The 133,030-nt window shown below is 43.1% G+C and overlaps 3 protein-coding genes and 1 long non-coding RNA gene across 5 annotated transcripts; 3 read left to right on the forward strand and 1 right to left on the reverse strand.

Moving 5' to 3' along the window:
* Positions 1-52,264: 52,264 nt before the first annotated feature.
* LOC121571875 (serine/threonine-protein kinase Sgk1) lies at positions 52,265-71,011 on the forward strand. Of its 2 annotated transcripts, none has more exons than XM_041883644.2 (9): positions 52,265-52,558; positions 64,974-65,049; positions 66,113-66,185; positions 66,423-66,608; positions 66,789-67,033; positions 67,410-67,629; positions 67,929-68,084; positions 68,212-68,301; positions 68,560-71,011. In XM_041883644.2, the coding sequence occupies exons 1-9, from the start codon at positions 52,531-52,533 to the stop codon at positions 68,719-68,721; spliced, it is 1,236 nt and encodes a 411-aa protein (XP_041739578.1). In that variant the 5' UTR covers positions 52,265-52,530; the 3' UTR covers positions 68,722-71,011. The 2 variants fall into 2 exon arrangements, with proteins under 2 accessions (XP_041739578.1, XP_041739577.1); XM_041883643.2 differs by lacking the exon at positions 52,265-52,558 and adding an exon at positions 64,146-64,358.
* Positions 71,012-73,781: 2,770 nt separating this feature from the next.
* On the forward strand, positions 73,782-104,959 carry LOC121571876 (eyes absent homolog 3). The gene is made up of 18 exons (XM_041883645.2): positions 73,782-73,859; positions 84,212-84,308; positions 85,672-85,721; positions 86,292-86,386; positions 90,793-90,876; positions 91,142-91,211; positions 91,975-92,084; positions 92,388-92,528; positions 93,575-93,651; positions 97,470-97,650; positions 98,621-98,790; positions 99,237-99,320; positions 99,488-99,636; positions 99,811-99,971; positions 100,546-100,660; positions 100,809-100,930; positions 101,161-101,261; positions 101,456-104,959. The coding sequence occupies exons 2-18, from the start codon at positions 84,249-84,251 to the stop codon at positions 101,534-101,536; spliced, it is 1,851 nt and encodes a 616-aa protein (XP_041739579.2). The 5' UTR covers positions 73,782-73,859; positions 84,212-84,248; the 3' UTR covers positions 101,537-104,959.
* A 444-nt stretch (positions 104,960-105,403) lies between these two features.
* Positions 105,404-110,779, reverse strand: LOC123491470 (XK-related protein 8-like). Its single transcript, XM_045222259.1, has 3 exons — positions 110,547-110,779; positions 107,594-107,622; positions 105,404-105,498 (listed from the first exon to the last, which is right to left on the reverse strand). Exons 1-3 carry the CDS (start codon positions 110,771-110,773, stop codon positions 105,404-105,406), a joined length of 351 nt encoding a protein of 116 aa, XP_045078194.1. The 5' UTR covers positions 110,774-110,779.
* A 5,915-nt stretch (positions 110,780-116,694) lies between these two features.
* On the forward strand, positions 116,695-117,708 carry LOC123491534. The gene is made up of 3 exons (XR_006661365.1): positions 116,695-116,716; positions 116,899-116,935; positions 117,018-117,708. It is a non-coding gene; the product is annotated as an uncharacterized LOC123491534 (long non-coding RNA).
* Positions 117,709-133,030: the final 15,322 nt, after the last annotated feature.

Here is a 133,030-nt window from a genome sequence, read left to right on the forward strand (position 1 = left end):
AAAAGTAGTACACTATATAGGGGATAGGGTGCCATTTGGGCTGCAGTCAGAGGCAGCAGTGTGTCTGGTGTGCTCACTGGATATGTGCTCACTGGATACCAGCTGCTTTTATAATCACCACCTTGTAACGCGATTCCATAACACCATGTAGGGCTTAAAGCTAGTTCCTTATGTTTGTTAAATAGTTACACTTTCTGTATTACCACATGCACCATTATCATATTGGTACATTTAGAATCTATTTGAGATAGGATTGGCTATAATAATGTGATATTATATACAGTACCAGTCAAAAGTTTGGACACACCTACTCATTCCAGGGTTTTTCTTAATTTTTACTATTTTCTACATTGAAGAATAATAGTGAAGACATCAAAACTATGAAATAACACATATGGAATCATGTAGTAACCAAAAAAGTGTTAAACAAATCAAAATATATATTATATTTGAGGTTCTTCAAAGTCAAATCAAATCAAATTGTATTTGTCACATGCACCGAATACAACAGGTGTAGACCTTACAGTGGAATGCTTACTTACAAGCCCTTAACCAACAATGCAGTTTGAAGAAAAATAACTGTTAAGTAAAAAATAGATAGTTAGAACTGTAGCGAGGCTATATACAGGGGGTACTGGTACAGAGTCAATGTGCAGGGGCACAGGTTAGTCGAGGTAATTGAGGTAATATGTACATGTAGGTAGAGTTAAAGTGACTATGCATAGATAATAAACAGAGAGTAGCAGCAGTGTAAAAGAGGGGGCGGGGGAGGGGGAGGGACAATGCAAATAGTCCGGGTAGCCATTTGATTAGCTGTTCAGGAGTCTTATGGCTTGGGGGTAGAAGCTGTTAAAAAGCCTCTTGGACCTAGACTTGGCGCTCCGGTACCGCTTGTCGTGCGGTAGCAGAGAGAACAGTCTATGACTAGCGTGGCTGGAGCCTTTGACAATTTGTAGGGCCTTCCTCTGGTATAGAGGTCCTGGATGGCAAGAAGCTTGGCCCCAGTGATGTACTGGGCCGTACGCATTACCCTCTGTAGTGCCTTTAGGTCGGAGGCTGAGCAGTTGCCATACCAGGCAGTGATGCAACCAGTCAGGATGCTCTCAATGGTGCACCTCTAGAACCTTTTGAGGATCTGAAGTCTTTTGAAATCTTTTCAGTCTCCTTAGGGGGAATAGGCTTTGTCGTGCCCTCTTCACAACTGTCTTGGTGGGTTTGGACCATGATAGTTTGTTGGTGATGTGGAAACCAAGGAACCTGAAGCTCTCAACCTGCTCCACTACAGCCCCGTCGATGAGAATGGGGGCGTGCTCGGTCCTCTTTTTCCTGTAGTCCACAATCATCTCCTTTGTCTTGGTCACGTTGAGGGAGAGGTTGTTATCCTGGCACCACACGGCCAGGTCTCTGACCTCCTCCCTATAGGCTGTCTCATCGTTGTCGGTGATCAGGCCTACCACTGTTGTGTTGTCAGAAAACGTAATGATGGCGTTGGAGTCGTGCCTGGCCATACAGTCATGGGTGAACCGAGAGTACAGGCGGGGACTGAGCACGCACCCCTGAGGGGCCCCCGTGTTGAGGATCAGCGTGGCAGATGTGTTGTTACCTACCCTTACCACCTGGGGAGGCCCGTCAGGAAGTCCAGGATCCAGTTGCAGAGGGAGGTGTTTAGTTCCAGGGTCCTTAGCTTAGTGATGAGCTTTGAGGGCAGTATGGTGTTGAACGCTGAGCTGTAGTCAATGAATAGCATTCTCACGTAGGTGTTACTTTTGTCCAGGTGGGAAAGGGCAGTGTGGAGCGCAATAGAGATTACATCATCTGTGGATCTGTTGGGGCGGTGTGCAAATTGGGGTGGGTCTAGGGTTTCTGGGATAATGGTGTTGATGTGAGCCATGACCAGCCTTTCAAAGCACTTCATGGCTACAGACATGAGTGCTACAGGTCGGTAGTCATTTAGGCAGGTTACCTTAGTGGTCTTGGGCACAGGGACTATGGTGGTCTGTTTGAAACACGTTGGTATTACAGACTCAGTCAGGGACAGGTTGAAAATGTCAGTGAAGACACTTACCAGTTGGTCAGCGCATGCTCGGAGTACATGTCCTGGTAATCCGTCTGGCCCTGCGGCCTTGTGAATGTTGACCAGTTTAAAGGTCTTATTCACATCGGCTACGAAGAGCGTGATCATACAGTCGTCCGGAACAGCTGATGCTCTCATGCATGCTTCCGTTTTGCTTGCCTCGAAGAGAGCATAGAAGTAATTTATCTCATCTGGTAGGCTCATGTCACTGGGCAGCTCATGGCTGTGCTTCCCTTTGTAGTCTGAAATAGTTTGCAAACCCTGCCACATCCGACGAGCCATAGTTCCGCTCCCCGAAAGCGGCAGCTCCATCCCCTAGCTCAGTGTGGATGTTGCTTGTAATCCATGGCTTCTGGCTGGGGCATGTACAGTTGAAGTCAGAAGTTTACATACACTTAGGTTGGAGTCATTAAAACTCGTTTTTCAACCACTCCATAAATATCTTGTTAACAAACTATAGGTTTGGCAAGTCAGTTAGGACATCTACTTTGTGCATGACACAAGTAATTTTTCCAACAATTGTTTACAGACAGATTATTTCACTTATAATTCACTGTATCACAATTCTAGTGGGTCAGAAGTTTACATACACTTAGTTGACTGTGCCTTTAAACAGCTTGGAAAATTCCAGAAAATGATGTCATGGCTTTAGAAGCTTATGATAGGCTAATTGACATCATTTGAGTTAATTGGAGGTATACCTGTGGATGTATTTCAAGGCCTACCTTCAAACTCAGTGCCTCTTTCCTTGACATCATGGGAAAATCAAAAGATATCAGCCAAGACCTCAGAAGAAAAATTTTAGACCTCCACAAGCCTGGTTCATCTTTGGGAGAAATTTCCAAATGCCTGAAGGTACCACATTCATTTCTACAAACAATAGTACGAAAGTATAAATACCATGGGACCACGCAGCCGTCATACCGCTCAGGAAGGAGACGCGTTCTGTCTCCTAGAACGTACTTTGGTGTGAAAAGTGCAAATCAATCCCAGAACAACAGCAAAGGACCTTGTGAAGATGCTGGAGGAAACAGGTACAAAAGTATCTATATTCACAGTAAAACGAGTCCTATATCGACATAACCTGAAAGGCCGCTCAGCAAGGAAGAAGCCAAAACCGCCATAAAAAAGCCAGACTACGATTTGCAACTGCACATTGGGAACAAATATATTTTTGGAGAAATGTCCTCCGGTGTGATTAAACAAAAATAGAACTGTTTGGCCATAATGACCATCGTTATGTTTGGAGGAAAAAGGCGACGGCTTGCAAGCCGAAGAACACCATCCCAACCGTGAAGCACGGGGGTGGCAGCATCATGCTGTGGGGGTACTTTGCTGCAGCAGGGACAGGGTGCACTTCACAAAATAGATGGCATCATAAGGAAGGAAATGCATGTGGATATATTGAAGCAACATCAAGACATCAGTCAGGAAGTTAAAGCTTGGTCGCAAATGGGTCTTCCAAATGGACAATGACCCCAAGCAGACTTCCAAAGTTGTGGCAAAATGGCTTAAGGACAACAAAGTCAAGGTATTGGAGTGGCCATCACAAAGCCCTGACCTCAATCCTATAGAACATTTGTGGGCAGAACTGAAAAAGCGTGCGCGAGCAAGGAGGCCTACAAACCTGACTCAGTTACACCAGCTCTGTCAGGAGGAATGGGCCAAAATTCCAACTTATTGTGGGAAGCTTGTGGAAGGCTACCCGAAATGTTTGACCCAAGTTAAACAATTTAAAGGCAATGCTACCAAATACTAATTGAGTGTATGTAAACTTCTGACCTACTGGGAATGTGATGAAAGAAATAAAAGCTGAAATAAATAATTCTCTCTACTATTATTCTGACATTTCACATTCTTAAAATAAAGTGGTGATCCTAACTGACCTAAGACAGGGAATTCTTACTAGGATTAAATGTCAGGAATTGTGAAAAACTGAGTTTAAATGTATTTGGCTAAGGTGTATGTAAACTTCCGACTTCAACTGTACGTACAGTCACTGTGTGGACGACGTCATCGATGCAGTCATTGATGAAGCCAGTGACCGATGTGGTGCACTCCTCAATGCCATCGGAAGAATCCCGGAACATATTCCAGTCTATGCTAGCAAAACAGTCCTTTAGCTTAGCATCTGCATCATCTGACCACTTCATTATTGACCGAGTCACTGGTGCTTCCTGCTTTAGTTTTTTCTTGTAAGCAGGAATCAGGAGGATAGAGTTATGGTCAGATTTGCCAAATGGAGTGCAAGGGAGATCTTTGTACGCGTCTCTGTGTGTGGAGTAAAGGTGGTCTAGAGTTTTTTTTCTCTCTTGGTAAATAGTGTGGTCTACATCTTATCATGAGATAATCTACCTCAGGTGAGCAAAACCTAGAGACTTCCTTAATATTAGATATCGTGCACCAGCTGTTGTTTACAAATATACACAGACTACCACCCCTTGTCTTACTTGTGGCAGCTGTTCCATCTTGCCGATGCAGCGTATTTCCCGCCAGCTGTATGTTATCCATGTCATTGTTCAGCCTCGACTCTGTGAAACATAAGATATTACCGTTTTTAATGTCCCGTTGGTAGGATATCCGTGATCTTAGTTAGTCTATTTTGTTATCCAATGATTGTACGTTGGCTAATAGGACTGATGGTAGAGGCAGATTACCCACTCGCCGTCGGATCCTTACAAGGAACCCCGGCCTACGTCCCCGATATCTTCGTCTCTTTCTCATGCGAATGACGGGGATTTGGGCATTGTCGGGTGTCTGAAGAAAATAATTTGCGTCCGACTCATTAAATAAAAAATCTTAATCCAGTACAAGGTGAGTAATTTCTGTCCTGATATCCAGAAGCTCTTTTCGGTCATAAGAGACGGTGTCAAAAACATTATGTACAAAATAACGCGAAAAAACACACACAATAGCACAATTGGTTAGGAGCCCATAAACCGGCGGCCATCTCCTCCGGCACCCTTTGCCTTGATGACAGCTTTGCAAACTCTTAGCATTCTCTCAATCAGCTTCATGAGGTAGTCACCTGGAATGCATTTCAATTAACAGGTGTGCCTTGTTAAAAGTTAATTTGTGGAATTTCTTTCCTTCTTAATGCGTTTGAGCCAATCAGTTGTGTTGTGACAAGGTAGGGGTGGTATACAGAAGATAGCCCTATTTGGTAAAAGACCAAGTCCATATTATGGCAAAAACGGCTCAAATAAGAAAAGAGAAATGACAGTCCATCATTACTTTAAGACATGAAAGTAAGTCAATACGGAACATTTCAAGAACTTTGAAAGTTTCTTCAAGTGCAGTCGCAAAAACTATCAAGCGCTATGATGAAACTGGCTCTCATGAGGACCGCCACAGGAAAGGAAGACCCAGAGTTACCTCTGCTGCAGAGGATACGTTCATTAGAGTTACCAGCCTCAGAAATTGCAGCCCAAATAAATGCTTCATAGAGTTCAAGTAACAGACACATCTGAACATCAACTCTTCAGAGGAGACGGCGTGAATCAGGCCTTCATGGTCGAATTGCTGCAAAGAAACAACTACTAAAGGACACCAATAAGAAGAAGAGACTTGCTTGGGCCAAGAAACACGAGCAATGGACATTAGACCAGTGGAAATCTGTCCTTTGGTCTGGAGTCCAAATTTGAGATTTCTTGTTCCAAACGCTGTGTCTTTGTGAGACGCAGAGTAGGTGAACTGATTATTTCCGCATGTGTAGTCCCCACTGTGAAGTATTGAGGAGGAGGTGTGATGGTGCTTTGCTGGTGACACTGTCTGTGATTTATTTAGAATTTAAGGCACACTTAACCAGCATGGCTACCACGTCATTCTGCAGCGATACGCCATCCCATCTGGTTTGCGCTTGGTGGGACTATCATTTGTTTTTCAACAGGACAATGACCCAAAACACCTCCAGGCTGTGTAACGGCAATTTGACCAAGAAGGAGAGTGATGGAGTGCTGCATCAGATGACCTGGCCTCCACAATCCCCCGACCTCAACCCAATTGAGATGGTTTGGGATGAGTTGGACTGCAGAGTGAAGGAAAAGCAGCCAACGAGTGCTCAGCATATGTGGGAACTCCTTCAAGACTGTTGGAAAAGCATTCCAGGTGAAACTGGTTGATAGAATGCCAAGAGTGTGCAAAGCTGTCATCAAGGCAAAGGGTGGCTACTTTGAAGAATCTCAAATATAAAATATTTGGTTGCTACAGTGAGGGAAAAAAGTATTTGATCCCCTGCTGATTTTGTACGTTTGCCCACTGACAAAGACATGATCAGTCTATAATTTTAATGGTAGGTTTATTTGAACAGTGAGAGACAGAATAACAACAACAAAAATCCAGAAAAACGCATGTCAAAAATGTTATAAATTGATTTGCATTTTAATGAGGGAAATAGGTATTTGACCCCTCTGCAAAACATGACTTAGTACTTGGTGGCAAAACCCTTGTTGGCAATCACAGAGGTCGGACGTTTCTTGTAGTTGGCCACCAGGTTTGCACACATCTCAGGAGGGATTTTGTCCCACTCCTCTTTGCAGATCTTCTCCAAGTCATTAAGGTTTCGAGGCTGACGTTTGGCAACTCGAACCTTCAGCTCCCTCCACAGATTTTCTATGGAATTAAGGTCTGGAGACTGGCTAGGCCACTCCAGGACCTTAATGTGCTCCTTCTAGAGCCACTCCTTTGTTGCCTTGGCCGTGTGTTTTGGGTCATTGTCATGCTGGAATACCCATCCACGACCCATTTTCAATGCCCTGGCTGAGGGAAGGAGGTTCTCACCCAAGATTTGACGGTACATGGCCCCGTCCATCGTCCCTTTGATGCAGTGAAGTTGTCCTGTCCCCTTAGCAGAAAAACACCCCCAAAGCATAATGTTTCCACCTCCATGTTGGACGGTGGGGATGGTGTTCTTGGGGTCATAGGCAGCATTCCTCCTCCTACAAACACGGCGAGTTGAGTTGATGCCAAAGAGCTCGATATTGGTCTCATCTGACCACAACACTTTCACCCAGTTCTCCTCTGAATCATTCAGATGTTCATTGGCAATCTTCAGACGGGCCTGTATATGTGCTTTGTTGAGCAGGGGGACCTTGCGGGCACTGCAGGATTTCAGTCCTTCACGGCGTAGTGTGTTACCAATTGTTTTCTTGGTGACTATGGTCCCAGCTGCCTTGAGATCATTGACAAGATCCTCCCGTGTAGTTCTGGGCTGATTCCTCACCGTTCTCATGATCATTGCAACTCCACGAGGTGAGATCTTGCATGGAGCCCCAGGCCGAGGGAGATTGACAGTTATTTTGTGTTTCTTCCATTTGCGAATATTCGCACCAACTGTTGTCACCTTCTCACCAAGCTGCTTGGCGATGGACTTGTAGCCCATTCCAGCCTAGTGTAGGTCTACAATCTTGTCCCTGACATCCTTGGAGAGCTCTTTGGTCTTGGCCATGGTGGAGAGTTTGGAATCTGATTGATTGATTCCTTCTGTGGACAGGTGTCTTTTATACAGGTTACAAACTGAGATTAGGAGCACTCCCTTTAAGAGTGTGCTCCTAATCTCAGCTCGTTACCTGTACAAAAGACACCTGGGAGCCAGATCTCTTTCTGATTGAGAGGGGGTCAAATACTTATTTCCCTCATTAAAATGCAAATCAATTTATAACATTTTTGACATGCGTTTTTCTGGATTTTTTTGTTGTTATTCTGTCTCTCACTGTTCAAATAAACCTACCATTAAAATTATAGACTGATAATTTCTTTGTCAGTGGGCAAACGTACAAAATCAGCAGGGGATCAAATACTTTTTTCCCTCACTGTACATGATTCCATGTGTTATTTCATAGTTTTGATGTCTTCACTATTATTCTACAATGTAAAAAATATTAAAGATTAAGAAAAACCCTTGAATGAGTTGGTGTGTGCGAACTTTTGACTGGTACTTGATATATTTTCAGGCTTGCAGACAGATACTGTCAACAGTATGAAAATGAGATGTCTTATCTCAAGGGTTTTACAGTCTCCCAAATGTTCTAACAAACCTCAACCTAACCCAGTGGAACCAAGTGGAAACCTAACCCACTCAAGCATACGCTCAACCAATCCAAGCATTAGCACTAGTGTAACCCACTCCAGAAAAAGAACAACTCCAGCCCACAACCAACAACATCCCACTCTGAAGCAGAGAGGCCTGTCATCCTGGCAACTTCACCCACCAGACGAAAGGAGGAGGAGGAACAATGTCTCTATGTCCTGACATGTTCAGAAAGATGTAGAATAAATTGTTTTTACCATGAACAGGACAGGCTGTTCAGATAACAATAAAACAGCCCTATAGGACCTGAAGCTGCCTTCAAAATAACTAATGTGACAGAGCATCAGGAGGTGACAACCCAGCTAACAACAAATGTTTCCACTCTGTTAAAGGTCAGAGATCAAAGAGCGCTGCTACAGGGTTCTGTTTCTACTCTGGGTAATGTCCCGGACCCCAACAGGGTTCTGTTTCTACACTGGATAATGTCCCAGACCCTAACAGGGTTCTGTTTCTACACTGGGTAATGTCCCAGACCCCAACAGGGTTCTGTTTCTACACTGGGTAATGTCCCAGAACTCAACAGGGTTCTGTTTCTACACTTGGTAATGTAATTGGTAGATAGAGATAGACGCTTTGGATAAAGGAGCATCTGTCTGTTGCGGGTCGTTGCTGTGATACTCAAAAATTTTACTTTCTCTATACCTCCTATAGCTGCCAAAAGTAGTTCCACTGCCTAGTATCCACCATGGCCTGGCAGGACTCCCTGGCATCAACCTGACACCTTTGGAGAATTGGGCCTTTGGGCCTAGCGTGTGAAAGCAGAGGAGGTGTTGATGGTCTGATGTAACTGCCCTACATCCAAGGGTACTCCACAGACAGTCGGCTTTCAGCTGTTAGTATTAGCCTGGTTCCAGATCTGTTTCTGCTCTCTTGTCAAATCCTTATGGAATTGTCATGCCATGTTTGGCTTGACAATGATAATGGAGTAGGCAAAAGCACAAACAGATCTGGGACCAGGCTAAGCTAGTATAGTAAAGTAGTTTTGCAGCGACAGATGATGGTGAGGAATATCATAATATCCTCAAGGTTGACAGGAAGCTGTAGTCCACTTTGTTCTGATAAGCGTACATGTATTGGATTGTTGTGTTGTCAAGATAATATCACAGAACACCTACTGTATGAGACTGATAGCAGCAACTGAATCAGCAATGCAAAACAATCCCCCAATTAAGGAACAAAACTGCACCCATCTATGACAATACATTGCTGATAAAATCAGGTTCTGCCCTCTTATCTAAAATGTAGGCTACATTTCTGTTCCAGGGTATTTTTACAGTAGCTGGTGAAACGTCAGTTAACACAAAAGATGCCCTCAACACTTTCCCTTTCTCCGCCCCAATAACAAGTCACGTCTCACTCCGAACATCAGACAGATGGGTGAGGCAGGAGATTGATTTGTTTGTCTTCTAATGCGTCAAAATAACAACACTGTGCTATTTATACAAACACAGGCTGAACTATTATCACTGTAATTTGGAGTGGAGTGGAATGAGTTGTTATCATAAGCATGGTATGTTAATGCTACCATGGTATTTTTATCCTACGTTTGTATGAATGAAGGAAAAACATTATTTGTGTGTGAACCCGGTCCGTCATGTGTCTGACAGCAGTGTTATGTAAAAAGACAATAGGACAAGTCAGTACATAGAACAGCATTGTCACGCATACTGTGTCAATGTCAATGGTTAACGAGTTGACATGCATAAGATATTTAGACAAACTCAATGCATCACCTCTCCTTTCATCTCCTCCCGTCAATTCATACTAGCTAGTTGATGGAAATGTTTTATTATATCATTGTAGGTTATATCAAGATGCAATACACAAATAATCTTCCAGGTGCCATGCAATCTTTTTGATTTAATCTCTAAATCATCCATGGATCCAATTGTATCAATACTCGCAAGTGTTATGTCTTACTATATATAAGAATAACAAGATGCAATATTAATATCCCATCCAGTTGTATCAATACTTGGATCAAAACAAAGTCGCATGCACTGTATTGACCCAGTTTCACCTGTAAAACAACAAGCCTGAGGCCTGCTGGCTGTTCTCCCCAGGGAGAACACGAAGTGGAAAATTCCTCCTTGGGTACGTGGCCAAACAAACAGCGTGGTCTGGTCCACTGAAGACTAAGACTGCGTCTCAAATGACACCCTATTCTCTACATAGTGCACTACGTTTGACCAGAGCCTTGTGGGACCCGGGTCAAAAGTACTGCACTATTTGGGAATAGGGTAGCATTTGGGACACAGCCTAACGCTGGACAAACTGGGCATTGTTCTGAAGAATAACCTCCTTATCTGTGGAATCCCTGGGCTGGACGATGGGGAAACAGGGAGTTCGTTGGGAAAGGAGCAGTGCTCAGCATAAAAACATTGGCATTCCACAGAGAGCGAGAGAGAGGGGGGAGAGGAGAGAGAGAGAGAGAGAGAGAGAGAGAGAGAGAGAGCGAGAGAGAGAGCGAGAGAGAGGTGAAACAGGGAAGGGACTCAGGGGGTATGCTAATTTGGTATAGAGCAGACCTAACTCACTCTATTAAATTAATCAAAACAGGAACATTTTACATTTGGTTAGAAATTCAAAAGGAAAGTATCTCAACAGAGAAAAATGTCCTCCTGTGTGCTACCTATATCCCCCCATTAGAATCCCCATAATTTAATGAAGACAGCTTCTCCATCCTGGTGGGGGAAATCAATCATTTCCAGACCAAGGGACATGTACTAGTCTGTGGCGACCTAAATGCCAGATCTGGACAAGAACCTGACACCCTCAGCACACAGGGGGTACAAACACCTACCTGGAGGTGACAGCATTCCCTCCCCCATATGCCCCCCTAGGCACAACTACCACAACATAACCAACAAAAACGGGTCACGACTCCTGCAGCTCTGTCGCACACTGGGTAGGTACATAGTCAATGGTAGGCTTCGAGGGGACTCATATGGTAGGTACACCTATAGCTCATCTCTTGGCAGTAGTACTGTAGACTACTTTATCACTGACCTCAACCCAGAGTCTCTCAGAGCGTTCACAGTCAGCCCACTAACACCCCTATCAGACCACAGCAAAATCACAGTCTACTTGAACAGAGCAATACTCAATCATAAGGTATCAAAGTCAAAGGAACTGAATAATATTAAGAAATGCTATAAATGGAAGGAAAGTAGTGTTGAAACCTACCAAAAAACAATTAGGCAACAACAAATTCAATCCATTCTAGACAACTTCCTGGACAAAACGTTCCACTGTAATAGTGAAGGTGTAAACTTGGCAGTAGAAAACCTAAACAGTATATTTGACCTCTCAGCTTCCCTATCAAATCTAAAAATCTCTAACAGAAAACCAAAGAAAAGTAACAACAGTGATAAATGGTTTGATGAAGAATGCAAAAACCTAAGAAAGAATTTGAGAAACCTATCCAACCAAAAACATAGAGACCCAGAAAACCTGAGCCTACACCTTCACTATGGTGAATCACTAAAACAATACAGAAATACACTACGGAAAAAGAAGGAACAGCATGTCAGAAATCAGCTCAATGTAATTGAAGAATCCATAGACTCTAACCACTTCTGGGAAAATTGGAAAACACTAAACAAACAACAACACGAAGAGCTATCTATCCAAAACTGAGATGTATGGGTAAACCACTTCTCCAATCTTTTTGGCCCTATAACAGAGAACAAAAATATACATGATCAAATGCAAATCTTAGAATCAACTATTAAAGACTACCAGAACCCACTGGATTCTCCAATTACATTGTCAAGGGGTGCTGAAGGTGGGTGTGGTGCAGGAATCAAGCGCAAGACGCAGAAGCTAAGTCCAAAAGACTTTAGTGAATTATTCACGTAATACACGAGCACTATAAGCCCGGAGGCGAAATAAAGGCGCACACAGGCGTCAAACAAAAGGTGCACTAACATGTGCGAAAACCTCTCCAAACAACGGAGGGAAGTACGTAGCTCAGAACACCAAAACAGAAGAGCAATCACACACAACACCATACACACACAACGAGAACTAAATAGGACACTAATGAGGACTAACTAGACACAGGTGTACAACATCAAGACAAAACCAAACGAACATGAAACATAGATCGGTGGCAGCTAGTACTCCGGGGACGACGACCGCCGAAACCTGCCCGAACAAGGAGGAGGAGCAGCCTCGGCCGAAACCGTGACAGTAACCCCCCCTTGACGCGCGGCTCCAGCCGTGCGCCGACCCCGGCCTCGGGGACGACCAGGAGGGCGCAGAGCAGGGCGCGCGGGATGGTCCCGGTGGAACTCCGACAGGAGAGATGGGTCTAGGATGTCCCTCCGCGGCACCCAGCACCGCTCCTCCGGGCCGTACCCCTCCCACTCCACGAGATACTGGAGACCCCCCATCCGGCGTCTTGAGTCCAAGATGGCCCGAACGGTGTATGCCGGAGCCCCCTCGATGTCCAGTGGGGGCGGAGGAGTCTCTCCTATCTCACCTTCCTGGAGTGGACCAGCTACCACCGGCCTGAGAAGAGACACATGGAACGAGGGGTTAATATTCTTATATTCAACAGGCAGATGTAACCTATAACACACCTCGTTCAATCTTCTCAGGACTTTAAAAGGCCCCACAAACCGCCGACCCAGCTTCCGGCTGGGCAGGCGGAGGGGTAGGTTTTTGGTAGAGAGCCAGACTCGATCTCCGGGTGCGTACACCGGCCCCTCACTGCGGTGGAGATCGGCGCTCGCCTTGTGATGACGGATGGCCCGCTGCAGGTGGACGTGTGCAGCGTTCCACGTCTCCTCCGAGCGCCTCATCCAATCATCCACCGCAGGGGCCTCGATCTGGCTCTGCTGCCAAGGTGCCAGAACCGGCTGGTAACCTAACACACATTGGAAGGGGGTTAGGTTGGTAGAGGAGTGGCGGAGAGAGTTCTGGGCCATCTCGGCCCAGGGAATTTACCGAGCCCACTCCTCAGGCCGGTCCTGGCAATACGACCTCAGAAACCTACCCACATCCTGGTTGACTCGTTCTACCTGCCCGTTACTCTCCGGGTGGTACCCTGAGGTAAGGCTCACCGAGACCCCCAAACGCTCCATGAACGCTCTCCATACTCGGGAGGTAAACTGGGGGCCTCGATCAGACACTATATCCTCGGGTACCCCGTAATTGCCGGAAGACGTGGGTAAATAGTGCCTCTGCGGTTTGTAGGGCAGTAGGAAGACCCGACATAGGGAGAAGACGACAGGCCTTAGAGAACCGGTCCACAACGACCAGGATGGTGGTATTCCCCTGAGAGAGGGGAAGGTCTGTCACAAAATCCACCGAGAGGTGGGACCATGGTCGTTGTGGAACGAGCAGGGGTTGTAACTTACCCCTGGGCAGGTGTCTGGGCGCCTTACACTGGGCGCACACCGAGCAGGAGGAGACATAAACCCTCACATCCCTGGCTAACGTGGGCCACCAGTATTTAGTGCTAAGACAATGCACTGTCCGGCCAATACCCGGATGTCCAGAGGAGGGTGACGTGTGAGCCGAGTAAATGAGTCGATCCCGAATCTCGAGCGGAACGTACTTCCGACCCTCAGGACACTGTGGAGGGCTGGGGTCGGTACGCAACGCTCGCTCGATTTCAGCATCGACCTCCCACACCACCGGTGCCACAAGACAAGACTCCGGTAGTATGGGAGTAGGCTCAACGGACCTCTCCTCCGTGTCATACCGCCGGGACAGCGCAGCTGCCTTACCATTCTGGGACCCAGGGATGTACGTGATTTTAAATACGAACCTGGCGAGAAACATACTCCATCGAGCCTGGCGAGGGTTCAGTCTCCTCGCTGCCCGGATGTACTCCAGGTTCCGATGGTCAGTCAAAATGAGGAAAGGGTGTTGAGCCCCCTCAAGCCAATGCCTCCACACCTTAAGGGCCTGAACTACAGCTAACAGCTCCCTGTCCCCGGCGTCATAATTTCGCTCCGCCGGGCTGAGCTTTTTAGAGTAAAAAGCACAGGGGCGGAGTTTAGGTGGCGTGCCGGACCGTTGAGAGAGTACGGCCCCTATACCGGCCTCAGACGCGTCCACCTCGACCTGAAAGGGTAATGCGGGGTCCGGATGCGCCAGCACCGGAGCCGACGTAAACAGGTCCTTCAGTCTCCTAAAGGCCCTGTCCGCATCAGCTGACCACTGCAGGCGCACCGGACCCCCCTTTCAGAAGGGACGTGATGGGAGCTGCCACCTGTCCAAAACCCCGGATAAACCTCCGGTAGTAATTCGCAAAGCCCAAGAACTGCTGCACCTCTTTGACAGTGGTTGGGGTTTGCCAATCACGCACAGCTGACACACGATCCACCTCCATTCTCACCCCTGACGCGGACAACCGATAACCCAAAAAAGGAGACCGACTCCTGGAAAAACAGACATTTCTCTGCCTTGACATATAGGTCGTGCTCCAACAGCCTCCTCAATACACGACGCACCAGGGCTATATGCTCGGCTCGGGTAGACGAGTACACTAGAATGTCATCAATGTACACGACCACCCCTTGCCCCTGCATATCCCGAAAAAATGTCATCTACGAAGGATTGGAAGACTGATGGAGCATTCATCAACCCATATGGCATGACGAGATACTCGAAATGACCTGACGTGGTACTAAACGCTGTTTTCCATTCGTCGCCCTCCCTAATGCGCACCAAGTTATACGCGCTCCTGAGATCCAGTTTTGTGAAAACCCGCGCTCCATGCAATGACTCCGTCATGGTCGCAATCAGAGGGAGTGGATAACTGTATTTCACAGTAATCTGATTGAGACCACGGTAATCGATGCACGGGCGCAACCCTCCATCTTTTTTCTTCACAAAAAAGAAGCTTGAGGAGGCGGGAGAAGTGGAGGGCCGTATGTATCCCTGTCTCAAAGATTCGGCTATGTAAGTTTCCATAGCTTTTCTCTCCTCTTGAGACAAAGGATACACGTGGCTCCGTGGGAGCGCTGCTCCTGCCTGGAGATCAATCGCACAATCCCCCTGTCTATGAGGAGGCAACTGCGTCGCCCTAGCTTTACTAAACACGAGAGCTAAATCCCCATATTCAGGCGGAATGTGCAGTGCGGGCACTTGGTTTGGACTTTCCACCGAAGTCGCCCCTACGGAAACACCCAGACATCGCCCCTCACACTGAGCAGACCACCCATTGAGAGCCCTCTGTTGCCACGAAATAGCAGGGTTATGGGTGCTTAACCAGGGAATTCCCAGCACCACCGGGTACGCAGGAGAGTCGATCAGATACAACTGTATAGTCTCTTCATGACCCCCCTGCACACACATCCTAAGTGGCGCTGTGACTTCCCTAATCAACCCCGACCCCAACGGGCGGCTATCTAAAGCATGAACGGGAAAAGGCTTGTCAACAGGCAGGAGAGGGATCCCTAAATCTAAACAAAACTTCCGATCAACAAAATTCCCAGCTGCGCCTGAATCTACTAGCGCCTTATGCTGGGAATGAGGTGCAACCTGTGGAAAACAAACAGGTATACAAAAGTGTGCAACAGAGAGCTCTGGGTAAGTGGGGCGTCTACTCACCTGGGAAGGCTCCCCAGTGTGTGGCCTGTTGTCTCCTCCCCCGGGGAACCCTCCCCAGCACCTGGCCGCAGTGTGCCCTCCACGACCGCACTTGGTGCAGGGGACAGGCCCCCTCGGGCTCCTCCTCCTCCTTTCTCTAGCGCCAGCACCCCCGAGCTCCATAGGGCTCGGCTCGGAGGTGCCGGAGGGTGGAATGGACGGACCCCACTCGGGACGTCCACGGGTGGCCAGCAGGGTGTCCAGACGGATGGACATATCGACCAACTGGTCGAAGGTGAAATTGGTGTCCCTGCAGGCCAACTCACGTTGAACGTCCTCCCGTAGGCTACATCGAAAATGGTCGATGAGGGCCCGTTCATTCCACCCTGCGTCTGCCGCTAGAGTCCGGAACTCCAGCGCGAACGCCTGTGCGCTCCTCCTCCCCTGTCTCAGGTGGAATAGACGCTCCCCGCCGCTTTGCCCTCAGGTGGATGGTCGAACACGGCCTTGAAGCGACGGGAGAACTCGGCGTAGGAGATGGTGGTGGCGTCCATCCTCCTCCACTCGGCGTTGGCCCATTCCAACGCCTTGCCCGTGAGACAGGAGATGAGGGCGGAAACGCTCTCGTGTCCCGAGGGCACCGGGTGTACAGTGGCCAGGTAGAGCTCCACCTGCAGGAGGAACCCCTGACACCCGGCAGCTGTTCCGTCATACGCCCTCGGGAGCGAGAGCCGAATCCCACTGGGTTCCGAACCTGGGACTGGTGGACTGGCCGATGGGGGTGGCAGGGTAGGTGGAGGTGTGGGTACCCCTCTGGACTCCCATCGGTGCAGGGTGTTGATGACGTCCTGTAGAGCGGTCCCCAGTTGTCTGATCTGGTCATCCTGGCCGCGGACATGCTCCTCCAGCGACTCAGGCGTGACTGTTGCTCCTGCTGATTCCATATTAAAGGTGTGTGATTCTGTCAAGGGGTGCTGAAGGTGGGTGTGGTGCAGGAATCAAGCGCAGGACGCAGAAGCTAAGTCCAAAAGACTTTAGTGAATTATTCACGTAATACACGAGCACTATAAGCCCGGAGGCGAAATAAAGGCGCACACAGGCGTCAAACAAAAGGCGCACTAACATGTGCGAAAACCTCTCCAAACAACGGAGGGAAGTACGTAGCTCAGAACACCAAAACAGAAGAGCAATCACACACAACACCATACACACACAACGAGAACTAAATAGGACACTAATGAGGACTAACTAGACACAGGTGTACAACATCAAGACAAAACCAAACGAACATGAAACATAGATCGGTGGCAGCTAGTACTCCGGGGACGACGACCGCCGAAACCTGCCCGAACAAGGAGGAGGAGCAGCCTCGGCCGAAACCGTGACATACATTGAATGAACTAAAGGACAAAATACAAACCCTCCAACCCAAAAAGGCCTGTGGTGTTGATGGTATCCTCAATGAAATTATAAAATATACAGACCACAATTTTCAATTAGCTATACTTAAACTCTTTAACATCATCCTTAGTTCTGGCATCTTCCCCAATATTTGGAACCAAGGACTGATCACCCCAATCCACAAAAGTGGAGACAAATTTGACCCCAATAACTACCGTGGGATATGCGTCAACAGCAACCTTGGGAAAATCCTCTGCATTATCATTAACAGCAGACCAGTTCATTTCCTCAGTGAAAACAATGTACTGAGCAAATGTCAAATTGGCTTTTTACCAAATTACCGTACGACAGATCACGTATTCACCCTGCACACCCTAATTGACAAACAAACAAACCAAAACAAAGGCAAAGTCTTCTCATGCTTTGTTGATTTCAAAAAAGCTTTTGACTCAATTTGGCATGAGGGTCTGCTATACAAATTGATGGAAAGTGGGGTTGGGGGAAAACATACGACATTATAAAATCCATGTACACAAACAACAGGTGTGCGGTTAAAATTGGCAAAAAAACACACACATTTCTTTCCACAGGGCCGTGGGGTGAGACAGGGATGCAGTTTAAGCCCCACCCTCTTCAACATATATATCAACGAATTGGCGAGGGCACTAGAACAGTCTGCAGCACCCGGCCTCACCCTACTAGAATCTGAAGTCAAATGTCTACTGTTTGCTGATGATCTGGTGCTTCTGTCACCAACCAAGGAGGGCCTACAGCAGCACCTAGATCTTCTGCACAGATTCTGTCAGACCTGGGCCCTGACAGTAAATCTCAGTAAGACAAAAATAATGGTGTTCCAAAAAAGGTCCAGTTGCCAGGACCACAAATACAAATTAGAGCACACAAAAAACTATACATACGTCGGCCTAAACATCAGCGCCACAGGTAACTTCCACAAAGCTGTGAACGATCTGAGAGACAAGGCAAGAAGGGCCTTCTAAACCATCAAAAGGAACATAACATTTGACATACCAATTAGGATCTGGCTAAAAATACTTGAATCAGTTATAGAACCCATTGCCCTTTATGGTTGTGAGGTCTGGGGTCCGCTCACCAACCAAGAATTCACAAAATGGGACAAACACCAAATTGAGACTCTACATCCTCCGTGTACAACGTAAAACACCAAATAATGCATGCAGAGCAGAATTAGGCCAATACCCGCTAATTATCCAAATCCAGAAAAGAGCCGTTAAATTCTATAACCACTTAAAAGGAAGCGATTTCCAAACCTTCCATAACAAAGCCATCACCTACAGAGAGATGAACTTGGAGAAGAGTCCCCTAAGTAAGCTGGTCCTGGGGCTCTGTTCACAAACACAAACAGAACCCACAGAGCCCCAGGACAACAACAACAACAACAACAACAACAACACAATTAGACCCGACCAAATCATGAGAAAACAAAAAGAGAATTACTTAACACATTGGAAAGAACAAATAAAAAAACAGAGCAAACAAGAATGCTATTTGGCCCTAAACAGAGAGTACACAGTGGCAGAATACCTGACCACTGTGACTGACCCAAACTTAAGGAAAGCTTTGACTATGTACAGACTCAGTGAGCATAGCCTTGCTATTGAGAAAGGCCGCCGTAGGCAGACCTGGCTCTCAAGAGAAGACAGGCTATGTGCACACTGCCCACAAAATGATGTGGAAACTGAGCTGCACTTCCTAACCTCCTGCCAAATGTATGACCATATTAGAGACACATATTTCCCTCAGATTACAGCGATCCACAAAGAATTCGAAAACAAACCTGAGTGAAAAACCACAGTGTGCCATCACAGCTGCAATATTTGTGACCTGTTGCCACAAGAAAAAGGCAACCAGTGAAGAACAAACACCATTGTAATTACAACACATATTTATGTTTATTTATTTTCCCATTTGTACTTTAACTATTTGCACATTGTTACAACACTGTATATATACATAATATGACATTTGAAATGTCTTTATTCTTTTGGAACTTCTGAGTGTAATGTTTACTGTTAATATTTATTTCACTTTTGTTTACTATCTACTTCACTTGCTTTGGCAATGTTAACATACATTTCCCATGCCAATGAAGCCCTTAAATTGAAATTGGAGAGAGAGAGAGAGAGAGAGAGAGAGAGAGAGAGAGAGAGAGAGAGAGAGAGAGAGAGAGAGAGAGAGAGAGAGAGAGAGAGAGAGAGAAGGGTAGTAAGAGGAATAGAGACTCACTCAGTGTGTTGTTGATAAGTGACTTACGTTCAGCCGATACGCAGAGCCCTGAATTGAATCGCTGTTATCTCATTAGACCCAATCAGTGGACTGGAGAATGTGAAACTAGAGTGAAGGGCTTAGCCTACTGTACATGCTGTACTGGAGTTGAAGTCAATGGTGTAGAGACTAAAGTAAACAGTACAAGGAAATTGTCTCTCTGAAAACTACACTTAATCATTACTAGGCATTTGCCCAAATCAGAAACATGTAATATGGTACGACACCAAGTACAAATGTCTAGAAATGTGATCAATGGTGTAGACTAGAGCAAACCGAAAATATGGCACCTTTATCTTACAAGGAAATAGTCCTCATTTACTTTATTTAATCATTTACTGTTGGCACAAATCAGGAACATAGTTGACATTATGTTATAACACCACAAGTGTCAGTCCCAAGCTTGAAGGCTGTAGACATTAGTATTGTTGAGTAAACACACAAGTCGATTTTTATCTTATGGGATTTTTTATATCACAAGGATATTTTCTTCATTTAATAATTTACTGTTGACCCAAATCAGGAACATAGTCTACATTATATTATGAACATAGCCGCGGGAAGTAGGGGAGCTGACTGTGCTGCAACACCCCCTGATAACCTCCGTCGGCAGCACCCCAACCCCAAAACATCTTCCCGCGGCCATGGTTACAACACCCAAGTGCTGTACAAATGTCAGTCACACACAATTCCCAAGTCAGTAAATCAACTGGGTTAAGGAGGCAGAGAGAAAGTAACACTGAGCAGGCCCTGAAATTATATCATGGCATCTTGTCCTAGACATCACTACAGGCTGTCTGATGATTTGATTGCGGGTTAGCGTTTTTCGTCATGAATCTTGTTCTAGAGGCAGCTCTGCAGAGTGGTCACTAGCTGGAACAGCCACAAAGTTATAAAATCTGATTCTAAACCTAACCTTAACCCTAACCTTAACCACACTGCTAACACTGATGCCTAACACTAACCTTAAATGAAGACCAAAAAGCTATCTGGCCTATCTAAGGAGAAATTGCTCAGTTCTGCCTCCAGGACAAGACTCATGACAATAAACGTCAACCTGTGATTTGATTACAGTACCAGAACTATTATGTAACCAGGAATATGAGCGGTAGTAGAGATTGTGCAAAACGGCAAGATGGAAAGAGTTTCCTCTTAGTGTGCCACTATAGAGTGGATGTAGTGAGTGGAAACCAATGTGTGGAGGAAGATTTTAATCAAACACTCGCTTTGTACCACGTGTGCCCCTTCATTTTAAGTGCTCAGTGTTGTGTGTAACTCTGGCACCGTCGATCCATACCATGCCAACGTGTGAAGGAACATTGCATAAAACCATTAGGTTGAGATTACTAGATTACTAGCCCTCACACACAGTTGTACACGTGACCTGAAGAGTGGGTTTATATGGATAAATTAGAGTGCTCCTTGACTTAATTACTGTAAACAAACTGCCTCCCATCCCAAAGTGCAAGGGATCTCTTTAAACCCTTTTTGAGAAAAAAATTATACAATAGGACATTATGAATGACTAATTTATTTTAATCGAGTTGTAACTTGACTGTATGGATATATTCTGATTTCTTATTATTATATATTTGTGGATATGTTTCAACTGTGACCAACCAAAATGGACATAACATAACTATTTATCTGGTAAGGAGAAAGCAGTAACCTACAGTGCATTCGGAAAGTATTCAGACCCCTTGACCTTTTTCAAAAAAAATTACGTTACAGCCTTATTCTCAAATGGATTCAATTGTTTTTTCCCCCTCATCAATCTACACACAATACCCCATAATGACAAAGCAAAAACAGGTTTCTAGAAATTGTTGCAAATGTATAAAAAAAAAAACATTCACATAAGTATTCAGACCCTTTACTCAGTACTTTGTTGAAGCACCTTTAGCAGTGATTACAGGCGAGTCTTCTTGGATATGACGCTACAAGCTTGGCACACCTGTATTTGAGGAGTTTCTCCCATTCTTCTCCGCAGATCCTCTCAAGCTCTGTCAGGTTGGATGGGGAGCGTCGCTGCACAGCTATTTTCAGGTCTCTCCAGAGATGTTCGATCGGGTTCAAGTCCGGGCTCTGGCTGGGCCACTCAAGGACATTCAGAGACTTATCCCGAAGCCACTCCTGCGTTGTCTTGGCTGTGTGCTTAGGGTTGTTGTCCTGTTGGAAGGTGAACCTTCGCCCCAGTCTGAGGTCCTGAGCACTCTGTAGGAGGTTTTCATCAAGGATCTCTCTGTACTTTGCTCCATTCATCTTTCCCTCGATCCTGACTAGCCTCCCAGTCCCTGCCGCTGAAAAACATCCCCACAGCATGATGCTGCCACCACCATGCTTCACCGTAGGGATGGTGCCAGGTTTCCTCCAGACGTGACGTTTGGCATTCAGGCCAAAGAGTTCAATCTTGGTTCCATCAGACCAGAAAATCTTGTTTCTCATGGTCTAAGAGTCTTTAGGTGCCTTTTGGCAAACTCCAAGCGGGCTGTCATGTGCCTTTTACTGAGGAATGGCTTCCGTCTGGCCACTCTATCATAAAGGCCTGATTGGTGGAGTGCTGCAGAGATGGTTGTCCCTCTGGAAGGTTATCCCATCTCCACAGAGGAACTCTGCAGCTCTGTCAGAGTGACCATCGGGTTCTTGGTCACCTCCCTGACCAAGGCCATTCTCCCCCGATTGCTCAGTTTGGCCGGGTGGCCATCTCTTGGAAGAGTCTTGGTGGTCCCAAACTTCTTCCATTTAAGAAGGATGGAGGCCACTGTGTTCTTGGGGACCTTCAATGCTGCAGACACAATCCTGTCTCTGAGCTCTACGAACAATTCCTTCGACCTCATGGCTTGGTTTTTGCTCTGACATGCACTGTCAACTGTGGGACCTTATATAGACAGGTGTGTTCCTTTCCAAATCATGTACAATCAATTGATTTTACCACAGGTGGACTCCAATCAAGTTGTAGAAACAGCTCAAGGATGATCATTGGAAACAGGATGCACCTGAGATCAATTTCGAGTCTCATAGCAAAGGGTCTGAATACTTCTTTAAATAACGTATTTCTGTTTTTTTTAAACCTGTTTTCGCTTTGTCATTATGGGGTAGTGTGTAGATGTATTATTTATTATTTTTAAAAATCATTTTTAGAATAAGGCTGTAATGTAGCAAAATGTGGAAAAAGTAAAGGGGTCTGATTACTTTCCGAATGCACTGTATGCAGCAGGCGTCAGCAGGTCAGGGATCAGGGGAAGTGATGTGGTTTCCTGAGGTGGCATCTGGCTGGCAGGGTAGGCAAGGTGGGAGGGGTTAGATTAATGACGGTGTGAGGTGGCATCAGCCTGGGCCTGAGGCAGGGCCAGAACAGGGCAGAGCCCTGGTTGCCAGAGGAACAGATGTTCCCTATTTCATAACACATCGCCTGTTCTGTTCTCAATCCCTACGCCCAAGGCAGGCTTCACCATCTCTGACCCATGCCAGGGTTGTTTTCTCTTTGAGTTATGCACAAAACTATAGGACTGTAGAGTAAACTAGTGGTGGGCACTGAACCAGTGTAGTAGTAGTAGTAGTAGTAAACTAGTGATGGAGACTTACAGAGGGCTTGATGACACATTTATTTTCCAGTATTTGGAGAGAGCTGTTCCAGTAGTAGTACATGTTGATGTTCCTGTCTCCAGTTCTCACCTCAACCCTACTGCTAACGTCACAACTCTGATCTGGGAATTAGACCACATAGTCCTGGTGTGTGTGTGTTTGTGCGTGTGTGCGCGTGTGCGTGTGTGTGTGTGTGTGTGTGTGTGTGTGTGCATGCCTGCGTGGTGCGTGCGTGACAGCATGCGTATGTGTGTGCGTGTGGGGGTGTGTTTGCGCATTCCTGTTTGTGTTGGGTGTTGAGAAGGGCACATTTTCTTATTTTCTAAAAGTGGACATTTAGTGTTAAGGTGTACTTGGGGTTTCAACCCTGGCAGCCGGGAGCATGGACATACTTGACCAACTTTGGGAGACTGCCCAAGTGACAGTAACCACAGGATGTTGTGTTCCGGTGCAGCGGAGCGGCAGTCATGCATGACATTCTCAGACTGGCTGTCCTGACCTCTCTGACTGCGTCCCAACTGGCACCCTATTCCCTTTATAGTGCACTACTTTTGACCAGGGCACTTTATTGGGACTATGGTGCCATTTGGGACGTAGCCTCTGAATGAGGACGTGTTCCAGGTCGGGTGTCACTGTTGCTTCATAGTCTTTATTTTGATGCTGTACTATTGAGACTGTTTTCCAGCATTTACACACGTCACATCAGAAGAATGCTTCCTCTAGCTAATGGTCCTTTGAACACTTACATCACACCAACTGTGAACAAACTCCCAAATATTAGTCAGCATTTACACACATCAGATGAATGCTGCCATACAGTGCGTTCAGAAAGTATTCACATCTGTGGACTTTTTCCACATTTTGCTGTATTACAGACTAAATTTTACATTGATTAAATTGAGATTTGGAATAATGTTTTTTTTAAATGTTTTTTTACAAATTAATAAAAAATGAAAAGCTGAAATGTCTATAAGTATTCAAACCCTTTGTTATGGAAAGCCTAAGAGGTTTTCCAATGCCTCACATAGAAGGACACCTATTGGTAGATAGGTACAAATAAAAAAGTAGACATTGAATATCCCTTTGATCATGGTGAAGTTATTAATTACACTTTGGATAGTGTATCAATAAGCTCAGTCACTACAAAGATAAAGTCGTCCTTTGGAGGGGAAGGAAACCACTCAGGGATTTCACTATGAGGCCAATGGTGACTTTAAAACAGTTTAACAGAGTTTAATGGCTGTGATAGGAGAAAACTGAGAATGGATCAACAACGTTGTAGTTACTCCACAATACTAACCTAAATGACAGTGAAAAGAAGGAAGCCTGTACAGCACGTGTCAAACTCATTCCACGGAGGGCTGAGTGTCTGCAGGTTTTCGCTCCTCCCTTGTACTTGATTGTTTAATTAAGGTCACTAATTAGTAAGGAATTCTCCACATCTGGTTGTCTAGGGCTTAATTGAAATGAAAACCAAAAACCTGCAGACACTAGGAATGAGTTTGACACCCCTGCTGTACAGAATACAAATATTCCAAAACATGCATCCTGTTCGCAATAAGGCACTAAAGCAAAAATGCAGTAAATGTGGCAAAGAAATGTATGTCCTGAATACAAAGCATTATGTTTGGGGCAAATCCTACACAACAGATCACTGAGTACCACTCTTCATATTTTCAAGCATGGTGGTGGCTGCATCATGTTATAGCTATGCTTGTCATCAGCAAGGACTAGGGAGTTTTTTTTAAATACAAATATACAGAATAGAGCTAAGCACAGGCAGAATCCTAGAGGAAAACCAGATTCAGTCCCTTTCCAACAGACATTGGGAGACAAATTTGCCACAAGTGCCTTAGTTACAGTTTTGACTTAAATCGGTTTTGAAAATCTATGGCAAGACTTGAAAAACGCTGTCTAGCAATGATCAACAACCAACTTGACAGAGAGCGAATATTGTACAATCCAGGTGTGCAAAGCTCTTAGAGACTTACTCAGAAATACTCACAGCTGTAATCACTGCCAAAAGGATTTTAACATGCATTGACTCAGGGGTGTGAATACTTACAGTACCAGTCAAAAGTTTGGACACCTACTCATTCCACATTGTAGAATAATAGTGAAGACATCAAAACTATGAAATAATACATATGGAATCATGTAGTAACCCAAAAAGTGTTAAACAAATCAAAATATATTTTAGATTTTAGATTCTTCAAAGTAGCCACCCTTTGCCTTGATGACAGCTTTACACACTCTTGGCATTCTCTCAACCAGCTTCACCTGGAATGCTTTTCCAACAGTCTTGAAGGAGTTCCCACATATGCTGAGCACTTGTTGCCTGCTTTTCCTTCACTCTGCGGTCCAACTCATCCCAAACCATCTCAATTGGGTTGAGGTCGGGTGATTGTGGAGGCCGGGTCATCTGATGCAGCACTCATTCACTCTCCTTCTTGTTCAAATATCCCTTATACAGCCTGGAGGTGTTTTGGGTCATTGTCCTGTTGAAAAACAAATGATAGTCCCACTAAGCCCAAACCAGATGGGATGGCGTATCGCTGCAGAATGCTGTGGTAGCCATGCTGGTTAAGTGTGCCTTGAATTCTAAATAAATCACAGACAGTGTCACCAGCAAAGCACCCCCACACCATCTCCTCCATGCTTCACGGTGCACACATGTGGAGATCATCCATTCACCTACTCTGCATCTCCTCTCTTCTCCAGACCATTTCCGGAGACCTTCTCCCTTACCTCACCTCGCTCATCAACTCATCCTTGACCGCTGGCCATGTCCCTTCCGTCTTCAAGAGAGCGAGAGTTGCACCCCTCCTCAAAAAACCTACACTCGATCCCTCCGATGTCAACAACTACAGACCAGTATCCCTTCTTTCTTTTCTCTCCCAAACTCTTGAGCGTGCTGTCTCTAGCCAACTCTCCTGCTATCTCTCTCAGAATTACCTTCTTGATCCAAACCAGTCAGGTTTCAAGACTGGTCATTCAACTGAGACTGCTCTTCTCTGTGTCACGGAGGCTCTCCGCACTGCTAAAGCTAACTCTCTCTCCTCTGCTCTTATCCTTCTAGACCTATCTGCTGCCTTTGATACTGTGAACCATCAGAGCCTCCTCTCCGAGTTGGGCATCTCCGGCGCTGCTCTCTCTTGGATTGCGTCCTACCTGACAGGTCGCTCCTACCAGGTGGCGTGGCGAGAATCTGTCTCCGCACCTTGTGCTCTCACCACTGGTGTCCCCCAGGGCTCAGTTCTAGGCCCTCTCCTATTCTCTCTATACACCAAGTCACTTGGCTCTGTCATATCCTCACATGGTCTCTCCTATCATTGCTACGCAGACGACACACAATTAATTTTCTCCTTTCCCCCTTCTGATAACCAGGTGGCGAATCACATCTCTGCATGTCTGGCAGACATATCAGTGTGGATGTCGGATCACCACCTCAAGCTGAACCTCCGCAAGACGGAGCTGCTCTTCCTCCCGGGGAAGGACTGCCCGCTCCATGTTCTCGCCATCATGGTTGACAACTCCATTGTGTCCTCCTCCCAGAGTGCAAAGAACCTTGGCGTGACCCTGGACAACACCCTGTCATTCTCCGCTAACATCAAAGCGGTGACCCGATCCTGCAGGTTCATGCTCTACGACATTCGCAGAGTACGACCCTACCTTACACAGAAAGCGGCACAGGTCCTAATCCAGGCACTTGTCATCTCCCGTCTGGATTACTGCAACTCGCTGTTGGCTGGGCTCCCTGCCTGTGCCATTAAACCCCTACAACTAACCAGAACGCTGCAGCCCGTCTGGTGTTCAACCTTCCCAAGTTCTCTCATGTCACCCCGCTCCTCCGCACACTCCACTGGCTTCCATTTGAGGCTCGCATCTACTACAAGACCATGGTGCTTGCCTACGGAGCTGTGAGGGGAACGGCACCTCCTTACCTTCAGGCTCTGATCAGACCCTACACCCAAACGAGGGCACTACGTTCATACACCTCTGGCCTGCTAGCCCCCCTACCTCTACGGAAGCACAGTTCCCGCTCAGCCCAGTCAAAGCTATTCGCTGCTATGGCACCCCAATGGTGGAACAAGCTCCCCCACAACGCCAGGACAGCGGAGTCACTGACCACCTTCCGGAGACACTTGAAACCCTACCTCTTTAAGGAATACCTGGAATAGTATACAATTAATCATTTTACCCCCCCCATAAAAAAATAAAAAAGTGGTTGTCCCACTGGCTATCATAAGTTGAATGCACCAATTTGTAAGTCGCTCTGGATAAGAGCGTCTGCTAAATGACGTAAATGTAAATGTAAATAATGGGAGGGGTTGGGTTTGCGCCAGACATAGCGTTTTCCTTGATGGCCAAAAAGCTGAATTTTAGTCTCATCTGATCAGAGTACCTTCTTCCATATGTTTGGGGAGTCTCACACATGCCTTTTGGCCACTCTTCTGTAAAGCCCAGCTCTTTGGTCTCTTTGATTCACGCCCTCCTTGCCTGTTCCGTGAGTTTTGGTGGGCGGCCCTCTCTTGGCAGGTTTGTTGTGGTGCCATATTCTTTCCATTTTTTTATAATGGATTTAATGGTGCTCCGTGGGATGTTCAAAGTTTCCGATATTTTTTTATAACCCAACCCTGACCTGTACTTCTCCACAACTTTGTCCCTGACCTGTTTGGAGAGCTCCTTGGTCTTCATGGTGCCACTTGCTTGGTGGTGCCCCTTGCTTAGTGGTGTTGCAGACTCTGGGGCCTTTCAGAACAGCTGTATATATACTGAGATCATGTGACAGATCATGTGACACTTAGATTGCACACAGATGGACTTTATTTAACTAATTATGTGACTTCTGAAGGTAATTGGTTGCACCAGATCTTATTTAGGGGCTTCATAGCAAAGGGGGTGAATACATTTGCACGCACCACTTTTCCGTTATTTATTTAGTAGACATTTTTGAAAAATTAGATTTTTTTCATTTTACTTCAACAATTTGGACTATTTTGTGTATGTCCATTACATGAAATCCAAATTAAAATCCATTAAAATTACAGGTTGTAATGCAACAATATAGGAAAAATGCGAAGGGGGATGAATACTTTTGCAAGGCACTTTATATACAGTTCAGTTCCACTGAAGAGTTTATTCAGTTATTTTTGCATTCTGACTGCACTGTCACTTGACCTAGGTGGCTTTAGTTTTGTTTTCTAATATGCACAAAATAAAAGTACAAATATGAATGTTTGTGTAAGAAAGAGAGAAGTGTAGGTCTATGAATTTCTGTGTATGAATTTCTGTGTTTAATAATGTACCTACTGTACATTTCTGTGTACAGTATACGGTCATGTACATTACCTGGAAATGCATGAGACCCATTTGGCCTCGATCCAGCTGAAATGCATGTGATATTCTCGAGCCACTATGAGTATAAATTATAATAATAAATAATAATATGCCATTTAGCAGACGCTTTTATCCAAAGCGACTTACAGTCGTGCGTGCATACTTTTTATTTTGTGTATGGGTGGTCCCGGGGATCGAACCCACTACCTTGGCGTTACAAGCGCCGTGCTCTACCAGCTGAGCTACAGAGGACCACAAGTCCTATAACTGCCATGTCTAAAAACACTAGTGGTGTGTTTTCATGGTTGCCCGGGAAAACCAGGCTTCCCAAAAAAAGTTACCAAGAAAAAATTTGAAAAACATAAAATAATGAATCTTTCGTCTCTCTGTGTTTCATAATTTTCCTTCAATTCGCAAGAGGCTGAATGTATCTCACCGGAGAAAGCATCCGGGCGAGCAAACAGCGCCCCTCTGTCTCTGTATGTGTAGGCCACCTATCTGATGCTGTCTGGTCCAAAAGAGTATGACATTGTTGCCGCCCGTAGCATTGAATGCAGGGGAAGCCAGCGAGCATAAAAAAGTATAAAATAATAGCCAATCAGCATTGGAACTGTGAATGGTCCTGGTGCACCAACAAAAAGTGTAAAGGGAAGCCAGTTTGGATTTGGCGTCACTCCTATCACATCGCATTGAAAGCATACGTCATTGACAGAAACATTTTGGATTGTTTTATCTTGTTGTGTTGTTGTCCTCGAGTGGCTAGCTAGCTAGCTAGCTAAAATTGTCCATTTCCTAAATTAGGCATGGATGGAGATAGGGATTTGGACTTGTGGTTTTACTTAATTATCCGTACTGGCCAATGATTATAAATGGCGATTCTGATCCAAACATTAATTCATACATTGTGCCCTTGGCCTGAGTTGATGAAAGTTAAATATGTAGCTAGATGTAGAAGGCTAATGTTAACTAGCTAACGTTGCCCATGAAAGGAAGTTAAGCTAGCGAGCAAACATTTTAGCCAGGTAGCCTAAGACAACAAAACATTTAAGCGTGTACTGTATGACAGGGAAGACCGTTTTGTCAACATGAAAGAGAGGATGGCATTGGCGTTTCTCTACAAGTAGGGTGAGTCAACATGTTTTTTCTACTTGAACGAACGAGCACGCACGCACGCAACACACACGCAGAAATCAGAACAATGGACAGCACATCATATTTAGCTTACGTTGATTGGACTAAATTGTTTTTGGTATCTTTTAGTTGTCACTGTATTAGACTAAGCATAGGTGATTTGATTTGATGATGTTGAAATGTTGAAGTTGAAATGGTGCTGGAAAAGTGGCGGCAGCTCCTGTTTTCTTTGCGACTTGCGGTAACTCTACGTGGTTCTAAATTAATAGTTGTTTAGTGGTCCGAAAATGTCGGAAACATTAACTTGCTTGACCATGCTGTAGGTTATGTAAGTGTTTGTTACATGCAATATGCTTTGTGGACTTCACTGGACAGCGGTTGCTCTCCGGTTTTGTGATGAAACAAAGGTGTGGTTGAATTTATTGACACTGTGTCTTCTTATTGTCTCCGCCTTAGGCCTATATATCACGGTCGCAAGGCATATGAGCTAACAGGTTATAGAGCAAACAACGCAATGATCACAACACATAGGTTGTAATATGGCTTTTTTTTCTGGCTTCCCCAGGGATTTTACCAACGCACCGCTACTGAAAAACACCACTGCTACTTGTAATACTACAACAAAATCAGCAGATATTACAGTACACGACCAACTAAATACAGAACTGACAATCAATGTAATCTATCATTAGCGCCAATAACTACGCCATTACCCATTGATGGGTCCGGTTATATTTTCCATTGCCATGCCAGTGCTACTAGTTTCTGTTGTTGTTTTACTGAGTCTGTGTTATGTGGTCGACCTTGACACTCCCCACTGAGAGGGTTTGTTGGTACATAAAGCGCCCCTGGCTGGCTCCACTCTGTAACCGTGCCAACAGGGCACTGTCACGTATGCATCAACAATCCCTGCCATTGGCTATTTTAGGATATTCTCCAATACCGGTAAGAGCAGTGGTAATGGGGCACAGGGTGTTGACTTAGCCCCCAATCTGATTGATCACCAGGTCCGTGTCCAAATGGCACCCTACTCCCTATGTAGTGCACTACTTTTGACCAGGGCCCATAGTAAAAGTAGTATACTATATAGGGTGCCATTTGGGACGCACACACAGTGTTGACTTGGCCCCCAATCTGATTGATTACTTTGATTACTATAAAACATCCTGTCTTTGTCCCAAATGGCACCCTGTTCACCATATAGTGCACTACTATTGACTGCGCTCTGGTCAAAAGTAGTGCACTAGCCTATATAGAGAAAAGGGTGCTATTTGGGACACACACCATGATTACTATAAAACGTCTGGTCATGTGACCCAGGCTGTAAAGTCACCCAAATAGGGCCAGAGCACTAAACAATTATTATGTCTACTGGGTTGGGGATTGGATTTGGTGTGTGTGTGTTTTGGATTGATGATTTGGGCTGGATTGATGGCTGCGTGCTTGCATGTATCTGTGTGTGTCACCATGTGTGTGTTGTAATTTACTGTGTGGTTGCAGTTTCCTAGCCACAGGCACAAGTTCCTCTTTGTGATCACCATGGATTCAAGCCATTCATGACATTCATTCATTGCGTCTCAATTATGTGTATCTCTTACTCTGATGCTTTCAGTTTCCTTGTGGCTCTTCCCTGAGGACGATTCAACCCCCTTTGGGACAAAAGAGATGTTGTTGTCTGTCTCTCACTGTGGGGAGATGTTGTAACATCCAATGGAGAAATGCAATGGATGGTGAATTCTCTTTCCTTAATAGTATTCTATCATATTTTGGTCTTTGGTCATACTTTTTGTTAAGCTGTTTTGGGGAAACTTGACCTGGGAAGTATTTATAAATGTGATAGCTACGTATTTTTACTTGTTTCACCAGTAATTTGTCTTCCAGTTAGTGCCTTCAAAAAGTTTGTACAAATTAATTAGAAATGAAAAGCTGAAATGTCTTGAGTCAATAAGTATTCAACCCCTTTGTTATGGCATAAGCTTAACAAGTCACATAATACGTTGCATGGAGGGGGTTTCCAATGCCTCGCAAAGAAGGGCACCTATTGGTAGATGGGTAAAATTTCAAAAAGCAGACATTGAATATCCTTTGAGCATGGTGAAGTTATTAATTACACTTTGGATGGTGTATCAATACACCCAGTCACTACAAAGATGCTGTGGGCTCCCGAGTGGCGCAGCGGTCTAAGGCACTGCATCTCAGTGCTAGAGGTGTCACTACAGACCCTGGTTCGATTCCAGGCTGTATCACAACCGGCCGTGATCGGGAGTCCCATAATGCGGCGCACAATTGGCCCAGCGCCGTCCAGGTTTGGCCGGGGTAGGCCGTCATTGTAAATAAGAATTTGTTCTTAACTGACTTGTTAAATAAATAAAAAAGATACAGGCGTCCTTCCTAACTCAGTTGCCAGAGAGGAAGGAAACAACTCAGGGATTTCACTATGAGGCCAATGGTGACTTTAAAACAGTTACAGAGTTTACTGAGGATAGATCAACAACATTGTAGTTACTCCACAATACTAACCAAATTGACAGAGAGAAAAGAAGGAAGCCTGTACAGAATACAAAACTTGCATCATGTTTGCAACAAGACACTAAAGTAATACTGCAAAAAATGTGGCAAAGCAATCAACTTTTTTTCCTGAATACAAAACGTTATGTTTGGCACAAATCCAATACAACACATTATAAACAGAATAGAGATAAGCACAGGCAAAATCCTAGAGGAAATGCTGGTTCAGTCCGCTTTCCACCAGACACTGGGAGATGAATTAATCTTTCAGCAGGACAATAACCTAAAACACAAGGTTAAATATACACTGGAGTTGCTTACCAAGAAGACAGTGAATTCCTGAGTGGCCGAGTTACAGTTGTGACTTAAATCTGCTTGAAAATCTATGGCAAGACCTGAAAATAGTTGTCTAGCAATGATCAACAACCATTTTGACAGAGCTTGAAGAATTTTGAAAATAATAATTAGCAAATGTTGCACAATCCAGGTATGGAAAGCTCTTAGAAACTTACCCTGAAAGACTTGCAGCTGTAATCGCTGCCAAAGGTGATTCTAACATGTATTGACTCACGGGGCTGAATACTTATCTAATCAAGATATATTAGTGTTTTATTTGTAGAATGTTCTTTTACAAATGTTGGAATTTTTCGGCCTCTTTTACATCAGAGTATTTTGTGTAGATCGTTGACAAAAAAATTACAATTAAGTCAATTTTAATCCCACTTTGTAACACAACAAAACGTGGAAAAAGTCAAGGGGTGTGAATACTTTCTGAAGGAACTGTACATATTTTAGCCTTCTTTCTTTTTTGTACAATGTATTGCAAAGACTCTTGTAACTGTGTCTCTACATGTCCTGCCAGATGACAGATAGCAGACCTCATCAGCTCACTGCAGTATTTCAGTGAGCTGATAGAATAAAGAAGTGATTGCAGTCAGGGCTTTGTCCTCCCTCTGTCCTAAACCAGGTCTGTGTCCCAAATGGCACCCTTTTCCCTGTATAGTGCACATTATAGGGAATAGGGGCTCCATTTTGGGATGCAGCCCAGGCTCAGCTGTGCCCACTATGCTGTTTTAAACCTTCTACCAAGCCACAGCATTAACCTAGATATAGAGTACAGCAGACCAGGGGAAATTTGGCAGAAAAGCTAGTTCAGCGACTTACGCAACCCACTCTGGAATAGAACAGGGTCACCCCAGGGCCCGTCCTGCAAGGGCCAAAGACAGAGAATCGTGAGAGACTAAAAGATGAGTGAAAGACAATGAAAGACAAGAATCATAGAGAAAAAAAGGCAAGACTGCAGGGAATGAGGAACTAAGAGCGAAGGAGGAGCAAAGGCTTTTCATTGGTCATACTGTTGTCACAGCCAGTGCACGCAAATGTCTGAGGTTTTGCACAAGCATCCATATTTGAGTGGCATTGAAAGAGGCTAAAAGGCTTTTTCCCCCTTCTTTCATAATGCTTTGTGTTTTTCTGCGTCAGCCCCAAGGTTTATATGTAAGAGCAAGAGTTGCAATCAGGCAAAATGACGTCAGCGGCTGGGGAGGATTAGAAGTGTATTAAACAAGATTCAGATTCAGAAAATGTCCTCAAGAGGCAACACATTTTGCTGCAGTCAAAGTACATAGAGACAAGATCACATATCAAAATGTAAAACACACCACAACAGAAAAAAGCAATGGATATTTACAGAATATTTACAAAAAGTTGACAGGATAGTCTAAAGGTATTAAAATGTCTGAGTAAGGCTGGGCCCCATGTCTGAGAGTGGTAGCGTTCCAAATGGCACCCTATTCCCTATATAGTGTGCTACTTTGGACCCTATGGCCTCTGGTCAGAAGTAGTGCACTATGCAGGGGATAGGGTGCCATTTGTTACGCATCCAGTGCATGGAAGAGATAGAGAGGTAAATGAAGGAAGGACTATTAAATCAGAAGGTCTCACAGAACAGCCTGGTTAGAATAGATCAGAGGGTCTTCTAGAGTATTAAATGGATCAGAAAAAGACAGAGCATAGCAGCAATATAAAACTACTCTGAGTATTATGAGGCAACTCAGGTCAAGGAGGCAATTTCACCTCAGTTCACTTGCAATTTCTCCAATCTCAGTGCCCCATTCCATTGAAAGAAAAGCTACCTTGGACCAAATATTGCACAATAATAGACAAATCCAAGGTCAATTACAAAATAATTATTGCATTAATATACACTAAGTGTACAAAACATTAGGAACACCTGCTCTTTCCATGACATAGACTGACAAGGTGAATCCAGGTGAAAGCTGTGATCCCTTATTTTATGTCACCTTTTAAATCCACTTCAATCAGTGTAGATGAAGGGGAGAAGACAGGTTAAAGAAGGATTTTTAAGCCTTGAGACAATTGAGACAATTGAGACATGGATTGTGTATGTGTGCCATTCAGCTGTTCTGAAGGCAAAAGGGGGTGCAACTCAATATTAGGAAGGTATTCCTAATGTTTTGTACACTCAGTGTAGATCTATTTGGACCTACACTGAGTATACCAAACATTAAGAACACCTTCCTAATATTGAGAGGAGCAGACAGACCCAGGATGGGTGGAGGGGTGGTGGGGGAGAGAGAGGAGCAGACAGACCCAGGATGGGTGGAGGGGTGGTGGGGGGGAGAGAGGAGCAGACAGACCCAGGATGGGTGGAGGGGTGGTGGGGGGGGAGAGGAGCAGACAGACCCAGGATGGGTGGAGGGGTGGTGGGGGGGAGAGAGGAGCAGACAGACCCAGGATGGGTGGAGGGGTGGTGGGGGGGGAGAGGAGCAGACAGACCCAGGATGGGTGGAGGGGTGGTGGGGGGAGAGAGGAGCAGACAGACCCAGGATGGGTGGAGGGGTGGTGGGGGGGAGAGGAGCAGACAGACCCAGGATGGGTGGAGGGGTGGTGGGTGGAGAGAGGAGCAGACAGACCCAGGATGGGTGGAGGGGGTGGTGGGTGGAGAGGGTGGTGGGGGGGGAGAGAGGAGCAGACAGACCCAGCATGGGTGGAGGGGGGTGGTGGGGGGGAGAGGAGCAGACAGACCCAGAGGAGGGGTGGTGGGGGGAGAGAGGAGCAGACAGACCCAGGATGGGTGGAGGGGTGGTGGGGGGAGAGAGGAGCAGACAGACCCAGGATGGGTGGAGGGGTGGTGGGGGGAGAGAGGAGCAGACAGACCCAGGATGGGTGGAGGGGTGGTGGGTGGAGAGAGGAGCAGACAGACCCAGGATGGGTGGAGGGGTGGTGGGGTGGTGGGGGAGAGAGGAGCAGACAGACCCAGCATGGGTGGAGGGGTGGTGGGGGGAGAGAGGAGCAGACAGACCCAGGATGGGTGGAGGTGTGGGGGTGGAGAGAGGAGCAGACAGACCCAGGATGGGTGGAGGGGTGGTGGGGGGAGAGAGGAGCAGACAGACCCAGGATGGGTGGAGGGGTGGTGGGGGGAGAGAGGAGCAGACAGACCCAGGATGGGTGGAGGGGTGGTGGGGGGAGAGAGGAGCAGACAGACCCAGGATGGGTGGAGGGGTGGTGGGGGGAGAGAGGAGCAGACAGACCCAGGATGGGTGGAGGGGTGGTGGGGGGGGAAAGGAGCAGACAGACCCAGGATGGGTCAGGAGGGCCAGAAGAGGTGCATCGCCCAGTGATATTGCGGTCATGTTACCCTATCATATTGGTATTAAACCTCATGTAGGCTAATATTCTCTGCTGTCCTTCTCTCCTGGAACAACGTTCCATGTATTCAAATGTCTCTGTCTATTTCCAGGTCATCCTAGTATGTACCTGTTTTGCATGCTACAGATGTGGGATCTTAATTTGAGCCAGTTTGCTACAGCTGGAAAATAATCCTGCAGCAACAGGAAATGTGAATTATTATGTGGATTATAATTAATTGACATTTTTGTAGGGGTTGATACATTTTTCGTAAGAGAAAATCAAGTCTGAAATTTCAAAGTGGAAATTACAATCTTCAGAAGCCTTTTTAAACCTCAAATACACTACACGTTTAAAATGTCCTGCAACAGGGTGATCAAATTAAGATCCTACATCTGTACGCCTGCTTGTGCTTATGTCAACCTGGCACACACTGGTTGAATCAACGTTGTTTCAACGTCATTTCAATAACATTAAGTTGAACCAACGTGGAATATACGTTGAATTGACGTCTGTGCCCAGTGGTAACGCTACTACAGCCATGTCTTGTTGAAGTAATAACCCTCTCCCTCTCACCAGGGCTGATAGCAGCATGAGAACTTATCATCATTGGCATTGTTCCATCATTTCTAAAAGTTGCTTAATCTCTCCTGAGAGAGAAGGGATACTTCAACAGCTGGAACTGGACCCTCTTGAGAGAGGAGAAGGGAACAAACGTTCCTTTGTGCATCTTGAAGTGCACTTCCGTGTCTTTCAGTCCCTCAGGGAATGGCTATCTTTGTGTGTCCTGAGTCCTGAGAGGAGAGGCCCCTGGTCTGTTTTCTTAACCCGGTGACTCCTGTATCCTGTCATGGTATTCAAATGATGAAACAAAACACCCATTCTCCTGCCCGGTTTAGGAGAGCATGTGTACGAAGTAGAAAGTATGTACAGTACATCTCCTTCCAACCTCAGTCTATGGCATTCAACATTCTGCTTTCTATATGATGACCAATTCCCCCAACCCAACCTTTATACATGCGTAGCATAACAGATAGCTATGGAATAGAAGGTATGTGGTCCACTGTCCAACTCCACACAGCCACAGGCAATGGAATTCACGATGCCGCTTTCCCTACGATGACAAATTCCCCAAACCAAACCTTTACACCATGTGAGATTGTGAGGTTTAACCCTAACCCAGGAGACAGTAGAACCCAACTTTTGCACGATGTGAGAGTGTGAGGTTTAACCCTAACCCAGGAGACGGTAGAACCCAACCTTTACACCATGTGAGAGTGTGAGGTTTCCCATGTCCCAGGAGACGGTACAACCCAACCTTTACACCATGTGAGAGTGTGAGGTTTCCCATGTCCCAGGAGACGGTACAACCCAACCTTTACACCATGTGAGAGTGTGAGGTTTCACGTGTCCCAGGAGACGGTACAACCCAACCTTTACACCATGTGAGAGTGTGAGGTTTCACGTGTCCCAGGAGACGGTAGAGGAAGATAACAAGTAAACAACGTGTGTTTGTGTTTGTGAAAGGCCAATATGGAGAGAGAGAGAGAGAGAGAGAGAGAGAGAGACAGAAAGATAGAGAGCGAGGTACTGTGATACTCAGAGTTAGATCCAAGCTAGTTCCCATATCACTGTACAGTTGTTCCCTTGTGAATAATGAAGAGGTGCTCATGTCTAGCTGATCTTGTCAGATTGCTCTGACTCATTGTAAGTCCACCTTCTTGAAGACATGGGCAGCAGGTATACTAGTGGTTAGAGCATTGGGCCAGTAACCGAAAGGTTGCTAGCTCGAATCCCGAGCCGACAAGGTAAAACAATCTATCAATGTGCTTTTGAGCAAGGAACTTAACCCTAAGTTAAGCTCCAGGGTCGCTGTTGATAATGGCTGATCCTGGCTGTGACCCCACTCTCCAAGGGTATCTCAGGGGGAGTTGGGATATGCAAAAAACACATTCCCATTTCACACATGTATAATACACACTTGTACGTGTGTGAAACAGCACAAATATAAGCACCCACTAAATTATTTTTATTATTATTACAGCTGTGGGGTTTTCCTCAGTAGATAATGCCTATTAAGAGACATCACATAGATTCTCTGTAATTTCCACAAACGTAACAAGGATTACATTTTATTCATCGTGACTCAAACCCACTTGCATTTCAGGCACTCAAACCCACTTATTCAGATGTTAATATAGCACTTGAAACCTGTTTAAACTGACAACATTGTCTGTGTAATGTCTTTGATCCTCTTTCCCACAGGGGGAGGGATGTCACTGCTTAAACTCATCATGATAAGACCAGACTTTCTCTTTGGATAGTACCGGATTGAGTTGGTTTCAGTCGGTTTGTGCTCCGTCTCCCTCCTTTTCCCAGCAGCATGTTTTTTGATGTGCTTCGGGGGTGGGTGTGTAGTGATGGGTACATCCCAAATGTCACCATATTCCCTATAAAGTGCAGTACTTTTGACCAGGGCCCTCTGGTCAAAAGTAGTGCAGTATATAGGGAATAGGGTGCCATTTGGGACGCAACCGTGGAGTCAACAGCAACTCTAAAAACAGGGCCAGCCCCCGCTGTTACGGCACCTGCACGCCAGACCTTCAGACCCCTCTCCCCCGTCGTGTTCTTTCTTTGGAGCTTCTCCTCTTGGGATATTGTGTAACCACCCTGGGGAACGGGAGAGGGAAGAGACAGTCCAAACACACAGGTTTCACCCCCTCCCATCCCCTCCCATGTACACCCTCCTCCCCATTGGAGGTGTTCTTTGCACGTTGATCTGCCTAGTGTCACAGAGCCAGCTATAGGATCCAATACAGACACAACACAGAGCAATATGAGAAATAGAAAAGATAATCCAACCTCCCTTAAAGATGCAGTCCAGGATCTTAAGCACAACAAATTTGTAACATATTGCACAAATTGGATTCCTAGCATATCACACAAATTGCTAAATTCGTATGATACTGTATCATACAAATGGCAAACTTCGTAACATATCACACAAAATGGATGACATGGTACACAATTGGATGACGTAGTACACAAAAAACACGGACCACTTTTGGCTCGTGAGCACCACTTTCAAAACTACTGGCTGAAATTATACAAAAGTTTGAGAGTGCATCTTTAATGATTTATGGATCGGCTAAGAGCCAGGGTGAGGGTAAAAGAGACAAGCTTTTTGTTACCGTGGGCTGTAATATAGGTTGTGTCCCAAATGGCATCCTATTCCTATTGTAGTGCACTACTTTTGACCAGGGACTATATGCACTATATAGGAAATAGGGTGCCATATGGGATGAAGCCATAGCCCTCTCTTGGCCATCAGACATAATTACATAATATTGAAGACATAATACCCAAAGCCAAGACCACTGCACCAGCCTGTTTCAAAGATACTAGAAGTCTTTGACAAGACAATGCATTTTGGAGGGCGGAGCTTTAATGAGGAATTAGATCTAGCAGGGGAGGAACATCTAGAAGGATTTGCAGAGCTCTTTAAAAGAGGCCTGGGTTTTCTGTTAGTCAGTTGATGAAGATCCCTTTAAGAGGCCTGGGTTTTCTGTTAGTCAGTTGATGAAGATCCCTTTAAGAGGCCTGGGTTTTCTGTTAGTCAGTTGATGAAGATCCCTTTAAGAGGCCTGGGTTTTCTGTTAGTCAGTTGATGAAGATCCCTTTAAGAGGCCTGGGTTTTCTGTTAGTCAGTTGATGAAGATCCCTTTAAGAGGCCTGGGTTTTCTGTTAGTCAGTTGATGAAGATCCCTTTAAGAGGCCTGGGTTTTCTGTTAGTCAGTTTGATGAAGAGCTCTTTAAAAGAGGCCTGGGTTTTCTGTTAGTCAGTTTGATGAAGATCTCTTTAAAAGAGGCCTGGGTTTTCTGTTAGTCAGTTTGATGAAGATCTCTTTAAAAGAGGCCTGGGTTTTCTGTTAGTCAGTTTGATGAAGATGAAAAGTGAGAGGGGAGAGGATGAAAAGATCAAGAGGATGTCCCTGAAAGACTGGCAGTGTCCCAAATGGCACCCTATTCCCTATGTCGTGCACTACTTTTGACCAGAGCCATATAGGCCCTGGTGCACTACTTTTGACCAGAGCTCTATGGGCCCTGGCAAAAGTAGTGCACTTAAAGGGAATAGGGTTCCATTTAGGATGCATACCGTGTCTGCAGCATGAACTTATTTAGACCTGCAAGGAAGTGAATGTTCCTTCTCTCTCTCTCGCTCTCTGCTTCCCTCGCTCTCTTTAATTATAAAGTCATTAGACATCCTATTGAGTTACATAACTCTCTGTCCTCCCTCTTTATAACTTCCTCTCCGTCGCTCTCTCTCAGACACACATGCCCAGTACATCTAACACACACATGCACATGCGCACACACATCTCTCTTTAGGGCGATATGAAACAATCTATCATCTGTAACAGATGTGCTAGGCCTGGCCCCGCACCTGCGACCAATACCTTTTATTCTCTCCAAGGTATCAAATTTGATCGCTAAAGATGGATGCTGTTTTTCAGCCCAATGCAGTCACATCCTTTGGTCATTTCTCCATATCCCTCCATCAGCCATCAATAAGAGGATTACAGCAGTAATGCAATCTACTTTATCAACTCTCACTCTAACAGATAATGATGATGATGGGTATTTCTGCAAAAATGATGTCATCTAATCCCCTGCTGCCCTGTGGCCATGTACTATAGGCCTACGTCCCAAATGGCACCCTATTCCCTATATAGTGCACTAAGGTCCCATAGGGCTCTGGTCAAAAGTAGTGCATTATGTAGCGAATAGGGTGCCATTTGGGATGCACTCTAGGGCCTAGATTCAATCAGATCAAGCGTTAACCAGCAATAGCGGACAGCCGCATAGCGGATGTTTTGGTGGTGTAGGAGGTGGAACTGCGTCGGAACTGTCAAATCGGTGAGATTTGTAACAGCTGCTCTTGCGATCATTGTCACGAAGCCACACCCGCCCCACTCGGGTTAGTAGTTCAGAACAAGAAAGTGTAGGCTATATAGAAATAATAAAGCTCAAATTTAAAACGAAATCATGAGGATTTCGATCATCCTAATCTCGATCATCCTAAAGTGTTCGAACTTGCAAACAAGGTTGCATGGGATTTCTGTTAATGCGACTCCGTGCAGCCAATGGTAATGTCCGCTTTAAGTATAATGCCAGGAGCCACTTGTGAATTTGACAGCTCTAACACAGTTCCACCTCCGACACCACCAAAACAACCGCTATGCGGATGTCAGCTAAAGCGGATCTAATTGAATAGAGCCCTCTCTCTTTAGTTAGAGGGTTCTGTATCATGATGACGCATTACTTCTTCATTCCCTACTGCTCTTGTAGTCTGAATATGAATCAACCAAAACCCTTTGGGTGGTCCCACTCTCACTCCCACTTCCCTTAACCACTGGTACTTATCATAGTTCCCTTTTCTTTAAGAGAGTGTGTTGAACGTCATTCAAACTAAGATTGCAGCGAACAACTCTCACAAATGACACCGTATTTTCTATATAGTGCAGTACTTTTGACCAGAGCCCATTAAGGTAAAAGGGTGCCATTTGGAATGCAGAATTACTGTATACACTGTTAGATAACGTAACAAGATAGCCGCCGGCCTTACTACAGCAAAGGAAGCTGTGTCCACACCACAAGGAGACAAAGTCCTATTTAAAACACTAATTATTAAGACCACTCAGTCATCTGCTTGCAGGCAGGGGTTTTGTTCTGTTCTGGAATAAGCCCATGTGGGGACATAAACATCTTACGGTGCATTTCAAATAAGCAAAGCGCCATTATGTTGCTCTGACAACATGAAATTCGGGCCTAAAGAACATTGCCTGAAACCAATTAGTTTCCAGATGCAGCTAAGTACAGTGAGTTCTCTCTCTAATGTTAATGATGGTTTATGGTGCCTGCCCCGCCCCCATAGAGTTTGTATGGCCCCTGAACATTCCCTGTGCTCAGTGAGCGAGTACACACACACACATCCATGTACACGCACACACACACACAACACCACTCTAGATGAGCAGCAGACTGTATTGTGAAGTAAGGACTAGAAAAGACAGAAACAAATCTGACTGCAACCTAAATAATGCAAGAGAAGCTGGTATCCCTATGATGGGAGAGTAATGTGTGATATGACAGGCTCTGTCGCAGCCGGCCGCGACCGGGAGACCCATGGGCGGCGCACAATTGGTCCAGCGTCGCCCAAGGTAGGGGAGGGTTTGGCCGGCAGCGATGTGGGTTTGTTTCCCACGGGGGGCCAGTATGAAAAAAAACAAAAAAAAACATCTATGCATTCACTAACTGTAAGTCGCTCTGGATAAGAGCGTCTGCTAAATGACTAAATGTAAATGATATGAATTCAATAATCCATGCATAAAAAACACTTGTAAAGCTGATAGCAGTTGGTTCTCTTATCACTTCACACCTATTCATTCTATCCAGCCTGGTCTCTATAGACCACTCCATGACTGTGTCCCAAATGGCACCCTATCGCCTATACAGTTGTAGTAATTTGATCACTGTTGTCGCAGACAATTTTCCTACGCTGCAGGAAATCCAAATGAGCCTTGTGATTTATATAAATTCACTGAATCCCCTCAGTTCTTTCTCTCACTAGATCTCACACCTACACTATAGCCTACTGTAGCCTATCAAAACGAATTTCCCGTTAGAAATGATCACTTTTCTTTTTATAATCAAATCCTCCTGCTGCAGGATCATTTTACTCCTGCGACAAAACTGGTCAAATTAAGATCCCACACCTCTATAGTGCACTACTTCTGGTCAAAAGTAGTGCACTACTGTATATAGGGAATAGGGTGCAATTTGGGGCATAGCCCATCCCTTTTATCATGCTACTAGAGGGGGTTGGGTAAGAGAGCAGGAGGACTGTAACCTTGCATGCCTCAAAGTCATTATGATCCACATTACAACTCATACCAGGCTGTCCACTGGTCTGCATCGATGCACACACACACACACATGCACACACTGAACATTCACGCACACACTGAACATTCACGCACACACACCCTTTCCCTGGGACCAGCCATCGAGGAAAATTCAGAGATGGATTATATCTGACAAATTACGCAAATCTGGGTTATTTTCCATCGGAGATAGCTGGGCCAATGATGTCATCGTCATGGCCATCAGTCCTGACGGTGATGTAATGTTAAATGCTAGTATTGGATTTGATTAATCTGCTCTATCTAAAAAGTTATTGGACTTCTGAGATTTGGTGACTCAGGCATTGGCTGATGCTGTAGGGGGGTCTATTTTTAAACCCATATTTTCCATCTAGCTCTGTTATGTCCTTTATGTGGCCTGATCAGTGCCTGAGAACGTGTTGACTCCCTGATTTTACATCAAGATGTGTGTCATATTGATGCATTTGATTGTATTATAATTTGACACAGTGACGTGTCAATGAATCTCAAAAAACCTGAAATGTAATTACTATGCAACAATTAGTAACTACTGCTTTAAAAGAATACACAGAGAGACCCATTTGATGGAAGTGTTGCACACAATATTTCTTATATGTCCTCCGCTGCTTTGATCCATCTGTTTAGTCTGGAGATTTAGCTTTCTAAATCCATGACAGACCTAAATAGAAACCTGCTGACACACCTGTACTGTGTTTTCTTAGAAAGGCTCTAGGCAGCAGTGCATGTGAGTGACCATTTAATACATTGGGTCACTGAGTAGTTCAGCTAGAATGAGAAGCTCTCAACCTTGGCTGTGTTGACCTGACAATAATCCAGCGAGCTGACACACATGTCCTGTGTTTTCTTAGACAGGCCATGGGCTGCGATGCATGTGACCACACGGTCCCACCAAGACATTGGGTCACTAAGCAGTTCAGCTGTATTGAGAGGAGAGAGGTGTTGGTTGGTGTCTTTGCACTGTAGACATTGGAAAGCTCAGATTATCACAGGAGGTTATAAATAGCAGTAGTACTGCTGAGGTCTTAAGAACCTGTGATCCTAAAGGTGAAATGTAGGAGTGCACGAGACTTGCTCAACAGGGAGATTGGAAATAGCCTTGCAGGCATTTTGGTCCAAGGTCAGCAGCAGTCAGGGAGTGAGTCAGCCCACATGATTTAAACAGATCCCACGATACTACCTCAGATGACCAGTTAATCAGTCTAAAGTTAGGGCTATTTAGAGGGTGTCCTATTGTACATACAGCTTCCGTAAGCAATCCATCAGCTCTCCTCACCCTCCCTCCTCCCATGACCCAGCCACTTCCTCATTCTCTACAGTCAAGACAAGAGGGGAATGACTTTGCATTTTCATGTTTCCCTTTGTCATCCCCACCCACATTTTAGTCTAAAGCTAGGGACCCTGGGACTGAACACCTCCCTCTACAACAGGATTCTGGGCTTCCTGACGGGCCGCCCCCAGGTGGTTAGAGTAGACAACAACACCTCCGCCACACTGGCCCCTTAAACCCCCACACACACACACAGGGAAGAGGTCAGAGACCTGGAATTGTGGTGCCAGGACAACAACCTCTCCCTCAACGTCAGAACGACCAAGGAGCTGATCGTGGACTTCAGGAAACAGGAGTGGGTGCACACCCCCATCCACGGGGGCTGCAGTGGAGAGGGCCAAGAGCTTCAAGTACCTCAGTGTCCACTTAACATGGTCCTCTCACACCAGAACAGTCGTGAAGAAGGCACGGTAACGCCTCTTCTCCCTCAGGAGGCTGAAATTATTTGGCATGGCCCCTCAGATCCTTAGGAACTTTTATAGCTGCTCCATGGAGAGCATCCTGAAAATTCCAAAAGACTCCCACCCGAGACATGGACCGTTCTCCTTGCTCCCGTCCGGCAGGCGGTACCGGTGCAGACCGGTACCCCTGGCCATGAGACTGTTAAATGGCTAACAACTACTGCTCCCCCTCATACCTATTCTGCTGCTAAAATGATAATTGATTAAATGTACTACTACCACTATGCTGCTGTTCATTGATTATTGATTTCCGTTACCATTAGTATCTATCTATTTTAATCTTGCTCCTGGTCACTATTACTCCTCTTCACATCTATATATTACCACTAGTATATTCCCATAAGTGTTTATACAGTATATTCCTGCTACCAGTCACTTTTCAGCCCTGTTTCCATGTACTGTATATCCGCCGATCACCCCTACATTGACACTCTTGCACGCACACACACACACACCTTATGCTGCTGCCATACTGTTTACTATTTTTATTATTATTATTTATCCTGATACCAGTCACGTTCTCCTAATCCCTGCCTACATGTACATAGCTACCTCAAATTACTCCATTATCCCTGCATATTGTAAAATTGGTATTGGCACTGACCGTGTATATCACTTCCTCTCTTATTTCTTATGTATGTATGTATGTATGTATATACAGTGGGGAGAACAAGTATTTGATACACTGCCGATTTTGCAGGTTTTCCTACTTACAAAGCATGTAGAGGTCTGTAATTTTTATCATTTCAACTGTGAGACGGAATCTAAAACAAAAATCCAGAAAATCACATTGTATGATTTTTAAGTAATTAATTTGCATTTTATTGCATGACATAAGTATTTCATCACCTACCAACCAGTAAGAATTCCGGCTCTCACAGACCTGTTAGTTTTTCTTTAAGAAGCCCTCCTGTTCTCCACTCATTACCTGTATTAACTGCACCTGTTTGAACTCGTTACCTGTATAAAATACACCTGTCCACACACTCAATCAAACAGACTCCAACCTCTCCACAATGGCCAAGACCAGAGAGCTGTGTAAGGACATCAGGGATACAATTGTGGACCTGCACAAGGCTGGGATGGGCTACAGGACAATAGGCAAGCAGCTTGGTGAGAAGGCAACAACTGTTGGCGCAATTATTAGAAAATGGAAGAAGTTCAAGATGACGGTCAATCACCCACGGTCTGGGGCTCCATGCAAGATCTCACCTCGTGGGGCATCAATGATCATGAGGAAGGTGAGGGATCAGCCCAGAACTACAAGGCAGGACCTGGTCAATGACCTGAAGAGAGCTGGGACCACAGTCTCAAAGAAAACCATTAGTAACAAACTACGCCGTCATGGATTAAAATCCTGCAGCGCACGCAAGGTCCCCCTGCTCAAGCCAGCGCATGTCCAGGCCCGTCTGAAATTTGCAAATGACCATCTGGATGATCCAGAGGAGGAATGGGAGAAGGTCATGTGGTCTGATGAGACAAAAATAGAGCTTTTTGGTCTAAACTCCACTCGCCATGTTTGGAGGAAGAAGAAGGATGAGTACAACCCCAAGAACACCATCCCAACCGTGAAGCATGGAGGTGGAAACATCATTCTTTGGGGATGCTTTTCTGCAAAGGGGACAGGACGACTGCACCGTATTGAGGGGAGGATGGATGGGGCCATGTATCGCGAGATCTTGGCCAACAACCTCCTTCCCTCCGTAAGAGCATTGAAGATGGGTCGTGGCTGGGTCTTCCAGCATGACAACGACCCGAAACTCACAGCCAGGGCAACTAAGGAGTGGCTCCGTAAGAAGCATCTCAAGGTCCTGGAGTGGCCTAGCCAGTCTCCAGACCTGAACCCAATAGAAAATATTTGGAGGGAGCTGAAAGTCCGTATTGGCCAGCGACAGCCCCGAAACCTGAAGGATCTGGAGAAGGTCTGTATGGAGGAGTGGGCCAAAATCCCTGCTGCAGTGTGTGCAAACCTGATCAAGACCTACAGGAAACATATGATCTCTGTAATTGCAAACAAAGGTTTCTGTACCAAATATTAAGTTCTGCTTTTCTGAAGTATCAAATACTTATGTCATGCAATAAAATGCAAATGAATTACTTAAAAATCATACAATGTGATTTTCTGGTCTCTCACAGTTGAAGTGTACCTATGATAAAAATTACAGACCTCTACATGCTTTGTAAGTAGGAAAACCTGCAAAATCGGCAGTGTATCAAATACTTGTTCTCCCCACTGTATATATATATATTTAACATTTTTATTAGTTATACTATTTTAGATATTGATTACTGCACTGTTGGGTAGAGCTTGCAAGTTAAGCATTGCACTGTACTTGTGCATGTGACAACGTAACTAGAACTTGAACATGAACTTGAATGCAATGTTTTTCTTTTTACCTCATAAATTGTACCTCAGCTAATCTCCGAACCCAGAACCAAATCGGAACTATTTGATTGTTTAACATTTTAACTGAAAGGCTGTCATGAGAGACTATGTCTACGTCTCAATCGCACACTATTCCCTATGTACAGTAGGGCACATAGTCCAATAGGGATCTGGTCAAAAGTAGTGCAGTATGTAGCGTGTAGGGTGCCATTTGGGACGGAACCTATACTTCCAAAAATAAAACAATTACAACATCCCTAATCCATTTGATCAGGAGCCATGATTTCTTAGGGTGTATGACTCATTTAGTTTTAGCGGTAGTCATGTGTTATGGGTGGACAGTTCTGGACTTTTACAAATAGGATCACTTTCAACATCATACTGTGATCTGGCCTTCTTATCAAACACGTGCACTACTGCACTTGGGATCATGTGCACTTGAAATCCGAGATACCCAGTACAGTTTTGACATTTACTTTTATCTATTGGTCTGTGCTCAGTTAGACAGAAGACAAAAGAGCAATATATGATTCATGGCTCAATACAACCATTGAACTGTTGTTTAGTAGAAACCAGTGTATGACTATAGCTGTGTGCCCATAGACAAAGCATGTTTAGCAAAAACATGTTCGGAGAAAAATACATCATTGTGTTGCTCTTTTCAAAGTACCGGGAACTAAAATGTATGGCCCAGAAGAGATGTGACTTGTTATTAACCATAAAACATAGTGTATGTTAGTAGCAACATCATAAAAACTATTAAGCTGAGTAAAAGCTTAAGGTTCAGTAAATAAAATACACACTTATCTTTTCTTACTGGAAATGTCCAATGCTGGACTTTGCTTATAGCTGCTTTATTGAGGAAAAATGTAATTACTATGACTGATATGTGGTTGTCTCACCTAGCTACCTTAAGATGGATCTGTAAGTCGCTCTGAATAACAGCATCTGCTAAAAGACTCAAATGTAAACATAACAACATGACAGATGAGACCAGCTGTGACCATGCAGCTGAAGCAGTTTGAACGATCACAGACCAGACATCACATGTCTGATTCTTGACAGAACGTGCTTGGCTAGTCATGTTCATGATTTCCCAATGCTGGATGGTGACTGGGATTCTCAATGCTGGATGGTGACTGAGATTCCCAATGCTGGATGGTGACTGAGATTCCCAATGCTGGATGGTGACTGGGATTACCAATGCTGGATGGTGACTGGGATTCCCAATGCTGGATGGTGACTGAGATTCCCAATGCTGGATGGTGACTGGGATTCCCAATGCTGGATGGTGACTGGTATTCCCAATGCTGGATGGTGACTGGGATTCCCAATGCTGGATGGTGACTGGGATTCCAAATGATGGATGGTGACTGGTATTCCCAATGCTGGATGGTGACTGGTATTCCCAATGCTGGATGGTGACTGGTATTCCAATGCTGGATGGTGACTGGGATATCTAAGAGTCAGCTTGTGACCGGCTGAGGCCATCTCTCGGCAAAAATCACGTCTGATTCAATGTGTGGAGGAACTGTCAACACTTGAAAGAATAGCCATCTTCAATGCTTTATGATTTCCCAATGGCTGGACGGTGACTGTAAAAGTATTGTTATATGAGTGAATCAAACCCTACTCCTCTCGTTTGCTCTCTGCTCTAAATAACATGACAATGTGTTCAAATCCATTCAAAGATGACGTGTGACACTCTTTACCCCCTTGTCGTACGTAACACTCTAATCTGTTTATTCAAAATCTTTCAAAAGATGCTGCTTGACACACTTTCCAACCTTTGCCAAGTTTCTATGTTTGTTTTGTTTCCCTATTAACCCTTTCTCACAACACACCAGGGCCCATATTCATCAAGAGTATCAGAGTAGGAGTGCTGATATAAGATCAGTTTAGCCTTTTAAAGCATAATAAATAAGATGATATGGACAGGGGGAACATTTGATTCTAGATCGGTACTCCTACTCTGAGATGCTTTGTGAAAACAGGCACAGTTATCAAGTTCCATGGAATCAGCCAGCCAATATCTAGTATGTTTGCTTTCCCTGTGAAATGTTTGCTTTGGATTGTACGGAGTAATGAAAATAACCCAAAAGATGTGTTTGCTACATTAATCATATTAGTCCCCTCAAGATATAAGATGACTCGTTCGTCAAACATTGAAACCTTTCAACAAGTAAAAGCACATTTTTATTTCAATGCAATTCCATGGAATGAACGATACCGAGGTAAAATATACAACAATGTAACAAGTCTTACTGTCACCTGGCTCTGGGGACTCTTATATGTTGAGCCAGGGTGTGGATTTTCTATGTGTGATTTTCTATGTTGTGTTCTAGTTCGTGTTTTCTATGTTGGCCAGGGTGTTTCCCAATCAGAGGCAGCTGATTCTCGTTGTCTCTGATTGGGAACCATACTTAGGCAGCCTGTTGGCACTAGTTATTTGTGGGATCTTGTTCTGTATAGGTTTGTGTTGGTGAACCTTTAGACTTCACGTATCGTTTTGTTATTGTGTAAAGTACTCATTAAAACATGTACGCCTATCACGCTGCGCCTTGGTCCGGTTCCTATAACGATCGTGACACTTACTAACCTCAAAGGATCTGCATGCTTTAATGAATACAATTTCAAACGGCCTGTGAGCGATACTGTTTGCTCAAATCCATGGTTTCAACACCAGGGCAGGGGAGCTGTATTGTGTCAACTGCAATATTACACTGGGTTCGTCCCAAATTGCACCCTATTCCCTATGTAGTGCACTACGGTCCTGGTCCAAAGTAGTGCACTAAATAGGGAATAGGGTGAAATGTGGGACTTAGCCACTAATGCCTAAATATCAATAAAGCAGCAAGATGAATGAATGGGTTGCAGCATGCGTTAAGACATACAAATGCAAGTGGTCTTGGACAGAAGCATCAGATAATGTGGATTGAACAGCCAAGGAGTCCATTGTACTGCACAACTTGTTTTAATCACCAAACAGGCAGCCACAATTCTTTCTGCATGGCACATCTTATTTCCATGTAGGCTGAGAATGGCTTGTGTCCCAAATGCTACCCTATATAGTGCACAACTTTTGACCAGAGGGCCCTGGTCAAAATTAGTGCACTATATAGGGAATAGGGTACCATTTGGGATGTAAAATGGGCCTCTATTACAGCAAGGACAATAAAATAATCCATTGCTATCCCTGGGATATAAATACTTTCTCTTTCCAGGGTTATGGTAGTAAGTTTCCAGGAGTATGGTATCAAGTTTATGGAGACCAGTGCAAAGGCCAACATCAACGTGGAGAATGCATTTATGTCCCTTGCCAGAGACATCAAGGCGAAAATGGACAAGAAACTGGAGGGCAACAGTCCTCAGGGCAGCAGTCAGGGGGTGAAGATCACAGAACAGCCCAAGAAGAGCAGTTTCTTCCGCTGCACCCTCCTGTGAGGACCACAGCCTAATCATTGTCCACAGCTGGACAGAACTGGACTGCGCTTGCTCCTCTCTTTCGCCCTGTTCTCATCCCTTTCTCATTCCCCATATCCCAGGCCTCTTTGGGCTTTGAGCTTTTTTCTGATTCACCATGTGCCCCCAGTTGAAAAACGGAAGCATTCATTGGTCAGGTGGATCAATCAGGGTTGTTGGATGGGTGCTAGATGGAGATCTCTATACCAGGCACTCCTCTGTACCCTCATGCTCTTATATCGTCTCTCATAATTACACTTAGGCTTCTGCTCCCCCTCTCCTCTCTCTTTGTCCTCTGCAGTTGGTGTTGTTACAGGTCCTTTATGTTGCTATGTGGTTGCACTGCTGCCAAAGTTTATCCTTAGTGAGGTTTTGTCTCAACGTGGATTAACCTTAAAAGCAGTGGCTTAATTCCATGATAAGACTAGTTAACCATCATACATACATCTGACGTCTTCTGGTCCTCTGTAGCTCAGCTGGTAGAGCACGGCGCTTGTAACGCCAAGGTAGTGGGTTCGATCCCCGGGACCATACACAAAAATGTATGCACGCATGACTGTAAGTCGCTTTGGATAAAAGCATCTGCTAAATGGCATATTATTATTATTATTATTATGCATTTTCATTTTCTTTCACAAAGTGGATGAGAAATCTATATGGTTATCAGCAATGGGGCAGCTTTGCCATTCTCATTTGCAAAGTGGAAGTCCAAAAGGTGTTCGCTGTTTGCAGTAACTTCTTTGTTGCTGTAATGTCGCAAACAGACCTGGCTGTTTAACCATTAAGGATTCCAACTTTAACAGAGGCCTTTGTGAACATAAAGATTAAAAGTCAGCAACATCCATGTGGGAACTCAACTTTTAAATAATTCTCTAAGGGCCGGTTTCCCGGACACAGATTAAGCCTAATCTTAGACTAAGAATCTCCTTTGAACATGATTTTTAGGCTTAATATGTGTCTGGGAAACTGAACCTAATAATTTTAGCCAGGACTGGTATTGGACGCAGTGTTACATTCTGTTACAAGAGCCCACTCAACTAAGCTATTTATATCGACCGTGGTCAAATACTATGTACTATATTCAGTACATTAAATAATGAAAACTTTTACATTTTATATTTTTATCACGTTCTTAACCGCTGGGCTACCTGCCGCCTGCAAACACTTGTATATCACGTTTCACAACACGTTTACAATGATTTCACATATTCAGTGTCTTAGATTAGCACTCACAAAGAAACATAATTATTTACCAATGGGGTTTTCCTCATTGAATAGGAATATGACCCAGTTGCATAGAACTCACCATAGAACTACAGTGAATGGCAGCCAGGTGTGCCCACAGACCTAGGGTTGTGTCCCAACTGGCACTCTGTCCCTACATAGTGCACTACATTTGACCAGCACATGGTCCAAAAGTAGTGTCGTATGAAGGGAATAGGGTGCCATTTGGGAAGCAGACCTCGTTTCCTTACCAACATTCATTGTCCTACTGTATCTATTCACCTACGACCTCAGGCAGTAAAATATATCAGACCTTTAACAGTGTATCTAACTAGATCAATTTACTTCCTGGATTACTTTAGATACTTTAAATAGAGAGACTATACTATAGGGGGATGGAGACACCATCATCATCACCATCATTAGAGTAATATCCCCCAATTAAAGGTGGATTTAAAATCCTGGTGTTGTACTGCTCAGGTGACTCAGGTGCGCTCTAGTGTCATAGAGACTAGGCCTGAGTCCCGAATGGCACCCTATTTCCTACTTTTGAACTGGGCCCTGGTAAAAAGTAGTGGACTATGTAGGGAATAGGGTGCCATTTAGGATGCAGACTAGGTTCCCTCAGGCAGGACTCCCATACTCACAGGAACCGTAACCTGACACCTGCTATCGTTTTGTTTGTGGCTCTCTGGTAGATAAAGGAACAGGTGAAGGGGGGTTGAGAGGGGGACAGGTGCGTCACACTTCTCTGGTTTCGCCTCTTTGGTTTCATCAGTTCAGCCAGTGCTGCCTGGGAGAGAGAAAGAGAGGAAGACACAGAGAGAGAGAGATAGATAGGGAAGTGCGATGAGGGAAAGGATTTTCTGGTCTTGTGAATTGCAGAGTCGAATTGTTTCAAACGGTGCTGCAGAGAGAGTGAGAGGGGGATATTACTAAGGGAGAGGAGCTGGAGACAGGATTACATCATTCATACGCACACAGAAACAGACACTGGAATAGTACTGCTTCAGACACACATACAGAGAGACAGACACAACTACACAATACACACTGCACCTAAATAGAAGAGGACATGAAGACTGGCAAGAAATCCTTCATAGGTAGGAACTTCTTTCATTTATTGTGTGATAATAACAAGCTTTATCTGGCGACGCCTATCCCAGGGGTGACATGTCTGAGGCTATTGTTGTAGGTCAAGAACAAGTGGAGTTTAAGTTTGGCTAAATATAACTTTTCATTCTTATTGTCTTCATTCAACTGTTTGTTTGTTTTTCTCTTTCACTCTGTTCCATCTCTCTTTCCTTCCCTTTTTTATGTGACTTACTTCTTATGGTCTCTCTCTCACTCTCAATATTTAGTAATGGAATCAGACAGAGGCAGGATTTCATATCACCTCCTGCTCCATCTATCTATCAATCACACCTCTACCTGTCCCATCAAAGGTGACATAATTATATTATAATCCACTTAACTCTGTATAATCACCTATAATCTTCCTTCTGCATCTCTCTCTCTCTCTCTGGTTTATTTCATCTTTCACCTGGGTGGTAGGCAGCAGCCAGAAATCACTAAACACACTGACATTATTTCTGAGGGAAAATAAAGTGACAGGCAATATCAGACAGACAGAACACTTTGTTTAAACACACTCTGTTCTTTGAATGTAAGTGCGTTCCAGCCAGCTACCCAGTCATGCATTTCTTCATTCACATTTACACATCTTCATCATGATCCATCCCATGTATGGATTAGTGAGCGAGAAACAGGGTCGTTCCACAAAAAGAGTGCCTTTTGCGTCCCTTTGATATTTAAAGTAGAAATTGTGCACCAATATTGCATTTTAAAAGCCTGTTATATTAAAATGAAGTGCCTTTTAATATAGACCACATGGATTATTCAATAAATCCGATTTTTATAAAGGCTTGCTAAATGTCAACCTTGTGTCACTTCTAGGAAGATTTCAACCCACTTAATCGCCAAAGTTTCACCATCATTGTAATGTCCTAGTTATTTTGTCATTTCTGAAGATTATTATTTATTTCATGTGATTAGTGATTCATTTGTCTGTCCCTCATTGTACGGTCAACACTGTTACGTGAACTGAACGTTTTAATATGGTAAAACTATTAATTAAAATAAAAATACAATTCTAAAGGAACATTGAACATCTAATAGTCAACTAATTTTGTAAAGCAGGTGAGCTGGTTCTACTCTTTTTGGCAATTTTCTGGTGTTTTGTGGTGGAATACTGAGTGGGTCGAGCATAATACTTCAACCCTGTTACCCATAGATAGACAGGTTATAAATGTATGTGTTTTTTGTGAAGCTTGCATTCAATTGCACCTCCCTGTTGCACAAAACAAGCTTCCATTTCCCCTGTCATGAGGGGATTTATGGCTGGCACTGTTACGGTCAACCCTGTTACTTTCTTTGGCACTTAATAGGCACTTACTATAGTATTTTTTTTATTTAACCTCTTGAGATGGGAAAACATGTGCTCTTTATGACAAAATGTTCAAATTAGGTGGAATCAAAAGTTTATTTGACTAAATTACACTTCTCAAAAAGGCACCAAATGGGTGGAACGACCCAACAAAGGAAGGGGGAAGCAGCACCTTGTGAAGAGAGAACTCGAGTCACAGCACTCCCCACTGATTCATTTATTGATGCTTGTAAACATGAGTTGTGTGGTTATTTTGAATGAAAGTGAGTGGTTGTTCTTTGGTATAATCCCTAGCCGGTCCCCTGTACCATCCACTGAACCGTGTTGAGATAGGTAATGCTGAGAAAGTCAGTAGAGCGTGACAGGCCTGTTGTAGAGTAGTCACCTGGCTCTGGCTGCACCAGCTGGGTTGTATCTATTTCCCTTTTTAGTGCACTTCATATGACCAGGGCCCATGGGGCTCTGGTCAAAAGTAGCGCATTATGTATGGATTAGGGTGCCATTTGGAACACATCCTAAGAGAACAGACTCAGTAGGGAATTTGGCTTTGCCCATAATATAATGACTATTGGGATTGGTCATATTAAATATTCATTTAGAAATAATAGTAGTAGCAGTAGCTAGTGAAAAGTACTAGTAATTACACTTGCAGCAGGAATATTAGAAGGTGCAGTTGTGGTAGGCCTGGTACAGTAAGTTAAGTTAAAGTTAAGTAATAGTTGGCTTAGACATCAATGTAGCAGTTCGAAGGACGTTGCTAATAGAGTACTTGGTGATAGCACCAGAATCGTTACATAAACCCTCACCTAAAGTGAGCTTCTGTGGCTCTTAGCCATTGAGTTGATGTTGAGTCATTGGGACTCAAAGGCACATATCCGTATCCCAGCTGACTGTGATTTGAATATCAGTCATCTCTGTTCCTGGGAATTGTAGAGGGAAATGGAGTTCTGCGTAATGCTGCTGTACAGATTGTGCTAGGATGATGAGTTAACCCTCCTACTCACTCAGACCTGAAGCTGCATTGCAGTGTTCATTGTTCAAGGACCCCAACACCTCCAGTACTCTAGTCTCTGTGGGTCAACGTTGAGTAATGCCAAAGTGCCCTGAGCATAGACAGAATGGACAGCATAGACATAGATAGGTACAGAGAAAGAGCAATAGGAAGAAAGAGGGAGGGGTGGGATGGGGGGATGATTCTCGAGGAAATTTAGAAAAATAACAATCGAGATGCAGTAGAAAGGCCGAAATGACGGACGTAGGGAGAGATGGGATGTAGCAGGTGAGACATTCTAGGGAATTACACTGGAGGTTCATTACTCAACCAGGCTACTCACACCAGGTGGAGGGAAGGAAATCAATGGAGCTGCTGGCAGCGTGACTGTGTGGCTGTGAGGGCCGGAAGTCAAAGCCCTGGGATGCATTCCAAATGGCACCCTATTCCCTACGTAGAGCACTACCCTATTGGCCCTGGTCAAAAGTAGTGCACTATGTAAAGAATAGAGTGCAATTTGGGACGCAACCTTGGACACTGCCTCCCTCTCTTAGACAGTCAGAGTGAGGGGAGAGGCTGGCGCCCCTCACCCACTACCCACTCCTCCCCGGAGCCACGACCCACCTAGAGTGAGTGGTGCGGGGGAGGCCTGGATGAAAGCCCCCCTCCCCTGGTGGTTCCTTCCGCCCAGCAACAGCAGCAGGTTAGCCAGCCAGGTCGGGGTCTAGCTGGCTGTGTGAGTCTGCCCACCAGATCCATCCAAAACAAATGGGCTGCATCCCAAATGGCACACTACTCCCTTTGTAGTGCACTGGGGGCCCTGGTCAAAAGTAGTGCACTACAAAGGGAATAGGGTGCCATTTGGGATGCATCCATGGGGACCTGACCCAGCAACACATTGCCTCTGATTTAAATACCAAACTCAAACATCCGTAGGAGCCAGAAACCAGTAGCCAAGACAACGCGGAGTAGTAACGTAAAAGAAGACAGTCAGGCTGGGGACTGGGGTTTCATAATTGATAGTACTAACAGAGGCATTTATCAGCTGCTGCTGGCGAGGACAGGGGTCCTTGGTGAGTAGTGACTCATCATGGGTAGTATTCACCCGTGGAAATGTCGCCTGTACTACCACCTGTCTGCTTGGCATGAATCAGACAATTGGACAGAGAGATGGTGGCAAATGAAGGGCTTTTTTTGGAGGATTGGGAGGATGCTAAATATAACCGTTAATGCCGTTATGTGGCAACGCTGGCACTGAAGTGTTGTTTAATGAAAGAGAGAAAGGTCATCTGTGACTGTTAAACACACAAAGCTTTTTCAGTGTAGATTCAGCACCTCTGATTCACTACACGTTTCCATTGCCATAAAGCATTTCCAAAAGTAGACTGAACAAAAGACGCAGACTTTGAAAGAAAGAAGGAGAAGGAACCGGATCGGGTTACAGCCAAACTTGGATGGAAGGGAGTTCCCCCATCTAGACATTGTAATGCAGATCCTCTCTTTTGGTCATTGTAATGATTTGTATTAAAGTTGATGACAGATGGGCTGGGTCTAAGCATTATTTGATTTTGGAAAACACATGCACATCAGAACTTTTGTGAAACATCACAGCACAGTGGGAAAATATATGGCATTTAGAAATCAAAATGGGATGGTCTTCAGAGATAGGTGGGAGGGGTTGAGGGTAGCTGAAGGGTGGAACTAAAAACAAACAAAAACGATAACTAATGTAAAATATACTGTGTCCATAAAATGTTTATACTGTAGTACGTAAAGTTGATGTCGGAAGTTTACATACACTTAGGTTGGAGTCATTAAAACTCTTTTTTCAACAACCACAAATTTATTGTTAACAAACTATAGTTTTGGCAAGTCGGTTAGGACATCTACTTTGTGTCATTTTTCCAACAATTGTTTACAGACAGATTATTTCACTTATAATTCACTGTATCACAATTCCAGTGGGTCACTACATACACTAAGTTGACTGTGCCTTTAAACAGCTTGGAAAATTCCAGAAAATGACGCTTAGAAGCTTCTGATAGGCTAATTGACATCATTTGAGTCAATTGGAGGTGTACCTGTGGATGTATTTCAAGGCCTACCTTCAAACTGCTTGACATCATGGGAAAATCAAAAGAAGTCAGCCAAGACCTCAGAAGTCTGGTTCATCCTTGGGAGCAATTTCCAAACGCCTGAAGGTACCACGTTCATCTGTACAAACAATAGTACGCAAGTATAAACACCATGGGACGCGTTCTGTCTCCTAGAGATGAACGTACTTTGGTGGGAAAAGTGCAAATCAATCCCAGGACAACAGCAAAGGACCTTGTGAAGATGCTGGAGGAAACAGGTACAAAAGTATCTATAGCTACAGTAGAACAAGTCCTATATCGACATAACCTGAAAGGCCGCTCAGCAAGGAAGAAGCCACTGCTCCAAAACCGCCGTAAAAAAAGACAGACTATGGTTTGCAACTGCACATGGGGACAAAGATCGTACTTTTTGAAGAAATGTCCTCTGGTCTGATGAAACAAAAATAGAACTGTTTGGCCATCATGACCATCGTTATGTTTGGAGGAAAAAGGGGACGGCATGCAAGCCGAAGAACACCATCCCAACCGTGAAGCACGGGGGTGGCAGCATCATGCTGTGGGGGTGCTTTGCTGCAGGAGGGACTGGTGCACTTCACAAAATAGATGGCATCATGAGGAAGGACAATTATGTGGATATATTGAAGAAACATCTCAAGACATCAGTCAGGAAGTTAAAGCTTGGTCGCAAATGGGTCTTCCAAATGGACAATGACCCCAAGCATACTTCCAAAGTTGTGGCAAAATGGCTTAAGGACAACAAAGTCAAGGTATTGGAGTGGCCATCACAAAGCCCTGACCTCAATCCTATAGAAAATGTGTGGGCAGAACTGGAAAAGCGTGTGCGAGTCCCATGTAGCTCAGTTGGTAGAGCATGGCGCTTGCAACACCAGGGTTGTGGGTTCGATTCCCACAGGGGACCAGTATGAAAATGTATGCACTCACTAACTGTAAGTCGCTCTGGATAAGAGCGTCTGCTAAATGACTAAAATGTAAAATGTAAAATTCGAGCAATGAGGCCTACAAACCTGACTCAGTTACACCAGCTCTGTCAGGAGGAATGGGCCAAAATTCACCCAACTTATTGTGGGAAGCTTGTAGAAGCCTACCCGAAACGTTTGACCCAAGTTAAACAATTTAAAGGCAATGCTACCAAATACTAATTGAGTGTAGGTAAACTTCTGACCCACTGGGAATGTGATGAAATGAATAAAAGCTGAAATAAATCACTCTCTACTATTATTCTGACATTTCACATTCTTAAAATAAAGTGGTGATCCTAACTGACCTAAGTCAGGGAATTTTTACTAGGATTAAATGTCAAGAATTGTGAAAAACTGAGTTTAAATGGATTTGGCTAAGGTGTATGTAAACTTCCGACTTCAACTGTATAAACTTGAAGTAGAAGTCTAATGTTGTTGTCCATTAGTTTACTCCAATTAGGGGAGGGGTGGTAGGGTTAGGGGAAAATAATAAAGAAGGTAAGTATTCAGACCCCTTTACTTTTTCCACATTGTTAGGTTACAGCACTATTCTAAAATGGATTACATCGTTTTTTCCCCTCATCAATCTACACACAATAGCCCATAATGACAAAGCAAAAACAGGTTTTTATACATTTTTGCTAATTTATTACAAATTTAAAACTGAAATATCAGATTTACATAAGTATTCAGACCCTTTACTCAGTACTTTGTTGAAGCACCTTTGGCAGCGAATACAGCATTGAGTCTTCTTGGGTATGACGCTTTAAGCTTGGCACACCTGTATTTGGGAGGTTCTCCCATTCTTCTCTGCAGATCCTCTCAAGCTCTGTCAGGTTGGATGGGGAGCGTTGCTGCACAGCTATTTTCAGGTCTCTCCAGAGATGTTCGATCGGGTTCAAGTCTGGGCTCTGACTGGGCCACTCAAGGACATTCAGAGACTTGTCCCGAAGCCACTCCTGCATTGTTGTGCTTAGGGTCGTTGTCCTGTTGGAAGGTGAACCTTCGCCCCAGTCTGAGGTCCTGAGCGCTCTGGAGCAGGTTTTCATCAAGGATCTCTCTGTACTTTGCTCCGTTCATCTTTCCCTCGATCCTGAGTAGTCTCCCAGTCCCTGCCGCTGAAAACCATCCCCACAGCATGATGCTGCCACCACCATGCTTCACCGTAGGGACGGTGCCAGGTTTCCTCCAGACGTGACGCTTGGCATTCAGGCCAAAGAGTTCAATCTTAATTTAGTTTATAATAAATTAGCTAAACATTTCTAAAACCTGTTTTCGCTTTGTCATTATGGGGTATTGTGTGTAGATTGATGAGGATTTTTATTTATTTAATCTATTTTAGAATAAGGCTGTCACGTTAACAAAATGTGGAAAAGAGGAAGGGGTCTGAATACTTTCAGAATGCACTGTATTTATTAGGGATTGATTGTTTTATACTTCGAGGTATGTGAGACAAGGGAGATGTACCTGTCCAGAGTTGTTTATTAGGAAATGGAACTATACTAATTAGCTCATTTTATGAAACAAACAATTGTGTCTGTCATTGTTTGTTACCACTACACTTGCTGCATCCTTCCCCCTCCAAAAGGACCACAATGGAAACAAGTTTGTGTTATCCTTGATGATTTTCTTCAATTGTATGTGGAGGCATCACCCGCTGGAGCACCTTTATGTATGTATATTAAAAAAAAAAAAAGTTAATAAATCAATGGCACCCTATTCCCTGTAGTTGACTACTTTTGACCAGTAGTACATTATATAATGTAGGGAACAGGGCCCGATTTGGGACACAGCCCAGGTGTCAATGTCGTGCCATCTGATCCTGACGGTGTGAAAATATATCTTTGCTGGGGATGTATACTACCATAACACGATCAGCTGTTGTCTCCACACCATTTTGTTTCTTCATGTAATTAGATAGCTTGACAAAATGCTTCCTCTTATATAGTAGGACCATCCCTGTCAAATTCAGTCCCAAGATGGGACATCCTTCGAAGTATGTATGACTATCACATGCCATTGAGCAAATAAAACATCCCAAATGGCACCCTATTCCTTACATAGTTCACTACATTTGACCAGAGCTCTATTGGCCCTACTCAAAAGTAGTGTGCTCTGTGGGGAATAGGGTGTCATTTGGGACACAGCCTAGAAGTTCCCCCTGACAGTTCTCTGTTTTGTTCCTGCTGTTTGTTTTAGCGTTTTGATCTGCACTGTCACTATGCATAGGTCCACAACTGGGCCTTATATCAGGGAAGTGGAGAGAGGAGATTTGAGGGTGCATTGTCGAATATAATGCATACAGAATATAAAAGAAGAATCACTTTTTGGTGGCATATTTTCACCTGCATTTCAATGTTCCTTGCATTGACTTGCTTCCATCCTTTCATAAGAACATATTGGATATTTGCTGATGACGCAAACAGGGAAATTGGCTGCAGAAACGTAATGCTTAATCATGAAATACCTTTCTCCATCCTCATATAAAGGAATCCTGTTCATTGGAGAAAGTAGCCTGTATTGAGTTAATTTATACTAATCAAAAATATAAAACGCAACATGCAGCAATTTCAAAGATTTTACTGAGTTACAGTTCATATGAGGAAATCTTTCAATTGAAATAAATAAATTAGGCCCTAATCTATGGATTTCACATGACTGGGAATGGGCCTCACGATCTTGTCACTGTATTTTTGTGCATTAAAATGACCATTGATAAAATGCAATTGTGTTCGTTGTCCGTAGTTTATGCCTGCCCATACCATAACCCCGCCACCATGGGGCACTCTGTTCACAACGTTGACATCAGCAAACCGCTCGCCCACACGACACCATACACATGGTCTGCGGTTGTGAGGCCGGTTGGACGTATTGCCAAATTCTCTAAAACGACGTTGGAGGCGGTTTATGGTAGAGAAATTAACATTCAATTATCTGGCAATAGCTCTGGTGGACATTCCTGCAGTCAGCATGCCAATAGCACACTCCCTCAAAACTTCAGACATCTGTGGCATTGTGTTGTGTGCAGGGGCGGCCTGTTCAATAGGGCGATATGGGCGACGCACTGCCAAACGGGAAAAGGAAGGGATTTTTTTTCTAATCAATTATATCACGGCAACAGTAGTTATCAGTGTTGTAATCTATACGTCTGATCTGCCACAGTGCCACACTGCCACTAAATGTCGAATCAGGCTAAAGTCGTGCTTCAAATGGCTCCCCCCCCTTTTGGGGCGATTTCAGTCAGGTTGAAAATCGCCCAGAAGTCTGTCATAGACTCCCATGTAAAATCTATTTTTTCAAATTTCAGAGCCTTCAATACAATCTCTATGGGTGTCTGAGGGCTTGCACTTACGCTTTCGTCATACGTAACGTAACGTAACCATGAACGTAACTGAGAAAAGAGCGGATTGTGTCTTTGAAAGAAGTTCCTTTTTTGTCGGCGAACAAATGAAGATAAATTGGCAACGAAACAATTAGGACCTCCCAGACCAAATTTAATAATTCAACAGGTTTCTACTAAAGGCGGAAAGTCCTACACCCGAGGATTTTCCAAAAATTGGCATTAACGGAAAAATAACATTGCCACTCAACTTGATGAGGGATACAGGCTAGCTGTCCGCCGCCACAACGATGAGGTTAGTGTTGATAATCACAAGTTTACTGGAGAACTGAGACCAAGTAGAGACTTTGGACAGGGTGGATATGGTATAATAAAGGCAGTTTATTCAGAGGTAAAGATATCTGGAATCGCGTGCACGGACCCGTTCGTCAAACTCTTAGGGAGCTATACATTAAGCCCCATTACTTACCATATCAGATAAGAGAAATTGCTGCAGCTACATATATTTTACATCCTGGCCCTACATAGTTCACTATTTGCATCACTTACCAAAATATTACATGTGGTCATATATGCTTGGAAAGTGGAGATGCCATAGAACGTCAAAAAAGTAAACATTGCTGGAGACACATTGCCGTTTTGGAGAAGACATCACGTTTGCTAGCGAAGAGATTTGTTGTAGCAAATGAACTTGGGCTGGGAATTGCCAGGAACCTCACGATAAGATATATGCATCAGCATTGCGAGTCTCATGATTCTATACGTATTGCGATTCGATACTGTGATTTTATTGCGCACCATATGTCTGTTGCAGAGGGATCAGAAAGCCATGAGAACGAGTTTTGATCAGTCATGGAAATAAAAGTGCTGAAAACAAATTGGCTCCCAATGTGAAAAGATTGAGAACAAGCTATGAAGGAACAATAATGGTGTTTTGGTGCAGGTACAGCCAACTAGCGCTAAAATATTGCGATATTGTCAATACAGTATATCGTAAAGTATCACTATGTAACTCGATTTCTTTCACCCCAATCCCTCAAATTAACGGTAAATAACTGAATTGTTTGCCCCACATTTAGCTAAGATGATTAGCTAGCCAGCTAAAATGTTTTATTTAGTTAGCAGTCGCATCTACAATAGTTTACTGTCAATAACATGTCTCCAAAAATGACGTGGTGTCTCCAATTGTGTTGACATTTTACAATTGCGATGCGCATCCATGAGTATCCACTTTCTGTAGCTCAGCTGGTAGAGCATGGCGCTTGTAACGCCAAGGTAGTGGGTTCGATCCCCGGGACCACCCATACACAAAAATGTATGCACGCATGACTGTAAGTCGCTTTGGATAAAAGCGTCTGCTAAATGGCATATTATTATTATTATTATCTGAAGAGAGCCACGAAACATTGTGTGCAGACATTTTATGCAATAAATGAAGTAGGTTGAATCTAGTAGTTCTGATCTTCTGATTGGTCCTGATGAGTTGGGCGAGGTCCCCTCCAGGCTACTGTCACTGTTGCATTGGCTCTGAGTCGGGTTCTCTGTCTTCAAATGTTCAGCCTAAGAGAGGGGATTTTTGTGTGTGTGTGTGTGTGTGTGTGTGTGTGTTTAACAGTGATGATGTGTGTGTGTGTGTGTGTGTGTGTGTGTGTGTGTGTGTGTGTGTGTGTGTGTGTGTGTGTGTGTGTGTTTAACAGTGATGATGTGTGTGTGTGTGTGTTTGTGTGTGTGTGTGTCCTCAGAGCAAGAACTCGTGAGTTGGAAGAACTGAGAGGCCTATGGCGTGGGTGTTGTCCTTGGCCACCTGCTGACAAGATAGGACCCTTTTGTCCATTGTTATTGGATAGGAACAGAACTTATAACCAGCTCCTGACCTAAATAGATCTTAGCACAACATTTTACCTCAACATATCATATTCCATATTCACTATAACAAATATATTTACTACGACATTAGCAAGAACCACCACATCCTCAGCCGGCTAATCCAGTGTGTGAAGTTTTGCGGAGTGTTTGAGTTAGCTTTGCGAGGCAAAGATGAAACTGAGGGCTCCACCAACCCTGGTAAGCCAACACTTTTGAGATCAGTCAATAAATGCTTCTGGTATTGACTTATATGCTGCCCCTGTCTTCATGTTGTTGCTGGACATATCTTTTTTTAAATGTGTGTAGGTCACCTAAATCATCAGAAAAATTGCCCCCCCTGAGAATTTTTTCAGGAGCCGCCACTGGTTGTGTGACAAAACTCCACATTTTAGAGTGGCCTTTTATTGTCCACAGCACAAGGTGCACCTGTGTAATGACCATGCTGTTTAATCAGCTTCTTGATACGCGACAGAAATGCTCACTAACAGGGATGTTAGCTTTTTGTGTGTATGGAACATTTTTAGGATCTTTTATTTCAGCTCATGAAACATGGGACCAACACTTTACATGTTGCGTTTATATTTTTGTTCAGTGTATTTATGAGGCTGGTAACAGAAGTCAGTGTAGGATCAATGCACCTGTTATTCCATTTTCATTATAAATGATCCAGTGTCTTTAATCCTATCGGTTCTAGCGAGATGACAGCCATCCGTATCTTTCCATTGATAGAAAAGGGTTGGGGGGGGGATGTTCAATCTGGCGCGCTCCACCCATGCGCTGCTGCGCGCCTCCTGTCATCCCCCGCCTCCTGCAGGCAAGAGATGGAGCTGCGGAATCCCGTGACATCACCGCCTCCTGACAGTTGCTTGGTAACCAAGTGACGTCAGTGTGCCTCTCCTCCTCAAACCACGTGCTCCGTATATAATGCCTTGCCGCCCAGCGCGCTGGATAGGCATTTAGGACTGATCGTGTTCGCAGGCAGGACTCTCTGTAGTCTGTGCGCATGAAGTGGAGCAATTGGTACTAGAGCAACCAGCGTATCTTCTCCATAACGGGGCTTTCTATTTCTACTGGGGTTGTTTTACAAGTGGATATATCTATCTTTTTGTCCACCATGGCTGTTACCGAGGCTCCATGTGACTTGTCTTATTGCAAGATGAGAGGAATTGTGTCAGTTCTCACTGGTAGGCAAATTATTCAGTTAAATGGTTTTATTTAGAATTTAGCTTCTACATTGTGGTGTTTAATAGTATGCATCAGCATTCTTTGGATTATGATTTGGACTGTAGTCTATTGGTGTGTATTCTTTCTTGGGTTCTTCTTGGACCACATACCGACAATGCATTCAATCTGGAACTTGCATAACTGGCGATGGGAGTGCCTGTCTCCTGCTCTGACGTACTCATGTCAATGTTTGTGATATAGGCTGTGAATGTTATTTTTCACTATACGACACGGCGGGTCGCCAAAGAAATAGTAATATTGTGTTGCATAACGACTAAATGCTGCACATAATGCGTTATAGCGGGATCCATTCCAAATATTTTTTCAACCTCTGAAACATTTAAAGATGAAAGTTTTGAACAGATTTAGTATAGGCATAGGGCTATAATTTCTAGACTGTTCACCGCACTGTGATGAAATGTAGGCTGTTATGCCAGGTAGATAGTAAAGCCTATCTATCCATGGCCCCAGTTCTGCAATGGTATAGCCTAGGTCTGTTGAAATGCTGTGTTAAATCTGTGACGTTGTATTCTCTTGGCGCCCAGCTGACATAAATGCTTATTTTTGATTTGCAGCTTTCATCAAGGAGAGGAAAATTGGACTTAACGACTTCATATCGAGGCTGGTGTCAAACCCACATATGTGTCAACAGTAAGTATTATATGGAGCACTTATATGGCCAAATTAGATGTTTAGATATTATATATAGGCTACCAACTGCCATTGAAATATGACAATATTATGACAAATTACCTTTTGTGAAAGTATAGATATTTATCAAATAGCCGAGATATCTATATGACAGGTACGCACACAATAGGCCTCTGTGCGTCATTTCATCTGCTTCCCATGGCATTACATTAGGCCTGTGTGTTTATTTACAATTGTATCGGTCTACCTAGGTCAGTGTAAGTTACTGTACATTTCCAATCCACCACATGTCACTATTCACATTCTGAGTCAAAGCAGTAATCTGGGGCCAAGCAGGCAAAGCCAGCACAAGAATAGTTATTTCATGTCAAGTACGTTCCCGCCACGGCCTCTCCAGTGCCTAAGCACCTTTTCTGCAAATCCCCTGTGTCCCCTAGACTGGGATAACCGGGTAATTCAATTAAGCGCGCACCACACAATATGGTTTGATCTCAACAGCCTGCAAAGGGGCCAGGTGGGGGTCTAGCTCAGTGGAAAATTCCCAAGCACCTTGTCTACCCTCTCCAGGTGCTAGATTGTTACAGCAGTCTGATTCTGGGCTGTTTGGGCTAGTCATGTCTGATCCGCCGGCTTATAACTACTTTTCAGATGTTGCTGCAGGCTACATGCTGTATAGGGGGTCAACAACAACTGAATAGTCTCTCAGGAGTTAGAGAAGAGACCCTTATTGACAGTCTTGGCCGGTTTGTATCTCATTTGGGTCAGTTATGACAGATGGAACCTTCTCTATCGATTTGCTCAATTAAATCACTGTAAAACTCACCATTTTATTGCAATGTCCAGCTTTCAAAAATAGTATGAATTGTAATACTGGCCTTTGATGGTAATCCAAGTATTAGTCTACTGTTATAATTTAACATGTCAATTTAGAGGTCACTCAGCCCTATAAAATCCCAAAGTGGCCATGAGTGTATCCGTCAAAATAACCTCAGACAATCATAAGTGAAGGAGGATTCCATTCTAACATTCTAAAATTCTAACATTCTCTCTGTTCATTCCTCAGCTCTGAAGTTGACTTCCTCAAGATCGATGAGAACCAGAATGAGAAGCTGGACAATGCTGAACTTTTAAATCCGGTGAGCATCAGCATAACACATGCCTTGGCCACTGGGACAGACTGAGCCAAAATGAACCATATTCCCTATATAGTGCAATTTTTTTTAAAGAGCCCTATGGTAGTGCACTATATAGGGAATAGGGTGCCATTTGAGACGCATACTAAGATATTTACCAGTGTGAAAACTGAAAATAGATCATTTTATCCAGAGCCAAGATGGTCATTCTTACCTCCTTCTCTCCTCCTCTGTTCTTAGACGTTACTGACCTCCCCCAGGAGCTCACTAGCTGAGGAGTTGGCGATCAAACCATGTGATTTCGACTACCTGAAAATCATCGGCAAAGGGAGCTTTGGGAAGGTGCTGCTGGCTCGACACAGGGAGAGCAACGAGTATTACGCTGTCAAGGTTCTACAGAAGAAAATCATCTTGAAGAAGAAAGAGGTGAGTCTTACTCTACTGATCTTCACCATAAAAACACACAAGCAATACTCCAAGCAAGCTGCAATAGCCACAAACAGACAACCATTCAGTCGCTCACTCAGTTGCTCTAATTTAAGTATTGCACTGATGTCATTGTGAGTGGTATGCTCATCTCTCTCTTTCTCTTCCTCCCTCATCCAGCAAAAGCATATCATGGCAGAGCGAAGTGTCCTGATGAAGAATATCAAACATCCTTTCCTGGTGGGGCTGCACTATTCCTTCCAGACTACCGACAAGCTGTACTTTGTGCTTGACTACGTGAATGGAGGAGAGCTGTTCTACCATCTCCAGAGAGAGCGGGTGTTTCTAGAACCCAGAGCCAGGTTCTACGCTGCAGAGATCGCCAGTGCTCTGGGATACCTCCACTCTCTGCATATTGTTTACAGGTATGAACTAAGATCCTATCCTACAGTACCCTCTGGTGGTGACCATATATAATAGCATGACAGAAAAATACCACTCATAGAAATGTGGTCTGGTCTAGTGAATAAGGGCCAGTGGTTTAGTGGAAGGTAAACGCACGTAAACACCTTTTTTATTTTGCGTGAGTGTTTACCCACCTTTTGCGCAAAAATGCATTGTAAGTATAGGGAGCGTTACCTTACTCACCGCGAACGGCGATCATCGTTTACCTACCTATTTTTTAACTGATAAGGACTGAACGCTAAGGGATACTGGAGAATTAATGTGACAAGAAAAATGTAAGTATTGTATTTATTTGGTTGGCGTTTTCCTAACCCTCTCCTTTCTCTTCTCCTTCAGAGATCTGAAGCCTGAGAATATCCTGCTAGACTCTGCGGGCCACATCGTCCTGACAGACTTTGGCCTTTGCAAAGAGGGCCTGGCGCCCACTGGGACCACCACCACCTTCTGTGGAACCCCAGAGTACCTGGCACCCGAGGTGCTGCAGAAGCAGGCGTATGACCGAACCGTGGATTGGTGGTGCCTGGGATCCGTGCTGTACGAGATGCTCTATGGACTGGTGAGTCATCACTGATCACTGCTCTTTTCCAGCATCTCTTTCATGGTTCAGCTTTCACAATGCATCTACAATAGTTATGATATCCACTATGGAAGCATCCCCAATGGCACCCTATTCCCTATATAGTGCACTTCATTTGACCAGAGCTCTATAGACTCTGGTGGGACACACCGTATGTCACCATGTCAGTTAAATATAAAGAATGTCAGTATGAATCACATAAGTACACTGACAATCATGGTGCGTAAGGAGTTTGGCCAAGTAGCATTTACTGATTTTTGCTGTCTCTCTCTCCATAGCCCCCCTTCTACAGCCGCAACACAGCTGAGATGTACAACAATATCCTGAACAAGCCTCTCATACTGAAGTCCAACGTGTCCAACGCAGGCAGAGAACTGTTGGAGGGGCTCCTGCAAAAGGACCGAACTAAGAGACTGGGAGTGAAAGACGATTTTGTAAGAACACACACACGTACAACAAACAAATACATTATTTGAAGAACACCAAAGAAAAATATTACCAAGGTGTCAGTAGTGTTGTTCTGTACCAGTGGATTGATGTAGTGTTTTAATCTGCCTCTAGATGGAACTGAAGTGCCATGCCTTCTTTTCACCCATCAACTGGGATGACCTGATGGCAAGGAAAATCACACCACCCTACATTCCCTCAGTGGTAAGTACATCTACATCTATCAACAATGTATACATATAGGCTTCCGGGTTAACGTGAGAGAAGTAAAAATGTACCTTTTCTTGTTCACGTCAAGTAGAAGTTCAATTGTTTTTTGTCTTACTCAATAATGGTCACAAACTGCATCCCAAGGACAACAATGTATATATTTAGAGGCTGTATGGGTGTGAAATGTGAATTTTATGTTTGTGTTTTGGAGCATGTTTCTAATATACTGCTCTGGCTGGTTGTTTTTCACAGAGCGGGCCTACGGACCTCAGGCACTTTGACCCAGAGTTCACCCACCTCCCTGTGACCTCATCTCTGTGCAACACGGACGGCCTGCTGGTGACTAGCAGCATCAAGGAGGCAGCTGGAGCCTTCCCAGGCTTCTCCTATGGACCTGCTGACGGCTTCATGTGAAGGACTCCTCTATCCACCTCGATCCTCATCCCCTCCACAGTCGAGAGGGGGAATAGGAACAGACAGACAGAGACAGAGACGCTGCCTGGGACAGTGACCATGTACTGTTAGAGCAGCTTAGGAGGTGTGCATGGCCTGCTAATGGATCTCCTGAGTGACATGCCTAAGAGGCATGAAAAGGGGGTCCAGAAACTCCAGATCTTGTCTGTTGCATAAGGGGTGTAGATTGCATGGGACTCTCATTTTCAACACCGATGGCCCTACCTACCTACCCACCCACCCACCCCAAAACTGATCCAAAGTGTGCCAAGGTGGGAAACAGAGATTACATTTAGTACTACAGGGAGAAAGGACATTTCTCTCGAATCGCTGTGGACTACGACCACTGTCGGAGAGAAGAGTGAAGTGCCTGAAGTTTCAAGGCAGCGAGAACAGTACTGTACGAACAGGGCTAAGCAAGAAGAGCCGGCCGCATCAAACCCACAAAACTTTCCAGTCTGTTTGGACTTATGACCCTGGCGCTAGCTGTAGAGAGGTCCATGCCTTCCTGATCTTTCTGCATATATTGAAGATATACGTCTGTCCAAGTCACAATGCATTTGTTATCTGTTTGTTATGTGAATGCTGGATTGCACTTGAGGAAACAAGGGTCAAGAAAATGATTGCATTGCTTAAGCATCCACTCTGTCTCTTGGTCATCTGCATATCTGTTCACCCACAAAATCATATCTCAAACAAGTAGGAAAACACCAGAATGGATAATGAAATTTCAACATAATTTTTTGGGGGACCAAATAGGGTACTATGGTACCATCTGAACCAAATTCTACTGGTGGACAATTTTTCTCCACATACTGAAAATGTTAGCGCAAATTAATGACAATGCGTAGAAAGCAGACACAGAATATTTTATTTTACAAGAAATCTGCAATATCATGTCATGGCATACTAATTGAATCGTAATCTTACCAAATAGTTTATTTGTTTTCCATTTTATGGTACTGTTCATTTTACTACTGTATTTCAGTTTGAGAAATTACAAAGTACTCTTTTAAAATGTTTTCCACTTGGATCTTTAACAAAAACCATAGTAATATATTAGCAAGCTCTAAATGTTTAACTATTTATACTCCCTATGTGAACAACATTTTCTTGCCTTTGTTCTTCTAATACCTGCACTTTTACACATTTGCCCCCGAGACTGTGTTGACAAATTGTGTTGACATGTTTGTAGACTCATTCATATATTTTTCATCATAAATACAGTAAATGGAGTATGACATTTTACCAGCAATAATAGGTATTCTGCAGTAATAACACATATCAATCATTGTTATTCTTGCGAGTGAAAGTGATTGCTGTTTTGCTGGCAAAACACTCTAGAGAATCCATTATATTGTTATGTATATCCATTTGCATTGTGTACAGAACTCCTGCTAGATTGATATAGAAAGGAACTGTGCATGTCTTTCATTTTGTAAAGTGTGCCTGTCTGTTCCAGCCATGTTACAGTAGGATAGGAAGGCCTGATCCATACGTATCTATTTCTTCCCTGTTATCCTCATGGTCTAGAGACAACGACCTGAAAAGCTGTGCTGCTGCAATGACGAGAGCTTAGTCTGAAATGGCTCTTTGTAAACAGTGCTAGCGACGTTCATTTAGTGATGGCCCTAAATAGTGCAATAACATTGCAGGTTTGGCAAGAATCACCTTTAATTCATCAGAGATATATTTTTCCATTAGTCATCATGCCTTAAAGAATTATCCTCTAAAAATGACAGATTATGGAAGATCACAGTGTTTACCAGATGTCAGTAGTCAAAATAAAAAAGGGCATGAACTGATTTTATTTTATTTGGCCTTAACAGATATGATAATTGTTCTGTCAGCCATTACAAGGTTATCTATTCATGACGAAAATCACTTAAGATTTGTTTTTGATATGTCACTTACACTTCATTGACCCTGCTGAGTCTGAAAATGTTGGTCTGCAAAGAAGTGTAGACTGCAGTGAATAACTACAGACCATTCTGTGGTACCACTTCCTTCTTGTAGAAAATTACAAACAACGCAATACAGTTCTAGGTGATTTTCTTCCATATTTGGAAGCTTTACTTATCTTATTTGTTTTGTATTTTATTTCTCTATGTATATTTATTTACATGTCACGACACATAATGTACTGTATGTTTAAAGACCAGAGGATAAATTCCTAGTATTGATAAATTAAATATTGAATTGTAATCTATCTGTTCAAAATGGTAAATAAAATGTATTGACCAAATTTAAATGGAAGGTATGAAGCAAATGTTTTTCTGGAGGCAAGTTTGATACTGAATTGAGGAGTTTTAAGAAAATATATTTTTGAAAATGTGTGAAATGTAGTATGCTAAAATAGTAAGTAGTCCATTTTAGCTGACTACATACTATTCCAAGGAACATGTTTACATAGATTTTCATATTAATTAAAAAAGCACCACACACCCCCAGTACATTTTGATTATTGGTGCTGGTCTCCTGGAGAATTAGGCTACATTCAATCATATGCACTGAGTGTACAAAACATTATGAACAACTGCTCTTTCCATGACAGACTGACCAGGTGAATGCTATGATCTCTTATTGATGTCACTTGTTAAATCCACTTCAATCAGTGTAGATGTATTTATTTTATTTTTATTTCACCTTTATTTAACCAAGTAAGCCAGTTGAGAACAAGTTCTCATTTACAACTGCGACCTGGCCAAGATAAAGCAAAGCAGTGCGATAAAAACAACAACACAGAGTTACATATGGAATAAACAAAACGTTCAGTCAATAACACAATAGAAAGTCTATATACAGTGTGTGCAAATGTAGTAAGTTATGGAGGTAAGGCAATAAATAGGCCATAGTGCAAAATAATTACAATTTAGTATTAACACTGGAATGATAGATGTGCAGAAGATGATGTGTAAATAGAGATACTGGGGTGCAAATGAGCAAAATAAATAACAATATGGGGATGAGGTAGTTGGGTGGGCTAATTTCAGAATACAGGTGCAGTGATCGGTAAACTGCTCTGACAACTGATGCTTAAAGACAGTGAGGGAGATAAGTGTCTCCAGCTTCAGAGATTTTTGTCGTTCGTTCCAGTCATTTGCAGCAGAGAATTGGAAGGAATGGCGGCAAAAGGAGGTGTTGGCTTTGGGGATGACCAGTGAGATATACCTGCTGGAGCGCATACTACGGGTGGGTGTTGCTATGGTGACCAATGAGCTAAGATAAGGCGGGGATTTGCCTAGAAGTGATTTATAGATGACCTGGAGCCAGTGGGTTTGGCGACAAATATGTAGTGAGGGCCAGCCAACGAGAGCGTACAGGTCACAGTGGTGGGTAGTATATGGGGCTTTGGTGACAAAACGGATGGCACTGTGATAGACTACATCCAATTTGCTGAGTAGAGTGTTGGAAGCTATTTTGTAAATGACATCGCCGAAGTCAAGGATCGGTAGGATAGTCCGTTTTACGATGTTTAGCAGCATGAGTGAAGGAGGCTTTGTTGCGAAATAGGAAGCCGTTTCTAGATGTAACTTTGGATTGGAGATGCTTAATGTGAGTCTGATAGGAGAGTTTACGGTCTAACCAGACACCTAGGTATTTGTAGTTGTCCACATATTCTAAGTCAGACCTGCCGAGAGTAGTGATTCTAGTCGGGCGGGTGCAAGCAGTGTTCGATTTAGTTTTACTAGCGTTTAAAAGCAGTTGGAGGCCACGGAAGGAGTGTTGTATGGCATTGAAGCTCGTTTGGAGGTTTGTTAACACAGTGTCCAATGAAGGGCCAGATGTATACAAAATGGTGTCGTCTGCGTAGAGGTGGATCTGAGAGTCACCAGCAGCAAGAGCGACATCATTGATATACACAGAGAATAGAGTCGGCCCGAAAATTGAACCCTGTGGCACCCCCATAGAGACTGCCAGAGGTCCAGACAACAGGCCCTCCGATTTGAACATTGAACTCTATCTGAGAAGTAGTTGGTGAACCAGGCGAGGCAGTCATTTGAGAAACCAAGGCTATTTAGTCTGCCAATAAGAATGCAGGTCGATGAAGACGGCTGCACAGTACTGTCTTTTATCGATCGCGGTTATTATATTGTTTAGGACCTTGAGCGTGGCTGAGGTGCACCCATGACCAGCTCGGAAACCAGATTGCATAGCGGAGAAGGTACGGTGGGATTCGAAATGGTCGGTGATCTGTTTATTAACTTGGCTTTCAAATACTTTCGAAAGGCAGGGCAGGATGGACATAGGTGAAGGGGAGTAGACAGGTTAAAGAAGGATTTTTAAGCCTTGAGAAAATTGAGACATGGATTATGTATTTGTGCAATTCAGAGGTTGAATGGGCAAGACAAAATATTTAAGTGCCTTTGAACGGGGTATAGTAGTATGTGCCAGGCACACTGGTTTGTGTCAAGAACTGCAACGCTGCTGGGTTTTTCATGCTCAATAGTTTCCTGTGTGTATTAAGAATGGTCCACCACCCAAAGGACATCCAGCCAACTTGATTCAACAGTGGAAAGCATTGGAGCCAACATGGGCCAGCATTCTTGTGGAACGATTTCAACACCTTGTAGAGTCCATGAGCCAGCTGTTCTGGGTGGTGTTCTTAATGTTTTGTACACTCAGTGTATATTACTTACAATTTTATTGAAAGGAGCAGTGAGCACCATCAGTAATACTTTCTGTGGGGAAATATCCATGGCAATGTTTTCCATGCTGTAACATTGTTACATCTCTCTACTTCATGTTGTTACATTGTAGCTACATCTATCAACTTTTTATGGTTGCGTTTAGACAGGCAGCCAAATGTTTGATTTGAAACGATCTGATGTGATTGGTCAAAAGACCAATTAATGGAACAAATATATATCCGAATTTGGCAACGCGACACGCGTGGTTAGTGCAATCCGTGCTCTTTAGGACGTCCCTACTCTAACCATAACCCTTATCTAATCTAGTGACGTCCCAAGGATCCCGGATTGCACACGGCGTACCATGAATAATCAAAACTTCCTGCTAAATAGTGGTCTAACAACAGACAAAGCGGTGCGGATTCAGTACGAAGACATTCGACTAAAGCAAAATACATTATACCAATGGTAAGATTAAATTTGACAAACTCTAATCATAGACCTATGGTCTACGTCGGTAAAATTTTCAAACTTTGGAAGGGAAATTCCAACACTTTGCCGTAATACTCCGTTAGCTAGCATAGTAGCATCTCGAGAGAGTTGGCTAGCTAACGTTAGCTAAAAACAATGCAGTTTGCTATGCGCTAGCTAACACGTTCTAGCTAGCTATGTCCCCAGTGCTCAGCTGGATAATCACATTTGCATTTAATTGCAATAGCTAAAACAATATTTATAGCGTTCCAATGCCTCTTAGTTTGCAGCTAAGTAATGTAGTAAGTTGGCTAGCTATATTATTTGCTAGTAATAACTGGACTTCACCTTCAGAAGCTGTCCTTCACTCTACAAATGTAGAATGTTCTAGGAAGCGTGCCATCGCTAGCAACACCATTAAAAGCGTGTATACATTTCCTGAATAAAGATTAATGGAAATGTGGAAACATAGCTATTTATTTGGCTAGCTAACTTTTCGATTCAGTGTTGTTGCGCATGTGTAGCAGCTAACATGAGCTAGTTAGCACACATCTGTTTTGGGCATGCTAAAGTTACCTATTTTAGTCCCCCCCCCGCTCACTTGTATATAATTTTACTTGGATTTGCCTAGGAGGCAGAAGTTCGCAAGCTAGCTATTTTACTATCATCTGCATGCCTATCATCCAAAACGTATTGAAATGACAGACTAAAGTTAGCATCTGACAACCACCATCATAGCTGCTTTTAGCAAGGCTAGTATTTACACACTAGCCTTGAAGCAGCTACCGCCACCACATATGTCATAATTAGCTTGTAAAAAATGGAATAGTCTGCCAGAAGTAAAACATTACATTTAAACTTACTACTCTGCCGGTTGTCCGTGGTGTTGGTCCTTATGGGGTGGAGGGGGATTTGAGAAAAACAAATTAAACAGGCATTCCAAACGTGGGTCTGTTGTAGACCCGCTTACCTAGCTATATATTAATATCTGTACGTTTTTTTGTGGACCCCAGGAAGAGTAGCTGCTGAATGTGCAATAGCTAATGGCGATCCTAATACACTAAACTAAACCTCGTGTCAAAATACAAGTCCTGCACGTGCGCCATACCTGCACACAAAAAAAAAGCAATAACTTGTGTGGGACTTTTATTTTGACATGAGGTAAGCCGAGAGGAACTGCATGGGTATACAACAGACTCACGTTTGGAAATTCTGTTTAATTATATTCCATTAGATGTTTTTTCTCAAATTCCCTCCTGCATAAGGACCAAGCCTACAGACAATCGACAGAGTACGTTGAAATTGAATTTTCCGGAGGACTATTGTTTTTTTGCAAACTAATTCCCAGCAACACTAGTGTGAAAATACTACCGTTGCTAAAAGCAGCTACCATCACCACAGATAATGGCAAGCTGCCACCTTGTCATTGGTTTTTACCTGTGTTAGCTAGCTACTACTATGAGGGTGAAAGCTTATAATTGATTAGCTTTTAATTAAAATAATTTGAACCCATGCTGCCAAAACAGGATGTTATAGCAATCCAGCTAGACAGTAGGTTATTTGTTACCAATAGTCCATGAGCCAGGGGAGAGTCAGAAAGAAGCAAGAACAGAATCCAAAGGCAGATAAGTTCTCTATGGGCTGTTTTCCTGGACACAGATTTACCCTGGTCCTGGACTAAAAGCATTCTGAGCTTGCTTTTTTGTCCAGGACTAGTTTTAGGTTTAGGCCTAATCTGTCTGGGAAACGGGCCCTATATGTTTTATTTTTCTTCATAATGTTGCTCATAGAGTTTGACTTGATTAGATTCATTCAACAAAAATAAGGCTAGTGCATGAGGGACCATGACTATAGACCAAGCCAGTTGTTGACTAGGTCTATATCTTCATGTAGAGGATGCTCAATCCCCAACTCTTTGTAGCCTAAATCTCTGTTCTTGTGATTGGCAGAGATCAACAATAGAAGGCAGTGCAGAACATCACCAAAACAGAGATTTATGCTACAAAGAGTTGGGGATTGAGCATACTCTCCATGAAGACATAGGCCTAGCTGACTACTGGCTTGGTCTATAGTCATGGTCCTTGGATTAGCCTCATCTTTGTTGTATGAATCTAATCAAGTCAAACTCTATGAGCAACATTATTAGGAAAAAACATACAGTGGCGTCAGAAAGTAGTCATATTCCTTGACTTATTCCCACATTTGTTGTTACAGCCTGAAATCAACCTGGGTTGAATTTATTTTGTTCTCTCACCTATCTACACACAATACCCCATAATGACGAAGTGAAAACATGTTTTTAGAAAGGTTTGCAAATGTATTGAAAATGAAATACAGAAATATCTAATTTACATAAATATTCACACCCCTGAGTCAATACATGTTAGAATCACCGTTGGCAGTGATTACAGCTGTGAGTCTTTCTGGGTAAACCTCTGAGCTTTGCATTACATTTTTCTTTACATTTACGTCATTTAGCAGACGCTCTTATCCAGAGCGACTTACAAATTGGTGCATTCACCTTTATAGCCAGTGGGATTACCACTTTTCAATATTTTTTTTTTTTTTTTTTTTTTTTTGGGGTGGGGTAAGGGTGGGTAGAAGGATTACTTTATCCTATCCCAGGTATTCCTTAAAGAGGTGGGGTTTCAAGTGACTCCGGAAGGTGGTGAGTGACTCCGCTGTCCTGGCATCGTGAGGGAGCTTGTTCCACCATTGGGGTGCCAGAGCAGCGAACAGTTTTGACTGGGCTGAGCGGGAACTGTGCTTCCGCAGAGGTAGGGGGGCCAGCAGGCCAGAGGTGGATGAACGCAATGCCCTCGTTTGGGTGTAGGGACTGATCAGAGCCTGAAGGTACGGAGGTGCCGTTCCCCTCACAGCTCCGTAGGCAAGCACCATGGTCTTGTAACGGATGCGAGCTTCAACTGGAAGCCAGTGGAGTGTGCGGAGGAGCGGGGTGACGTGAGAGAACTTGGGAAGGTTGAACACCAGACGGGCTGCAGCATTCTGGATGAGTTGTAGGGGTTTAATGGCACAAGCAGGGAGCCCAGCCAACAGCGAGTTGCAGTAATCCAGACGGGAGATGACAAGTGCCTGGATTAGGACCTGTGCCGCTTCCTGTGTAAGGCAGGGTCGTACTCTCCGAATGTTGTAGAGCATGAACCTACAGGATCGGGTCACCGCCTTGATGTTAGCGGAGAACGACAGGGTGTTGTCCAGGGTCACGCCAAGGCTCTTCGCACTCTGGGAGGAGGACACAACGGAGTTGTCAACCGTGATGGCGAGATCATGGAACGGGCAGTCCTTCCCCGGGAGGAAGAGCAGCTCCGTCTTGCCAGGGTTCAGCTTGAGGTGGTGATCCGTCATCCACACTGATATGTCTGCCAGAGATGCGATTCGCCACCTGGTTATCAGAAGGGGGAAAGGAGAAGATTAGTTGTGTGTCGTCTGCGTAGCAATGATAGGAGAGGCCATGTGAGGATATGACAGAGCCAAGTGACTTGGTGTATAGCGAGAATAGGAGAGGGCCTAGAACTGAGCCCTGGGGGACTCCAGTGGTGAGAGCACGTGGTGCGGAGACAGATTCTCGCCACGCCACTTGGTAGGAGCGACCGGTCAGGAAGGACGCAATCCAAGAGTGAGCCGCGCCGGAGATGCCCAACTCTGAGAGGGTGGAGAGGAGGATCTGATGGTTCACAGTATCAAAGGCAGCAGACAGGTCTAGAAGGACAAGAGCAGAGGAGTGAGAGTTAGCTTTAGCAGTGCGGCGAGCCTCCGTGACACAGAGAAGAGCAGTCTTAGTTGAATGACCAGTCTTGAAACCTGACTGGTTTGGATCAAGAAGGTAATTCTGAGAGAGATAGCAAGAGAGTTGGCTAAAAACGGCACGCTCTTTGCACACTTGGATTCTACAATATTTGCACGTTATTCTTAAAAAATGATTCAAGCTCTGTCAAGTTGGTTGTTGATCATTGCTAGACAGCCATTTTCAAGTCTTGCCATAGATTTCAAGACTTTTTAAGTAACAATTGTAACTAGGCTACTCAGGACCATTCATCCTCGTCTTGGTAAGCAACTCCAGTGTATATTTGGCCTTGTTTTAAGTTATTGTCCTGCTGAAAGGTGAATTTGTCCAGTGTCTGTTGGAAAGCAGACTGAACCAGGTTTTCCTCAAGGATTTTGCCAGTGCTTAGCTCTATTCAGTTTATTTTTATCTTTAAAAAACTCCCTAGTATGCTTGTCATTGGCAAGCATACCCATAACATGATGCAGCCACCACCATGCTTGAAAATATGAAGAGTGGTACTCGGTGATGTGTTGGATTTACCCCAAACATAACGGTTTGGATTCAGGACATAAAGTTAATTTCTTTGCCACATTTTTTTCATTTTTACTTTGGTGCCTTTGGAATTTTTGTATTCTGTACAGGCTTCCATTTCACTTTGTCATTTAGGTTAGTATTGTGGAGTAACTACAATGTTGTTGATCCATCCTCAGTTTATTCCTATCACTGCCATTAAACTCTAACTGTTTTTAAGTCACCATTGGCCTCATGGTGAAATCCCTGTTGTTTCCTTCCTCTCCGGCAACTGAGTTAGGAAGGACACCTGTATCTTTGTAGTGACTAGGTGTATTGATACAGAAAGAAGAAGAAGAAACCCGCACACTGCTCTTGCTAGAATCACTGCTCTTTATAAAGCTTAATAAAGAGCAGTGATACTAGCAAGAACAGTGTGGATGTTTGTTCTTTTTTTCTCATCTTATTCAACTGTTACATGCACCTGCAACAAAGATAGCTCAGATGTGCGATTGCCTTTTGAATTTTGGGTGTATTGATACATCATCCAAAGTGTAATTATTAACTTCACCATGCTCAAAGGGATATTCAATGTCATCCTTTTTTTTTTGACCCATCTACCAGTAGGTGCCTTTTCTTTGGAAGGCATTGGAAACCCTCCCTGGTCTTTGTGGTTGAATCTGTTTGAAATTCACTGCTCGACTGAAGTACCTTACAGATATTGTATGTGTGGGGTACAGAGATGAGTAAACACTATTACACACAGTGAGTCCATGCAACTTATGTGACTTGTTAAGCACATTTTTTACTCCTGAACTTATTTAGTCTTGCCATAACAAAGGGGTTGAATACTTATTGACTCTAGACATTTCAGCTTTTCATTTTTAATTAATTTGTAAAAATGTCTAAACATTGGGCAGTGACACAATCTCAATTTAATCCATGTTAAGTTCACGTTGTAACACAACAAAATGTGGAAAAAGTCTAGGGGTGTGAATACCTTCTGAAAGCACCGTAGGGCCTTAAGTCAAATCAGCACAGTACTCCTGTAAATGTCTCATTAGAGGAGGCAGTAATAACAGTAAGATCATCATACACACAATGTTTGCTTCTCAAGACAATACTCATAGGCAGCACAGAGACATCCCAATTTTTGTAGTCAAGCAATCATGCAGTAGCCTAGGCCTACAGGAAAATATTTGCTCATTATTTGGTGATCAAATATGATAAATGACAGAAATCAGTCAAATATTTAATAAAGTAGACCAGGGTTCCCCAACTAGCGGCCCGCGGGCTAAATTTCATTTGGCTCGGCAAGTTTCCTTAAAAAAAATGAAATAATTATAAACTAACATTTCTGTTGGACATAAGACTGTACAAACAGCAGGATTTTTTTAAAATTTTGATTTAAGAAATCTGTTCCCAAATATTCCCACGCATAATAGAGACAAGTGATGGTATACAAATGCAAGCCAGGCTTGAAATTATTATCTTTTAGTCAAACATTAGCTGTTTGGCTTCTTGCGGTCAATTTGCAGTCTACAAATTATTTGTAATTATGTTCCGCCCCCCCCCCGACCATACGCTCAACAACACATCGGCCCACGGCTGAATCTAGTTAATGATCCCTGAAGTAGACTATAGCCTATTTGAAAAAGGATTCATACTTCAGTGTCTGTGGAGCAGATGACAGAAAAAGCAGTTATCTTAGCTTGTAGGCTTGCTTCATTGTTTTGCATAAAGCGTACCACAGTGCCTGTGTGTGCTGTGATTGAGAAAGCTAGAAGTTTAGTGACGGTTCTGAAAACTGGCAACTACCATAGGGTAACATCAGCTGATCACTGTGTACAGCACAGGTACAGCAGGTTACAGGTTACCTATGTCGACAGCAGGTGCAGAGAGTAGTTTGAGCTTGTGTATGGTTGTCAGGACAACCGAGATTGCATTGGGTTCACAATAGTCTCACAAGCCAGATCTTAACATTGTATTAGCTTATAGAGGCCAGATTCACAATAGGCCTAAATTCAATAGAAAATTCCAGGGCTGTTTGCAAATCTTTAAACCATCTGATTAAATTAATATTAAAAAAATTGTGTGTTTTTACGCTGCACTGCGAATGACGGGAGTATTTTGTACTTTTAATTTATTCTTAATCTTTGCCTTTTGGTCGTCCTAGTGCTACTGGGCGATTCCAGCATTATGGACGTTACATTTGGATGCAATATCACAACTCTACTGTCTCAGAATGCACAAAATATAAAATGAAACTTTTAATGTGTGTTTATAGTACCCCTTGCGGGGAGTTTACAGTGCATTCGGAAAGTATTCAGACCCCTTGACTTTTTCTACATTTTGTTACGTTACAGCCTTCTAAAATGGATGAAGTTGTTTTTTCCCCTCATCAATCTACACACAATACCCCATAATGACAAAGCAAAAACACGTTTTCAGAAATTTTTGCAAATTTATATTTAAAAAAAACCCCCGGAAATATTACATTTACATAAGTATTCAGACCATTTACTCAGAACTTTGTTGAAGCACCTTTGGCAGCGATTACAGCCTCTAGTCTTGGGTATGATGCTACAAGCTTGGCACACCTGTATTTGTGGAGTTTCTCCCATTCTTCTCTGCAGATCCTCTCAAGCTCTGTCAGTTTGGCTGGGGAGCATCACTGCACAGCTATTTTCAGGTCTCTCCAAAGATATTCAGGTCTGGGCTCTGGCTGGTCCACTCAAGGACATTCAGAGGCTTGTCCCGAAGCCACTCCTGCGTTGTCTTGGCTGTGTGCTTAGGGTCGTTGTCCTGTTGAAAGGTGAACTGTCGCCCCAGTCTGACGTCCTGAGCGCTCTGGAGCAGGTTTTCAGCAAGGATCTCTCTGTACTTTGCTCCATTCATCTTTCCCTCAATCCTGACTAGTCTCCCAGTCCCTGCCTCTGAAAAACATCCCAACAGCATGATGCTGCCACCACCATGCTTCATCGTAGGGATGGTACCAGGCTTCCTCCAGACGTGACGCTTGGCATTCAGGCCAAAGAGTTCAATCTTGGTTTCATCAGTCCAGAGAATCTTGTTTCTCATGGTCTGAGAGTCCTTTAGGTGCCTTTTGGCAAACTCCAAGCAGGCTGTCATGTGCCTTTTTACTGAGGAGTGGCTTCCGTCTGGCCACTCTACCATAAAAGCCTGATTGGTGGAGTGCTGCAGAGATGGTTGTCCTTCTGGAAGTTTCTCCCATCTCCACAGAGGAACTCTGGAGCTCTGTCAGTGACCATCGGGGTATTGGTCACCTCCCTGACCAAGGCCCTTCTCCCCCGATTGCTCAATTTGGCTGGGTGGCCAGCTCTAGGAAGAGTCTTGGTGGTTCCAAACTTCATCCATTTAAGAATGATTGAGGCCACTGTGTTCTTGGGGACCTTCAATGCTGCAGAAATGTTTTGGTACCCTCCCCCAGATCTGTGCCTCGACACAATCCTGTCTCAGAGCTCTACAGACAATTCCTTCAAACTCATGGCTTGGTTTTTGCTCTGACATGCACTGTCAACTGTGGGACCTTATATAGACAGGTGTGTGCTTTTCCAAATCATGTCCAATCAATTGAATTTACCACAGGTGGACTCCAATCAAGTTGTAGAAACATCTCAAGGATGATCAAATAGACAAGCTTTTTGGGGAGACTGCTGAACATTTTACCGACGGTCTGTGAGTTTTTTAATAGGGCCGGGGTGATACCAATATCGCGATATCCGTTAGTATCGTGGCAAGGAAACAAAACATGAATCGGATTAACTTCTTTAGGAAAACAGCCCTAATGTTGAAAACAAACATCATCCAGTGTTTATTTATTTTCCAAGCTATAGCACACAATATTTTACATACAGCAGATTTTTAAACGACCAAAGAGTTTGATCTGCTTTGTGTTTTCATTTTTGCCATATAAAGAATATTGCAATACTGGTATCTTCACAGCCCTAGTTTTTAAGTCTAAGGTCAAAACATGGATAGCCATTTTGAAACGAAAGGCTTGGCTGAACACAAAAACAATAATTTTGAAAAGATTGTCATTTCAATTGATAATTTAGAGCGGGAAAAACAACCGTTATTAATGTTACACACTTTATGGATGTTACAAAAATAGATTTTGATCAAGAAATCTTTAAGATTTTAATCTATCATAACACATTTGTCATTTGAAATGTTTTTTAAAATGTCAGCAGAAGGCATAGTATCACTACTTTAGGATTGGAAAATTACAGGTAGCCTGAATAGTATACAAGGCAAGGCACCACACCTTAATAGGGGATTTTCTTCTCTTTTGATACATCCAAATTAACCTTAACCAGTTGAAGGTAAACACCAGGGTTTCCCAACTGGTGGGCCGAATTTGGCCCGCGTGTGGTTTTATTTCGCCCCCAAACTTTTCTGAGCATAAAACAAACATGTATTTTTTTTATTTTAATTGTTGGACATAAAAGACTGTAAAAACATACATTCAATACAGTGCCGTGACCACTTACACCCTTAGCTCTCGCCCCTTCCCTTCCACAAAGATGTAGTTCAGTACTCTTCCATCACCCAGGATTTCTCCATGCAGTTCACAGAACTTCTAATCAGTCAGGAGAGGCCTTGAGTTATTGGGAGTACACATTACTACAGTCCACTGCAGGCCACTAAGTAATTACTTCTCATACACAAAGAGCTTGAACTTAACATTCATTTCAATCTCTAAGGATATATAAAAACAATCTATTCATACTAAGAATGCTATAAAACAGTAAAGATATAAAACAGATTTACAATCTATCAACGCAAATATTTAGATTTTTTTTGTATTACCATTTTTCTGATATTGTTTGCATACAAAATTAGAAAATTATACAATATAATTTACATGTGCCAATACCATCAATTCACTTTTCTGGACACTGGATGAAGTCAGTATGTTTTGGGGCACTTTAATTTGAAAAAGACACTGCAGGACTATTTAAAGATTGTTGATAAACACTTATCTTTCTATCAACAAAAAAAATGCATTTCAGTGTGTATTTTCTAAGAGAATCTTAGCTAAAACACATCATTTTTAATATATCAACAATTGCTTCAGTAAAAGTCTGAAGAATACATCTCAGAACAAGCGCACACAATGTGGTGAATGCACAAGCTTCTGAAGCTAAGATATGATCCATCAATATCAACAGTTATGGATGTTACGGATATCAACACTGAAAAAGGATGGGCCTGCTGACAATTAAAAGAGAAACCAATTGTAGAATATATGAAACTTTGACAAAAGTTCGCTTTACAGAGAAAGGTGCATGATCAGACGTAAGCTGCATGGTGTACAAAAACGTTTCCTAAAAAAAATGTAGTGGTCCATTTACTGGAAAGGGTTGCATAAGTGTTTTTTGGGACACCTGCCTCGATTATGCCTATAAATCAGGTGGCTGGCATTCTGTTCATGTGCACGGTTTCGTTAACAAGTGTCTGATAAATTAGTGTTTTTGAATTTCCCACGTGACCTATTTTCTCCCTTTTCTTTCCGCAAATGCCAGTTATATCAAGGCTCTATGGCCAGGGCCCACAGAGAGAAGGCTAAAGGGGGCGGCCGGTGGCTGAAAATGAGGTTAGATCTTATCCAGCGGACCACCCATTGATACGACAGCTTGCACCTGAACACCTAATGCCTCTCATATAATCCGCAGAGAATACATTTCCTCAAAAGTAGGCTAGGTCACATGTAAGGAGGCAAGCTCCCCTTAATCCAACTGTAAACACCGGAGTGGTGGGGCCACGGTGCGACGTCAATGCTGCACGTGCCTCGCCTGCCGCTCCCGTGCGGTAGATTAGGCCAACCGTGCACCACTTCTTCCCAAGTAGGCGACATCACGCCTCACTGTTGATCAACTCCTACGATAGTAGGGGGGGGCGGAGGGCACCGGAGATGCGTCAGGGTGGAGGGGATTATGGCTGGTCAAAGGGAGACTACTTAAAGCAGTGGTCCTGTCCACTCACCCTGTGCACACCGTGTTTGTCTGTATGTGTTTGTGTGAAGCAGGGTCCAGACAGCCTCCCAAGACGAAGAGAGTGAAGATATGTCAGGAGGACGTGGCTCAGCAGACATGGATGACTTGCAGGACCTGCCTGAACTGCCGGTGAGTTTGGACTCCAGACATTCACCTTAAAGGAATATTGTTTTTGTGCATCTCTGCAGGATTTTCAATTGATTCCCTGTGTCATTTCATGTTCCCTGTGTCATTTCATGTTTTCATGGGTATCTGAGTTATTGACGTTCAAGCAGGCAGAAATCCTGCCGGTATGACATAGCACTGTGATAAAGTCGCTGTCACTACACTGGAAGATAATAGGAATACAACTGTTAGATTGCGAAAACGTCTATCATACATGTTAGATTTCAATACTGGCCTATGTCATAACTCGGGAGGATATCTTCTCTCGAATGAGCCATTGATCAGATTTTTACGATATTCCTACCTCAAGAAATGTGTAATTTAACGGAGGGTCTAGCACATTTCTCCTATTTGTCTGCCTCTTTAATCCAGGGTGCATTGCATGGTACCGTTGCCAGAGATATTATAGAAAGGAGATAGGAATCCAATGAATGAAGGAACGTATAAGGACCCACCCAGCACACTGTCGTCCAATTGCGTTCACGTTGTCATGCTGCGTCACGCGGTTGCTAAGCTAATCGTCACGCAATCCCTTCTCAAAGTCAGTGTATATGTCGAGAAACGTGCCTATTTTCCTCAAATATGTAATGTCACAATTCTAAAGCTAAACGATACTACAGATAGCACGTTAATTGTTCGGGGAAATATTTGTAATGTTGTACTTCTTGTTGACAAAATTTGTGCACATGTTGGGTTTTGGGGCTAGCACCCAATAGACTCTAATTCACTCCTTGAAGGAGAGCGCTTCTTGTCCCAGAATGCACGGCACGGCCCATTGACATAGCATGGGCAATGTTTCCCATGTCCTCAAAAGTATATCTGCCGTTGCAAATGTTAGACTCCACTCTGTGAGGCACTTCGATCTGCAGGTTGAACATGGTGAGATTGTAGACTCCTAAATTGATAGCTGTAAAATCGCCTAAAACTGCACTAACTAGCTACATTACATGCTGATATTGTCTTTGGTATTATTGTGTGTAGCTATGTTTGCTTGCTAGCTACTAGCCAGCCAGCCCATAGAGAGAGCATTGCATTGTGGATTTTGTAGTCGACTTGAGCTACAACAGATTTCCGCAATGATTTTCCATGTTGCTACCAACCTTATTATAACGCAAAAATTAAACATTTGTTTAAAAAAATATATTGTTATTTAACACTGTAAATTGAAGGAATGAGTGGTTTTGGTTGGATTTTTCCTTTAACCTCATACCTTGCCAGGCACTAAAGTTGGCACTACCTGTCATAATTTGTTTCTAAGTGTTTTGAGACTGAAAGAAGAGTTAACATGTCATTCGTGTGTGTGTGTGTGTGTGTGTTACTTTCACAGATCAAGAAGGCAAGGCATGAGCTCAACGTTGGACTGGACAAAGAGCCACAGTCAGTTTTTAATTGTTTATTTCTAACAGTCGATGCTTTTTAACATAGCCCATTTCGTCTCCTCTGGAAAGCCACTCCGAATTACATTTACATCATTTAGCAGACGCTCTTATCCAGAGCGACTTACAAATTGGTGCATTCAACTTATGATAGCCAGTGGGAAAACCACTTTATTTTTTATTTTTTAGGGGGTGGGGGAGAAGGATTACTTTTATACTATTCCTGGAATATTCTGGAATGAATGAGATCTATGTTCTGATAACAGGTGACTGAAAGAGCAGACATTTGAGAGGGTCTGTCAGCTTTTTCAGCATTCTCACATAAACTAGAAGATCATTTTGTGATTGTTTCCTGTTGTGGTTCGTACAGCGGTGTTTGTGTTTTTACTGTGTTTATGTTCTTATTCATGGCCTTTCAAAGATTATTATATGGTTGGCTAGACTGATAAATGTATTACTGAATAGTTTGATGGTCCAGTTTTACTTGACTCTCATTACCACAGGTAGTGCTGTCTGTGGGTAGTAAATAGGCCTGTGATATTTGGTAAATGGATGTTGATTTGTTTTTTAGGGGATTGGGTGGTGATGACCAGAGCCCCCCTACTCTCTTGGGCTCAGGAGATCAGGATGACTCCTTCTCCTTGTCTAATGCCCAGCTTGATGGAGGTGAGTGGAAGAAAAGAAAGCCTGAGAAAGAAATGGCTCTGAAAAAAATGCTCATCCATCTATTGCAGGGCCTAAAATTTACTTTTTGATCCACCACCCACTGTGGCAGGTAGATTACGAAATCCACCACCCACTGTGGCAGGGAGATTACGAAGTCTACCAGCCACTCACAAAACGGATGACCATGCATTGTGATGTTTCTAAGACAAGAAATGTATTAGAAAGAAGTAATGTGGTATATTGCTAAATTTCATTTCATTTTTGTTGACTCTTTTAACTAACATATCAGAAACAAAATGTTCAGCTGCCCCTTTAAGAATCCTGTCGCGTGTGTGTGTGTGATTTGGGATCTGACTAGGGCGTCTCTTCGCTATCAGTTGAAGCAGCAGACTCAAACTAACATTGAAAAACAACCAACCTTGTGAGCAAAACAGTGTGAATAGCCAAGAAACACGAGGACAAAGTCTCACTTTGTAGATTTTCAAGTAACTTAGACAGAATGTTATGCCAGTGCCTCCAAAAATGAATCTAACTGCACTGCACTTCACTGCCAGGCAGGGTTGCTGCGCGAGGTGGGATATAGGATTTGTATTTCTTTGTGTGATTAGCAGCTATGAAACAAAACAGCAGAAATACTTTGAAAACAGCTACTGCAGCATTTTTCTAACCCTAACTCGCACGTGCACATACTTGACTTTTGAATATTTTCACATTTGCGAATGTACTGCTTGCACAGTAGAGCCCTGCAAATTGACCACCTGCCAAAGTAGCTGGTGAAATAGACATTCTTACCCGCCAATACCTACATCTACCCACATTTGGTGGGTGTTCATTTTATGCCCTGATCTATTGAGTGTGTGGGGATATAACGAATAGATGAAACTTGTAGATGGAGTTAGTGAACATACAGTTGTCGGATGTTTACATACACTTAGGTTGGAGACATTAAAACTTGTTTTTCAACCACTCCACTAATTTCTTGTTAACAAACTGTAGTTTTGTTAAGTCGGTTTGGACATCTACTTTGTGCATGACACAAGTAATTTTTCCAACAATTGTTTACAGACAGATTATTTCACTTAAAATTCACTGTATCACAAGTCCAGTGGGTTAGAAGTTTACATACACTAAGTTGACTGTGCCTTTAAACAGCTTGGAAAATTCCAGAAAATGATGTCATGGCTTTAGAAGCTTCTGATAGGCTAATTGACATAATTTGAGGCAGTTGGAGGTGTACCTGTGGATGTATTTCAAGGCCTACCTTCAAACTCAGTGCCTTTTTGCTTGACATCATGAGAAAATCAAAAGAAATCAGCCAAGAAATTGTAGACCTCCACAAGTCTGGTTCATCCTTGGGAGCAATTTCCAAACGCCTGAAGGCACCACGTTCATCTGTACAAACAATAGTACGCAAGTATAAACACCATGGGACCACGCAGCCGTCATACCGCTCAGGAAGGAGACGCGTTCTGTCTCCTACAGTTGAACGTACTTTGGTGCGAAAAGTGCAAATCAATCCCAGAACAACAGCAAAGGACCTTGTGAAGATGTTGGAGGAAACAGGTACAAAAGTATCTACAGTGAGGGAAAAAGGTATTTGATCCCCTGCTGATTTTGTGCGTTTGCCCACTGACAAAGAAATTATCAGTCTATAATTTTAATGGTAGGTTTATTTGAACAGTGAGAGACAGAATAACAACAAAAAAATCCAGAAAAACGCATGTCAAAAATGTTTTAAATTGATTTGAATTTTAATGAGGGAAATAAGTATTTGACGACCTCTCAATCAGAAAGATTTCTGGCTCCCAGGTGTCTTTTATACAGGTAACAAGCTGAGATTAGGAGCACTCCCTTTAAAGAGTGTGCACCTAATCTCAGTTTGTTACCTGTATAAAAGACACCTGTCCACAGAAGCAATCAATCAATCAGATTCCAAACTCTCCACCATGGCAAAGACTAAAGAGCTCTCAAAGGATGTCAGGGACAAGATTGTAGACCTACACAAGGCTGGAATGGGCTACAAGACCATCGCCAAGCAGCTTGGTGAGAAGGTGACAACAGTTGGTCCGATTATTATTATCCATATACAAATGGAAGAAACACAAAAGAACTGTCAATCTCCCTCGGCCTGGGGCTCCATGCAAGATCTCACCTCGTGGAGTTGCAATGATGACAGAACTACACAGGGAGGATCTTGTCAATGGTCTCAAGGCAGCTGGGACCATAGTCACCAAGAAAACAATTGGTAACACACTACGCCGTGAAGGACTGAAATCCTGCAGCGCTCACAAGGTCCCCCTGCTCAAGAAAGCACATATACAGGGCCGTCTGAAGTTTGCCAATGAACACCTGAATGATTCAGAGGAGAACTGGGTGAAAGTGTTGTGGTCAGATGAGACCAAATTCGAGCTCTTTGGCATCAACTCAACTCGCCGTGTTTGGAGGAGGAGGAATGCTGCCTATGACCCCAAGAACACCATCCCCACCGTCAAACATGGAGGTGAAACATTATGCTTTGGGGGTGTTTTTCTGCTAAGGGGACAGGACAACTTCACTGGCATCAAAGGGACGATGGACGGGGCCATGTACCGTCAAATCTTGGGTGAGAACCCTTCCCTCAGCCAGGGCATTGAAAATGGGTCGTGGATGGGGTATTCCAGCATGACAATGACCCAAAACACACGGCCAAGGCAACAAAGGAGTGGCTCAAGAAGAAGCACATTAAGGTCCTGGAGTGGCCTAGCCAGTCTCCAGACCTTAATCCCATAGAAAATCTGTGGAGGGAGCTGAAGGTTCGAGTCAGCCTCGAAACCTTCATGACTTGGAGAAGCTCTGCAAAGAGGAGTGGGACAAAATCCCTCCTGAGATGTGTGCAAACCTGGTGGCCAACTACAAGAAACGTCTGACCTCTGTGATTGGTGGCAAAACCCTTGCTGGCAATCAAGTACTAAGTCATGTTTTGCAGAGGGGTCAAATACTTAGTGGGGAGAACAAGTATTTGATACACTGCCGATTTTGCAGGTTTTCCTACTTACAAAGCATGTAGAGGTCTGTAATTTTTATCATAGGTACACTTCAACTGTGAGAGACGGAATCTAAAACAAAAATCCAGAAAATCACATTTTTTAAAGTAATTAATTTGCATTTTATTGCATGACATAAGTATTTGATCGCCTACCAACCAGTAATAATTCCGGCTCTCACAGACCTGTTAGTTTTTCTTTAAGAAGCCCTCCTGTTCTCCACTCATTACCTGTATTAACTGCACCTGTTTGAACCCGTTACCTGTATAAAAGGCAGCTGTCCACACACTCAATCAAACAGACTCCAACCTCTCCACAATGGCCAAGACCAGAGAGCTGTGTAAGGACATCAGGGATAGAATTGTAGACCTGCACAAGGCTGGGATGGGCTACAGGACAATAGGCAAGCAGCTTGGTGAGAAGGCAACAACTGTTGGCGCAATTATTAGAAAATGGAAGAAGTTCAAGATGACGGTCAATCACCCTCGGTCTGGGGCTCCATGCAAGATCTCACCTCATGGGGCATCAATTATCATGAGGAAGGTGAGGGATCAGCCCAGAACTACACGACAGGACCTGGTCAATGACCTGAAGAGAGCTGGGACCACAGTCTCAAAGAAAACCATTAGTAACACACTACGCCGTCATGGATTAAAATCCTGCAGCGCTCGCAAGGTCCCCCTGCTCAAGCCAGCGCATGTCCAGGCCCGTCTGAAGTTTGCCAATGACTATCTGGATGATCCAGAGGAGGAATGGGAGAAGGTCATGTGGTCTGATGAGACAAAAATATAGCTTTTTGGTCTAAACTCCACTCGCCGTGTTTGGAGGAAGAAGAAGGATGAGTACAACCCCAAGAACACCATCCCAACCGTGAAGCATGGAGGTGGAAACATCATTCTTTGGGGATGCTTTTCTGCAAAGGGGACAGGACGACTACACCGTATTGAGGGGAGGATGTATCGCGAGATCTTGGCCAACAACCTCCTTCCCTCAATAAGAGCATTGAAGATGGGTCGTGGCTGGGTCTTCCAGCATGACAACGACCCGAAACACACAGCCAGGGCAAATAAGGATTGGCTCCGGAAGAAGCATGTCATGGTCCTGGAGTGGCCTAGCCAGTCTCCAGACATGAACCCAATAGAAAATCTTTGGAGGGAGCTGAAAGTCCGTATATACTATTATTCTGACATTTCACATTCTTAAAATAAAGTGGTGATCCTAACTGACCTAAGACAGGGAATTTTTACTCTGATTAAATGTCAGGAATTGTGAAAAACTGAGTTTAAATGTATGTGGCTAAGGTGTATGTAAACTTCTGACTTCAACTGTAAGTGGTAGTTCACTCATTGGCGTAGATGGTTGACTGTTGTCTTTTGATTTCAGTGAGCAGGGACCAGTCTGGTCCAGACAGAGGAGGAGCGGGGCCTCAGGCTTGTGACGAGTCCATGAACCCCTACACACACACTGGTATGAGCACAACACCCTACACCAGGGTTCCCCAAACTCAGTCCTGGGGACCCCAAGGGGTGCACATTTTGGTTTTTGCAAAACCCAAACCGTGCACCCCTTGGGGTCCCCAGGACTGAGTTTGGGAAACGCTGCCCTACACACACGCCGGTACGAGCAAAACACTCCTTGGGTCTACACACGCTTTTAATTTGTCATAGTGAGACCATGTTTTGTAAAACGTGTTTAAGCTGAGGCTTGGCTACCATTGTTCATGTTTTTCCAGCGGTGACCTGCAAAGAGCTTACCATGACAACAGCCTCTGAATATAACTCCCACATCTACCATGGAAGCAGGTGAGTATCCTCTGCTGTCATGATGGGTTATTCAGTGTTTCCTGGTCCTGGAGACCCAAAGGGGTGCACATTTATTTTATTTTATCCCTAGCAATAACACACCTGATTAAAAAAAAATAGAAGGCTTGATGATGAGTTGATTTGTTGAGTCAAGTATGTTAGGGCAAAAACAAAAATGTGTACCTCTTTGGGTTCCCAGGACCAGGATTGGGAAACACTGGGTTACTTGTATGTTGGGATTTGCATGACTATTCAATTTAAACTTTATTGTTCCCGCAGGGAAATGCTTTGTGCAGCCAGAAGTAATCAGTGTGTGATGACTTCTAGTTCTACTGTATAAATATTAATGTAAGAATCTGTCTGTGGAAACTAGATATTAAAACTTTCTGTTCAGGACCCATATTTATCAAGCGTCTCAGAGCAGAAGTGCTGATCTAGGATCCGGTCCGTCCATAATAATCTGAATGATTATGATCTAAAATGCCAAAATGATCCTAGATCAGCACTATGCATCTCAGTCACTTGATAAATGTGGGCCCAGGGCCCATAATCATAATGCGTCTCAGAGTAGGAGTTCTGCTCTAGGATCAGTTTGGCCTTTTTAAATCATAATGCATCAGATTACATGGACATGGCGGACCTGATCCTAGATCAGCATTCCTACTCTGAGACAATTGATAAATGCGGGCCCAGTTCTCCACTGCATGCTATTGGGAAGATAGTTTTCCTCCAGTAGGTCTCACAGTCCCCGTCTGTCCCACAGCCCAGCTGTCACGTCGTACAGCAGCCAGGTGGCCTTCCCTCCTCTGACCCAGTCCACTGTGTACACCGCCTTCCCCCAGGCAGGACAGACCTACGGCCTCCCACCATTCGGTCAGTCCTTGATCTCTCACACACACAAACACCATATACGTCCCTGGTCTTCTCCTAACATCACCTGCACAATAATCCAACACTACGCTTTTGTTCGTTCATTGTTACGCTACGTCAAGCTTTTGCACTGATTCAAATGCCCTAAAATTTCACTTTCACTCCTTTGACTGAAAGGTCTTTCTTTCTAACTCCTTTTTCCCTTCTCTACATCTTTTTCTTTCCTTTTACACCTCCCTCTCCTATCTTTTTTCTCTCTCTCTCTCTCTCTCTCTCTCTCTCTCTCTCTCTCTGTCCATCCCTCAGGTGCTATGTGGCCAGGCGTTAAGACAGAGACAGGGCTGCCTGATGCAGTGCCTTCTGTTGGCCAGCCTGGGTTTCTCAGCTTCAGCTCTGCATATACCTCAACCCAGCCAGGCCAGGTGCACTATTCATACCCCAGCCAAGGCAAGCCATCGCCATCTATCAATCTCACTACCCTAACTCACATCATATAACCTAACGTAGCAGGTGTAGAAAGACGCCTGAGAGGATTCCCTTCTTCTGTTTTTCAGGGCAAATGGAAGTTAGGTTGAAAATACTGTATCCCTGAAAACTAAGAAACATCTGCTTTCTGTCAATGCCGCTAAGGGTGCACCTCATATACCGTATTTTCCGCACTATAAGCCGCACCGGAGTATAAGCCGCAGCAGCTAAATTGAATGATATTGAATGATGTGTACATATATAAGCCGCACTGGACTATAAGCCGCAGGTGTTTTAATGTTTAATTACCATATGTAAGGGTTCGTGCACAGAGGGGATTGTCGGGAAAGAGACAAACTGTCTCGCTCTCGTAATGTCTGTCTGTCTTGCTCTCGTTCTGTCTCTCGTACCACTCTCGGTTCCACTTTTACTTTTGCGCGCTACCTGTCTCACTCTTTTCCGGCCTCCAGCTTTTCCTGCTGGAGCCCGCCGCTTAAAGGTGGGGGGCGTGGACCGGTCATAGAGCCCATAGAGTTAAAGTTGGTGGACTGTAACCTGTAAAATCCATAGATTTAGGAGGTTTTCTAGTGGCCGTTAGCTGTAAAAATCCATAGATTAGCCGCACCGTTATATAAGCCGCAGGGTCGAAAAATTTGAAAAAAGGCGCGGCTTATAGTCCGAAAATTACGGTAATACTCTTTCTAACCAATGCTTGATTCACACTACAGGGACAAACTGAGCCAAGCTGTGCTGGGCTGGCCTGGTTACGCAAGGCAATGTGGAGGGAAAATATCCAAGCCAGCACATTACGGTTCTGAACGGTCCCATAGTGTGAGTCAGGCACAAGCTTACTGGACAAGAAAATCAGGGGGCTATGATTTATGCAGATGTGTTCTTGCACTTTTCACTACTATGGTTACTGCGCTCACTGGAGTGAATGATCTATTCATTGAAATGGATTGAGATGAGGTATTAATTCTTGTCTGTGTTTTTCCAATGTTTTGAGGTGTCTGTTTTCTCTCCACCAGGCTCCAGTTTCACTACATCCAGTGTGTACACTAACATCCCCTCAGCTACCACGGCTACACCTACAGTGACTCACCAGGTAAGGACTGGCCAGCTTTGAACAGGGAAATTAGGGCATCAAAAAGCCAAAAAAACTCCAAACGATCTCTGTTAGGGCTGTGGCGGTGATGAAATTTTGTCAGCTGGTTATTGTCATGCAAAAGCCTGCTGGTCTCATGGTAATTGACCATTCATTAACATGTTTAGCATCTCCAGGCTTCACTCATACAAGCCACTGATATGTGCCTTTTGGAACATCTACATAAAAAAAATTATAATAAATCAATTTAATATACACCATCACAATACATTATTTATTTATTTTAGGCAGGTCTAAAGAAAAATTATTCATATCATGTTTTTTTCAGAAGAACAGAGTTGGCCTACTGTATGTTATCTGACTATGCCATAAGCTGTAGGCTTGTTCATTTACAGTGGGGGGAAAAAAGTATTTAGTCAGCCACCAATTGTGCAGGTTCTCCCACTTAAAAAGATGAGAGAGGCCTGTAATTTTCATCATAGGTATACGTCAACTATGACAGACAAATTGAGAGAAAAAAAATCCAGAAAATCACATTGTAGGATTTTTAATGAAGTTACAGCTCTCACAGACCTGTAACTTCTTCTTTAAGAGGCTCATCTGTCCTCCACTCTTTACCTGTATTAATGGCACCTGTTTGAACTTGTTATCAGTATAAAAGACACCTGTCCACAACCTCAAACAGTCACACTCCAAACTCCACTATGGCCAAGACCAAAGAGCTGTCAACGGACACCAGAAACAAAATTGTAGACCTGCACCAGGCTGGGAAGACTGAATCTGCAATAGGTAAGCAGCTTAGTTTGAAGAAATCAACTGTGGGAGCAATTATTAGGAAATGGAAGACATACAAGACCACTGATAATCTCCCTCGATCTGGGGCTCCACGCAAGATCTCACCCCGTGGGGTCAAAATGATCACAAGAACGGTGAGCAAAAATCCCAGAACCACACGGGGGACCTAGTGAATGACCTGTAGAGCGCTGGGACCAAAGTAACAAAGCCTACCATCAGTAACACACTACACCGCCAGGGACTCAAATCCTGCAGTTCCAGACGTGTCCCCCTGCTTAAGCCAGTACATGTCCAGGCCCGTCTGAAGTTTGCTAGAGTGCATTTGGATGATCCAGAATAGGATTGGGAGAATGTCATATGGTCAGATGAAACCAAAATATAACTTTTTGGTAAAAACTCAACTCGTCGTGTTTGGAGGACAAAGAATGCTGAGTTGCATCCAAAGAACACCATACCTACTGTGAAGCATGGGGGTGGAAACATCATGCTTTGGGGCTGTTTTTCTGCAAAGGGACCAGGACGACTGATCCGTGTAAAGGAAAGAATGAATGGGGCCATGTATCGTGAGATTTTGAGTGAAACCTCCTTCCATCAGCAAGGGCATTGAAGATGAAACGTGGCTGGGTCTTTCAGCATGACAATGATCCCAAACACACCGCCCGGGCAACGAAGGAGTGGCTTCGTAAGAAGCATTTCAAGTGTCCTGGAGTGGCCTAGCCAGTCTCCAGATCTCAACCCCATAGAAAATCTTTGGAGGGAGTTGAAAGTCCGTGTTGCCCAGCGACAGCCCCAAAACATCACTGCTCTAGAGGAGATCTGCATGGAGGAATGGGCCAAAATACCAGCAACAGTGTGTGAAAACCTTGTGAAGACTTACAGAAAACGTTTGACCTGTGTCATTGCCAACAAAGGGTATATAACAAAGTATTGAGAAACTTTTGTTATTGACCAAATACTTATTTTCAACCATATTTTGCAAATAAAATCATTAAAAATCCTACAATGTGATTTTCTGGATTTTTTTCCCTCATTTTGTCTGTCATAGTTGACGTCTACCTATGATGAAAATTACAGGCCTCTCATCTTTTAAAGTGGGAGAACTTGCACAATTGGTGGCTGACTAAATACTTTTTTCCCCCACTGTAGCTGACAAGATATGCTTGTAAATCCCGTGCCACTATTATATTTTATAGTATAAAGAATATAATTGATCTTAGCTAAATAAAATAGAATGGATATTTTTCACATTCCGGAGCGAGAGTGCGCGCATATGAAGTGGCTACGTTGAGCGTAAAAGTGATCATTTGAAACAGGTCCTAAATGCTAGATGTAGAGTTTTTTTGGCAACCTTCGACGTGAATGATACAAACCTTAGAAGGCCTTAAAATTCAAAAGATATTTGGGCTGCATGATGCGACTATAGTCTATTGATCATTTGAAAATGTCGCAAAAAAAATGTTAACGCTCTGTTCCTTGCCTCAGGCTGCACACACTGTTCTCTCATCAAGTGATCATATTTACACCCATCAGACTATTCTCAATGTAATCTTGTCTTTACCAATATGTAAAATCAATTTCGATTTAGAATGGGCAAGAACAGGGTCAAGACAAAAAATATATGTCATCCGTATGCACTGGAATAGCGAATGGGAGGCCACTTTCCCGCCGATATGTTTTTCACTCATGTTGGGTAGGCTACTCCGGTAATTTCGCTGCGCCATAGGGGATATTCCCCCCAAACGCTGTATGGCATGGGCACTCCAACCCTGCTCTAGCAGCTACCCAGTGCTTAATTTGAGAAACCAAGTGAAATCTGTTCGGGAACATCGATAGTCACATGTTTTCACAACAAAACATTTTTCATTTTCACTGTTGACAGTGAAGAAAGGAATAGAGGAGAGAGGGGAGATGGAAACTCACGGTGGTGAGAGATTCTGTAGCTAAAGGTAATCTGTCAGTCTATTAATTATGAAAATAAAATAAAAGTCCTATTACTATGCTATTCAAAATCATAAACAAATTCACTATAATTGTAGGCTAAATCTGAATTTGTTTAATTTAGGCTAGACCAGTTATGTAATGTTACCAAATATATCTTAAAGCAGTAATGTTTTTCTGTCGTGTGTATGCGGTTGGCTATGTATTGTATAACGGCCCAATCATTATTTTAATTCAGTTTTTGGGGGGGTATTGGGCTCATATATAAGCCTATGCTAATGCTTTATCACCTTAGAAAGTCGCTGTCCATTTCGTTGTGTTAGGCTTTGAAACAACATCCACAATGGCCATGTTTTCCACTCAGTTTCAACCTATTGTTGAACTTCTTTCATCAAATTGATCAATCAGAATGAGGTGAATTTTTTAAAGCACATACTGTTTTGATGATAAGTGTTTGATGTGATTTTCGATTGCATTTGCATTGATGTTAGAGGGACAATAGAGCCCTGAGTACCAGGCCATTAGTGACCTGATGATCGTTAGCGAGTTGGATAGGCTACTACTAAGGCATGTCCAGAGTGCATAAAAGGAGATTACCGTGACTCAACTTCCATTTAGAATTTTACTGTGGTCATTTTTATTTTATTTTTGTCATTTAGCAGACGCTCTTATCCAGAGCGACTTACATGAGCAATTAGGGTTAAGTGCCTTGCTCAAGGGCACATCGACAGATTTTTCACCTAGTCGGCTCGGATTAGAACCAGCGACCTTTCGGTTACTGGCACAACGTTCTTAACCACTAAGCTACCTGCCGCCCCACGTCATGACTCATGACTGCCCTAGTCTCTGTAGCAAAACGTCACTGGAGCATACGTCAAGTTACATCTCTATACAGAGCCTTCATTGTGTTGCATGGTCGTCACAATGCATTCACGGAGTATGTCTAATGGAGTATGGTTGCCTCACAAATGGCACCCTATTCCATACATAGTGCACTTTTGACCAGAGCCCTGTGGGACACAACCTGTAAATCCATCCTTGGATTGTTTCATATCCCTTCTCTGTATGCGTGTCTTGTGCTGCAGGAGTTCAGCAGCTATAACTCTCTGGGCCAGGCCCAGTTCCCTCAGTACTACGCCCCGCCTCCTAGCTACGTGCTCGCCGGCCAGCCCAATAGCGAAGGGAATGGATCCAGTGTGGGTGTGGCTGGCTATCCAGCCATCAAGACCGAGGGAAGTGCCTCCGCTGGACTGCCCAGCACTACAGGTACTTCAGCCTTACCTCATAACAATAGCTAGTACAGTCTTGCCTAGGGTTGGTAGGTTACAAAAGTTAACATAATTTGGGTAATTAACAAAATCAATGGTAACTTTGGTAATTTATACTGGAATAACTTTTAACAAATGTATTCGTATATAGTATACATTTTTTATATCGGTGTCATATTGTCCATGAGTTTCTAGTAGATAGACCAATATGATTCAAGAGAAAAGAGCCTAATTAATGAAAAAAGCATCTAATCAACGACAATCAACACACAATGACATTATTTTCAATTAACTCTGCAACTCTTCCAACTATTGACGTTTTTCACAACTGCCACCAGTTTGACGCCAAAACATTGATGACAAATACATATTGAAATAGTAAAATAAATGGGTGGGAAAAAAATATGAAGGATATTTCATGCATGGTTTATATTTAGGATAATGTTTTACAGCTTTGTTATTCTATTTTTATGTTAAAATCATCTTATTTAATATATTTTACATGCGATAAGGCCATATAGATGGCCAGAGATCATTAGACACCTGTAAAAAGCTGAAGTACCCAAAAGGGCCATTAGATGTCTTGTGATAGATTACATAAAATCCTTAAAAGATGCCAACATTCTGGTAGTTTAGCTGGTAAACCTCGAAAGTTTCCAGTAATATACCCTCCCTTTGCAACCTTAGTCTTACCTTTAGGACCATGCAGGTATCTATAGGTACTTCTGATCACTCCCATTATCGGTTTCACTCTGCCTTACCGTATGAATGTCAGTTCCATGTTTATAATATAGCTGGATGGATAACACTGGGATCCAGTAGTTATTGTGTTATCAACATTGCTTTGATTACGGGCTTGTTAGGCCATTTAGGCTGAGGTGTTCAACATTCAGAAACATGGAGGATTGTGTCAATGCTCAACTGAATTGTCAACTATCTATCCTCAACCTGTCTGCCCTCTCCCTCAGACCCGTCTCCACGTGAAAACCTCCCGACCGGAGTGGCCCTCCCGACAGGGGTGGCTCTCCCCACGGGGGCCCGGGACCAGGATGAGGCAGGGAGGAGGAACCCTGCTGGGAAGGCCAAGGGGAAGGCCAAGAAATCAGACAGCAACCAGCCCACTGACAACGACCTTGAGGTAACTATAGGACCCATATGAACAGAGATGCACAACCACTTACTCACTCACAGTCACATACACATTTACCAGCGACTCAGATGAGGGGTTCTTTTAAAGTAACTTTTTAGTAAAAATCTCACTTAAAAGTTCATAGTCTGTTAACTCGTACCCAAATAATGTAGTTGACTCATCCTATACTTATATTTGTGGCCAAAGCATAAATTAAAATAAAATAAAAAACACTTCAAAACCCCCACCTAAGACTGTTTTAAAAGATGCAGTCATTCATATACAGACGTACAAATTAACCAGCTACTCAGGTGACTGGTTCTTTGTCTTATTTATGTATCTGCTCTGGAAAATGTTATTTCATTTTTACATGTTCATGTAATTTTACAAGATTCATAATTTCTGATTAATCCCACTCCTTAGTTACTGACCCATTCCTCTCCCGTCTCTTTCAGAGAATCTTTCTATGGGATCTGGATGAAACCATCATCATATTCCACTCTCTACTCACCGGGTCCTTCGCTCAGAAGTTTGGCAAGGTGTGTCTTTGGGAATGATAAAAAACATTGGGGAAATCACAACAATCATGTTTTGAGCTATCATTTATTATTTTACACATCTGTGTAATAGAGATAATTTCTCTGTTGATATGTGGTAAGATTTCTATTGATATGAATATAACCTATGTCCTGTTGGGCCTGTGTAGGACCCTGCCACAGTACTGAACCTGGGTCTTCAGATGGAGGAGCTGATCTTTGAGCTGGCAGACACACACCTGTTCTTCAATGACCTGGAGGAGTGTGACCAGGTCCATGTTGAAGACATGGTTTCTGATGACAACGGACAGGATCTGAGGTATTGATATGTCTTCAGTTATGATGCTGCTGGATAAAACCAGTAAACGCAAGAGGCCATACTATTTAGCTAAATAATGATGATTTGTGATGCTTATATCAGGAAACGGTAGAGACTCAATGACCCTACTTTCCACGCTAGCCACATACAAACCTCTCATCCGCCTCCTCTCAGCACCTATAACTTCCTGGCGGACGGCTTCAACGGCCCCAGTGGTGGAGGGGCCCCAGGGGCCACCACTGGAGTCCAGGGTGGAGTGGAGTGGATGAGGAAACTGGCCTTCCGCTACCGCCGTCTAAAGGACATCTATAACGGATACAAAGGGAACGTGGGAGGTGAGAAGTGCGACTGCGTGTCAACTGTATTTGTGTTCAAATTCGAACTAATCACCGGACTGTGACTTACTGGGAAACCCTTAGGGCACGGCATCCAAACACTGATGACATCTGAATAGTTCCCCCAATATTACTTTGAGATGTTAGTTGATGCATTGTTCAAATAAAAACTGTATGCTTTTGTGTATTCTTGCCCTGTCATAGTATCGCCTGTGAGGAATATTCCTGTTTGTGCACAGTCATTTTATTTTTTTGTGTGTGGCATACTGGAATCTAGAATCTAACCAGACATTGATATAACAGCCAGATACCAATACATTATAAAAGAACAGGGAGATGATGGGGAGGTTGTAATTGTGTTCCTGCGCCATCTCCTGGTTGCTGTGGTAATAACACCTCTAAACGCCCAGCTCTGATATCATTGTTTTTGTATACATTTACATTTTAGTCATTTAGCAGATGCTCTTATCCAGAGCGACTTACAGTTAGTGAGTATACAGTATCATTGCAAGAAAGTGGTGATGCTATAATTGTGTGTTCTTGCGCCTATCCTGGTAATAACGCTCTCCTCTAGGCCTGCTGAGTCCCATGAAGAGGGAGCTACTCCTTCGACTGCAGTCTGAGATGGAAAATGTGACAGATGCCTGGCTCAGCACGGCACTCAAATCCTTGCTGCTCATCCAGTCCAGGTCAGCACAGTGAGATTGACGTTTTAGACAATCTGTATTCAAATTTTACAGTTTTTAACTTGATGTTTTTTAACAGAAATTTGGACAGTGTATAGTAGTGTAGTTTATTGTGGCCTTGCTCTCAGTGTGTGTGCATCCTTGTCCACAGGGGTAAGTGTATGAATGTCCTGGTGACGACCACCCAGCTAGTGCCTGCTCTGGCCAAGGTGCTGCTCTACGGCCTGGGGGACGTCTTCCCCATAGAGAACATTTACAGCGCCACCAAGATAGGTAAACTAAACCACTAACACATTTTTTTACATTTGAGTCATTTAGCAGACACTCTTTTCCAGATTGACTTACAGCAGTCCCCGTAGCTGTGGGGTTTAAAGGATTTGTATTTGATCCAAGGTGGATGAAATAGATTAAATCCAGAGTTTGAGTATCTCAGCTGAAAGTCAATCTACTAATGTGTGTGTGTCCTTATGTGACTATTTGCTTTTCCTGTGGTCTTTCTGTAGGGAAAGAGAGCTGCTTTGAGCGCATCGTCTCTCGCTTTGGGAAGAAGGTGACCTATGTGGTGGTAGGAGACGGTCGTGATGAGGAATTTGCAGCAAAACAGGTAGACCTATGTGCATTTGGGTATTGGCTGCATATTACAAGGTATTAAGACTGAACAAACAGCCGGCAGTACTTATTCTGTGTTGCATACAGTATGGCAAGTACTTCTGGTATTCACCATTTACACTCAACACTGCAGTAAATAAGTCTTGGTGTATTGATTTGACTGTTGGTTTCTCTGCTCTGTCTTTGCAGCACAACATGCCTTTCTGGCGTATCTCCACCCACGGGGACCTAGTATCCCTCCACCAAGCCCTGGAGCTAGACTTCTTGTAGAGCGGAAGAGATAGAGGTCTGACAGAGGGAAACAGTCAGTCACCCCTCTGTTCGCTTGTGGAGTGACTTATTATTATTATTATTATTAGGTACTCAGCTCCACCCCAGCCCTCTGAAACACGCACACACACCTACACACACACACACACTCTTACACAACTGCTGGCCCTAGTGAGTCAATCTTGCCCCAGTGTGATGGCCATGGACTGAACTGAGGTGGACTTTGGGATGGTAGTGGTTGGGAAGTAGACTGGACAGACATACTCTCTGATGCAGGGCTACCGCCCAGCATCACTCTCCCTATGGCAGCTATCCTAGCACTGGGGCACAACAGTCAGACAGACAGGACACGACTAAACGGAAGAAGGCAAACCTCTCGCTCTCTGGCTCCACAACCCACAGGCTGTTGTTCCTCTGGCTTCATCCCAAATGGCACCCTATTCCCTATGTAGTGCACTACTTTTGACCAAGTCGTGGGAAAAAATAGTGACTATACGGAAAAGGGTGCCATTTGGGACGTACACGCTCTCATTCGTGGATTGACCAAAGCAAAGGTCTGCAGCACTGTCAGGCATCACGGACGGACGCTTTGGGTTGTTTTAGAGCCCTCAGTTTCTCTTTCTGGAGGGTAGCTATACATGTATCAATGCTATATCTTTTTTTTTTAAAGGTTGTTTTGCACTCATTCCAAAGCTTAAACAGAAGTCAATGTTACTGAGGCAGCATTGATAGGGGTCGGTCATTGTTGTATTTTTTCTAAGTATATGATGAGATAGCTACTTAGGAATGACCTTCAATTGTCTTCTGGATATAACCTTTCTACTAGTTATACTCTAGTACTGACAATGTCCTCCATGGAGATAGAATGGTGGACTCATTATAAAACCACCCTTCTCTCAGCTGTCCCGACCTCTCCACTGTGTCAGACTTCAACAGCCTAACAGTCTTCGGTGGTCTTTTTACATAAACTGATGTGTGGTCAGACAATGACTCAATGAAGAACCTAACCTGTATTTCACTGCATGATATCTATGGACCCCAGGTTGCTGTATATTATTACCTAAGATAAGCCAAACCAGGCCTTTCTGTAAATTAACTTTAAAAGACCAAGAATGGGCCTTTGAAACAATGTGTAATTTCTTCAGTATTGTGCTGAAGTTCAATGTTTGTACATGTATACATAACCTTTAGAAGAAGCTGGGCTAACTGTTCCTCAGAGCACAGCCCTAAGTGTCCTTGAATTCCTGCAAAGAGATTTAAACTTGACAAAGAGCATTTAAAAGCAGTTCACTGAAAGGGATGGCAAATCGCACAATCCAATCACATGTTGTATAAGATACAGTGCAATTGTTATCTGTTATTGTTAAATACTGGAAATGCTGTTAGACCAAGTCACAGGAGGTCCTGATTACCTCACAACATGACAGATATTTTCCATCACAAAGATCAACTGCTTGTGTCATGGATAAATGAAAATGGGTGTAGGTCTCCATTGTAGAATCAATCTGTAGTTGATTTGCATGGTGTGGGTCACACCCAACCTCAAAACCCCAGATACCATTATTTCAATGTGGTGGTTAATTCACCAAAAATATTTGTGTGTTGATTTATTTCCCAAGAGTGATGTCGCAGTTTCCAAATACTTCACATTTTACTATAGTCATATTTGAATAGAGAAACAGCGGCATACAAAGATATTTCCCAAGTTGGTAATTCATCAGGTGAACTAGCTGGGGAATCCCCTCTAAATTTGCTATTGATTTGTGCAGGACCGATGCCCAAAAAATATACCGCCGCAGTCTGTTTGCAGTGTAGTCAGTCGGTCTACCCTCGTCATTATACATATTAGGAAAAACCAGGGATGACTGTGCAATACATTTCTGGTCAGTGGTAATGTTATGCCTGTTTATTAACTGGTCTATAGTTCAAGGGACATTTTGTTGCCGCATGTAGCTAGCTGGTCAAGAGAGGTGGTTAGAGGGTTGATATAATTAATCCCTGGTCCGTGTGAGATTACGACTAAACAATACTGAGCCTGAAGAAGATTAGGCATTTTTACACACCTGCAGCTTGACCGTTAAGAATGTGTTCTTTGTGTATTTGTTTGCGTCATTCTTGAGTGTCTTGTACATATTTATATTGTGCCTTTTTAACCATCTATATTGTATATGAATATATCATCTCTAAGGGAAATACTTAAGATGTGTTAAATGCATTATCAAACATGGTTGTTACACTTTAGTTTAAGTGTTTCTTATTTTATTACTCATACCTTTTTTTTAACCATTAATCGGTGCCGAAATATTTTATTTGTAACTATCAGTAACGCTGAAAAGCTTACTGTATGTGAATAATGTATTTTTTCCTTTTCACAAAGTTTTTATTTTCTTGTTTTGATTGTCTTGCCGGTGACATGTTACAGAGGAAATTCTCTCCTTTAATGACGATTCGCAGCTTTGTTCACCCAGTCGTAGCATCCTTCCCCTTGTTGAAAACAGAATCCCAATACTGTCACCTGTTAAATATTATTTTAGCATTTATGAGTCGCTGTGACTGGCTTTTACTGCTTAGACAATCAAATCTGTATCACATGGTACTTTGAATGGTGCCCAGATCCACCTCCTATGGTGAAGCATGTATATAGATTTGCAGTATGTTTGGTGTATGTTCGCCTGAAACGGTACATGTTACTACCTAATGGGAGTTAAGAGGAAATGGATGCATTGTAAAATTATGTATTAGATCCTTTGGAATGGCATTTTGTGAAGTTGACACAGACATTTGGAAATCAACATACCCCAACCAAAATCCCTTTGTGGCTGATTTTTCATTGTGAACTGATCATTAGATCATCTTTAGTTTTGTTTGTCTTTCACCCTTGGGTTGGTATGATTTTAGTTTGTTTGTCATGGTAGGTGTTTACGGTGCATGTATTTATATCAGTGATTTCAACAGTACTTTGTTGCTAACAAAATGTATGAATATGTAAGAGTTTTTTTTTTTTACTTATTTGCTGGGGCTGGGTCTGCTTTTTGCATTTCCTTTGGATTTGTGTTAAAGGCCAAGAACTATATACCATTTTATAAACTAACAAACCGTTTGTTGAAGTGCATTTTGACCAGTCTCTGTTGGCTGTCATGTAGAGTTATTTTCTAGTAACATTTCAACTGTCGAATGCAAGGTAGAGCTATGAAGGCACAGCTTTGTAGGGACATATCTGGCTCAACTTGATCATGTTATTTCTTGAATACTCAGCTATTGTGACTATCTTATGTAGGGAGAAAAAAAAAAGCCTAGACAATAAAACATGTAAGGACTTTTTTGTATGGGACTGGAACACTGTTGAAGGCCCAATAAGGTTGTCCTGTGTATAATAAGAACATGCAAGGCAATGTAAATACAAATAAAATAACTTTGAAAGTGCCTGGTTTTCATTGTCTATGTACATTTATGGTTCTAGTGTTTGCATACAAACAAAATACAAATACTGTACATAAAGTGCTTCAGAACCTCACTAGCAGCTGTATGAAAAGTGTTTTTTATGAGAGATGACATTCTTATAAAATCCCATGAGGTTTTTACCATCTAATCCTAAAATGTCCACACTGGAGGCCCTGCTAACGTTTCAGGAAGTAACCCTGATCAGCCTTGGTCATGAGACTGCAGTAATAAGAACTTCATGACCCTGATACACATTTCTGTAATGTTTACCCTGCTATGGGAAGCCCAATTCGTCTGACTAATAGTTTGCCCATCTGACTTCAGAGGCTCCGGCCCCTTCCTCCTCTATGCTGGCTCCAGCTCCGATGGAGTCTACCACCGGCTCGGTTCAATCGTCGGCAGCTCAGAGATGTTTAGGTTTCCAGATTAACCACCTTGTGCTATCCTAGGGCGCGGGTTAAGGATATTACTCAGCTGCTTCCTTCCATACTTCCCCAGAGGCTGGGGGCTCTTCAAGTTGGCTGCTCAAGCAGGATTTTAAAGAGCTAATAACTTTGAAAGACTCAGGACAGCGGTTGATCATCTTTGCAAATTGATCTCAGTGATCACTGTCCTATTGCATGTATTAACCCTTTGATGCGTACGATCGCATATTTGTGATTGTTGAGTGGTCCCTGCAGCGTACCATCACAAATATGTGATTGGAACAGTAGCAACAGAATGTATGATGCAACAAACGCGTCTGAAAAGCATTTAAACAATGTTTTGTACTGATGGGAAATAAAGGTCTCCACAACTTTATTCCTAAATTTCACCTTTTATTGTAAAAGATAAATGCGAACTTCCTCATCCAAGCGTCACACGGAACAGATCCACAGCCAAACACATTCCATAAACCAGTCTAAATTACAGGTTGCGCTGACAAACAAAACATAAGTTAGGGACCTAACAGCTAGACTTGTTTACAATGTTCCACATCTCTGGTGAGCACAAGGGAGAAATGCAATATTGTTTAGAAAAGAGATGCATGTCAGCTAAATTAACAGCAGTTAAATTCTTTATGACGGCAGCCATGTTTGTTTATGTTTGACAAGCAAAAACTCCCTAATCCCAGAATGCCATTCACTATAAGATGCAAATAAACAAAAAAATCAAAGATAGCTGCACCCATTGCCTGAAAAATATTAATTTGGCATATTACAAATCTTCGATGTACTTGTTACAGTGTATACAAGAACCGGAGCACATGACTTGACAAGTCGTTTACCGTTTTTGACAAAATCACAAAGCAAATAAAATGTTATCACCTCACAGATAATCACCCCAAATAAAAGCCTACTGCATTGCTTAACCGTAGCGCGAAAGCTAAACAGGGTTGCCAAGTTTGGATGAAACCATTTTATGGGGGTTTGTGGGGGGGGTTCATTTCATTTGTGGGGGGTTTTCAAAGCCATGGGGAATAGAAATGGGGTAAGGTATCGTGGGGGGATATGATGCAAGAAATATTACTATGAGGGGGGATTTATCAATAAATGGGGGGCAAACACAGGATAAGTTAAATAAATAAAAAAAACTGGAAAGGGGGGCCCTGAGCTGGCAACCCTGAGGTACCAAATCTACAATCTGATGCCATGTTCAAAACAACTGGGAACTCGGAAATCTCCGACTTCAGTGCGTTCAAGACAAATGGGAATGAGCTCCGACTGGGAAAAATCATTTTGAACGGTCATCCAACTCGGGAACTCTGGCCTCTTTCTAGAGCTCCAACTTTCCGACCTGAAGATCACTGACATCATGATTTGACCTCATATTTTTCAGAGTTCCCAGTTGTCTTAAGCACCATAAGTCAGTCGAGTGAACCATCCCTTCATAAGTCAGTCGAGTGAACCATCCCTTCACCTCGTTTTGTCATAACATCTTTGGTCTGACAGACACTTACGTGACAACCAGAATGCATTGTATGATGTCAACAAACATGGCGCCACACATAGCTGGCAAATAGTTTAGCATTAGCTCATCATAATCAGTACAACCTTCAAAAAGTTATTTAAACACACATCATGTGTCCATTTCAATCTATGCAAGAATCGGAATGGATGATTTGTCACCAGTAATAAATAAATATGCCATTTAGCAGACGCTTTTATCCAAAGCGACTTACAGTCATACTTGAAAACATGAATAAAACAGTAAATACACTACCGGTCAAAAGTTTTAGAACACCTACTCACTCATTCAAGGGTTTTTACATTGTAGAATAATAGTGAAGACATCAAAACTATGAAATAGCACATATGGAATCATGTAGTAACCAAAAAAAGTGTTAAACAAATCAAAATATATTTTATATTTGAGATTCTTCAAATAGCCACCCTTTGCCTTGATGACAGCTTTGCACACTCTTGGCATTCTCTCAACCAGCTTCACCTGGAATGCTTTTGCAAAAGTATTGACGGAGTTCCCACATATGCTGAGCACTTGTTGGCTGCTTTTCCTTCACTCTGCGGTCCAACTCATCCCAGACCATCTCAATTGGGTTGAGGTCGGGTGATTGTGGAGGCCAGGTCATCTGATGCAGCACTCCATCACTCTCCTTCTTGATAAAATAGCCCTTACACAGCCTGGAGGTGTGCTGGGTCATTGTCCTGTTGAAAAACAAATGATAGTTAAAAATAAAATAAATAAATAAAATAAATATGCCATTTAGCAGACGCTTTTATCCAAAGCGACTTACAGTCATGTGTGCATACATTTTTACGTATGGGTGGTCCCGGTGATCGAACCCACTACCCTGGCGTTACAAGCGCCATGCTCTACCAATTGAGCTACAGAGTTCCACTAAGCCCAAACCAGATGGGATGGCGTATCGCTGTAGAATGCTGTGGTAGACATGCTGGTTAAGTGTGCCTTGAATTATAAATAAATCACAGACAGTGTCACCAGCAAAGCACCCCCACACTATAACACCTCCTCCTCCATGCTTTACGGTGGGAAATACACATGCGGAGATCATCCGTTCACCCACACCGCGTCTCACAAAGACACGGCGGTTGGAACCAAAAATCTCCAATTTGGACTCCAGACAAAAGGACACATTTCCACCGGTCTAATGTCCATTGCTCGTGTTTCTTGGCCCAAGCAGGTCTCTTCTTCTTATTGGTGTCCTTTAGTAGTGGTTTCCAGTGGCGGCTCCTGAAAAAATTCTCAGGGGGGGCAATTTTTCTGATGATTTAGGTGACCTACACACATTTTAAAAAAGATATGTCCAGCAACAACATGAAGACAGGGGCAGCATATAAGTCAATACCAGAAGCATTTATTGACTGATCTCAAAAGTGTTGGCTTACCAGGGTTGGTGGAGCCCTCAGTTTCATCTTTGCCTCGCAAAGCTAACTCAAACACTCCGCAAAACTTCACATACTGGATTAGCCGGCTGAGGATGTGGCGGTTCTTGCTAATGTCGTAGTAAATATATTTGTTATAGTGAATATGGAATATGATATGTTGAGTAAAATGTTGTGCTAAGATCTATTTAGGTCAGGAGCTGGTTATAAGTTCTGTTCCTATCCAATAACAATGGACAAAAGGGTCATATCTTGTCAGCCTTGTCAGTTTCAGTTCTCCAGTAAACTTGTGATTATCAACACTAACCTCATCGTTGTGGCGGCGGACAGCTAGCCTGTATCCCTCATCCAGTTGAGTGGGAATGTTCACTCTCCCCAAAGCAGACAATCTCAAACAGCTATCCATGTGGGTCTTTGACAGCTCATGTTTCTTAATCTTTCCTGAAAGATGGTGCATGTCCGTTACACACCAGTCGCTGTCCAAGCGGTGCTGTCTGCCGTGCCGCCTTCAGGGTGAAAGAGTAAGCAGGGGGTAGCAGAAGACTGCATTAGCTACATCGCAGCCTGCTAGCCAGGTTTTTCGTTCGTACCAATTTTTGGAAAATCCTCGGGTGTAGGACTTCCCCCCTTTAGTAGAAACCTGTTCAATTATTAAATTTGGTCTGGGAGGTCCTAATTGTTTCGTTGCCAATTTATCTTCATTTGTTCGCCGACAAAAAGGAACTTCTTTCAAAGACACAATCGAGTTGCACTGAAGCCTAGCCATTTTGATAGTAGTAGTGAATTGATTGATGCTGCTACCCGCTCTTTTCTTAGTTACGTTCATGGTTATGTTACGTATGACGAAAGCGCGTAAGTGCAAGCCCTCAGAAACCCATAGAGATTGTATTGAAAGCTCTGATATTTGAAAAAAATAGATTTGACATGGGAGTCTATGACAGACTTCTGGGCGATTTTCAACCTGACTGAAATCGCCCCAAAAGGGGGGGGGGGCCATTTGAAGCACGACTTTAGCCTGATTGGACATTTAGTGGCACTGTGGCAGATCAGACGTCTAGATTACAACACTGATAACTACTGTTGCCGTGATATAATTGATTAGAAAAAAAATCCCTTCCTTTTCCCGTTTGGCAGTGCGTCGCCCATATCGCCCTATTGAACACACCGCCCCTGGTGGTTTCTTTGAAGCAATTCGACCATGAAGGCCTGATTCACACAGTCCCCTCTGAACAGTTGATGTTGAGATGTGTCTGTTACTTGAACTATGTGAAGCATTTATTTGGGCTGCAATTTCTGAGGCTGGTAACTCTAATGAACTTATCCTCTGCAGCAGAGGTAACTCTGGGTCTTCCATTCCTGTGGTGGTCCTCATGAGAGCCAGTTTCATAATAGCGCTTGATGGTTTTTGCAACTGCATTTGAAGAAACTTTCAAAGTTCTTGAAATGTTTCGTATTGACTGACCTTCATGTCTTTAGGTAATGACGGACTGTCATTTCTCTTTGTTTATTTGAGCTGCTCTTGCCATAATATGGACTTGGTATTTTACCAAATATGGTTATCTTCTGTATACCCCACTCCTTTGTCACAACTGATTGGCTCAAACGCATTAAGAAGGAAAGAAATTCCACAAATTAACTTTTAAGAAGGCACACCTGTTAATTGAAATGCATTCCAGGTGACTACCTCGTGAAGCTGGTTGAGAGAATGCCAAGAGTGTGCAAAGCTGTCATCAAGGCAAAGGGTGGCTATTTGAAGAATCTCAAATATAAAATATATATTGATTTGTTTAACACTTTTTTGGTTACTACATGATTCCGTATGTGTTATTTCATAGTTTTGATGTCTTCACTATTATTCTGCGATGTAGAAAATAGTTTTAAAAAATAAAGAAAAACCCTTGAATGAGTAGTTGTTCTAAAACTTTTGATCGGTAGTGTACAACTGACAATGTACTCTGGAATGTTTATGTCTCATTTCAAACATGGTATTAGGCAATCGTATTTGCTGTACCTTTCCTGTCAGCGGGGACTATTTATTTTAACTGCAACACAATCAGTGGAGCAGACTGCAGAAAAGGAGCCTTGCTTGCTAGACTCACAAGGACTGTGAAAACAACCTTTTTAGGTTATAAACACAGCCTGTGCTGTTTCCAGTTCAACACCAAGTTATAAACACAGCCTGTGCTGTTTCCAGTTCAACACCAAGTAAACACAGTTTACTCCACCTGAGGTAAACTCCCATCTGGAAAACATGGAGGATCTTGAGACAGCAGAGGTTCTTCACAAGGCTCTCAGTCCTGGTCTCAGTCCCCTCCTTGTCATAGTGGTGCCACAGCCAGCTGAAAGCCTGGACCAGTGCCGAGGAACCTAGGAGTAGGAACACCAGCAGTCCCATGAACACATAGGCCTCTTCCTGATAAAAAGACACCACCGCACACGCGTCCAGTCCCATGTCCAGGAGAAAGAACACCAGACCACCGACTGTCAACAGGAAGTAGTCAGATACTGGGTACTTGAAGAGAGGACTTCCCCCGTCCTCCTCTCATGATTTGATTTGATTTAAAAAAAAATGTTTAGTCATTTAGCAGACGCTCTTATCCAGAGCGACTTACAGTTAGTGCGTGCATACATTCCTAAACCTAAATTCCACACTTTTGCGGTTGCTCTAGCATTTAACTACCCAATGAAAAAAAAGGAAAGAAAAAAGCCACAGCCGCTACTTGTGACACCTGCTCACTGAGCGACCTATCGACTGTGAAACTCAAAGTACGCAAATAGAAGAAGTCCAGACGGTTTTCAAGTACACACACTTCCAAACAAATCCCCACGCCTCCAACATGTTTTGTGGATGGACAAGAGAAATATGTAAAGCACATGTGCATACAACAGAGAGTATTTAATGATGTACACAACCTGAGAAGATAATAAAAGAAAAGAAAATAACAAAGTTACAGAAGTCACTATGGATCCTCATGTACTTACAGTTAAAGTACAAATGTTCAATACTTGCTACTGCACTTCAATTGACATGTTTGAAGACAGAGGCGTGTGAGCATTACTGATATGCCCACACACAGCCTGGTCTCATAGACTACACGTAACATAGTAAAACGAAATCCAGGACACTCAAAATAGTCTGATATGTTATGTTTGGGATGGTTACATAAAAAAAGGCAAAAACACAGACGTCTAGCTAGCCACAGTATGAAAATGTATGCACTCACTAACTGTAAGTCGCCCTGGATAAGAGCGTCTGCTAAATGACTAAAATGTAAATGTTGTGTATTTGAATCGCATCACGGATAACTTTAGCATTTTAGCTAATTAGCTACTTTGCAACTACTTACACATGTTTAGATACTTTGCTACTTCCCTTATCCCTAACCTTAACCCTTTTAGCCAACCTTCCCCTTCCCCTAACCGTAACCTTAACCCTTTAACCTAACTTCTAACCTTAACCCTAACCTTAGCCCTAACCCCTAACCCTATCCCTAGCCTAGCTAACTTTAGTGTTAGCCACCTAGCCACCTAGCTAACATTAGCAACAACAAATTGTAATTCATAACATATCATACGAATTGTAATTCATAACATATCATAAGAAATGGATGATGGACATCCACAAATTAATACATACCATACGAAATGTAACATATTTTACTAAATGGAGGGTCTCGAATTTACTTATGGAATAATACGAAAAGAGAGGCGCCAGTATCAAACATTAGTTTGCAATTTAGTCATATAAAAACTGGCGCACCAGCATTTTCCAGCCCTAACGCCAGGTTCTGCAATTTACCTGTCTAACATCAGCTCGCTTGTGCTGAGGTGGTGGAGGGGTGGAAATATTTGAGGTGCGTCCTTAAAAAAATTTACACAAAATAATTTGGTTAATAGGGCAGTGAATCTGCTGTACCAGACACACATTTCTCTCTAGATATTATTTTGAAGACACACCTGTAAGTAAACACGGGAGTCTTATTTAGTTGATAGTCATCTGTTGTATTTTGCATGTCATGTATTCCATGTACACTGTTATTGTACAGTGGGGGAAAAAAGTATTTAGTCAGCCACCAATTGTGCAAGTTCTCCCACTTAAATAGATGAGAGAGGCCTGTAATTTTCATCATAGGTACACGTCAACTATGTCAGACAAATTGAAAAAAAAAAAATCCAGAAAATCACATTGTAGGATTTTTAATGAATTTATTTGCAAATTATGGTGGAAAATATGTATTTGGTCACCTACAAATAAGCAAGATTTCTGTCTCTCACAGACCTGTAACTTCTTCTTTAAGAGGCTCCTCTGTCCTCCACTCGTTACCTGTATTAATGGCACCTGTTTGAACTTGTTATCAGTATAAAAGACACCTGTCCACAACCTCAAACAGTCACACTCCAAACTCCACTATGGCCAAGACCAAAGAGCTGTCAAAGGACACCAGAAACAAAATTGTAGACCTGCACCAGGCTGGGAAGACTGAATCTGCAATAGGTAAGCAGCTTGGTTTGAAGAAATCAACTGTGGGAGCAATTATTAGGAAATGGAAGACATACAAGACCACTGATAATCTCCCTCGATCTGGGGCTCCACGCAAGATCTCACCCCGTGGGGTCAAAATGATCACAAGAACGGTGAGCAAAAATCCCAGAACCACACGGGGGGACCTAGTGAATGACCTGCAGAAAGCTGGGACCAAAGTAACAAAGCCTACCATCAGTAACACACTATGCCGCCAGGGACTCAAATCCTGCAGTGCAAGACGTGTCCCCTTGCTTAAGCCAGTACATGTCCAGGCCCGTCTGAAGTTTGCTAGAGTGCATTTGGATGATCCAGAAGAGGATTGGGAGAATGTCATATGGTCAGATGAAACCAAAATAGAACTTTTTGGTAAAAACTCAACTCGTCGTGTTTGGAGGACAAAGAATGCTGAGTTGCATCCAAAGAACACCATACCTACTGTGAAGCATGGGGGTGGAAACATCATGCTTTGGGGCTGTTTTTCTGCAAAGGGACCAGGACGACTGATCCGTGTAAAGGAAGGAATGAATGGGGCCATGTATCTTGAGATTTTGAGTGAAAACCTCCTTCCATCAGCAAGGGCATTGAAGATGAAACGTGGCTGGGTCTTTCAGCATGACAATGATCCCAAACACACCGCCCGGGCAACGAAGGAGTGGCTTCGTAAGAATCATTTCAAGGTCCTGGAGTGGCCTAGCCAGTCTCCAGATCTCAACCCCATAGAAAATCTTTGGAGGGAGTTGAAAGTCTGTGTTGCCCAGCGACAGCCCCAAAACATCACTGCTCTAGAGGAGATCTGCATGGAGGAATGGGCCAAAATACCAGCAACAGTGTGTGAAAACCTTGTGAAGACTTACAGAAAACGTTTGACCTGTGTCATTGCCAACAAAGGGTATATAACAAAGTATTGAGAAACTTTTGTTATTGACCAAATACTTATTTTCCACCATAATTTGCATATAAATTCATTAAAAATCCTACAATGTGATTTTCTGGATTTTCTTTTCTCATTTTGTCTGTCATAGTTGACGTGTACCTTTGATGAAAATTACAGGCCTCTCTCATCTTTTTAAGTGGGAGAACTTGCACAATTGGTGGCTGACTAAATACTTATTTTCCCCACTGTATGTGTGTTTATTCTTACTAATACATCTTATTAGTTGATTTGAGTAAATGCATTCCTCGTTTATAAAGTAAACTCTTTGATTGACTATACCTTCATAATTGAGTAGGTACAGTTGAAGTTTACATACACTTAGGTTGGAGTCATTAAAACTCGTTTTTCAACCACTCCACAAAATTCTTGTTAACAAACTATAGTTTTGGCAAGTTGGTTAGGACATCTACTTTGTGCATGACACAAGTAATTTTTCCAACAATTGTTTACAGACAGATTATTTCACTTATTATTCACTGTATCACAAATCCAGTGGGTCAGAAGTTTACATACACTAAGTTGACTGTGCCTTTAAACAGCTTGGAAAATTCCAGAAAACGATGTCATGGGTTTATAAGCTTCTGATAGGCTAATTGACATAATTGGAGTCAATTGGAGGTGTACCTGTGGATGTATTTCAAGGCCTACCTCCAAACTCAGTGCCTCTTTGCTTGACATCATGGGAAAATCAAAAGAAATCAGCCAAGACCTCAGAAAAAAAATGGTAGACCTCCACAAGTCTGGTTCATCCTTGGGAGCAATTCCCAAATGCCTGAAGGTACTACGTTCATCTGTACAAACAATAGTACGCAGGTATAAACACCATGGGACCACGCAGCTGTCATACCGCTCAGGAAGGAGACACGTTCTGTCTCCTAGAGATTAACGTACTTTGGTGCGAAAAGTGCAAATCAATCCCAGAACAAGAGCAAAGGACCTTGTGAAGATGCAAAATACTCTGTAATGTCAAAGTCGAAGAATAAAAATGTGATTTTGTTCAGGCAAGCCCAAATTAGTTCAGGAGTAGAATCTGGCTTAACAAATCACATAATACGTTACATTGACTCACTCTGTGTGAAATAATAGGGGTTGACATGATTTTTTAATGAGTAAACATTCCTCTGTCCCCCATACATACATCTGTAAAGCCCCTCAGTCAAGTATTGAATTTCAAGCAAAAATTAAACCAGGGGCGCAACTTTCACTGCAGACGAGGGGGACATGTCCCCAACTGTCACGACTTCCGCCGAGGCTGCCTCCCGTCCTTGTTCGGGCAGGTTTCGTCGTCAGCGGCTTACTAGCTGCTGCCGATCCATTTATCATCACTCCACTTGTCTTGTCTAATTAATCACACACACCTGGTCCTTATCACCAATTAGTCATTGTATAAGTGTTCCCTCTGCTTCCTTGTCTGTGTGGGTGATTGTTTGTTGTGAGCTGTGTGTAGCGCGGTTGAGCTACCCTTACCTTGTTGTTGGCAGGGTAGTATTTTCCCCTGTGCCTGAGTGTTGTTGTCGCATGCTTGCGCAACTGTTTATCGACGGAATAAACTATTTGGATGCGTATTACTCTCCTGCGCCTGACTCCTATCACACGCATCACACCCACACATTCTGAAATTGCATTTTTATCCCCCCCAGTTTTAGCATTGGAATGTGATACAAACGCGGCCGCAGTGTGCTTTAGGACCGTGCGGAAACCACAGAGCGGGCTGACAGGCTATGTGAAGGCAAAGCTTCTGGAAGGCTGGCTGGACCAGCACAAGAGAGTTGAGCATGGTTCAGTGTGTTCAAGGTAACTGCTGTTTAACTTAACAGAAAAAAAAAAAAGTGTTTATTCGCAGTTCTGAGCTAGTATTGTAACTGACATGTAACGTTAGCTAATGTTTCATACCCTCTCGACTGAGGTAAATGAATAAGCTACGGTAGTGAGTAGCTACCACAGCCAAGTCAGCTCTAGCCTCTAGTTATCTGTCAGATGGCGATATGAGGTGGCTATTATTACTATTATTAGGGATTTATTATTCTCCTAAACTGATGGGATGACTAACTTAGAAATAATGCATTCTTGACTGGGCTAATGTAGGCTGTGACACCTGGCAAGGCTGTGATTGATGTGAAGAGAAGATAAGGATTGTGTCTTCAAATGCTAGACTATAATAGTTCATTGTGATTTATGAGTCTTCCTTTGACATGGGAATGATGTCTAAGGGAGCTGGCTCTGCTCACTATGACAGGTTGTTATGATAATCTTGTGTCTGGCTGGAGTGTGTAACAAAGGGCGCCGAAGAGATGAGACCAACCCCCTGCATCAACGGATTGGCTGAGAAAGTTTAAACCACGCTCAAGTCTTTACTCTAATTGGCCAGCAGAGAAGTGGGAAACTTCCTCTGTGTAGTATTTGGGTATTGTTTCTGGAGCAATGTGTTAGTTCTCTGGGATGTCCTGCGAGGCATGTCAGAGAGCCCGTATATACGAAACATCATATTTACCATTGAAGGTTTTTGCATTAATTAAAATAACTAGTATACCTTAGAAGTCGTGTTGACCTCTTTTGTTCCTGATACCAGATTTGAATTGACGCGACTTTGACAATTGGTGACACCCGTCGTGGTCTGGTAGAAGGGACTTCGCTGGATACTTTCCGGCCCATTGGTCATCTCTTTCATTGGACTGTGTTTCACAAAAAGTCCGGACAAAATTAAAGGTAAGCAGATGCCTATTGTTAAATAACTGAAAATCTGCAAATTGGCTTTATTCAAATTAATTTTGTGAAACAACTGTCTGATGTAAGTGAACTAAATTATGAAACTATTATGAGTAGACAAGCACAATATTGTGACATGCAAACCTTTGCTAAATGTGATGTTTAAAAAACATGGTACCAGAGAGTATTTGTTCTATCGGCAAGGTCCGTAACTACGAGGGTACGGCTAGGTTCGGAGAAAATACTGACATCTATCGGCAAGGTCCGTAACTGCGAGGGTACGGCTAGGTTCGAAGGTACAGGGATTAATTGGCTTAGGTAATTGCTATCGGCAAGGTTCGTAACTACGAGAGTACGACTAGGTTCGAAGAATTACACCGGCAAGGTCCGTAACTACGAGGATACGGCTAAGGTTCGGGAAATTTTAGATAATACTGGTGACTGGCAAGGTCCGTAACTAAGGGTTGCGGCTAGGTTCAGCACAGTGTTTTGAATAAAATAGACGCGGCTGTAATACTGGTGACTGGCAAGGTCCGTAACTAAGGGTTGCGGCTAGGTTCAGCACAGTGTTTTGAATAAAATAGAAGAGGCTGTGTGCCCAAATAGATTGTGTGTGGAACATGGGTGTAATTGATGACTGTGTGACATATTTGACTGTATGATAGGATTATGACTGTGTATTGTGAGTGAGGGCGATAACTGTGCACTATTTTTGCTGGGTGATAACTGTATACTACGTTTAACTGTGTACCATTTTTGACTGTGAATACAAAGAATATTTTAAAAAAACAGTAAATAATGAGAAATGCAATTAGGAACTAAAGTTTAAAGTGTGCGTTAACAAAAAACACCCATAGGAGGTACTATAAAAGTTAGACAGTGCGAGTGTTGTCGGATGCATGAAAGTGTGAATGATAAACCTGTATACCTTGATAGAAAACAAATTGGGAATCAAAAGACGTTTGTGGCTGACCAAACGGTATAATTTGGGAATAAATGTTGGATTTGTGGTTACTCAAACCATATAACCCGTCAGTAACAATCGAAAACATGAAATGAAAAGTTAAGAATGAGTGTGACTGAACTAAAACGGTTGAATTGATATATTGAAATATAACGTTTGGTGTTTGAAATAGCATAATACTGCTTTTGAATAGTTGTGTCGAAACAATTCGGTTTAGTATTTGATTTGAGGTTTGATGTTTGACATAGAATAATACTGGTTTTAGGTGCTTGGTTTGGGCTATTTGGTTTATTATTTGATTTAACGTTTGATGTTTGACCGTGCAAAATACTGGTTAAACAATTAGACCGAAATAATTCGGTGCACCAACTTTAACTAATTAGGTGGGAATTATTTGATTTAAATAAATGGACTGGAGTACTTTGAGTAACGGCGGAATATTGGAGGCGCGCTGGGACGAGAAGCAGCTCCTCACAGCTCCTCAAAAAGGTAGAGTTGCGAGGGGAGGGGCTGGAGAGAGCGAAAGTGTGGCTTTTGGAGCCATGAAAAGACTGGGAGATGGCTGGGAACGCATGTGGGTATCTGGCGAGAGAGTGTTCTAAACTTGCTCACCGAGTGTAGACGTGCGTTGGGTGAGAGAGTGGAGAATATTTACATGTGCGTTTTTGGTAATTTGGCAGACGCTCTTGTCTAGAGCGATTTATGGGAACAATTGGGGTTGAGTGCCTTGCTCGAGGGCACATCGGCAGATTTTTCGCCTGGTCGGCTCGGGGATTGGAACCGGCGACCTCTCGGTTGTTGGCGCGGCGCTATTGGTCACTAAACTGCCAGCCGCCCCATATGAGTTTAAGATTGTGGCGTTGTTGGATAATATGATGGCGGAATAAACTGACCATAAGTAATGTTGTTTTAGACGTAATGTATAATATAGTACAAAGCAAATAGAGGGTTAAATCGAACTAATTATCATGGTAGAGCTAACGTAGTACAGTGAGGGAACTTCATTTTGTGTCAGAGGGTAAGATGAGATCATTAATGGTACTATTAGTGGAAATCTATTTATCATTTCAAGGCATGGAGTAATAATCTGCATTTATGAGTGTGAATTCCACGGCTGCTGTGTTGATTGAATGGGTACGATGGAGTATTTGGTTTGGTAATGTTGAATGGAGTATTTGTAGCGAGCGTGTTTAGGGGGTAAATAGAAAAACTAAATTATACAATAGGGAATCAAAGAGAGAGATAGTTTTTTGCTAAGGTGAAAGCTACTGCGATTTTCATTTGGTGACGTCACTTGCTCTATGAACTGGAAGTAGTTACTTTGAGAGCATCGCAGATGGTGTGAAGTGACTGGCGTTGTCCCTGGTTCGAACACAGGTAGGGACAGTAGACAAAGCTTTCGCAATGGGGCTATATAGCTGAAAGGTTGAATTAGATAGCTTAAATAGAAGTATTCTAGGAAAGTCTATGTAAATATGTTATAAGGTTACCATGCGCTCTCCCCGAAGGAGCAAGGGGAGGGTAAGAGACAGTATAGTTCAGATGATAAGAATGTCATTAAGCGTATGCTGACCAACGATAGCAAGTATTTGTTTTATTAATTAGGGCATAATCAGAGAGAACAGTTAAATAAATTGAATAGCGAACTGAAATGGCTTAGCTGGGAAATATTTTTTTTGGGGTACATTTTAGAACGATAATGTATTTTGGTTAAGTGGATGCAAGTGACATTGGCTGTTGTGATGGGGGAATAGCGCCAGCCTGTGGTGGGTTATGGATTTGTTACATAAACTTATATTTTGGACTGGGGCGATAAAATAGGCTACAATTGTAGCATAATCAGAAAAAAGACACAATTTAGTGTGAAATAGATATTACAATTGTTGTTGATAGTTGTTACGGTTATTATCATTGATCCAGTAATGATATAAGGATAGTAGAGGAAGGCAGGGGGATTTAATCTCATTTAGGGAAGTTATATTAGAAAGAAAATACCATTAAATGAGGGAACATTTGATGTAACTGTGATTATATTGGCTAAAAACTCAAATATGACATATACAGGGAGTACAGGAACAATAGAATAGAAGACAGGTTTTCCTAGGGGGTTGAATAAATAATTGATAAATGGATAATTTGAGATGAGATCACATGTAGCAGAGTTAGGGTAATCAATTAAATGATCATAGTATACTCGAGGAATTTTGAGTGGTTTAATGGATTAGTTAGGAGGAATTAGAATGATACAAACAATTATTGATGGGTTAAGACTGGGAATATCTATCATGTTTTGTGTGTACTACCATCTTTAGAATATCACTAGGAGAAAGAGATTAGCTTATCTCAGTTAGGCAGAATTTAGGTCATAAAAGTGAGCTATCAAATTGAGTGAGGCCTGGCTATTTGTGATTGTTGTTTTTTCAAATTGGGTTAAAATGGGTTCACAGAGCCAGAGGCTGTACAGAGAAAGGTGGAGCCCCCATGTTGTCCTAGTGAAAGAACATTCAGAGGAATGTTTATCACTAGGTAAATATATAAAACAAGGGAAGAACATTACTGACTGGCAGAATACACCGAATGGGGATCAGTATGGCCACTCCACTGGGAGATATAGAATAAAGTTGAATGGGAGAGCAAAACCCAGCCCAGTGTCCATCTGGAGATAAGTTTTAACGGATGACAGGAAGAGATTTTCTTAACTCAGGAACAGGAGGGTGAGTTAGCAGCAATTATGTTCAAATTATGGTCACAAGGACAACAGATGTAGGACTAATAAAGGGGGTAGCTCCAGTACAAGTGATTCCTCGATCCGATAATAGACCATACCAAAAGCAATATACTATGAAACCAGAAGCAATAAAAGGGATAACACCTACATTTGAGCATTTACTTAAGGGAGGGGTGATAATTCCTGGAGATGTGGTACAATGCAACTCTCCATTATTTCCTGTTAGAAAGGAGGCACCTAGCGCCGACTGGAGGATGGTCATGGACTTACAGTTAGTTTCAGAAAGTCTTACAATCTAAGCCCAGGCTATAACTAAACATTTGGGAAAGTTTGAACATAGGGAAGGATGCAAATGTTAGTTTATATAGATGATATTATATTGGCTAATCCCACTCAGGAGGGATGTAAGAGGGATACAATCCAATTGTTAACCTTCCTGGAAGAACAGGGACACAAAGTGAGCAGAAAGAAACTTAAACTTTGGTAGATCGAGGTCATTTACCTAGGACACACTATAACACAGGAGGGGAGAATGTTAAACTCATCCAGGAAAACTGCTATATTTGGAGCGCCAAAACCGTTAAAACAAAAAACAAATGATGAGCTTATTGGTAATGATAAAGTGCTGTAAAGTTTGCGTACTCCATTATGTACTGCATACGGGTAAATTAAGTGATCTTAGCTATGGGAAGGCAATGGTAGCCCATGGTAAAGTAATTTGGAACTCTAAGGAGGCATACATACATCAGGGATGTTATCCAAATGGTAGAGAATAACGAGGGATATGACATTGGTAGTGATTTAAAGATGATTAGGTTTTCTGGTGGGCTATTAGATATAACTGGGTTAATCATGAACATAGAGATTTTTATTCTTTGTTGCTAGACAGAAGATTTAGGTGACTTAAAAAATAGACTTGTCATGTCCAACAATTAGTCTTCAGGTCAAGCCCGGGAGAGCCTGGGTAGAACAGAGTTTGAACTAAACATAAGTGTTTTTATAAGATAAGAGATTGATTGATTGGATTACTAATTGATTCTGAACTGGATGAAAGTTGAATTTAGCTTCCATAAAAGACAAAGGAAGTGGGAGGAGCAATAAAGGAGCAAAAGATAATCTAAAAAATGAAAGGCATGGCAATAGGATGATAAATTACATAACAAATGGTTTAGAAAGGTGGTAATATTAACACATGGGCAAATCATGTGTCAAAAAGGGGGAGTGATAGGATTAAATAATATTGATAGAATTAAATAAAAATACTTAAAAAGAAAAAACAACAATAGAAATTGAGAGCTGAACATGTATGTGTGAAGATAGTTTATTAACCACACCCGTATGTCAGAGGTTTTGTGCCCCACAGGTGAACTAAAGGAGAAGGTGACCCACTCTATCACACCAGGAGACTGGGTGTGGATCCAGTCCCTAAAAGAAGAAAAACTGGAAGCAGGCCTGTTGGGAAGGGCCCTATCAAGTCCTATTAGATCAATCTGGGTGCATGTCACACACTGCAAAAGGTAAACCCAGTTACACCTGATGAACAAACACAGAGTTAGGAGAAAGATCCGATCACCACTATGGTCCGGGGGTTGCCTCCTTAACGAAGATTCCCTTACCCTGTCTGATCATCCCTGTGTGAGTTTGGTAGAAGGTAAAGTAATGGGTTGGCGTCTGACATGTTCTCAGGGCAAGGGTGGGGATTCACAGGTCTCCTGACGGTAGGTAGCTGTCTGATTGTGGGGGCCATATTCCTAACACACTCAAACCCTTCTGATCAGCCAAAAGTAGTAGTTAACCTAAAACAAGTTGATAAAATGATACCTGAGCATAGTCTATGAAGGCATAGGAGACAGCTAGACGTAGGGAAAGGGGAAGATTAAGGACTTTAGGGGAGGACATCACTATATGTGTGTCGCCGTGTACATCCTGGGACTATGTAGTTGCTCATATCGAGAGCGTGGGGGATATGTAAATCTCCATATACAGTTTGGGGACAGGTGTAGTGTTGTGAGGGTAGGGAATTACCAGAAATGGCAGTGCGACCCATAGAAGGGTAGGTACTGTCTGAATGTCTGAAGTACGCAAAAACAGGTTTATCCCCATGCAAACCACCTGGGAATGTGGTGAAAGAGTCTTGTAGTAACTTGAACTATCAGTATCCCCCCGATAACAAACTCATTCCGACCTAGGTTGCCTACGTTTGAAGTCTCAGGGGATTCTAATCGTTTTTCTAGGACTAGTAAGATAGGATACAGAGTAGGGCATCTTAGCTCTGCTCCTACACAGAGAATATCACAACTGAAAGAGAACATGACTAATCTCTCCTATTTGTTGCAGACAGAGGATTGTAGGACCCAAAACCAGGCCTGTGCTGACATCTGATGGTTGTGTGGTGATAACTGATTGTAAACTCACCTACATACGCAAACAATCAAATGTGTCAGAGACTGGTGAGTTGTCAAATAGAAAGTAGGACCTCCTCCTGGGATCCTTTGATGAAAGGATCCTGTGATGGGATAGGAGTACCTCGAGAGGTTCCAGAACAATTCAAAGCTAGGAATCAGACCGCAGTTGATTTTGAATCAAGTATTTTTGTTGGTCAACAATTAATAAAAACTTAGATTGGATAAATTATATTTACTATAACCAGCAAAGATTTATAAACCACTGTGCTGCCATCTTGTTAGAAGGTAACAGATTATTTTATTATAGTGATTAAGAGTGACTTTCATTGTGTTCCATGGTGTTTAGCGCCCCCTAGTGGAGCTTTCTGGTACTTAGAATTATGTACGAAAACCCGGAAGTAAAGTTGTTATTATGCACGCAGACAAGCAGCTAGAAACAACGTTACTGTACAGTTCTTTCAGTGCAACTATTTATTGTTACGCTTCAGCCTCGGAAAATATTTGTTTGTAAGTTCAATTCAAGCATATTACAAGTGATGATAATATCGTTATTGACAGAATTGCTTACTTATCAATGTTAATTGGTTACATTTACTCACGCAAATTGCATTGACTTTCATGGATGCCGTTAGCTGTATTAGTTTGCTCGTGCGTCATGTAAAAGAAGTGTAAAACATACTATAGTTTGTTACTGTTTCTAGTGTAATATGCTTTGTTATTGTACAGAGGTGTTTGTACATTATTAGAGTAATGAAAGGAGTTGGCTAGTTGTTACTCATAGAGTAATTATCTATTTGGTTTGTCGTCATGCCAGATATATGGTAACTTGGCACTCGCTTTGTATTTATGCAACTTCAACTTGAAATGTATAATGTACAGCTACAGTATGTCAATGTGAATTGAATACTAAAGTATATTATTTTCTGTATTTGCAGTTTCACAACATAAACGTTTTCAATACATTCGTTCAAGAAAAGTCACGCCTTGGAAGTTTTATTGAAGACTCAGTTGTTAGCTATCTGTCTAGTTTGCACGGGAACGCAATTCCAGGGCAGAATAGTGAAAAAACATCATCACGGCGGGCTCAAGCACATGAATAATTGCACGTGGTGGTTATGATTCTACGTTCATTAGCCAACAAAGCCTCTGATCTTAGGGATGACCAGCAGTCTACGATGCAGCAACCAGAGGCAAGTGTTCGACAGAAAGAGGAAGAGGAGCGAGTAAGAGAGATGGAGGAGCCTCTTCAGCACATTGAGACCAAGTCTCAGTCTACAAGATCAAGGTCATCAAAACAGTCAAGCAGATCCTCAACTGTGAGTTGTGCAGCCATCAAAGCACGTGCCAAGGCGGACGCAGCGCGTGCTCGAGTCTCCTATGCTGAAAAGGAAGCTTCTATGATGAAACAAAAAGCGGAACTGGATGCAAGTTTATATGTTCTCCAAGTTGAGAGAACAGCTGCTGCTGCGTTGGCTGAAGCTGTAGCCCTTGAAGAAGCGGTAGAGTCTGAACGCAGAGAGCTCCACAGAGAACTCAACACAGGGACACAGCCCTTAAGTCCAGTCCAACGTACTCGTGAGTATGTGCAACAACATGCTAGGCCCTACTTTGCTGAAATGCCATTTGAAGTAGAGACACAAGAGCTTAGTGTTGACCCAGATACAGGCCACAATCCAGAAAGTAGCAAACAACGGAGCATGAGCAGAGACTCTCCGTACAAAAGAAATGAAAAGCAGCATGGTGGAAAGGGAAAACAGACCCACTTCCAGTCACCGACACAAAGCTTCCCTGAGTCACAAGTGGCACCAGAACTCACCAAGTACCTCCTGCGCCGTGAGATGGTGAGTTCCGGACTCCTGAAGTTTGATGATCGTCCTGAAAATTATTGGGCATGGAAAGCATCTTTTCTCAATGTGACCAGAGACTTGAATCTATCAGCCAGGGAAGAGTTAGATCTAATTACCAAGTGGCTAGGGGCAGAGTCGTCTGAGCAAGCAAAGAGAATTAGATCTGTCTATATTCTCAATGCAACAGCAGGGCTTAACATGGTCTGGCAACGACTAGAAGAGTGCTATGGTACACCCAAGTGATCGAGAATGCACTGTTGAAGAAAATTGATGAATTTCCAAAACTGTCTAACAAAGACAATCACAAACTAAGAGAACTGGGTGACATTCTTCTCGAACTGGAGTGTGCTAAAGAAGAAGGGTACCTTCCAGGCCTCGCTTATCTGGACACATCTCGTGGGGTAAACCCTATAGTAGAGAAACTTCCATTCAGCTTACAAGAGAAATGGATAGCACAGGGATCCAAATACAAGGAGGACTATCGGGTAGCATTCCCACCATTCTCGTTTTCTCGAGATTCATCAGGAACCAGGCGAAAATTAGAAACGACCCCAGCTTCACCCTCTACACCTCAACTACCCAGGTGTCTGTGAAAAGTGAGAAACCTGTCAGGTACAGCAGCAAGACACCTGTGACTGTACACAAAACAGATGTGTCATCTGAGCCCTCAGACCACCAAACCAAACCCAGTAAGACAAAGGTTGAAAGCCCTGACCATCACTGTCCAATACATAACAAGCCTCATCCTCTTAAAAAGTGTCGCGGATTTAGATACAAAACTCTAGATGAGCGCAAAGCATATCTCAAAGAGAATGGCATTTGTTTCCGATGTTGTGGGTCAACTCAGCACAGAGCTAAAGACTGTAAGGTGTCAATCAAGTGCTCCGAGTGTGACAGCGACAGACATCTTGCTGCTCTGCATCCAGGTCCAGCTCCTTCAACGATAGATACCGCTACAGCAGAGAAAGAGCATGGCGGGGAGCAAGGTGAAGATGCTCTTCTATCAGTCACCTCAAAGTGTACCGAGATCTGTGGTGAGGCAGCCAATCCAAGATCATGTTCAAAAATATGCCTAGTCAAAGCTTATCCAGCTGGGAAAAGAGAGAAAGCTGTCAAAATGTATGCAGTGCTTGATGAACAGAGCAACAAATCTCTGGCCAAGACAGAGTTTTTCAATCTCTTCAACATCAATGACAACTCTGCTCCATACACCATGAAGACCTGTTCTGGGGTAACAGAGACTTCAGGCAGGAGAGCCGTCAACTTCATGGTGGAGTCTATAGACGGACACAAGCAGCTCACTCTCCCTACTCTGATAGAGTGTGACATGATGCCAGACGATAGAATGGAGATTCCCTCCCCAGACATTGCGCATCATCATTCCCATCTGCAACCAGTGGCGGACAAAATTCCAGCTGTGGACCCAGACGCTCCCATCCTCCTGCTCTTAGGACGAGACATCTTAAGGGTACACAAGGTACGAGAACAAATCAATGGGCCCCACGACACTCCTTATGCACAGCGACTCGACCTCGGGTGGGTCATCGTGGGTGAAGTTTGTCTGGGAACGGCTCACCGACCAGCCAGTGTTAACGTGTTCAGGACAAACATACTTCAAAATGGTCGCACGTCCTATCTGAGCCCTTGCCCTGACATCATCCAGGTGAAAGAGAACTACAGCAGCGTAGCTCAGCAACACATTTCTCTCTCTACAGGGCACTCGAGAGATCCAAGCACAACTGTAAACACTGACAGCAATCCAGCAGACCATGCAACCAGGCCCATACGAGCCGCACTCTTAAAGCACACCAGTTGGTTCTCAGGTCCCCCCTTTTCTGACTCAAGCAAACTCAAGTGAGTCTGAGACCATCAATTTTGACCTTGTAGAGCCTGGCGCAGACGCAGAGATTCGGCCAGACGTCACTGCCTTCGTCACTAAGGTTTCTGGAGCTCAATTCGGCTCTCATCGCTTTGAGAGGTTCTCGAACTGGAAAGCTCTCAATCGAGCCACAGCACGACTCATTCATGTTGCCAGATCCTTTCACAAAAGTGCGGACGACAACAACTGCAGAGGCTGGCATCAGTGTAAAAAACCATGCAGTACAAGTGAGTTGTCACAAGCCAAAACAGCAATCATTCACTGTGTGCAACATGAAGTCTTCAAAGAGGAATTCAAATGCCTTGAGAAAGGAAAAGAGTTACCAAAACAAAGTACACTCAAAAAGCTGAACCCAGTGATTGATGAGGATGGGTTGCTGAGGGTGGGAGGCCGATTATCCTCTGCCGACCTGTCACAAGACGAAAAACATCCTCTCATCATCCCACGGACGCATCATGTCGCCACTCTGCTGGTAAGACATTATCACGAGCAAGTGGCTCACCAGGGCCGTCATTTTTCAGATGGAGCTATTCGAGCAGCAGGCTTCTGGATTATTGGGAGCAAACATCTGGTCTCTGGTATCATCCACAAGTGTGTCACCTGCCGTAAGGTTAGAGGAAAGTCAGTTGACCAAAAGATGGCGGACTTACCTGCAGACAGACTCACATCAGAGCCACCATTCACCAGTGTTGGACTTGATGTGTTTGGACCATGGAATGTCATAACTCGTCGCACTAGAGGTGGTAGTGCAGACTCCAAGCGATGGGCGGTACTCTTTACATGTATGTCTACTAGAGCAGTCCATATTGAGCTCATCGAATCCATGTCCACATCCAGCTTCATCAACGCGCTGAGGCGTTTTTCTCTATCCAGCGGTCCAGCAAAAGTGCTACGATCTGATCGAGGTACAAACTTTATAGGTGCCTGCAGGGAACTGGGAATCGACACAAATGACTCAGAGTTGACTAAATACCTCTCAGACAAGGGATGTACTTGGATATTTAATCCCCCACACTCGTCTCATATGGGTGGTTCTTGGGAGAGACTCATTGGGGTTGCCAGACGTATCCTTGATGCTATGCTGTTTCAGACGGGCTCCACTCGTCTCACACATGAGGTCTTGAGCACTCTTATGTCTGAAGTTATGGCAATAATCAATGCGAGACCCCCTAGTGTCAGTGTCAACCGATCCTGACATGCCTGCCATTCTTACACCCTCAATGTTACTGACACAAAAGACCAACGCTACCTCAGCCCCTTCTGGATATTTCCACATGAACGATCTTCATGGAAAACAGTGGAAGCAAGTCCAGTGTCTCGCTGACACTTTTTGGAAAAGGTGGAGACAGGAGTACCTGACAACACTGCAGAGACGCAGAAAATGGACAGCAGAAAAGCCAAATGTGAAAGTGGGAGATGTTGTCTTATTGAAAGACAGTCAGACGCACAGAAATGACTGGCCAGTCGGACTTGTGGTCAAAACCTTTCCCAGTACTGACGGAAAGGTCAGGAAAGTAGAACTAAAGGTTGTCAAGCAAGGGATTGCTAAGGTGTTTCTGAGACCAATCTCAGAGATTGTTGTTCTTCTTTCTGAAGCATCCTAGAGGCAAAATATTTGATTTCATAGTGGCACAATCTCATTATACCAGGCGGGGAGTGTGCTGCCATCTTGTTAGAAGGTAACAGATTATTTTATTATAGTGATTAAGAGTGACTTTCATTGTGTTCCATGGTGTTTAGCGCCCCCTAGTGGAGCTTTCTGGTACTTAGAATTATGTACGAAAACCCGGAAGTAAAGTTGTTATTATGCACGCAGACAAGCAGCTAGAAACAACGTTACTGTACAGTTCTTTCAGTGCAACTATTTATTGTTACGCTTCAGCCTCGGAAAATATTTGTTTGTAAGTTCAATTCAAGCATATTACAAGTGATGATAATATCGTTATTGACAGAATTGCTTACTTATCAATGTTAATTGGTTACATTTACTCACGCAAATTGCATTGACTTTCATGGATGCCGTTAGCTTATTAGTTTGCTCGTGCGTCATGTAAAAGAAGTGTAAAACATACTATAGTTTGTTACTGTTTCTAGTGTAATATGCTTTGTTATTGTACAGAGGTGTTTGTACATTATTAGAGTAATGAAAGGAGTTGGCTAGTTGTTACTCATAGAGTAATTATCTATTTGGTTTGTCGTCATGCCAGATATATGGTAACTTGGCACTCGCTTTGTATTTATGCAACTTCAACTTGAAATGTATAATGTACAGCTACAGTATGTCAATGTGAATTGAATACTAAAGTATATTATTTTCTGTATTTGCAGTTTCACAACATAAACGTTTTCAATACATTCGTTCAAGAAAAGTCACGCCTTGGAAGTTTTATTGAAGACTCAGTTGTTAGCTATCTGTCTAGTTTGCACGGGAACGCAATTCCAGGGCAGAATAACCACACTTGTGATGCAATAAAGGGATTAGATGAGCAGACAGCGGCAACTATCTTAATGACAAAGCAGAATAGAATAGCGTTAGATATGCTTTTGGCTGAGAGGGGCGGAGTTTGTGTTCTGTTTGGATCTATGTGCTGTATTTTCATCCTCAAACAATATAGCACCGGACGGGTCAGTGACAAAAGAGCTTCAGGGGAGTAACTACACTGGCGAACAAACTGGCTGAGAACTCTGATATTGATAGCTCCATAAACGGTTGGTTTGATAACATATTTGATAAATGGAAAACTATTGTTGTAACTATTCTGGGTGAAGTTATAGCTTATATGGGTATACTTGTTCTTTGTGGATGTTGTCTTATTTCCTGTGTCTGAGGTTTGGTGAGAAAGGAGATGGAGAGGGTGATTTCCCACAGATGGTGAGATAAGGCCCAATCCTGGACTCCAACCTAGGAATGGAGGATATGACCTACCAGGCTTGGTGGAGTGACACTAGAGGGTGTCTAAAGGGGGCCAAAATATACTTCTCTGTTTGTGTTTTATGTTTTAATAGTCTTATGTTTTGTGTTCTATTAATCCTGTGTTTTATGCTTTATTAATCAAGTTAACCATGTGAATGTTTGTCTTTTCTTATGTGATGGTTTGAAGTTCCTTGGTGACTGGTAACAATTTGCAAGTGGGGTGTAGATGAACTGAGGGTTTGCATTTTTAGGAAAATTATGGCCTATTAATAAAAGTGTGATTTTTTGTTTGTATTGTATTATAATGAATGACAATCTGTGTTTTCTTATTTTTTGAATCACACCTTATGAGGTGTGAAAAGGGGGACTATTAGGGATTTATTATTCTCCTAAACTGATGGGATGACTAACTTAGAAATAATGCATTCTTGACTGGGCTAATGTAGGCTGTGACACCTGGCAAGGCTGTGATTGATGTGAAGAGAAGATAAGGATTGTGTCTTCAAATGCTAGACTATAATAGTTCATTGTGATTTATGAGTCTTCCTTTGACATGGGAATGATGTCTAAGGGAGCTGGCTCTGCTCACTATGACAGGTTGTTATGATAATCTTGTGTCTGGCTGGAGTGTGTAACAAAGGGCGCCGAAGAGATGAGACCAACCCCCTGCATCAACGGATTGGCTGAGAAAGTTTAAACCACGCTCAAGTCTTTACTCTAATTGGCCAGCAGAGAAGTGGGAAACTTCCTCTGTGTAGTATTTGGGTATTGTTTCTGGAGCAATGTGTTAGTTCTCTGGGATGTCCTGCGAGGCATGTCAGAGAGCCCGTATATACGAAACATCATATTTACCATTGAAGGTTTTTGCATTAATTAAAATAACTAGTATACCTTAGAAGTCGTGTTGACCTCTTTTGTTCCTGATACCAGATTTGAATTGACGCGACTTTGACACTATCTAACAGCAGTTGTTTGTATGAAAATGTTTTGTAGCCTTTGTTTTGTCGTGTTTCAGAAGTAAATGAACTTGGCAAGCTTTCGCCAGTTGATGTATCATTAGAGAGAGAGAGCTATTATTTTTGCCTCAATCAAACTAGAACTGAATCAAACGATAAAACCATCAGCCAAACGATTGAATATTGATATTCTGTTTTTTCTGTGCAATGTGAGTTGTATTAGTCAGTATGGCAATGTAACTTTATTGATCTGTCAGTTTCCTTAGCTAATTCCCTACTTTACACTCTGACACAGTAATAAACAGCTGTAACGTTACAGGCTTCACTGAGATGGTGCACAGTAGAGGTCTGTGCGGGACCAATTTCTTCATCCTGCTCCTGCCCGCACCAGCTGGCTTTCTGTCCGACTCCTACCTGCTACTCTAAGAACTGGTCCCAAACCCAACCGCAGTCCCGCAATGTTATTTTAGGCGTATGTGACGCAGCTCACTTGCCTTGTCACAACACAACTGTATACCCCCCTACCTTGTCACAACACAACTGATTGGCTCAAAGGCATTAAGAAGGAAAGAAATTCCACAAATTAACTTTTAAAAAGGCACACCTGCTAATTGAAAACCATTCCAGGTGACTACCTCATGACGCTGGTTGAGAGAATGCCTAGAGTGTGCAAAGCTGTCATCAAGGCAAAGGGTGGCTATTTGAAGAATATATCAAATATATTTTGATTTGTTTAACACTTTTTGGTTACTACATGATTCCATATGTGTTATTTCATAGTTTTGATGTCTTCACTATTATTCTACAATGTAGAATAATAGTAAAAATAAAGAAAAACCCTTAAATGAGTAGGTGTTCTAAAACTTTTGACCGGTAGTGTACATGACAGCAGCTTAAGCTTAAAGCTACAGTCTTGGATCTGGGAACATTGTTTTTTAAATTATTGAACCATTTATTATATTCTTGGATAATATAATGTATAAATGTACACCTAAGTAATTGTCATTGAGTCATGCCTCATTTTAGGAGGATCAGATGGCGACAGGGGTCTCAGCATGGTCAGGCAGCCAGGGAAGACCAGTCTGTGACAGAGCTGAGGTGAATTTTTACAGATAAAACACTTTATTCTCTCTGCCCAGCAAACACTGGACAATTCAGATGCTATTTTAAGGCAGTCTGACAAACCTCCAAAGTTGAATTTCCGAACTGTATCAAGGGTTGATAGAGGCTTTTACCGATGATACAAAACATGTACACAAAAAAATGTGAGGAAGACCTGGGAGATGCTATTGATGATGATGAATGGATAAAGATATCTTAGAATGCCCAGTCATGTTCATATAATCTCAGACATAAATTACTGCAGTTTAAGACCATCCATAGAATGTACTATATGCCAGTGAAACTGAATGTCATGCAATTTTATTATTCTGCTGGAGGTGTTAAGCACAAAAGGGAACATATGTGCATATGTTGTGGTCTTGTGAAGGCTGGCGGAATTCTGGCAAAGAGTATGTTCTTTTATCTCAGCATGTCTACAGATTCTCCCTTCTCCCTATTTTGTTTTGCTTGGAAATGTTGATACTGGAGACTGTTATCAGAAGAAACTGTGTAACATAGCACTTATAGTGGCTAATAAATGCATTGCAATTAATTGGAAGGTTGGTTATCCTCCCACAATGTATGGAAGAAATGTCAAGTTATGTACAGTATCACTAGATTTGTTTTAAGATTAAGGGAATACAGTGCCTTGCAAAAGTATTCATCCACCTTGGTGTTTTTCCTATACCTGTAATTTAATTGGATTTTTATTTGGATTTCATGTAATGGACATACACAAAATAGTCCAAATTGGTGAAGTGAAATGAAAAAAATCACTTATTTCAGAAAATTCTAAAAAATAAATAATGGAAAAGTGGTGCGTGCATATGTATTCACCCCCGTTGCTAGGAAGCCCCTAAATAAGATCTGGTGCAACCAATTACCTTCAGAAGTCACATAATTAGTTAGATTGCACACAGGTGGACTTTATTTAAGTGTCACATGATCTGTCACATGATTTTAGTATATACACACCTGTTCTGAAAGGCCCCAGGGTCTGTAACACCACTAAGCAAGGGGCACCACCAAGCAAGCGGCACCATGAAGACCAAGGAGCTCTCCAAACAGGTCAGGGACAAAGTTGTGGAGAAGTACAGATCAGGGTTGGGTTATAAAAAAATATCTGAAACTTTGAACATCCCATGGAGCACCATTAAATCCATTATTAAAAAATAGAAAGAATATGGCACTACAACAAACCTGCCAAGAGAGGGCTGTCCACCAAAACTCACAGACCAGGCAAGGAGGGCATTAATCAGAGAAGCAACAAAGAGACCAAAGATAACCTTGAAGGAGCTGCTCCACAGCGGAGATTGGAGTATCTGTCCATAGGACCACTTTAAGCCATACACTCCACAGAGCTGGGCTTTACGGAAGAGTGGCCAGAAAAAAGCAATTGCTTAACGAAAAAAATATGCAAACACGGTTGGTGTTCGCCAAAAGGCATGGGGGAGACTCCCCAAACATATGGAAGAAGGTACTCTGGTCAGATGAGACTAAAATTGAGCTTTTTGGCCATCAAGGAAAACGCTATGTCTGGCACAAACCCAACAACTCTCATCACCCCGAGAACACCATCCCACAGTGAAGCATGGTGGTGGCAGCATCATGCTGTGGAGATGTTTTTCATCGGCAGGGACTGGGAAACTGGTCAGAATTGAAGGAATGATGGATAGTGCAAAATACAGGGAAATTCTTGAGGGAAACCTGTTTCAGTCTTCCAGAGATTTGAGACTGGGACGGAGGTTCA

This window comes from Coregonus clupeaformis, chromosome 8 (genome assembly GCF_020615455.1).
Source record: "Coregonus clupeaformis isolate EN_2021a chromosome 8, ASM2061545v1, whole genome shotgun sequence".
In the NCBI taxonomy this organism is placed as follows: Eukaryota; Metazoa; Chordata; class Actinopteri; order Salmoniformes; family Salmonidae; genus Coregonus; species Coregonus clupeaformis.

Coding starts and splice junctions, on each gene's coding strand:
- LOC123491470 (XM_045222259.1), bottom strand. CDS start 110,773: ATGGGACTGGACGCGTGTGCGGTGGTGTCTTTTTATCAGGAAGAGGCC. Junction 107,623..110,546: donor CAGATGGGAGTTTACCTCAG/GTGGAGTAAACT, acceptor GTTTTTCAACAG/GACAATGACCCAGCACACCT. Junction 105,499..107,593: donor CCAGCACACCTCCAGGCTGT/GTAAGGGCTATT, acceptor CTGCTTGAGCAG/CCAACTTGAAGAGCCCCCAG.
- LOC121571875 (XM_041883643.2), top strand. CDS start 64,289: ATGGCTGTTACCGAGGCTCCATGTGACTTGTCTTATTGCAAGATGAGA. Junction 65,050..66,112: donor AACCCACATATGTGTCAACA/GTAAGTATTATA, acceptor TTCATTCCTCAG/CTCTGAAGTTGACTTCCTCA. Junction 66,186..66,422: donor ATGCTGAACTTTTAAATCCG/GTGAGCATCAGC, acceptor CTCTGTTCTTAG/ACGTTACTGACCTCCCCCAG.
- LOC121571876 (XM_041883645.2), top strand. CDS start 84,249: ATGTCAGGAGGACGTGGCTCAGCAGACATGGATGACTTGCAGGACCTG. Junction 90,877..91,141: donor GAACCCCTACACACACACTG/GTATGAGCACAA, acceptor ATGTTTTTCCAG/CGGTGACCTGCAAAGAGCTT. Junction 100,931..101,160: donor TTACAGCGCCACCAAGATAG/GTAAACTAAACC, acceptor GTCTTTCTGTAG/GGAAAGAGAGCTGCTTTGAG.